This window comes from Cavia porcellus, unplaced genomic scaffold (genome assembly GCF_034190915.1).
Source record: "Cavia porcellus strain 051 isolate PalLab524CR breed Dunkin Hartley unplaced genomic scaffold, mCavPor4.1 scaffold_7, whole genome shotgun sequence".
Lineage (NCBI taxonomy): Eukaryota > Metazoa > Chordata > Mammalia > Rodentia > Caviidae > Cavia > Cavia porcellus.
This window is the reverse complement of record NW_026947490.1, coordinates 17,797,442-17,935,801: the sequence shown is the minus strand read 5'-3', so window position 1 is coordinate 17,935,801 and position 138,360 is coordinate 17,797,442. Positions and strand designations below refer to the sequence as shown.

The window sequence follows — 138,360 nt, the reverse complement described above, 5'->3', positions numbered from 1 at the left end:
AAATCAGACCCCCAAATTCAGTCTGAAAAAGAATTCAAAAAAATCAGACCCCCCAGATCCAGTCTGGAAATGGGCATCTGAGATGAGTACACACTTCCCAGACGAAGGCATAAAAATGGCAAACAAACACAAGAAAAAATGTTCAACCTCACTGCTCATTAGAGAAATGCAATTAAAACAACATTGAGAGCCCACTTCACCCCAGAAAGAATGGCCAGGATCAAATGGTCAAGCAATAACAAATGCTCCAGTGGCTGTGGGGAAAAGGAACCCTTCTCCGCTGCTGGAGAGAATGCAGACTGGTGCAACCACTGTGGAAATCAGTGTGGAGTCCTCAAAAACCTAGGATTGGAGGTCCCATTTAACCCGGCTATCTCCTTTCTGGGTATCTTTCCAAAGGAATTAAAAACATCATACTACAGTGTTACATATGCACCCATGTTTACAGCAGCACAGTTGACATTAGACAAATCTTGGAAACTACCTAAATGCTCATCAGGTAAGGAATGGATTAAACAAATGTGGTATTTTATACAATGGAGTATTACTCAGCCATAAAGAAGGATAAACTGGACACTTACAGATAAATAGATGCATCTTGAGAACATACTCTGTAGGGAAATAAGTAAGACATGTATGTGTAAACATCATATTGGTTCATTAGTGTGAAAGCAGAAAGAAAAAAACATGTATGTGTACATATAATATATAAAAACAGTTAAGATAGTTGTACTACTGACTTCTCTGAGTTCACTAAGAGAAAGATTTGTACTGGTATTCAGACAATTGAGGGCAGATGACTTGTGCTCTGGGTAAATAATTTTGGGATGACATTGCGCAGTATATGTACCATGGTTGCTCCTAACTGATGTGCTTTCAAATTTTATTGCAGTTTTTCTATTTTTCTTCCTCTGTATATTTGAATAAAATGGATTTGAAAGAACAATGGTCCTAATCTTGAATACTAAGAATTTTTTGCCCTTACAGTGTAGATTCCAGGTGAAAATTCATTTACTGGACACCAGGCAGGATTAAACTGCCCCCTCTCCCTCTCACAGGAGCCTGTGCCCCAGGCTGCCTGGATCCTGTGGCAGTTGCCTGGACAACGTTTCCTCCCCATTCTGCCTTCAGCTTGTGAGCAGCTCCAGGGCAGGACAGTAGCTCCCACTCCCCTCAGAATCCCCACAGTGCTGACCAGCAGCTTACCACATCCCCTGAGGTGGGCGGTGGTGAAGTAGTGGCGGCCCTCACACAGGCCAGGCTGGCCCAGAAGTGGAGGATGTTCTCTCTCATGGGCACCTGGCTAGTGGCCATGTCCAGCTGCCAGTAGACCATTCCCACTTGCAAGAAGGAAACAGCAGCAGAGCCAGGACAGGCTGCATAGTAAAAAAGCCCTTTCTTCCAGGCAGCAGCCCTGCTGAAGGCCCTTCCAGGATCTAGCGTCCATGCCAAGCAACCTCTCATGCTGCCAGCATAGGGTTAACTAAGGGTGACACACTTGCCATTAGGATGGTTTCTAAACTACACTGCAAATGGAATTAATATCTGAAATCCTGACACCTGCCAAGAAGAGGCAAATCTTGGCTAGGGTGGGCACAGCACCTGGGTGCCAGGCAAGCTGTCGCCATGAAAATCCTCCTCCCTGCTCTCAGGCTGGGGATCATTACACTCCAGAGCCCAATTCCAAAGCAGAGGGCAGAGACCAGAAGGCTGTGGAATTGCCTCAGGGTCACGGCATTTGCCCACCACACCCACACTGAGTCTTCCCTGGACACAGGCCCTGCTGGAGGGCAGCAGCACACAGAGTCCTCAAGGACATACAGGGCACCAGGCTATCCCTCGTACCAAACCTGGTGACCCCAGTCTCTGTGAGCTATCACTAAGTCCATTTGGGCACAAGTGTAATGTGTGAACACATTTAAAAATAGCACAAATAGCAAGCATGCAGGTATTTCATGAAAGAATTTAAAGAGCAATTAGAGGTCTCTGGCCAAGTTTCGACTGTTTCTAATGAATTCAACTGACCTTCAAAATATCTAAAGCCCAGCTGCACACCTCTGATAAGCACTGAGACAGAATAATTGTCTCTTCTTAAGATACTCTGAGCTGTCAAGGACACCTTTAATTATCCTCAGCCTGTAAGGGTCCCTCCCCTTGGTCCTACAGTGTTTCTACTGTATGATAAGCGGTCCTTTGTTTCAAGAAATCCATTCAGCACTAGCCTCCCTGTCAGTATGTGACTCACTGCATGTAACCAGTTATGTAACATTTCTCATTTGTTTTGAACTTTCCTACTTCTAAATGCTGCATACCTCCACTCTTTGTAAACTCAGGGCAGTAGCCTTTGGGAAAGGACAGCCTACAGTGTAAAGATTAAACACTACCTTTTTATTCCCTTGATGCAGAGTCTTGCTTTCAGTTTGATTTGGAAATTTTCCTACAACCTGCTGGCTTTCTCCTCCACCCTGCATCTGGTTCACACTCAGACACCGTTCAGGGGTGACTAGAAGGAAAGACATTTAGAAACTCCAGAGAGAGTGCCAGAACCACAATGTGTCATCCATTGTCCCCATTATATCTGGGATCCACCACTGACCACAACATCAGTATGCACCTGAGGCTGTGCGTGGAAGCCTGGCAGCAGAAAATAGGAATTCTGGCCTGGTGGTGGAATCAAAGAAACGGATCTCAGTTACTTTTCTCTCATCTCTGAGACAAAACACCTGACACCCAAAATGAAGGAAGGAAAGGTTTATTTAGCTTACAGTTTTTGGAGGTTTCTGTCCACACTCGGCCTGTTCCAAGACAGGGTGGCATTGCTGAGGGGCAACTTTCTTGGTGGCCACAGACAACAAGGACAAAAAAGGCAAATAGGGAATTGTGCCTCCTTCGCATCCGTACACTGTATGGGGGTTACCTGCCCCCGGGAGGGTGCAGCACTCACCCCAGCAATTCCAGCACTAGACAGCAAACCAATCATAAATGCAAGACTCAGTCACCTCCATGACTTCATGAGGCTTTGGGGAGATGCCCAGACATAAACCGTAATGAAAGCTTTCATGGGAAAGCAAGAAACAGGACCAGGAAAAGTATGAGGAGATGCACAGAGGAGATGGTACATGAAGAGAAAATATGGAGAAATGAAAACTTCAGTCGCTTCAGCCTCACACCCAAACTGAAACCCACCAGTAAGCAGCAGGTGTGCGCTACAGTGGGAAGCAGTGCTTGTCTCATTACTCAGGTGCAAGAAAAGTGAGCTGAGTGTCACGGTTCCCTGAGCACTTACAGCGCTTTCTACCTGGTCTGGAACAGAGTCCCAAGTCCTTGCCCTGCTCTGGCTGTGACCTGCCTTCAGTGTGGTCTTTCCTGCCATCCCTTGTCCACCGTTTTCCAGCTGCAGTGCTGTCCTCTGTGACCCTGAGAGGTGTTTGTGCTCTGGGTCTCTGCACCTCTGCATTTGAGGCTTCCTCTGTGGAGAAGGCTCTTTCTATCCTTCAGTGGCAGTGGCACTTCCTCACTCACCTGGCTTTGCAGTCTAACTCTCTTCCTCTAATTCACTGCTGTTGTTGTGGTCAGCACATCAGAGGACTGAAAATCAGAACTGCGGAGTGGCTGTGTTACTGCTGCTTTCTTCCCTAGAGTGCCAGCACGTGGCAGGGAAAGGTGAGTCACCTTTTACTAAGTCTCAATTTCTAACTCACCAAAGCAAGACTCCACTGAGTGGGCTCTTAAACAGCTGTCACATGAACAAATGAAGAAGAGACAGGCTGCTGTCATATAATATCCTAAGGACCACACCTTTGAATATGGCACCCTCTTTCTATTTTCACCAGTGCCCTGTAATACTCCAAAGACTTCCTTTAAAATCAGTGTAGAAAATTTGAGGATACCCAGGGATATCACTCAGTAGCACAGCCTCTGCCTGGCAAGTGCGAGGTCATGAGTTTGATATATGGTACCAAAAACGAAAAAAAAAAAAGAAAAAGAAAAAAAAATTTGAGGCTCATTTTATCTTTCCAAACAGATATTTGGAGAGGTACACCTACCTCTGACCACTTCTCTTTTCCTAAATTTTCTTTCGCTAAGACATAAATGGGGCCATCCACATTGTTTTGTCCTTGGGCCATGAGCAATGTCTCTGGAGCTGGAGTGTTCTGCGTGTCTAAGATCTCTCTCCACTAGGAGAGTGGGTCATGGCCACAGTCTCACTTCCAGCTCAGAGAAACTGGGGCCACATCAAGTGTGGGGAGTCCACTTATTTGCACAGGATCTTCCTTGTCCACCAAGTTACATCGATGCCACAAAAAAAAAATATGTCAAGGAGGAAAATCACTGGAAAACAAGAGAATAAATTAGTAAATATGATCCAGGAAGATAAGAAATGCACACAGAGATAGAGAAAAAGATTCTAGGAAACAAGAGAGATGTTTAGGTGCCAGGGTTTAGCTCAGCAGCATTAAGTGCCTGCTTGGCAAACGGGAGGTGGTGAGTTCAATCCCCTATACACAAAAAAGAGAGAGAGAGAGAGAGAGAGAGAGAGAGAGAGAGAGAGAGAGAGAGAGAGAGAGAGATGCTTACTTAATGTTTTTAAAAATGCAAGCTCGATGTGTGGCCCGTGTCTGTAATCTTAGCACTTGGGGAGGCTGAGGCCACAGGAGCCCAATTTAGCAATTGAGGTCTGGCATTTAGAAATTGAAGGAGATCCCGTCTCAAAATAAAAAATAAAAAGGGCAGATGCTATACAGCTCAGGGTGAAGCCCCTGGATATCACAACCAGGGCCAGAAAACAAAACAAAGAAAAACAGCCTGAGGTTCCCTCTCCCAGCGCTCCCAACTGCCCCAGTCCAAGCTCCTTAACTTAGACTACTGAGTCCCCTGCGCAGATCCTCCAGGCCAGCGCTTTGCCCGCTAGGTTGGGTGGGGAGGTGCTTCCCAGGCCCCTGGGGAGGGGGTCCGCCCACCCTGTAGTGAGCCCCGGCCCCTCCCCAGTCTGAGTCACAGATCCACTGATTCTCTCAGCACCCTGTCGATTTAATCTTTTGTCCTCAGTGAAATTAGTGTACTTTCCTATCTTTTCTCCTTGCCTTGAAATCCGGGCTGTCCTCCTGCCTCAGCCTCTCCAGTGCTGAGATTATAGGCCTGCACGGCCACACCCTGATAGGAATGTGTTTCCAAGCATCCTTCACTTTCAGTACCTGGCACAACAGCAGGCACAGCCCAGGTCTGTGGAGGTGAAAGTGGGGCACGCACGGAACAGGGACCTGCAAAGCCCTCTGTCCCGCACTAACCGAGTCACCCTAGCATCCCCCCAGCAGTCCAGCATTCCAGTTTCATTCCAGTGTTAGCACTTTGCGATAAATAAGTGGGTTTGGAATTACGGTTTGAGTGCTTGATCTCTGAAACCATCAGTGACCTAGGTTTGGAGACAGACAGACACACATACACACACACACACACACACACACACACACACACGTGGATTATGGCCAAAAGTGGGCGTTGAAAGAGAAGGGTGGGTTGGGGTGGGGCGGGGCTGCCTCAAGACACTATTTAAAGCCAGGCAGCCCAATGCTGCAGGCAAGTAAACTGAGGAACCATAGTTCACACAGTGGGTCGCGTCCTTGCACTGTCTTGTAGATGCCATGTCCGGGAAGCCAGGTAAACTGAGGCAGACTGGAAAGCTGGGGCTGAGGGGCTGGTGGTGGGAAAACCCCAGATGAGAAGTCGGTACTTAGTGGCTGTTCCCCAGCTCAGGGAGTGTTTCCCCAGGGGCTGAGTAGAATAATGTTTGCTGCCCTTTATACAGTAAGGGTTGATATCTTAGATTTGTTGCAGATACCTGCTTCCAGGTTTGTGTTTATTTCCGTATGAATTGACTTGTCTAGGTATTTTAAAGGTCGAAGTTGTCGTACTAACCAATATTACTTATCATGGTATTTACAAAATTTGGTGTAGGGGCTGGGGATTTAGCTCAGTGGCATAAGTGCCTGCCTTGCAAGCAGGCGGTCGTGAGTTTGATCCCCGGTACCAATAAAAATAAAAATAAAAAAATAAAAAAACCTATAATTCATAAATCTTACTAAAGGACATCCATGAACCCATTGAAATAGTGTAATATAAAAAAAATTGGTGTAACATGTATTTTTGTCTGGGAGATTTTTTTTTTTTTTTAGTCAGGATCTCACTGTGTAGATAGGCTGGCCCTAAACTTGCTTCTGTAGCCCAGGCTGACCTGGAACTCACAGTGATCCTTCTGCCTCAGCTTCCTGGATGTTGAAATTATAAGCATGGGCTACCACACCATTAAAAATTTTTATTTTTTTGAGGGTTTTCTTGTTCCTTGATTTGGCTTGGTTTTGGGTTTTTTTGTTTTGTTTTGGTATTTTGGCTTTGGGGGGGGTTGCAGGGGGAGGGGTGTTTTCATTTTGTTTTTTATTCTTGTTTTTTGGTACCAGGATGGGACTCACAACCTCATGCTTGCCAGGCAAGAGCTTACCCTGCTGAGCTAAATCCCCAGCCCCTATGGGGAGAGGGTCTTACCCTGTAGTCCAAACTGGTCTTGAATTCACTGTTGTAGCCCAGGCAGGCTGGGATTACAGGTGTGCACCACCGTCCCCAGATTTGCAGTACTTTTGCTAACATCATTTCCAACTCTTCTTTTTTTTATCCGTACTGGGGATTGAACTCACGACCACCTGCTTGCAAGGCAGGTGCTTATCCCGCTGAGCTAAATCCCCAGGCCCTTTTCCTTTTTTTTTTTTTTTTTTTAACTTTTTTTTTTTTTATCGGTACCGGGATCGAACTCACGACCGCCTGCTTGCAAGGCAGGTGCTTATGCCGCTGAGCTAAATCCCCAGCCCCCTCTTTTCCTTTTTTTAATAGAAATTACTTTTTAAACTGCTGCTACCATCCTTTTCCTCCTCAGTGTCCTTTTTCTGCCTCAATTTTTATTTTTCTGTATATATATCTCTGTCTCTGTCTACCTTTACCACCATGTTTCAAGATTTTCACCAATGCCCTGTAAAGTTTTGCCCTCTTCCTTTAGAAAGGAATGGAAAATTTTTTATTTAAATCTATGGGGCCGGGGATTTAGCTCAGCAGCACAGTGCCTGCCTTGCAAGCGTGAGGTTGTGAATTCAATTCCTGGTACCAAAAAAGAAAAAAAAAGTAAAAACTCTGTATATTAGATTATTTGTGTTCACTAAAGGAGAATTCAGCAGTATATTGCCAGTGTGACTGGGGTGTGTGTGTGTGTGTATGTGTGTATGAAGGAAATAAAATCGTCCATACAACGTGAATTACCATAACATTAGGTATTACCAGATGACAAGGTCTTGGATGTTTGAAACCATAGTATAAGCTCCCATTCTGTACACATACTGTTATTTAGACATGCTTCTTTGGAAACGCACATCTTTCTAAAGGGTGTGAGTTATCTGGGACCATTTTACTGTAGAGAAACAGAAGCAAAATATGAGTGCAGCAGGTCCCTAAGTCATGAAGCCAGGAGAGGACAGAATCAACATGCGCTCTGAGGTCACTTAAGTTCTAGCTGCTTTCCACACAGACCCCACTAATAAACGACCAAATCAGTGGCGAGGTCTTTAGGGTCTGAAAGCACTCTGAGCCTCAACGCTTAGTGTACCAGCATCTCAAGTACTGGATGAGCCCTGTGAACCCAGTCTAGTGTTACTCTCACGCCAGTACTGTATTCTCTCCCACTGAGGAACTCCTTATCTGGAGGTGGGGAGGAATGGGGTTCCACGGCTGACCTTTTTAGGCCAAGCCCTGGAACGCAGGTTGGGCCAAGCATGAAATTCACATTTGGGTATTACTTTAACACATGCTTTTGCTCTTTCCATCTGGATATTGCATTTATACAAGTCTTTGTTCTCTCTGCAGAAAAGATAGAATATACTCGCAGGCCAAGAACCTCATTTACCCCGTTCCAACGCTCAGTTCTGCTGAGTGCCTTTGAGAAGAACAATCTTCCAGCACGAGATGTTATACAAGAATTAGCTGTGAAACTGAATTTAGATGAAACGGTGATAAAGGTAGGTTCCTGAGTGTGACTCTAGGTGGTACACCTGACCTAGAAAGCCACACACTTACAACCACCAGCATACCAGTCCCATGCATTGCCAGGTGCAGTGCACCTGTACAGAGGTGAAATATGGCAGATTTTCCCTTCACCCATGGTCACTTTTTGAGGCAGACTGAGGCTCACCTAAAAGACTTGTCTTCTAGTATAATTAGTGCAAGAGTCAGATTTGAAGCCTAATCCACAGAACTGCATAAGACCCTTTGAGTCTGGATCTGAGATCCTGCTTTTTTTTTTTTTTTTTTTTTTTGGCTTTGTTCCCATATTAGCAGCCCACTCTTGTAATCAGCCTAGTGCTGCAAGACCTAACCCACTTCTTGGAGCTGGGTGTTAATCCCACCCAAAGGCCAAGTTCTGAGAACAAATTACTTCTCTCCAGGCTCCACCTCTTAAAGTGTACCTCCTCTCCATGCCATTCCATAGAAGACAAACACTCACCCTGTGAGGCTTTATCCAAACACAGCAGGTAGATGTCTAGATACTGCTCAGTCAGAACATTCAAAATCATTCTGATGTCTTCCTATCCTTTGTCAAGGTAGTGAGGGCAAAATCCCTTCATGGAGCTGAGGCAACCCAAGCTACATTCCCATCCCTTGCTCTCAGGCCTTGCAATGTTTTCTTGGAACCCTTTGAGCAACCACACCCAGCCCCCTTTATTTAACCTTTCTTGATTTAGAGCTTGAGTGCCCCTTCTTCCTCTACCCACTGCCAGTAAAACCCAATCCCCACTTTACCTTCTGGGACCCAGAGCAGCACAGGATACAAAGAACTTCCCCTGTTCAGATCAGTCTAAAGCAATTGAAGATCACCTTTTTGACCCAAAAACCTCACACCCTAAGTAATGTGAAAATAAAACTTTGGATTCATTCTCATTTATTGACCTGCTTCTCTCTTCTCTGTAGAACTGGTTTAAGAACCAGCGTATGAAATGGAAGAAAAATGTGCTAAAAGTGAAGCCAGCTTCATTGCCCGGAACATCCAAACAACCCTCTTCTGAAAGCGAGGAGGAGGCCCCACAAAGTCCTGTTACAAGTACTTCAACGATTTCTGCGACTTCCAGTGACCATATCTATGACCCACCAGAGCCCTTCGAGAGTGAGTTCACCAGAAGAGATGGAGCCTCTGCGTTTGGTTCATCATTCAACACTCAATCTGATGATCTTCAGGGACAATGTGTGGAGGATTTTAGCACTTATGGCACAGATAAACTTGTAGAACTGTATTATCTTTCTGGGGAAGATGATCCCAGCAGTCTGGATATATACCTCCCCCCAGGCTGCCTGCAGTGAAGCGGTGAGCATGGCGCTGATGGGCAGGGTGACTCTTGACCCAAGCCCACATTTTCAGGGACAGCTACCAACTGATTTCCATTTTTGCAGCAGAGCTTTGAGGACTTGTCATTTCATAGAAGGAAATAAAATAGCCATCTCACTGTCACTGTTGCCTGTTTTCTATTTGTTTTGAATTCCCCCTCCAATAATTTCAGTATCCTGTACACTCCTCAAGGGAAGGAAATCAGCAGCATGGGGAAATTTAGATTTCTGATTCTCCCTCACTCTAAGTGCACTGAACAACACATGTGTGGGTTCTCTCTAGATAACATCACAAATAGTTCTAGAGGGGTCCGTGCTGAGAAAGGTACATCAGCTGAGAAAATAATCATGTGGAACAGGTGGGAAAAGCCTGGGCTCACACTGGAACCAATCCACCCTCAGTGTATTGCCATACAGCTTCTAAGGAAACCCCAGCCCCCTAGCTCTAGAGAGAGAGAAATACGTGCTGCACCCACCTCCCGGTTTTACCTGGTTTCATCCTTCAACTTCCTATCTCCAACAGTGGAAGAGATGAGGCCCATGTGAATCTGCCTGCACCATAGAAGAAAATGGATTTTAAATGGGTGCTCGAACACTTGCAGGGCTCCTGTCTACAAGGATCAGGTATAGAAGTATCTGAAATTCAAACCTCCCAGTTTCTCTGCAGAAGGGGTTTGCCGGTGTACTTCCCATTGCTCTACACAGTCGCTTTCCTCCCTAGACTGATCAGCAGTTAAGTGAGCGGGCACCCTGGTGATGGTAGAGAGCCTAGACAGAACTCTGACACTTCTGCAAGCTCCCCCACTGGATCCACTCTGTTTTTAAAAAATGAGTCCAAGCAAGGCATAGCGGCGCACTCCTGTAATCCTAGCACTTGGGAGGCTGAGGCAGAGGGATACTTGCAAATTCAAGACCAGCCTAGGCTACAAAGTGAGCTCAAGGCCAGCCTGAACTGCCCAGGGATAAAAAAAAAAAATGGTGTCCACGGTCTGTCCAGGCTCTTAGTGCCCCTTCTTCTGCATCTCTATCCCCACTCTTGGAGCAGTAGGGAATAGGGGTGTGTGAGTCTCTAGACCACAGAGCCAGTTGTTGCTTATAAATGGGACCCAAGCATTGCTATTGCCAATCAGGTGAGGGTTCTTTTGCTCAATTCCTATGGAAACCACAAATCAGCAGAGTCAGCTCTGCTAGCCACTCCAGGGATTGAACGCCAGTGGCTCCCAGCTTTTGGTGTCCACCTCTAGGCCAAGACACCACTGGCTGCTTCAAGTTGACACTTTGAGTGACTGACTCTATCAGTAATCTTTGGCTGCAGGTCTCTGGAGCTCGTCACACTCCAAGACCCCAGTGTCTGTTGCTTATTTTAAAACAACCACTTGGTTACTCAATACCAGAATCACAAGTAGATTTACAGAACCTTCCAAAGCGTAGCTTTTACCACAATTCTAGAGAAATCAAAGATAAGCAGATTTATGGGCTCATCAGACTGAGGCTTTATTTGAACAGGAGCCAGGCTGTAGCATAAAGTGTCAATAGCCCAACAGGGAGCCCTCCTATACCATTGAGAAACTGCAAAGAGAATGCTGCCCAGGTAGTGTCAGAAGGCTTGTGATTGGTACAAAGCCAAGCCTGCTGATTGCTCTGAATTTGAGCCTGTGATTGGTCCAATTTTGAACCCGCTCATTGATGCAAACTCAACCCTGATGATTGGTCAAAATTCAGTTCTCCTAGTACTTAATTCAAATGCAGAGCTTCAGGGTGCGTGCAGGTCATCCAGGAGACTCACAGCTATCATTGGGGCGGTTCCTTGGAATATTGGGAGATGCAGTCACTTGATCAATAGTGGTCAAGTGTCTGAAAAGAATGATAACTAAAGCCAGAAACTCTTTAGGAGAACTGGCTGTGGTCATCAAGTTTACCGAGACGGCAGTGTAACTGACAGCCTAAACCCCTGTCTGACCTCTTTGATGTTAAGTCTGGTTTCTTGGCAGTGGCCTCTGGCGCAGCAGAGGCAGGGTAGGGCCGGGGGCACCGGGGCTGACAGCTAAGCTATGCCTCCTATGGAAGTAGCTTGGGTAATGACCATGCAAAAGGATGTGAGGAAAAGAGGCATAAAACTTTTGGACCTAATCACACCCTCTTCTTGCCCTCATGGGGAAAAGAGGAGATGGGGGTGATTCTCACTGGTCTCACTCCTAGGGGTCTACAAAACCCTCCCCCGAGTAGTGCAGAAAGGAGGTTAAAACACAGCTGCCAGTTCCCCTTCAGATGGTGTTTGCCATCCTCTTCCTCGATGCTCCATGCTCATGCCTCTAACTAAACTGCATCTGGGAGCTCACACAGCAAACAATGGCCCTTTGGACGCCCGAATGAGAGTTCACACACAGATAGAACCACTGGATTAACCTGAACTCATTTAAAATATGGTCATTTAAAACATGTTTAAACAAATCTTAACTCTTTAAAACTTTGTATTAGTGCACATTAGCATTTCATGATGATGGGCTTATTCAGAGTTACTATAAAGAGAAACAGCAGTATATCACGGTCCAGATTTGTAGGACTGAAGTTTCTTACACATTCAGTCAAGATGAATGGAGAGCTGACTCTGGCAGACTCTGTGCAGGACATAGAGATTCAAGACTCAAGACGTACTTGTGAAATAGGAAGGAAATGTTCAAATGGGGAGGGAAACAAAACAAGGGAGGAAAAGGGAAAAATAGAAAAAAAGAAAAGAAGGAAAAACAGAAACAAAGCTTTTGTAAATGAGGAGAGAAGGAGGGACTAAAAAGAAGGAATAAAAAAAAGAATGAAGACATATCGTGTTCAGGTACAAATTCTCTATGATGAATGTGATCACAGTGTAGATCTAAAATGCTCCAATAAAACCTAATATGAAAAAGAAGAAAAACTATAAAAATAAAAATCAAAAGTAAGTCTCTGGGCATTGGATCCTGCGGGGGGAAGGGGGAGGCTGAGCAAAAGAGACTGAGTGACACAAGCGGCAGCACCTCCCTGCAAGAGAAAAGGAAACAAAAATTAGAGTGAACAACTGTCTGGAATAATCCCAAAAGGTAGTCTGTAAATACAAGTGTGCCCATTGGGTTCTGAAGTATGGTTATAAGTTTTCTGAGTGGCTAATGTGGATGCAGGCCAGAATTAGAAAGGACTGAACACTTGTTTGGCAGCACACTGTGTTTCTCATACACTTTCCCACTTTGTAGGTAACAGTAAACGTCAAGTCCTCATGCTTTGCCCAAGCAATCCTGACAGATTTGGTCAAGACAGTTCAAGTGTGGAGAGGCATCTTCCTGACCTCAGTGCGAATCTGTGAGAAATAGTGAGCAGACTCCGCATTGTCAAGGAGGACCTTCTACATAGGTAGGAGTCCCAGGGCACCTGATGAATCCCAAATCATACCTTGGCTGCATTTGTTCATTAACATTTTATGCAACTTAACAGGATTTGGCTGTTCTTTTACAGGGAAAGAAAAATAATGGTCATCACCACCAGGGTGTGGGAGCTCCCTGTGAGGGATGAGGAACCCAAATGGATGCATCTGAGCTGGGGTACAGCTCAGGAGTGGAGTATTGGTCTAACATCCTTGAGGCCCTGCGTTCCCATCCCAGCACTGTAAAAATAAAGAACGTTAAAGAAGAGGAGAAATATTTTATGACAGACACAAGGAACCGGTGATCAGCCCACGGAAAAGTCTGAGAAGCCAGGAGCAACATTGTAGTACAATCATTGCATGCCAGACACTATGAACCAAAACCGTACCCACTTTGAGTGACCAAACTGGAATCTCAGGCAGTTGTCTGTAGTCATAGATCTACAATTGGTGACTTTGAGGAGAAACTTTGTGATTTGAGGAAAACAGATGAAATTTCTGCATTTCTTCATTCAAAGGAGGTTCACTGCATATCAGCACTGCCAGGCCTTGTGCACAGTACACTGGAGACCCTGAAGAAAGACTGTGACAAAATTAGCACCTGAAACTATCACCTCAATCCGTAGTCAGAGAACAACAGAAGTTAGGTGACTGCCTCAAAGATTCCCCTCCACTTGTTTTTCTTGTTTCAAAGAATTAAAACATTTTACCCATTTATGGACAGAAACCTGGACCTTATATTTAATCGTGAGTTGGCATGAGTTTAGGTCACTGAACATGTAAGTTATCATTAGAATTAGTACAATGGGGGCTGGGGATTTAGCTCAGCGGCATAAGCACCTGCCTTGCAAGCAGGCGGTCGTGAGTTCGATCCCTGGTACCGATAAAAAGTTAAAAAAAAAAAAAGAGAATTAGTACAATGTATCCACATGGATGCAGAGACCAGATGCTGGTTTTGCAGTTGCTTCCCCAGCAGCGTAACAAACCTCCACAAAACATACTGGTTTAAGACAATCACTTATCGTTATCTCTCCTGGTTGCCCGGTTTTACTGGACTCACACGTGGTGCATCATCTGCTTTCAATCAGATTATGGGGGAAAGTTGAGTCTTCTAAAACATCTGTGGAGCTGGGTGTCTAAATGACGCTTTAGGATACCGAAACCATCACATGAGGTGGCCGAAACTCCTGAGGGCTGGCTGGTTATCGCACACTCTGCATGACACCCACAGATATCTTGACTTTCTCAATCATGAGCTGGTCTTATTCTAACTGGCTTCCACCAAAGTGAGCCTGCCAAAGAGCTAAGCAGAAGGTACAAGGCATCAGGGACCCAATTCTGGAATGTGACCTCACTGTGGCCACAGTCTATTTTTCAACCTGAGCCACACACAACCCGAATCAGGAAGAGGGGACTACACCAGGCCCGGCTATTTTGTCTTGTTGAACGCTTCCTTGGTGACTGGCTAGTCCTCCATCCTCCAGTGCCAGTGACATATATATTCCCTGTTCAACAAAGCACAAACTCCTTCTAGACAACTACCAGATTTAATCCAGTTATTGCTAAAAGGCTTAAAATTGACGTACAGGATCTCATCATCTAAATCCTTTTTTTTTTTTTTTTTTTTTTTGTCTTTTTCATTTTTATCGGTACCGGGGATCGAACTCATGACTGCCTGCTTAAAAGGCGGGTGCTTAGGCACTGAGCTAAATCCCCAGCCCCCTTTCATCATCTAAATCCAATGGTGTTCATGAAGTGAATTCAGTACTGCTATAGTTTGTGCCTCAATGTCCCCCCAAAAGCCTTATGCAGTTTTAGATGGGGTTTTTTGGGAGCTGGCTGAATCTAGAGTATGTAATTGACTCATGGTACAATGATAGGATGAAGGGTGCTGGGATTAAGGGTAGTAGTTGCTGGACCAGTCCACTGATTGGTTTAGCATCACTCTAATCCCAGCAGCTAGGACACAATATAAGAGACAAAAGGAGACTTGTCTCCCCTCCCTTGTTGCTTTTGCTACCTTGTGGATGCCATGAACTGTTCTCTTCTGTGATTCCCTCTGCCATGTGCCACTCTGTCTGAGTCACCCAACCGTGGACTAAAACCTCTGCCAACTGTAAGCCAAATAAACCTTCCCCCTTTTAACTTTGGACATCTAGGTATTTTGTCTTAGCAACAAGAAAAATAACTAAGACAGAATCTAGTGAGGGGGTCCTGAGGTGGCGTGGGAGGAGCTGAGGCCAGTGCCATTTCCTACATCAGCCATCAAGCTTACATCTCTGGTGTCAGCTGGATTCAGTGGGTACGCTGCTGGGACACAGAGACTGCGGGCCGGGAGGACCAGCTGTCCATACAGCCTGGGGATGGAAGCAGAGGCGGTGGGCAGCTATTCCCTTGAGCAAGCCCCAGAGACAGATATGACTAGAAAATGTTGATATATCCTGTACATGACAGTATCTATCTCTCTAACTTTTGGTCTCTAATCCTCAGCTGTTGAACATCCAGAAGAAAAGACAGATAACAGTACAGTGTGGTAGAGACAGTACACTTAACATTATCATCTTATCTAAATATCAAGCATATTAGAGCATTAAATGAAACTGTTATTTCCTACTAACCATGGATATTTTAATATTTGAATGCCTGTAGAATGTTAACAGTTACATATTTTACACAGAAAATTAAAAATCAAAACCATTCCTAATAACACGACAAAGATGATGACATGTTGTAACACACTTGAATTTGCATTTTTGACATAAGATACCCCTTTTGTGGCCATTCATATTTATCTAATACATAAAAGCCTTTACCTAACTTGTTGACCTTTAGTGGCATGTACATCTCATTTGCATTTGTTGAAGGCAGAGGTCTGAATCTGAAACAAAATTCCCTCACAATAGACAATCCCTGTTTCCCCGTTTTACATTTTGAAAAACTCGTACATCAGGAAGCAAGAATACACGAATATACCATGAGGTTAATAACAACCTGTCATAGCTATGAAAACCTTTGTATGGGTATCTTTAATCAAGAAGTTTACTATATTATTTTGTTTGACGATGATCAATATGAACATATTACAATAATATTCTTTATAACTTTATTTGGGGTGCCTCCCATAAGGCTAGAGAGATTATTGGTGCATCTGATCAATGAATAAAGACTGGTTAAAAAATTTTCTTGGGGGCTGGGGATTTAGCTCAGCGGCATAAGCGCCTGCCTTGCGAGCAGGCAGTCGTGAGTTCCATCCCCAGTACCGATAAAAAGGAAAAAGACCAAAAAAAAAAAAAAATTTTTTTCTTATTCATCAATTGGAGTCCTGTCCAATAATTCCAACCCTAAAGGATTTTGTTTAATTATCTTAATATAATTTTTGATGACATACGGAAAACCCAGTCATAACAGTTAACACTTTAACTTTTTAAACAATGAGAAACTCTCAAGTCAACAATAAACAATACTATACATAACCAATTTTAACATTTTGATGCAACCCAGGGAGAAGCACGCTTTTTAAGTCTATGATCCAAATTAAACTTTGATCAAATGATCCAAAAATGCAAAAGAAAGAGAAAGAAAAATTGTTAAGCTCAAATAAAAAGAACAGCTATGGGGCCCAGGGTTTAGCTTAGCGCTGTAAGCGCCTGCCTGGTAAGTGCAAGACCGGGAGTTCAAGCCCCAGTACAAAAAGAAAAGAAAAAGGTAAAGAACAGCTGTTCACAGAATAGACAAATGGACAAACATGGACAGACGATCTGTACAGATTGGGACAGACATAGAAACAAGCACACAGCTTGTCAGTGTCCCAGGGGGCTATTGAAACACTTGTATCATGCCCCTTTGCTGAACTAGCTTGCTTCTTAGACCCTGTGGTTTTTGGTTTTTTGGTTTTTTGGTTTTGGCCCTGGAGATTGAACTCACGACCTAGTGCTTGCCAGGCAGGTACTTATGCCACTGAGCTAAATCCTCGGCTCCAACACCCTGTGTTTTTGAGACTGGAACACCTGCTCACCCTCAGGGCATGTCTCAGGCACTCTGTACCACTTGGCACTCCTGTACGGGCATTTGTGCTTTTGGCTCCTCATGTGTAAATGATCACTAGCTCAGTGACTTCCAACTACTTACAAACAGACTAGACAGACAGCAAGATACACAGACAGACAAACACCTTACAAAATCAAATATATTTTTAGCCAAATTGAATTACAGTAATTTTTTACAAATTCAGAATTTAGAACTATAGATTGACTCATCAGGTTTGTTATAGGTCAATTAGCCAAGATCTTGTATAAAAGGATTTAGAAAGGACAAAATCTTATCCATAATTAACCTATATTTTTGTATTTTATCTAAGAATACTAGTAAGTTTTTCTGTCCCTTTCTTTCAGTTTGGTTATCTCTATACACTCTTATCATCTATTTAGACATTTAGTTTTGTTTTTGGTTACCATCTTCTGGGCATCCTGGGCCAATTCCTGCAACTGGCTCTAGATCTGGTCTAATCCCATCCTTGTCTTAGCGTGGTTTCTGAGGCATCTGCTTCTTGAGAGGTAGCATCACCTCCTTTCTGGGCTTGGGTCCATGATACAGCCAGACAGCAAACACTGGCACTCAGATAGTCCATTTAGCATTTCCTGGAAAAATGAAAGTACTCCCTTAACCCCAAATTAGCACTGGATTGGGTGCTTTGATCGTCCAGTGTGAAGATCTTTCTAAAGGACTGTCTTTAGCCTTTATCTGATTGCAGTATCTTTCTGCTGTGGTAGTTTAGTTATAGGGGAATGAAACTCCCAACCTACTACATGTCCGCTAGAAATTCGTGTTCTCTAAAACTGAAGAATGAATTTTAGGAACAACAGAGGTAAGAGCAGAATATACTTATTGAGAGAAGGAAAGCTTCTGTCTGAGGGACAGAAGGAGTCCCAAGTGGGTTGCCAAAGATTTTGTCTTTTCTAGGGAATTTTATAGAGTAAAATCAAAACGAGTTCAGGGTGGGGAAAAATGGAAACTCATAAAGTGGGCATAAGGCGGGGCAGAACTGTGGTCAACCAATGAGATTAATCGCTCAGGTAAAATTGATTAACTCAGGAACAAATGGAGAAGTGAGTCAATGTAGTAGGGGGTTGGAAAAGTGACTCGACTTCCTCAGAGTGATAGAGAACTATTTGGACTATCAATCCTTAGAATGTGGTTGTATTTGCTTTGCTTTTGATTTTGAGATCTGCCCACAACAGGAGATGTTTGTCTCTTCTAAGGCTGCAAGGTATCTGGACTTCTGCACTGGCTCCTTTGAGGGCGCAGCCCTGTCTGACTGCCTATAATAGTTCTAACTCAGCTGCCTGTAACGGTTTCATCTTTATTAGAATTTAAATTTTTTAAATAGTATATACTGCCAAGAGAAATCTATTATGAAGTTCACCCCACACACACACATTTTTTTGAAATTTAAATTATAAACAGGTCGTGGTGGCTCATGCCTGTAATTCCAGCACTTGAGAGGCTGAGGTGGGAGGATCGTTGTGAGTTTGAGACCAGCCTGAGCTACAAAGTGAGCTCAAGGCCAGCCTGAACTGCATAGAGAGACCCTGTCTCAAAAAAAAAAAAAAAAAAAAAATTTAAATTGTAAGCACATTTAATCATTTTTTTTCTCTTGTTTATCTTTGTTTTTTTTTTTATTTAAGAGGAAAAAGAGAAAAACACAAAACAAAACAAAGCGGTGTAAGGGTACACGTAATACAGAACTACAAAAAAAAAAAAACATAACAGTAAGAAATCACCTGTTAATAGATTACATATTATCATCTTGAAAATAGTTGCGCAAATCACAGTATCAAAGAATACAAAGTGGACATTCAAACAGGGAGACTGCAAACAGCTGTGTTCAATGATCCAAAAACATTGATATTGTCAGCTATTTAACACCCCTAAACACACTTGCTGTTATATCCGTTAGAGCTCTTTTTTTCTTCCCCCTCTCTTTTTTACAACAAAATTTACACATTTTGGATTTTATTAGTCCTTAGTTCTTATTACTTTTTTGGTGGGGAGAGAATACAGTCAAATATGGCAAAACAAAGCTGTCAGTCAAAACCAAGGATAGACATAGCACATGGTGTAGAACAGAGTACAAGGTTATCAACAATGGTTATCAACGATGTCTCTTGTTTCCTTAAAAAGAATTGTCTATCTCATTAGATATTATAAAGTTGGACAAAACAGTAGAGAATGAGACCAATAAAACTTAGGCATTGTAAACATTACAGGACTTCCAAAGGAGACAATAGTCAAACCAGAACGGGCATCTTGGTGAATCTTACTGCCTTCAAAGTAGTTGCCTATACCCTCAAACTTGATACTATCATACAGAATGGAACAGAGTCTAATCAGTCAAAACAAGATCGTGGGAGTATTACAGGACTTCAAAACAAGTTAATAGGAAATCAAAAAGAGTTACTATTATATATCCTAATTTTTTAAATTTTTCCCCTTAATTAAAACAAACATAAGAAATAACTAAATAATTTTTTTAAAGAATAAGGGGGAGGTTGAGATAAAACAGGACATAACAATATAACAATAGAGGTCAAAGCATGACTGTTTCAGCAACCTAGTATTTCACCACCATATAACCCAACTTAATAGTAGTTACCATAGTGTCTTTTTCCTTGAAATATTTGGATAAAACTTCATATACTCTAGCTTCAAATATTTCCATATCAAGAAGCCCAGAATAAAGCCTTTCTAACTAATGAGTGAAAACTTTATAAGACTTCAAGGCCACATAATGGGGAATCATGATTACCACATTTAATCATTTTTAGACCTGAAGATTGTAAGGACTGAAAGGGTTTTGGCCCAGGCCGGATACTGTAGCTGGTAAAGCCAAGGAGCTCCTATCTCCCCCTCCCCTAGGAATCTACCTCTCGGGCCAAACAAAGACCAATGGGCTACCTGTGCATCCCTAATGCCCCCCTTAGGTTCCACCCCAAGCGGAGGCTACTTATGTGCCCCACTCCACGTGTTCCACGGAGAGATCGCCAGCCCAGGGGTGCAGATGCCACGCCCCAGGGGCTCGGGGGGTGTCTCTCCCGCATTCTCAAAATAAAGGTCATTTATATTTCATACTTCTTTTCAGCCACCGCCGGTCCTCCCCCCACAGTTCTATCAAGGACGTCTTGTGGCAAGGTACGGAGTGGGAGGTAAAACTGCATTTTGTATTTAGGCACTTTGGCCTCCCCTTTGCCATTGTGGTTTCCACTTGAGGCTGTGGCTCCTGTTGCCCTGCCTGGAGGTGGTGGGCATGGCTGGTTGGTATGCAGGCATGGCTGGCTGGTGTGTGCTGGGAGAGTCCAGGCTGCCATGCACAAGTGTGGCCATTGTCGCCTCCAGTTGACCCCAGGTGCTCGGCATCTGCGCTCCTGTTCTGGCCTGGAGGCTCAGCTGCTGTTGGGGATCTGCGTGCAGGCAGTGCCTGTGCCTAGTAAGCTTCTGATGTATAAAGCTCAGGCCCAGGTGATGGAAAAAGATAGCAGTAGTTCGGGCATGGCAAAGCCATGTCCCACCTTTCCAGAGCCATGTCCTGCCTTCCTGGTCCTGGGCTGTGTGCTGTGGCATCACGGGCAGGCTGGTCATTGAACGGCTTGTTGAGCCCCAGTGGAATTTGCCTCTCAGCACATGCAAGGCAGAGCCGCAAACCCCAGCTCTCCAGTGCAGGTCCCGCCTCACCAAGCCAGGCCCGGTCAGGTGGCCCCAGGGAAGTTCTCAGTGCCTTACACCACTGATTTGCATTTTTAAAGGTAAAATCCCAAAAGGGCTGACTCAGACCCTGCTGACTAGAAATCAAATCAATGGAAGTTTTACCTGAAGAAGGAAGTTCCTTCCTCACCCTTATGGCTGCAATTCTAAATTGACCCAATATTGCATATCAAAAACAAATTGACCCCTGTAGCAGCAGAGGCCACCTCCCAATTAACATATCTTTTGTAATGGCTAAATTTTAACAACATTGCCAGAGGCCTGATCTATGCGCAATTCAAAAGTTTTTTCTATCCACAACAAATAATTCCCTACAGTGTTTTAGCTATTCCTTTCCAGTCATTTGGGGCCACAAATCTGTCATCTTTAAACCCAGGGCAAATGGGGCTGAGGAGGAATGAGGGAAGCACCCCCACTGTTCGGCGGAGCTGAGACAGGCCCTGCTAGAGGTTTTTCTGGAATGGTAGGCCTTCCACATCAGGTTTGAATTTACATCGAAGGGCCCAATGACATCGCCATCTACATTTTGGGTAGATAGCTGAAAGTTTTATTAAAGGGACAGTTAGTGTCTGTGCTGCCCCCACAGGTGCAGAAGCACAACTTTGCACATGTGGTCAATTTCTAGCTTCAACAGCTCCCGAAAAGTGTATCTTCCAGTGGGTAAGAATCTCCTCACTCTCCCCTCACAAAATAAATGCTCTGTAGTATATAGTATCTCCATCAGGGCCTTGTGATCTTTTTTACCATTTTTCCTAGAATAGAAAGCCATGTGGCCTGGTTATGCGTGATAATCTAGCAATGCCCAAGGACTAACACTGTTGAGGAATGAACTGAACCAATGACCCTCAGGAGTGGGTGCCTATGTTACACAAGTCTCTCCCCGCTCTGGTGAGAAACTTCTGAGGTGTGTGTTTGCAGACTTGTCTCCCAGAGGTTACCTGTGGACTAAACATCAGTTTCGCACTAAGCCGGTGATTGGGTAGAGCACCTCTACTGGCTGTGTAGCTTTACTGGCTGTGTCCCTTGCCTGTGACACACCTGTCTTTTTAATGTCATCTTTCTTTCTCAAATAAATTACTTGTCCTTGCTCCCAAGTCTTCTTGGAGAGTCTCACTAAGAGAAACATGAATGCTTTTTAATACTTTCCTCTTTGCTGCAACTGCAACTTAGATTTGATTATGGATGAGAAGTTTCGTATCTGTAAAATACTCATCCCTAAATTCCCTAAATGCTAGAAACCATATGAACTGAACCCGGGTGGTCTCTATAACTGTTCTCTGAACTATGTACATGTCTATTATACATTTATCGGCTGGTATTACCACTGTTTGGAGTGAGTGTTCTCCAGAAGTCTGTGACAGCGTTTATCCCCAGAGTGTTCTTGGGAGGTGCCATGGATCTTTAGAAGGGAGGCACACTTTCACATGATATTTTTCATACAGGGTAATGAAACTCTGGACCTACTATATGTCAGGAACAAGTTCGTGTTTTCTAAAATCGAAGAATGCATGTTAGGAATGGAAGAGAAAAGAGAAAGAAAGCCTCTGTCTGAGAGAGACAGAAGGGGTCCTGAGCAGGTTGCCAAAGACTCAGTCTTTTATAAGGACTTTTATAGAGTAAAATCACAGGATGGGAAGGGTTCCAGGTGAGAAAAACTGGGAACTCGAAAGGCAGACAGGCATAAAGTGGGACAGAACTATGGTTAACCAGTAAAATTAATTGCTCAGGTAAAACTGATAAAATCCGGGGCAAATGGGGAAGCAAGTCACATAGAAAGCAGGTATTCTTAAGGAGCAGGGACTCTTGTGTAGGGGGTTGGGATGGTGACTCCTGACTTCCTCAGAGTGATGGGGAGCTATTTAAAAAATAAATTTAGAATATCAGTCCTTAGGATATGGGCGCATTTATTTAATCTTTTGTCTGCTGTCTGGCCGACAGCAAGTGTATGTCTCCCCCACAGTTGCAAGTCTTCTGCACTTGCTTCCCTGAGGACCTAACCCTGTCTTGCTGCCTATAATATTTCTAAGTAATTCAGCTGCCTATAACATTTTGGCACCCTACCCTCACCATCTCTTTCTCTCTGCTTCCTGGACCATGATGGAAGTGTTTTTTTTCCACCAGACTTCCTGCTATGATGTTCTGACCTAACCAGAGGCCCAATTTTTAGACTGAAACTCCCAGAATCATGTGCTAAACAACCCTTTTCCTTTTTTAAGTTAATTGACTCAGGTACTTCATTGTAGTTATGTAAAGCTAATACAATTATATATCATGATTATATAAAGGAAGAAAGTTAAATCAAATTGAGCGTATAGAAAACCCCAAAGAGCTCAAAGGTCACAATAAGCATCTCTGTTGCAGCTCTCCCTGCGGAAGCATCCATTGAGGTCTTCCCTGCCTCTTTCCTTTCCACCAGGTCCCACCAAACCCGCAGATAATTACAGAGAGTAGTTTGTTACATTTCCTTCTAAAGTGTCTTCACAAATTAAGAAGCAATTCTTTCTCTTCTTATAAGGACGTCATTCTTACTGGGTTAGGATCCCACCCTAATGATCTCATTTTTAACCTTAATTATCCCCTCAAAGGTCAAATACAGTCACATTTGGGAAGAAGGCCATCAATATAGTGATTTGGAGGCTGGGAGCATAATCTGATCCATAACATGACCTTTAAAGTATAATGAATGGGGGGGATCTAAGTGCCTGCTTGGCAAACACAAGGTTGTGAGTTCAAACCCCAGTACAAAAAGAAAAAAGTATAATGAATAAAAATAATTAAATTGGGGCTGGGGATTTAGCTCAGCGGCATAAGTACCTGCCTTGCAAGCAGGCGGTTGTGAGTTCGATCCCCAGTACTGATAAAAATGAAAAAGACAAAAAAAAATTATGAAAAAATAATAATTAAATTATATCATGTACAGGCACAAATTCTCTATGATGAATGTGATCATTATGTATATATAGATAGACAGATATTGATATATATCAATAAAATCTGATTTAAAAAATAAAGTATAATGAGTAGTGCCTGATACCTAATGCTGAAAAAAGGGGGAACAATGGTCATGATTAGGAAAGAGGCTCACCAGGTATGGTGGCTCATGCCTGTAATCCCAGCACACGGGAGGCTGAGACAGGATTGTTGCGAGTTCCAGACTAGCCTGCACTACAAAGTGAGCTCAAGGCCAGCCTGAACTGCATAGCGAAACCCTGTCTCAAAAGACAAAAAAAAAAAAAAAAAAAAAGAGGCTCCTGGGAAAGGAACCCAAACCAATCTGATAGGATTTTCAGCACAGCTAAAAGATAAGAAGTATAAAATAAAACAGGGCTTTATTTTAAGAATGTAGGGAGTGACTCCATGACCTCCGGGGCGGGGGCTGGCATTCTCTCCACCAGACACGTGGTGTGGGGGCATACTTGTAGCTTAGGTCTGGGGTGGTGCAAGAGGCATTAGTGATGCACAGGTAGCCCATGGGTATTCATTTCATGCCACAGGTAAATTGCCTAGGGGCGGGAAAAGGTGACCTCAAGATAGAGCCCCTTAGTTCCACCTCCAAGGTTTCACTGGCTACAATGTCCCATCTGGGGCAAAAACCTTTCACTGCAATTCCTTATCTGCCCAGTATTTGTGGTTGATCAGATGAAACATCTCAGCACTAGAAAGGACTATGTGGAGATGTCATTTTGTCATCCAGCAAGGTCTTGTAGTGGGCACCTGGAGAAGGCAAGCTTCACCAGCTGCATGAGCCTCTTGGCGGTGAAGACAAATTTCCCCAACACTGCTGCTCATCATAGGATTTACACACTTTTCTAGTAGCAAACCTGTACCTTTCCTTAGAAATTTTCATCTTCTCTTTTGAAATGTTAACTGTATGACTGTGGATTTAAATTTTCTCTTTGCCCTCTAAATTTTAAGCTATGCGGAGGCCCCCCCGTCATCATCTGCTTAATTGTTTAGTCTGCTTCGTGACTGAGACTATCTTCAAATGATCCCAAAATACCAACCATGAGTCACAGAAAAGAAGATGTTGTGGTCACTACAATTAACCTAGAATTTATCTTAGATTCTTGTCTCTCCACATTATCAAGTTTTTTGCTACCTTCTATCTAAAATTTCTCATTAAGGTTGACTTCATTATCCTAGAACAATTGTGTGTGTGTGTGTGTGTGTGTGTGTGTGTGTGTGGTGCTGGGCATAGAACCCAGTGCCTTATACATGCTAGGTAAGTGCAGTACCACCATACCACTGAGCCATACCCTTGTAACTTCTCAATTTAACAAACCACAATCTTACTCAGAGACATTTCTACTCTTAGAAAAGAAGAAGGCCTGTTACCATTTGCTACAAGGTGACTTTTAGTGTCAGAGGCAGGATTTATATCTGCATCCATAGGAATATAACAAATCTCTGCAATTTCTAGTTCCTCCTTTAGTGATACACTTCAATACTGAAATCTGGGAATTCCTTTGTTAAACATTAGTGATTCTGCAGGCAGCCAGAGGATTGGGAACAATAGATCTTCTGTCCCCAGCCTAACCTGGGAGCTGCCTTAAAGGAGCCACTTTTGTGTTCAGTGATTGCAGAGATGCTAGTGGGCTGGCTGGCTGTCGTGTTCTATATAATAGGTCTGTGGATCAAGGAAATAAAAATGCATGCTGGTGACCTGTGGATGAAACCTTAATGTCACAGAACGGCTCACTCCCAAGAAAGAAGAGCACAATGAGTCACTGAACTTATTTGCTGGTGCTTGTGAAGCACTGTATTGTTCCATCAACAACATCAAAGGTGGAATTTCCTTATGTGATGCTTTTCACTATCATTTCAATAAGTAGGAAGTATATGGAGAGCCGGTTTAAGATGTATTTGTAATATGATAGGACACATGAAAAGATTAGTGCTGAATATGTAACTCTCAAAAAATGAACCATTATAACCATAATGACAAACATGAATGAATCTCAGAAAAATAATGCTCATTACTTAAAAGAGACATGGCTGGAGATTTAGCTCAGCGGCATAAGCGCCTGCCTGGCAAGCAGGCAGTCATGAGTTCAATCCCTGGTACCGATAAAAAGGAAAAAGCCAAAAATAAGTAAATAAATAAAAGAGACAGAAATTTTATAAAACTCAAAAAATAGATAAAACCAAACTGCAGTATTAGAAATGCACCCTTAGGTGGTAGAACAAAAGAAAAACGAAGAATTATAATCATAAACTTAAGATAGCAGTCACCTTTAGGCAGAAGGGATATGCCAGTAATAAGAAGAGGAGGGAAGATTCTGGAATACTGGAAATGTTCAGTTTCTTGGCCTGAGTGGTAGTTAAATGGAGGTGTGTCCTGCTCTATCTACTTAAGTATTGTTCACTTTTCTGCCCGTCTTATATCGCTCATATAAGATTTTGAAAAACATTAATTTCCGGATGTAGCCAAAAATTTTTTAAATTATAAGAAGGTATGTTATTATAACGCTTAAATAATTGATGTGATTGAAAATAGATGAATCAGTGGGGGGAAATAAGGATCTCCTTAAATAGACCATAAATCTAGAATATTCTGGTACATAACACCAGTGCCATTATAACCACTGGGGAACAGATAATTTATAAGCATCCGAGGATGAGCCCTTGAGAATGCCTACAGGAAATAATCTTGTAAAAATTTTCTTATAAATATTAAACTGTTACAAATGTGAATCACGGGCCCGACCTTCGCTGTTCGCGGTTCCAGATGCGTTGGCACTTCTGGCCACTAGGCGGCATCCGGAGGCCGAGGGCGCCCAGCTAATACGCATGCGCAGGCTTCGCAGCGGCCTGGACGCTTGCGCATCGCTTGGGCACACAGCAGTCGCAGGTGCGCGTTGCGTTCGCGTGCATGCAGTTGTGTGCACACCGTTAGTCGCGCTGTCCCGTTGTTCCAGTTTTTCTGGTAGCGGCCGAACAGACCCTGCGGTCAGAGATGTCCCAGCAGCCCATAGAGATCACTGTCTTACAGACGGTCGCCACGGATGGCGAAGACGGCTTCCCTCCGGCGGAGGTAGGCGGCGGGAGGCGGGGCCCGGCCCAGATGCGGCCTGAGGAGGTCCGGGGAGGCCCGGTGGCGGCAGCGGCGGCCCGGAGAGGCCCAGTGGCGATGGCCAGGGGAGGCCCGTTGGCGGCTGCCAGAGGAGGCCCAGTAGCGACATCCAGGGGAGGCCCGGCGGCGGCCAGGGGGACCGCGGCGGCAGCGGCCAGGGGCACCTCGGTGGCGGCGGCGGCCAGGGGAGCCCAAGCGGCGGCGCCTAGGGGACCCCCGGCGGCGGCGGCGGCGGCCCGGGAAGCACCGGCAGCGGCGGCGGCCCGCGGGAGACCGGCGGCCCGGGAAGGCCAGATGGGGGCGGTATCCAGGGAAGCCCGGATGGCAGAGGTCGCCCGATTGTTGGGGGAGCCCCTGGAGGAAGAGGGTCCTGAGAACAGGCCCCGGTCCAGAGCCGGCAACGCCGGGAGCCTGGCTGCGTTGCCGTATCTCCGCCTCCGTCACCCCCTGAGCGTTTTGGGAATTAATTACCAACAGTTCCTCCGCCAATATCTGGAAAATTACCCGATCGCCCCGGGCAGAATCCAGGAGCTTGAAGAGCGCCGCAGGCGATTTGTCGAAGCTTGCAGAGCCAGAGAAGCAGCTTTTGATGCGGAGTATATGCGTAATCCTCAGCGGGTGGATTTTGACATTTTAACATTTACCATAGCTCTGACTGCATCTGAAGTTATCAATCCTCTGATAGAAGAACTTGGTTGTGATAGGTTTATCAACAGAGAATAAAAAAAGTGACGCAGCAACACCAAAACCGCCTCTGCATTCGTGTCAAAGCATTCCTGCAACTTGATTTTGAACAGTCCAGGTGTATTGGGAATGAGACAGTACACATTTGGAGAACAAGGAAGAATTACCATGAAAAAGCACCAGAAAATATTTAAAATGTGGAAAGCCTTTGTCAGGTTCCTGGAATGTTCTTAGACCCTGTGATGGATCCAGGTTCTTTCCTCTGCATTACAGAAAATGTCTCTTCAACCTGACTTCGTTAAAAAGTAAAGGAGGGCTTTATGAAACTGAGACTTGATGAAGAAAACGCGTCAGTATTAAAGCCCATGATAAAGAAAGACATCAGATAGTGATTATAAGAATAAGAGTTACAGCTGTTTTTAGCTCTGAAAGACCGTGGGAAGAATTTGATGTTGTCGAAATATGCCCTTTCTTTTTGTCTCATATACATCAAAAGTTTTTAGTGTCAGGCTAACTTTCTGTTTCCTGCGGCATGTCAAATGGCAAGCAAAGTAAATGTTGTATATATTCCATGATAAAGTGTGTCTTCAAAAATATCAAATTTCCGATTTTTCTCTCATTCATTTAAGTCATCTATTCACTAGCCCCCAAGAATGTAAAATATACAGTGCCACCTTCCATCCTCATCCCCCTTCATCTGGTACCTGACATAACTTCTGTCAGTAACCACAGTTCCTTTTCTGTTGTTTTCATTCTGTTTACACAGCAAATGTAAATCTGGATTTTTTTTTTTTCATTTCTTCACGAAAGTTGGCATATTTCATTAAGATCCTTCCAAATCGCTATGCTTCCTTATTTTTTGCAAAACCATCCCAGGGTCAGTGAGAACTCTCTTAAGTTCCCCAGGATTCTTTTTTTTTTTTTTTTTTTGTCTTTTTCCTTTTTATCGGTACCAGGAATCAAACTCACAACTGCCTGCTTGCAAGGCAGGCGCTTTTGCCGCTGAGCTAAATCCCCAGCCTCTATGCTTCCTTATTTTTTAGAGCTGCTTTTCTTTCCATTCTGTTGATATGTTGTTACTAACCAGAAATATATTGATGGTCATTTAGTTGCTTCATATCATTTAATATTGGCAAAAAAAGTAATGGCTTATACTAGTTCATCTTCTGTGCATATCGTGTGGCATGTACGCAGATATAGGACGGCTTCAATTCTAAATGCACTTTTCATGTTTGAAAATCTCAGATTACATTTGATGGTGTAATGCAGTATTTTTCCTGAGGTTTGCATAAAACTTATGCATCTTAAAACGAATAGCTGAGATTCTTCTTTAAGTATATACAAGATTGGGGCTGGGGATTTAGCTCAGTGGCATAAGCACCTGCCTTGCAAGCAGGCGGTCATGAGTTCGATCCCCAGTACCGATAAAAATGAAAAAGACCAAAAAAAAAAAAAAAAAGTATATACAAGATGAATTTACAGAAACAAGAATTCTGGGCCAAAATACTCATTTGAAATTTTATAGGTATTGCTAAGTTGCCTTCTATCACTTTATGCACCCATGAGCAATTAATAAATGTGGTAATTTTCTTGCTGTTTAACCAATGCTAAACTATTAATATATGGGTCTTACCAATTTGATAGTTGAAAAAAGTGGAATATTTTAAATTTGCTTTTCTCTTTTAAGTGATGCTAAATTTAAGAATCGTTTATCTTTTTCTGTGAACTGTCCTTCCATATTCTTTGTCCATTTTTCTAAATAGTTTGTCATTTCTTTATTGACTCTAGTAGTTCGTTATGTACTAGTGATAGGTATGATAATATCTTGTGATATAAGCTACAAATATTTTTTTCTACCTTGTTATCTCTGTTTGACTTTTCTGAAAATCTTTTGGGTATGGAGGTTTTTGTTGTTTCCTATTTTCCCTTAAATCTGCAGAATTTTTAATCCCCAGGTTTTCCTTGTGGGTGGGTGGGTGGGTGTGCCCAGGCACACATGTGATGTTGTTATTCATATTTGACTTTCAATCATTTGGAATTCATTCTAAGGAATAATATATGGATTCATTTTTTTAAGATGTCTACCTGGTTGACCTTCCTGGGGAGAAGAAGCTGAAGACTGAGTTAATCACCAGTGGTAATGATTTAATCATGCCCGTTTAATTAAACCTTTATAAAACCCTCAACAGCAGGATTCCAGAGGCTTCCAGGTTGGTGAACACACAGAGGTGCTGGGAAAACAGTTCTCAGAGAAGGCATAGAAGCTCTATGCACCTCCTGGACCCTGTACTTCATCCTGTGCATCTCTTCCACTTGGCTTTTCCTAAGCCATACCCTGTACGTAATTGGTGATTAACTTGATGTAAACACGTCCTGTTTTAGTCTGCTTTCATTGCTATAGTGAAATAACCTGAGGTAGGCTAACTTGATAAAGAAAAGGTTTGCTTAGCTCCCAATTTTGGAGGTTCAAGGCCATGGTGTTAGCACTGCCTTATCTGTTGACAGCGTCACATCAGGTGATGGCAGTGCCAAGAGTGTGTGGGACAAAGCCATGGTATCACCTGTCAAGATGCAAGACAGCAGCTAGTCTCTCGGTGGCCTAGAGACCTATGCCCAACTTCTTAGAAGCCCCACCAGCTCAGCACTGTCACAATAAGGACCAGGCCTTGAACGTAATGTTCCCTGGGAGACAACCAAATCCAAACCATAGTACATCCCCAAAATGCTCCAAAATCTAAAACTTTTAAGTGGCAACATGATACCACAAGAGAAAATCTATACCCAGCTTTATATGATGGGTGGGGACAGTCAAAAGGCAGGTACACTAAAATATATATAAGATTACTTCACATTGTATGTATAAGGGCTGTGTGAGACATGAATGTCATGTTTATACTTAGGTCCATCCAGAAGATACCTGATGCATACGCAGATATTCTAAGATCTGAAAAAGTCCAAAACACTTATGGTCCCTACCATGTGAGATAAGGGATACACAACCTATAGACAGTAAAGTGATGGGCCTTCTGGCACGAGCCTGTGAATCCCAGCATTGAGGCAGGAGCAATAGGAATTAAAGGTCAGCCTGGGCCATGTGGTGAACTCAGGGCCAGCCTGAACTACATGGTGAGACCCTGCCTCAAAAAAACACAGAAGAAATAAAACGTTTTCCTCAATTCTGTGAGTCATTCTAGCAAATTGTTGAACCTGAGAATGATAAGGGAGACCCTAAATTTGTAGTTGGCTCAGCAGAAGTGTGAGTACCTTGGACACCCCATTTGAGACTCCTCTGAAGTGAGAGCAGTCTGATAGGAGCTGAGTAGTCTGCACTAATTCCAGGTAGTGTTGGAACTGAATTGTAGGGTACCTACAATTTTTCATACTGGAGATTAAAAAATTTTTTGTACTGGAGATGGAACTCCAGGCACTAATACTAAACTATAACCCCTATCCCTTTTTCTTATTTTGAGGCAAGCTCTCACTAAAGTTGCCCAAGACAGGCTCAAGTATGTGTTCCTACTACCCCAGCCTCCTGCAGTGCTAAGATTTTAGGTGTGCATCATCATGCCTGGCCCCACACAATTCCTGTCAGGAGTGTTAGAGCCAGGCATGGTGGCGCACTGCTGTAATCCCAGCACTCGGGAGGCAGAGGCAAGCAGATGATTGCACATTCGAGACCAGCTTTGGCTACAAAGTGAGCCTAAGGCCAGCTTGAACCACATAGCAAGACCTTGTCTCAAAAACAAAAAAGTTCAGCCTTCAAATAACAGGCAATATCCCTTTAAAATAGTACATTTTTATTATTCCCTGCTCTTGCGGGACTTAGCTTCTATTCAGGTATCAGAAATAGGCATAATGGGTTATTATAAATATGCAATTTGTAATGCGCATTTTGTGTATTACACATATTACCTAAATTATATGAATTCCAGACAAGTGAATCACTATTTAATGCAGGAGTTTTCTGAGGAATTTGAGGAACAGTGAGGAAGCCACCAACACTTGGAAAAGTGAGCTGGAGTGCTCGTGGGTTCCCCCAAGATTTGGACAGTATAAAAGGACAGACACCAAGAAGAGCTCGAGATAGCTTTCTTCACAATATTCTGCCCCACTTCCCACAGGGTGTACTTGTATCTTGCATTTTCCTCTTTTATTCAGCCCAGAGTCACTCTGCAGAACCAGTTTCTCCCTCATGCTTCACTTTTACGTTTTCAAATGTCAAACCTGTTCATTGCTTGAAAAAGAAGAAAGAAGTAGCTGTCCAAGAAAATAAAAATATTAATAGATTACAGAAATGAAGTAAAAGTGCTCGGGGACATTAAGGGCACACTAGAGGCCCTTGGTCAAGAATTTTAAATGGGACCAGATATTTCAAGATCCTAACCCAGTAGTCTAGGTTTGACATTTAGACTGTTACTGTGATGCATCTCTTCATAGCATGTAAATAGGCCTTTTTTTATTTCCTGCCTCTTTTCCTTTAATTGCTTGGTTTTAGGTTGGTTGGTTGGTTGGTTTGTGAGAGGTTGTAGCTGTGTAGCTCTGGCTGGCCTGGAACTCACTGGGGAGCTAAGATTGGCCTCAAACTTGCCATCCTCGAGCTCCAGCCCATCAGGTACTGGGATTACAAGCCTGTATCACTACACTGGGCTACACTTCTGTTTGTTACCTTTTGAGCTATACTTTGCTCAAAGTATCAAATAACAGAGCCTGGATCTGGCAACACGATTAAGAAGTTAGGTGGAAAACTGGACAGAAGGGCTGAGCCTCAAAATTTGCACTTAGAATCTACTCAGATGTTCAGCTAATCACCGTTCACTTTAAGAGACCTTAGACCCCAAATAAAAAACAAAGCTGGTAGTTGTGAAAATTACTATTTCAGCTACTACTAAAATCCTGTGGCTGTGGGCAAGATGTGAGCTCAGCCAAACTAACTGCCTATTAAAATAAAAATCACTCTTCAGAGGAAGTAATGAAGCTCTGAACCTCTCCAATGTGCCTTTTATAACATACAATATCCACTTTAAAATATACATGTGGAGGGCCAGACATGGTGGTGCAAACCTGTAATCCTGGTACTCAAGAGGCTGGGGCAGGAGGATCACTGCAAGTTTGAACTGTATAGCAAGACACTATCTCAAGAAATGAAAAATACATGTGGCTAATCAAGTCCCATACTGAAGGAGAAAAGGTCCATTGAAACCAACTGTACAATACTCAGATGTCACAGAGAAGTTTCTAATGCAGCCATTATAAATAAATAGATGATTTAAAGGAAAATATAGGTAATCAATAGATCACAGACTCTAAGCAAAGAAAGAAAACATGGCCTTGTTAACCATATAGCTAAACACCAGTTCTCTTGGAAACCATACTAGATGCTTGGACTACAGGGCATCCTCATCTGGCTGTCCTACAATATGCTATAGGCTCTAGTCTAGACATTGGGGAAGTCACAGTTCTAGCAGCATTGCTGAAACCGTGGGCTACCTGGAGGAGAAGGCATTCTGTGTGAATAAGAAAGAGACAGAGCCAGGGGCTGGGGATTTAGCTCAGCGGCATAAGCGCCTGCCTTGCAAGCAGGCAGTCGTGAGTTCGATCCCCAGTACCAATAAAAAGGGAAAAGACAAAAAAAAAAAAGAGCCAAAGGCAACTTCAAAAAATGTCACCATGTCTCATTGTGTATCGCCTCTGTCTAGGGTGTGATGCAGTGGTGAGAGGGTTTTGGTTGGGTGAAAGAGACTAATCCTCCGACCCAAAGTTACCCATACTTGTTGGGCTATGGAGGGATGGAGAGATATCATTGCATATGTGCCCTGAGAGCTGCTGGGATGAATTTGAATACAAGCTGCCCGCCCAAATGATAACACTATCTGCTGAGGAAATAATCTCTTATTCATGTCTGTATTAGTTCCTGTGCTGCCAAGAAGATGCATTCATTCTCTTTTATTACCTCAAAAACCTCCCACTCCGACAAATTATGGGCCAGAGTTACAAAGCAAGCACTTAATAAGAAAAAGCCAAATTAGTCCATAAACAGCTTGACTTACAGGAGCCCCTGTAAGTCATAAACCCCTGACTCTCTCATATTCCATTTTTCAGCATATGCTCACTTAGGCACGCTGCCATGCCGGTTTCCGGCCAGATGCTGGACAGAGGGTAGAATCTCATCTCTGTCTTCACAGAGCTCATAGTCGACTAAGGGAGACCACAGAAGAATGAGCAGGGTATGGAACTAAGACTAGAAAACCATTCTCCAACTTGGAGAGTCTTTCCTTATTGCTGAAGCAAATAAAACAAATTTGGGACATAGTTAACTCAGCAACACATAAATGTATGTACCCATTCCACAGGTATGGTGAATGAATTTTGGGAACGACGGGGGTGAAGAGTAAAATACATTTACTGAGAGAAAGAAAGCTGTTTGAGAGAGACAGAAGGGGTCCCAATCAGGTTACCAAGGACTCAGTCTTTTTCAGGGACTTTTGTAGAGTAAAACCATGGGTTTAAGGCAGGGAAACTGGGAACTCTCAAGGCAGAGGGACATAACTATAGTTAGCCAATAAGATCAATAGTTCAGATAAAATTGATTAAATTGGGGGCAAATTGGAAAGCAAGTCACGTAGGAAGCGGGCATTCTTAGAGATCAGTGACTCCTATAGGGGATTGGGATGGTGGACTCTTCTTGAGATGATCCAGATTTAATCCCTAAGGATTATACTTAAGGGTGTGGTTGCATTTGTTTTGCCTTCTGTCTTAAGATCTGGCCCACAGCAAGAGATGTGTGTGTCCCCTCCAAGGTCATCAGATATCTGGTCCTCTGTGCCAGCTTCCTCAAGGGCCTAGCCCTGTCTGACTGCTTATAATATTTCTAACTGGCTCAGCTGCCTGTAAAACCTGGACTCCACAGCAGTGTCCTCCCCAAGTCCAACTGGAAGCCCAGAGCCCACAACAATGTCCCATGCAAGTCTGTATCAAGGATCTGCACTGGGAAGCCCAAAGATCAGTGGTGGAAGCTAGAAAGTCTGCACCAGTGGGATGAAGAATCTGTGCCAGCAGCCTGAGGGGTCTGCACTGCAGCCAGGACATGATGCTCAGGGTAAGAACCAGAGCTCCTCCGAAAAGTGCCACAGCCATCCTCAGTGACAGTGAGGACCGAGGACCGAACCCCTCTGACAGTGAGAACAGCCAAGTTCACATCAGGAAACCCAGTGCAACAAGAGAATCAACAGCACCTCTGCCTTCCCGTCTAGTTCTCTTTTTATGCTGTTGGCAACGATTCTCAGGAGTCTTCCACACCCAGCACAACCCTGATTCAGTTCAGCTAAGTGTTACCAGTTGCCCCTTAGTTAATCCACTACAGTAAAAAAAAAAAAAAAAAAATCCACTATAGTCACCCTCCCTGTACACTGCAGTGTTTACCCAATAAGCCTCAGTATCCCAAGCTTTTATAGGGGTTTCCCTGTGAGGCAGGATTCACAGATCACTGGGTGCGTAATTGCAGTCCCCATCCTCCATGCCCTCACCCTGCACAGAAGCCTCTTAATTTCAACCTTCTGATCACAAGGTTGGTCTTTCTGGGTAATTTTGAAGCTACCCCATCATGAAGCTAAGGAGGGGCCCACTGTCAGCTTACTTCCTAGCATAACAAAGATCTTGCAGCACTTAGAAAATCACAAGGTCTGGTATGGGTTTTTAAGTTCTGTGCTAGGAACCAGGGACAAGAGACCAGATACATTCCATAAAACCACATCACCCAAACTGTCCTTGAGTGACCTTGAATTTTTTTCCAGAGACAGACTATGCTATCATCCATATTTGAGAGCAGTATCTATCTGAAGTGCTTCAGATGTTAGTTTTACGCCTCTCCTGTCAGCATTGCTTGCATTGAAAATTTGAGTTCAGATTTCCTAGCATAGATTTTATGCAGTTGCTTCTTACAGATTCCTCTTCCAGGCAGGCTGTTGAGCTTTCCTTTGTGCTCTTTCTGACCTTAGAAGACAGGGTTTTAGGTCACTAATGAGTATTATATATCCCTCTAGCACTTCAAGTTCTTAGTGTTTACAGTTCCTCCTTATTTTGTTCTGACCCAAATTCAAGGACTTTATTAAATACTTCAGATTACTCAGGAATCCAAGAGACCAAAACAGAGATAATAGATCCCCAGGTTTTCAGTTCACACTGACAACTACCTTAAAGGAACTACATCCTTAAATTCCAGAATGCTGACAGGCAGCAGAGGCTTAAGCAGCAAGCTAAGGTTGTTTAAACATCATGTTTTGATGGGAATAATACAAATGGAGATAACCACTTGTCAGAAATCTGCCCACCATTGACTATTCCAGATACATTAGTCTGCCAGAGCTGCCATAACAAAATTTCACATACTGTGTGGTTTGAACAACAGAAATTATTTCTTGTAGTTCTGGGGGCCAGAATTCCAAGACCAAAGTGTTGTCAAGATTGGTTTGGGTGAGGGCTTCCTTCCTGGCTTATGACTAGCTTCCTTCTTGCATGTCTTCAAATGGGTTTACTTCTATGTTCATGGGGTCACTTTCTGAACTTCAAAGTGTTAACTGAACAAAGGACAACGTACAATTTTGGGGAAATTAACTTGCCCAAAAAAGAAAGGCTGATTTTTTTGGTAAATAAGTCAGCCTGGCTGCAGAGTTTATAAGGTATAGAATTCCCAGGAAATATGCTAATATACACAGTTAAGTTGGGTAGAAATATTCTAGGCAGGGCTAAGTCCTTGAGGGAGTCAGTATAAAATATGAGAACACATTACAGCTGTGGCTGGAGGTGCATCTGTTGAAGGCCAGCCCTCAAGGGAAAGATGGAATGACCAGGCCTACATACCTCCCCAGGGGATAAAATAAATCGCATCAGCTGGTCCAATGAAGTCTAGATAAACATCAGTCACTACGATGGGCGACCAAGACCCCCTGATCCATCCCTTCCTAAAAAAGTCCTTGTTCTTTCCATGTACACTTGCTATGTGACCTGCTCCCCACTGGGTCAATATTACCTAAGCAGCTATATGTGTAATCTTATTGGTTGATCATAGTTTTGACCCACATTGTATCCACATCGTGATTTTGCTCTACAAAACTTCCTTTGAGAAGCAGGCTCATTGGAAACCCACTTGGACCCTCTCCTACCTCTCAGGAGCTCTCTCAATAAAGTTTTCCTACTGTTAACCTCTGTTGTTCTTTAGAATTCACTCTTTGATTTGGGGGAACATAAAATCAACATATGTGAAATCTAACAGGTTGCTGGGGATTTAGCTCAGCGGCATAAGTGCCTGCCTTGCAGGCAGGCAGTCGTGAGTTCGATCCCTGGTACCAGTAAAAAGGAAAAAGACAAAAAAAAAAAAAAAAAAAAGAAATCTAACAGGTTGGGAATTATATTTACTTCCCCTATATCACTAATGGACAAAATTTCCTTAAATTTCATGTGACAGAGTCACACCTCACCACAAAACCAAAAAGCTGATAATTTTTAAAAGGAAGTTAAATGGCTCTCATGCAAATGTAAAATGCACATGTGTCAAAGATTTGATTTAACTCATCTTTTTAGTAAGAGAAAAAGAGGCAACTAATGGCTCCTAAAGAAAGTCACAAAGTTACATGGAATAAAAGAGTGTTGAAAAACACTTTCACGGGGCTGGGGTTTTAGCTCAGCAGCATAAGCACCTGTCTTGCAAGCAAGCCATTGTGAGTTCAATCCCTGGTACCAATAAAAAAAAAATAAAAAAAAAAACTTTCACTTCTGCTATCTATGAATTATAAAAAGCACACAGCCCCCATAGAAATCAGATACTTCTCAGAGACTCCCAAATTCTATTAAAGAGGAATCTACCTCTCTAGCTCATTCCAAAACTTTTCTTGCGTCAAGTGAATTTGAGTCTCCTTGTACTCTAATGCACAGGAACCCTTCAGAAAGGACTCAAACACATAGGGTCAGGACCAGTTTGCCAGGTCAGAAAAGAGATCAGGAAGGTGTCAGCAAATGGATATGAACCTACATTCTCCTTTTTTTTTTTTTTTTTTTTTTTGGTCTTTTTTTCCTTTTTATCGGTACCAGGGATTGAACTCACAACTGCCTGCTTGCAAGGCAGATGCTTATGCCACTGAGCTAAATCCCCAGCCCCCTACATTTTCCTCTTGTACACATTTCACCTACAACTCAAAATTTTAAAACACATTTGGAATAGAGAGTTATAAATCAGACCTTTCCCTTTTCCAACTTTTTGCATATCCTGGAACAATGAAAAGAAAATGGAAACAATGGAAAAGAAAGATCTACATTATGTCCACTTGATCTCTGCTTCCAGGAATGAGAGAAACAGTTTGCAGAAAAAGAGAGTGGAGAGGGAGAAGGAAGGCTGTTAGATACAGTTAGGAAAACAGCACCAGGGTAATAACTACTGCATGACTGGTAGCACTGATGGTGGTGGTGGTGGTGAAGATAACAGTGATACTTGACTGTTCCTGTGACCCAGGGCCAGCTGTGGGCCAGGAAAAGAACCAGGAAGTCAGCTTGCCCTTCCTGGGAGCCAGCAGGTGTGCAGGCTGGCTCACGAGATCACATGCACAGGGTGTAGGTGACTGACTGATTCAGCGGAACACAGGCTGGGATGATAGCAGCTGAGGTACAAGAACAACTTCATGCTTATATTGACTGATTGACTTTGCAGGCCTGGGGCCAGTACTCTCTGAGCATCTGTTAAGAGGATAACACTATGCAATATAGTAACTGTGAGGAATTCCCTTCTGCCTTGTTTTTGAAACTCAGTATTGTTCTCACTGTTTTGTCCTGTTGTATTGCTTTTACAGTGAAAACAGTAATGGTGGTGACCATGGCAGGGCAAGTTAATGGATACCGAGCAACTGCTGCAGCCAGCAGAAACACTGGAACGACATACAGGATTTGGAGGCCGATTTATTTAACGTCAGACGGGCACTGACTAAAAGTCAGTTGGTCCTCAGAATGTCAGACCTCGAAGGCCCAGCAAGGGAAGTTTTTATGGGGTGGCAGACAGGGAATACAGAGACAGAGTATTTGGCTGTCATTGATTGGTTCTTACAATATGCCTCCCAGTGACCAGCTGTTTCATGGAAACAGAAGTAGCCGGACCTTGTAACAGAACTGTTACCTGGGTAACTAACAGACTGGCTGGGGGCATTTTCTGCTACACAACAGCACCGAGAACCTTTTAATACACACCATCTTTCATGTTTCTATGTCATTGGCCAACCTTGGGAAATAGTGATTTCCACCTTCCCAGAGAAACCATGGAGTAGACTGGCAATGAAAATATTTTTTTAAAAGCCTGGTGCTATAATCACATTTATCTTTGTTTGAAAATATGAGCTGAGCCAGGCATAGTGGCACTTGGGAGGCTGAAGCAAGAGAATCCCAGCACTTGGGAGTCTGCAATTCCAGCAATCCCAGCACTTGGGAGGCTGAGGCAGAAAATCACTCTGTGTTCGAGGCCAGTGTGGACTGCATAGTGAGTTAAAGGCCATCCTGAATTATATAATGAAAACGTGTCTCCAAAAATAAAACTAAATAGGGGCTGGGGATTTAGCTCAAAGGCATAAACACCTGCCTTGCAAGCAGGCGGTTGTGAGTTCAATCCCCAGTACTGATAAAAAAGAAATTAAAAAAATAAAAATAATATATATATATATATATATATATATATATATATATATAGTCAGGCATGGTGGCACACCCCTGTAATCTGGCACTAAGGATCACCATGAGATCAGGTCCCCTTGAGGAAAGATCTTACACTGTTGCCACCAATCTTCCTCTGACCATTTCCCAGGGGGAGCTGTGACAATATACTATTGTAACAGTGCATTTGAGAAGAAGGAAATAGCTAGGTCTTTTCAGGATTCTGGACACTGGCTCTTAGTTGATGCCCATTTCAGGGGACCAAAACGGGGGCTTATGGTAATCAAGTGACAGATGGAACAGGTTCAATTTACAGTTGGACGACATGACCAATCCTGGTTATTTCCCAGTTTTTGAGTATACAAATTAAAATAGAAATATTTGGCAACTGGAAGATTCCTTGCATTGGCTTGCTGACCCAGACTAGGAGGCCCATTATGTTGGGAAGAGCTAACTGAAGCCCCTGAAACTTTTAGTACCTTTCAGTATGCTGATCTGATGCCAGACTACATCTCCAGAGGAATGTCAGTGATGAAAGAATTGGAAGATGCCATGCATACAAAAAAAACAACCCAAATATCAATGGAACAGATTAGAAGATTCAGAAACAACTGCAGACACACTAAGCCACCTGGTCTTTGATAAAGGTGCCAAACATGTTCACTGGAAGGCTCTTTAATAAATGGTGCTGAATAAATGGCTCTGCACATGCCCAAGATTAAAACTGGACCCATATCTTTCACCACACACTAAGTTAAATTCATAGTGAGTCAAAGATCTAAATATTAAAACAGAAACAAAATCTGCTGGAAGATCGAAACAGGGAAAACTCTTGAAGACATGGTGTAGGCAAAGACTGTATGAATAAAACCCTGACTGCACAAGCACTGTCATAAAGAATCAACAACTAGGATCTCACGCTATTGAAAAGCTTTTGCATAGCAAGAGAAACCAGCAGTAAAGAGCACAATGTGGGAGAAAATGTTTGCCAGCTGTACCTCAGACAGAGGATTACTATCAAGAATATGTAAAGAATTTTTAAAAAGTCAGTCCTTCCAGATTTAAAAACCCAATCCAAAAAGGGCATCTGAGATGAATACATACTTCTCAGATGAAGAAATACAAACAGCAAATAAATACGTGAAAAAATGTTCAACATTACTGGCCATTCAAATGATGGAAATTAAAACAACACTGAGATTCCACCTCACCCAAAAAGAATGACTATTATCAAGAAATCAATGGTCATGACAAACCACAGTGAAAAAAAAAAAAGAAATCAATGGACCAGAGATTTAGCTCAGTAGCACAAGTACCTGCTGGGCAAACACAAGGTTTGATTCCCAATAATGAAAAAAAAAAAAATTTAACCAATAGTAAATGTTGGAGGGGCTGTGGGGAAAAAGCCCTTCTCCACCTTTGGTCAGAGTATGCAACTGGTGCAACCACTGTGAAAATTAGATTCCTCAAAAAACTAAGATCGACAGGTGTGGTGCACTCCTCTAATCCCAGCACTTGGGAGGCTGAGGTAAGAGAATCATTGTACTTTCGAGACCAGCCTGGGCTACAAAGTGAACCCAATGCCAGCCTGAACTGCATAGTAAGACCCAGTCTCAAAAAGACCAAAAACTGGCCCCGAATCCAGGCCGGCAGCTTCCTGATGCTGTTGGTTTCAAGCAGGAGCCTAAAGAGATGTCTTCCTATGGTGTGTTAACCATTTCAGAACTTGGGCAGTGAAACAGCCAATTCATTAGAAAGAAACAGCTTGAAACAACGCCTCACTCCACCTCTACTCACCATGAGTAGCTGTGAGAGTGACAGGCTGCAGCGGCCCAGGACAGGAGCCACTAGCGTTTCCTGGGACCCATGCCATGCCGGGACCTGGAGCACCAAGAAACCAAGCAACTCCTCCCCCCATGCCTGGTTTGTTTTGTTGAACTTCAATATACATGAACGTATGCACAGCTATTTTGAAGAGAACAAGAGACTACAACCTAAAATGCCTTTCTCATTCTGTTTGGATCAGTTTTATACTATGTTGTTTTGTATGAATTCTCTCTGTGAAGACATGGACAACTATTTGGAAGAAAACAAGAGACAATATGATAGATAGTGAAGATCTCAGGTCGTCTAGCTTTGAAATTTATATGTCTTACATTGCTTTCTTATGTCCTATTTTGTTCCGTTTTGTTGTATTTAATTTTAGCCCCTTTAAAATTAAAATAAAAAATTTTTTAAAAAGAAAATACAAAAAGACAAAAAAAGGGGATTTAGCTGAGCAGCACAAGCGCCTGCCTTGCAAGCAGGCAGTCGTGAGTTCGATCCCCGGTACCGATAAAAAGGAAAAAGACAAAAAAAAAAAAAAAAAAAAAAAAACCCTAGGATTGGAAGTTCCATTTGACCCATGTTTTCCCCTTCTGGGTATCTTCCCAGGAGAATTAAAAACATCGTGCTGCAGTGATACATGTGCATCCATGTTCATAGTAGCACAATTTGTAACAGCTAGATCTTGGAAACAACCTAAATGTCCATCGACTGAGAAATAGATTTTTTAAAAAGATGTGGTACTTTTATATAATGGAGTATTACTCAGCCATAAAGAAGGATAAACTGGAGAGTTTTATAGGTAAATGGATGCAACTTGAGACGATACTCATAAGTGAAATAAATCAGACATCATGTATAAACATCATATTGTCACACTAATGTGAGAAGCTGAAAGAAACTATATATAGATATATATTTGTTTATATATATTTGTTATATAGATATAGATTTGCTAAGATAGTTATACTACTGAAAAGAAAAGATGTCTGGTATAGTGGTTCATGTGTGTAATCCCAGCTACTCCAGAGACCAAGGCAAGAGGACCACAGGTTCAAGTTCAAAACCAGCCTGGACAACTTAGATTCAGTCTCAACATAAAAAGTAAAAAAAGGGATGAGGATGTAACCCAGAGGTAGACAGCCTCTGAGTTTGATCTCTATTAAAAAAGAGAAAAAGGTGGGGCTGGGGATTTAGCTCAGCGGCATAAGCACCAGCCTTGCAAGCAGGCGGTTGTGAGTTCGATCCCGGTACCGATAAAAAGAAAAAAAAAAAAAAAAAAGAAAAAAGCACAGGTGGGGTTCCCGTCTTTAACTCAGCCAATACACCTGTGTAGAAGCCAGGTGTATCTTCTTGAAGAATGATGAATAATCATAATCAGGTGTGACTCCACTTACAGCTGTCATCCCAGATGTAGTGTCTCTACTGGACCTGGCATCTTCTTCAAAGCCACTGAGGACGAGTCTCAAACACCATCTGCTATGATGGGCCCCTGGTGCAGGCCTGTACTCCCTGAACTCTGGAGGCAGAGGCAAGAGAATCGCCACAAGTTCGGGCCAACCTGAGCTACCTAAGGAAGCCTGAACTACATAGTAAGGCCCTGTCTCAACAACAACAAAAACAAAAAGTGCTATGACAAGAGTGACAACCCATCACTTTTGCTGCATTCAGTTGGCTAGCAGCGAATCATGGTCTCACGCACTCATCTGTGTTTCTGGGTGATAGGTGGGTGAAACCAAAAGAGCACAGGAGAGTTTCAGGAAAGCAAAGCTCATTACATTCACCGTTCTTAAAAAGGCAGAGTCACAGAGTCGCTGCGAAATAAAGGGATCGCATGGGGGAGGGCCAAGAGAGCCAGCTCCACCAAGCCTGCGGGCAGCAGAGAGTGAATGAAATCCTGTGGGCAAGAGCTTTCACTGGAGTCCAGGGAAGCCCGAGGAAAGGTGCAGGGGTTTCACTGGTGACTTTGACTACTACTGGTCACATCCAGGGGAGAAAAGGAAGAGGAACTTGTGACGGACCCAGCTTATCACAATGGTGCACCTGGTCTCCAGGGCAGGCTGCTCACAGCGTTTGTGGAGAGATTGAGGCAGCAGGAAATCCAAACACACTCGAAGGAAGGGAATTCCACAAAAGGCTCAATGCCAGGAGGCGCGGGGGGGGGGGGGGGGCGTCGTAAGGTCTGACCCACCGAGCAGCAGCCTAACAGTGAACCTAGCGGGACTTTTTTAAAGGGTAGGCAAAGATGTGGTGCTTATGAGGGAGAAGGAGACACAGTCCTCAGAAACGCTAGCAGAGAAAGAAGACATGACTTTTGTAAAAGGAACCGGATTCTTTTAAGTTTACAAATTAAAATTTGCAGAGTTCCATTAAGATGGTGATAGGATTGTTTCCAAAAGATGAGAAGTATAAAACAAAAGAGGCCTTTATTCTGAGAACACGGGAAGAGAGAGAACCAGCAGCCCCAGCCGCTGGAGTCCGGCTCTCTCTCCGGCGGACACGTGGCATGAGGGTATGTAAGTAGCCTCGGTTTGAGGTGGAGCCTAAGGGGGGCATCAGGGATGCACAGGTAGCCCATTGGTCCTAGGTTTGGCGCCATAGGTAAGTTCCCCGGGGCGGGGAAGATGGCGGCACAGGTAACTTCCTAGGGGTGGGGGAGATAGGGGCTTCCTGGTTCCGGTTGAGGCTTTTCTGGCTACAGAGTCCTGTCTGGGCCAAAACCCTTTCAATGGGAACTGGAAAATAACCTCATAGGGAGTTCCCCTTGAGTTTTGGGGTGCTGGGGAAGGTACTGAGGACTGAACCTGGGGCCTTCACACTAAGCTACATCTCCAGCTAGTTTTTAAAATATCTTTGAGACAAGGTCTCGCTAAATCGCTGAATTTTCCAGGCGTGGCTCCAATTTTCGATCGTCCTTTGTCGGCCTCCCAGACTGCTGGGATTGCAGATGGATCAGGTTCCTTCCACCAGAACATTGAATTGGCTCTAACGCGCAAGGTGGTTACAGCCATAATGGCACCCAGAGCCGATACCCGGCGCTCTGGGATCGCTCACAGTGCCTACGCCTGCGAACCTGTTTTACTTCCGCAACGTTTACGCATGCGCCAAGACCCACACATGCGCACATCCATGAGAGGCGCAGTGGGGTTGTTTTTTGTGGAAACGCTCGACTAGACGTCGAGGGTGCTGAGTCTCCGAGATGTCCGAGCTCCGCGGGGAGAGCAGTGCCCAGAAATGGGTGCAGTGAGTGGCATTGGCCACGTCTTGCAGATGGGAGTGGGCGGCAGGAGGCGGGCGCAGGAGTCTCAGGAAGGCCCAGGGGTGGAAGCTGCCAGCCCCATGGCGAGGGTGCGGGACCGGCTCCCAGGCCGATCCCCAGCCACGAACCGGGCTGATGTCAGTGCCCACCCTCCACGGGCAGCTGGGCCTCATAGGAGTCAATCACCGGTTATTCCACCAGTACCTGAATAATTCCCCCATGATCCCCGTTAGGATACCCCGAGACATCGAGGAGCGCTGCAGGCTGTTCGTGGAAGACTGCAGTGCGACGGAAGCCGCCTTCGACGCGAATCCCCCCGAGATGGACGCCGACGCTGTGGCTTTTGCCCTCGCGGTGACTGCGGCGGCGGACGACTGTCCTCTGGCCAACTGAGTCTACGATCAGGTGGTTGGCAAGGTGGTCAGGACCTAGTTGGTCATTAGAGGGAAAATGCAAGCTTTAAAGAGAGCACTGCAGTGCGCAGTGAAACACGGAAGGAGCCAGTAAAAGAAGTCGAAGGGCGCCTGAGATTGTAGAAGTTGCTTCTGAGATCACAGGACACTCAGGACGTCGCTTTATGACTGACTGTTAGTCGTCATTCCTTCAGCATTTGCGGGAACTCTTTCAACACTGTTTTACCATAAAGGATGATTTTGCAAAGATAAGTTGTAAGAAAAATAGCCAGTGATAGAAACCAGAGAAAGTAACCAAGATGACCAAAGACATAAAGGAAATGCAGTAAATGGAAATCCACCTATGGCTCAGTTGTTAGGATGCAAAGCTATTGAGATCTCAGAATTCAGGGAACTTCAAAATTTGTGATCATCTCATTGTCATCTGACAGCTCTGTATAAAATTAATTTCCATGTGTCCTAAAAAACTTAAGATGTATGTATTCAAGAAAATGTATTTATAGTGAGGTAAATATATTTTTAAGACTATATAGGGGCTAGGGATTTAGCTCAGCGGCGTAAGCACCTGCCTTGTAAGCAGGCAGTCGTGAGTTCGATCCACGGTACTGATAAAAAAAAAAAAAGACTATATGAAATTGGGTAAGTGTGGGAGTGGATTTGTTTTTGTTAATGTTTAAATTTTATGTTATTCAGGACGACATTTACAAAACTCAAAAAACAAAGGATTATAGCTGTGTTTAGCTGTGTCCCCCACCAAGTTTCAGGCAGTCATAGGTGGGGCTTTTTCAGAGGTGGCTGAATCCAGAGTGGTGCAGTGTTGGGATTAAAGGTTACTAAATCACTCTACACATTGGCTTGGCACTGCCCTAATCCTGGTAGTCTAGATAAAATATAAGAGGCAAAAAGATACTTGTCGTGCCCTTTGTTTGCTTGTTTGCTTTACTACCTTGTGCCTACCATGAACTGTTTCTATTCTGTAATGCCTGTAATGCAATGCCTCCCTGTTTTGGTATCAGCCAATCTTGGACTGACACCTTTGCAAACTGAGCTAAATAAACCTTTCTCCCTTTAACTTTGAGTGTCTGGTATTTTGTCTCTGTAATTGAGAGAAAAGTAAGACAGAGTTTAGTACTGGAGGAATAAAGTCATTGCTGTCACTGTACCTAACCATGTGGTTTAGGAGCCTTTGGAGCTGGCTTGTGGAAGAGGAAGAGTAGGAAGGTTTGGAGATGCTGACCGAAAAAGCAGAGCTCGAACAACTTAGGCTGTACTTGACGGGAGGTTCTGGTCAGAACCCAGAAGATTGGAATGCTAACGGAGATAATGCCAGTGGAGACCAGACCGGAGGTTTGGACTAGAGAGGACTTCATTGGTTGTTAGGTTCCAAACAATGTGTATTATGGCTTAGCAGAAAGTTTGGCAGGCAAAGTGTCTAGAGACTTTTTGTCCTACACTGAAATTCAGGGTATCAGACTAATTAATCTTAGCAGAAGAGATTTTAAAACAGTCTAATATTGGGTCAGTGCCATGGCTACTGTTTGGAGACTTTAAACCAGATTTATGTTGCAAATGAAGAGCAAAGAACCCAGCAGAATGACTTAAGACCTTTTGAGTTTGGCCAGGCAAAGATAGAAAAGAGGAGAAATAGGTCACTAAAAGGACTAGAAAGAAGCAGCCAAGTATTTCAGAAGACAATGAAAAGATAACCTGAGGACACCACAAGAAACCGCAGGACTCCAGCTTTTGTAAGCTCAGTTATAAATGTGAAAGACTTTGCTTTGAGAAGAGTCCCAGAGCACCATATTCCAGAATGGTGGCCTAGGGAGGTTGTTCCTCAGAATTTGGTTGGTAGGCACTTGACCCCTACAGCAGCCAAGACAGAAGGAAGCCCTAGCTGCTCTAGCTGGCAGCAGACCTTGAAATCATCCACATGCTACTGATTTTAGGTGCATGCAGGATGCAAGAGTTGGGAGGTCAGGAAGGCTTCCACCCTGATTCAGAAGGAGGCCTGGGAGGTCAGGCAGTGTGCTCCTGAGAGGGCACTGTGAAGAAGTGTGGTGGAGACCCCAGAAATTTGAAAAAGCCAGGAACATAGATTGAGGAAAACTGCAAGGAAGGAGCCTGAGGCTGCCCAAGAAAAAAGCTGTGGGAGCTTCAGCCACTAGCAGTGCCACATGGGGGGAGCTGTATCCCATCTTGCTACAGATTACCTCAGATACTGGACATGGAACTACAGGACTCAATGTTTGCCCTTTGGGATTTTGGACTTGCTTTGGTCTCATTCTTTTGTATCCCCCTATTTGTACATTTTGGAATGGAAATGTCTATTTTGTGCCGTGGACTGTTGGAAGTGTTTACTTTTTGTTTGTACAGGGTCTTGAGGCTAAGGTTTTGCCTTAAATTTCAGAGGACTTTGGACTTGGACTTTTCAGTAATGCTGAAACTGTTCAGACTTTAGCAACTTTTATAGAGATGTATGAAATGCTTTTGGGTAAAGAGATGTGCATGAGTCTTTAGGGGGCCAGGGCAGAATATTATGATATTATGGCTTGGTCTCAAAGTCCCCCCAAAGCCTCATACAGTCATAGGTGGAGCTTTTTCAGAGGTGGCTGAGTCCAGATTAATGCTTAATGCTAGGATGTGCAATGCCAGGATTAAGGGTGGGTGATTTCTGAATCAGTCCACTGACTGGGACACAGAGGCTTGTCTTGCCCCTTGCTTGCTTGATTTGCTACCTTCTGCCCATGGTGAATCATTTCTTCTCTGCAATGTCCTGTGCTATACTAATGGACTAAAACTAATACAAACTGAGCTAAATAAACCTTTCCCACTTTAAGTTTGAGTGTTGGATGTTTTGTCTCAGCAGCAAGAAAAGTAATTAAGACACAAAGTATCAAAAACTATACTGTGGGGCTAGGGATTTAGCTCAGCAGCATAAGCGCCTGCCTGGCAAGTGTGAGGTTGTGAGTTTGATCCCCAGTACCAAAAACAAAAACATTATACTGTGAGAAGTCAACCTTCTGTTCCTAGTCTCTGTCTGCTGACCTGAAAACTGTTCCTGACAGTTACCTCTGTCACTGGTTTTGATATTTTGTTAATTTGTATTTGCTTTTTTTTTTTAACTGAATGACTTTCAACACTTTCCTAATGCATATGCAAATTAAAATCAATCTAGATATTCTGTTCTTTTCCCTTTTGTAAATCAAGGAAGCATATTACAAGGTAGTATAGAAGCTTACCAATATCATCATCTTGGGGTTTTTCACTTAACATTGGAGAGATTTGTATTTTTTTTAAACAGTTTGGCATAAGGCCAAAATGTTTTAGTACTTCCTGTGTATCTGTATGTGCTTGCTTATTTTTCATAGCACAGATGTCTAAGAGGAAGGTCTGGATTAAAGGGCAAATGCATTGGTGTTCTTCATAGGCATTACCAGAGAACTTCGCCCTCGGTTCTGCTAGTGATGAATGAGTATGTTTCCTGCAGCCTGGCCAATCAGACTTTGTAGAATCAGGCAGGCAGTGAAACATCATTTCTGCCATTCTAATTTGTGTTTCTCAATAAGGGAAAATACATGTTTTCTACTTATAAACTATTTGTTTTTGCTTCCCTATAAACTGTATACGTGTTTTCTTTTTCTGAGGTAGGCTCTCCTTGTGTAGTCAAAGCTTGCTTTGAGTTCATTGTGTAGCCCAGGCTAGCCTGGAACTCATAACAATCTTGCCTCAGCCTCCCAAGTGCTGGGATTACAGGTATGAGCCACCACACCTGGCAATCTGTATCATTTATATTATTCATTTTTCATTGGCTGCTTATTTTTCAAGTCAGTTTGTTACCAGTCATGAAAGAAGTTAGCCCTTTGTGATGCAGGATAGAATGTTGTTCTCAGTTTTGACTGCATCCTTCCCATCCCTCTCCACCATACACAACACACACTGGGAATTGAACCCAGGGCCTTTGCACTGAGCTACACAGTATCTCCACTTTTTCCAGACAAGGTCTCGTTAAGTTGCTCAGGGTGGACCTGGACATGTGATTCTTGTGCTTTGTGCTTCAGCCTCCCCGAGTGCTGAGAGTTCCAGCAGGTGCCACACCCCTGCTTAGTTTGACTGTTTTTGAACCTCTTGGTGTGCCCAGAAGTATTTGTTTTCATGTAGACGAGCATAATTTTCTTCTGTGGCTTGTGGGTTTTTAGTCACAGTAAGAAAGGCTTTGCCACTTTAGGATTGCTTTGATACTAAATGCTACCATCATTTATATCATGTACAGCTACAAATTCCCTGTAATGAATGTGATCATTTTGTATACCTACAAAGTACCAATAAACTTAAGTAAAAAATAAAAATGCTAACATAAAAGTTGTTACTCATTTGAAATATTGTACATTCTAGGAGTATTATTCTTCCTTCATTTGCTTTTTAGTTTTTTTCTGTCTACTCAGTTATCTTCTCGTGTAAGACTTAGACCATCTTTATTTATTGCAGTTTTTACAAAAGCTGGTGGTATTTTTATTTGGATTGTATTAACTTTATATGCTTTTGAGTGAAAACCTACATTTTCATGATGTCTCCCCATCTGGTAAGTCCCCATTTGTTCCGGTACTTTTTTTTTTATGTTCCCAAGTATATTTTAAAGTTTTCTTTACATGACTGCATATTTTTAAGAACATCCCAAGGGAAGTAAAAGGAATTAAGATGTGTTATGTGCATGTACCCGCTCCCTCATCATTATATCCTGCAAACGAACTGGTAAAAAACTATTCCAGCTGGGGATTTAACTTAGCGCATAAGTGCCTGCCTGGCAAGCATGAAGTCCCAAGTTCGATTCCTGGTACAAAAAAAAAAAGTATTCCAAGGTCTGTTTCTGGCTATTGAAATGAAGCTTTGTTGTTTATAAATTGAAAGCTGTTCTGGAAAAGAGCCAGGCACTGAGCGTTAGGCCTCACCACTGGCTCCTGCCCGAGGGTCAGTAGCCGCCGTCTGACTCGGGGTGACCCTTCCTCTGGGAGTGCAGCTCTCTGTGCCAGGCCTCCCCTTTCACCTGGTCCTGCCTCAGACTTGAGCACACCTGGGTTTAAGTGCTGCTACTCCCTCTGGGCCTGAACTTGACACCGACAGCGATCTTTGCCAAACTGAAGTGGTTCTACTCCACACCTTCAGTTTCCTTCTCTAAATCCACTTTGCGTCCAAATGGACCTTTATGCCCTGAGATTTTAGGGTGTTTACCTGGATTAGGAGATGGTCTTGGAAAGTTTCCAAAGGGTGTGCATAAGTGTGTGCGTGCGCGGGTGCGGCGGGAGTCCAGCCTTAAAGTATGGTAAGTTTTTCCACCCAGTAACCTTTTCAGCCCAGCATATTCTTTCTTAAGCTCGCTTTAGTAATTTGCGCTCAATTCATAACTTGTACCAGTTTACCGTGCCTGTAATGAAGACTTACTATTTTTTTTTTTTTTTCTTTTTTATCGGTACCAGGCATCGAACTCATCACCGCCTGCTTGCAAGGCAGGTGCTTATGCCGCTGAGCTAAATCCCCAGCCCCCGACTTACTATTTTCTAAAGCAAAACCACAAAGTTAAGAGAGCAGGGAGTGTTAGGCTGGCTGCCAGGTGCGACCCGCGATCCGGAGCACGGACCTGGCGGACCGGGTGGCCGAACCTGTGCACGGTAGCTCAGTCGGAAAAGCACGGGGAAAGCATGGTGAGCACGGTGCTGATGAAGCGCTAAGCGCCAGTCCCCGCAGGCCTCGGTGGCACACACTGTCTCCAGGCTCAGATCAGCCCCACCTCCTTCCGATCCTCCCGCAGCCTCTGAGCGCCTAGAGCGCCCGTGCCAAGCTTTGCACTAATCAGCCAAGCTTTGCACTAGTGAGCGCAGCATGTACCACAGGCAAGGCCTGGGCTCGGGCTCCATTGTTCTGCAGCACCAGGGAATCCTGGGGGCTGGGGCGGGGGTGCGGTATGAAAAGGCATCCTTAGAAAATGACCCAAAGGTAGATTTGGGAGGAAACGCACTTTCTGAGAAGATGAGATGATGAGACACCGAGTTCCTGTTTCAGATGTGCTCTGGGGAGCACACGCCCCCCAACCCCCACCCCCACCCGGCGTTTGGAGCCAGTGACCCTTTGAAGGTGCTGCTGTGAGTGGGGGGCTGAGGGGCTCGCAGGCTGTGACAGCTGCTCCCAGGTGCTGCGTACATGCGAATGGAACCAAAGCTGCGCTGGGAGACAAACTTGGAAGAATTTTTACTTAAGTACTGAAATTCTAAGCCTAGGTAATAGTTCCTTTAATACCAATTCAGACTGAAAGGTTTAAAACCTGTGTTACTAGCCAAGTGTGGTGGCGCACACCTGTAATCTCAGCACTTTGGAGGCTGAGGCAGGAGGATTGCTGCGAGTTGGAGGCCAACCCGGGCTACAAAGTGTGTTCAAGGCCAGCGTGAACTGCATAGTGAGACCCTGCGCAAAAAGACAAAAACAAAAACCTCAGGGTGGCGGTAGCTGGGAGGGGAAGTGGCAAGGAAACATCTGCCAAGCACACCAGTAACAACAAGCTTTTGAGCCATATGGATGTGTCAATAAATCACCCCTCAAACAGGTACTGTGGAGGCAGGGGAAAGAGAACACCGGATTATGCAGGTAACATACTTACATGTTAGTACTCAATCTCTACAAATGTGCTACTTAAGCCTGAATTGCATGCTTTGGGGACTGTTCCTTAAAAAAAAACAACTGAACGAATTAACAGTTTGTCTGTTCATTTGTTTGTTTTTGAGACAGGGTCTCACCATATATTCAGGCTGGTCTTGAACTCATTATGTACAGCAAGCTGGCCTCCAATTTCCAGCTTCAGCATCCTGCGTGCTGGAATTACAGGAATGCACCACCACATCCAGCTCTGTCTGCTAACATTTTCTTTAAGATTTTACATTAGAATTCATACGTGAAATTGGTTTAAGTTCAATAACATTTTCAATCTTTAGATCAATGTTATATTTGTTTCATTTTTAAAAAATTTTTGTCTTTTTGAGACAGAGTCTTGCTGTGTCTTGAATTTAACCCAGGCTGTCCTTGAGCTCATGGCAGTCTTCCTCCCTCAGCCTTTCAAGTTGTTTTGTGTGTGTGTGCGTGTGTGTTTCAAAACAGGGTCTCAGGGGCTGGGGATTTAGCTCAGCGGCATAAGCGCCTGCCTTGCAAGCAGGCAGTCGTGAGTTCGATCCCTGGTACCGATAAAAATGAAAAAGAAAGACCCCCCCCCAAAAAAAACAGGGTCTCACTGTGTAGTACAGGATGGCCTTGAGCTCACTTTGTAGCCCAGGCTGCTCTCAAACTTGCAAAGATCCTGTCTCAGCCTCCCAAGTGCTGGAATTACAAGAGTGTGCCACCATGCCTAGCCCCAAGTTCTGTTCCATAAAAATTATCAAAGCATTCTTTTTCATGCTAGGCTTTTTTTTTTTTTTTGTCTTTTTCCTTTTTATCGGTACCAGGGATTGAACTCACGACTGCCTGCTTGCAAGGCAGGCACTTATGCCACTGAGCTAAATCCCCAGCCCCCCATACTGGGGACTTTTATAGGTAAATAGATACAACTTGAGACCATACTTATAAGTGAAATAAATCAGATACACATGTGTAAACATAGTATCTCACTAGTGTGAGAAGCTGAAACAACATTATGTATATGTATATATGAGTTCACTGAAGAGAAAGATTTGTGCAGATATTGTTTGGACAATTGAATGCAGATGTCCTGTGCTCTGGGTAAATGATTTGGGAATGACAGTGTGCAATGTGTGTACCATTGTTGCCCCCAACTGACGTGTTTTGAAATTTTTTTTTCTCTTTGAAATTGGATTTAAGGGGGCTGGGGATTTAGCTCAGCAGCATAAGCGCCTGCCTTGCAAGCAGGCAGTCATGAGTTCGATCCCTGGTACCGATAAAAAAGGAAAAAGACCACAAAAAAAAAAAAAAGAAAGAAAGAAATTGGATTTAAGCGGGGCATGATGACTCACGCCTGTAATCCCAGCACTCAGGAAGCTGAGGCAGGAGGATTATTGCAAATTCGAGACCAACCTGGACTACAAGGTCAGCCTGAACCCCCATAAAGACCCTGTCTCAAAAAGACAAAAAAAAAAAAGAAATAGCCTGGCATAGTGGCTTGTCGTGAGTGTCTTAGAGCACTCTGAACTCCGGGAAAGGTAAACACGCACACACGCCTGATCAGGACACGGGGGGTACAGTGCTCGGAAAGGAAGACAGGACACGGCACCTTTACTGTCTGCACCGCGTTACACTGCACTGCACGCACAATCTTTATTTTAGGATTCATATATAGTAAACCCGATCAGTTCACAGAGCCCAGATAATTAAGTAGTGAAAAGGCATTCTTTGTGGCAAGCTACAACGTGACAGACTACAATGTTTATTCTAAAGCTATCTAAGTGAAGTAAATAATCACAACCAGTTCTCATAACTTCTCTAGCCCAGGAAGAAATTCATTAGCTCAAGAATGTTGTTAATTTGTCTGCTGTTAGTGTCACAAAGGGTGGCCAGCCACTTCCTCAAGACTTCTGCAAAACAAAGCCAGCTCACAGTATGGATTCCAGAGGGTGAGGGGTCTCACTGAGAACAGGCATTCCTATTCTACCTCCGTCTCGCATACCAGGGCGGCTATTGTAAATTGCAGGTTAGAGGGGGTTGGGCCTACAAAGTGACACCTCATCCCCCACAGTGGCTCATGCCTGTAATCCCAGCACTCAGGAGGCTGAGGCAGGAGGATCTTTGCGAGATTGAGACCAGCCTGAGCTAACAAAGTGAGCTCAAGGCCAGCCTGAACTGCATAGCGAGACCCTGTCTCAAAAAGACAAAAAAAGAAAGAAAACAGATTTGAAAAATAAAAAAATCCATTGAAAATACAAAATAAATAAATTGTTGTAGTTCATTGATTTTTGATTTTTTTTCCAGTACCAGGGATTGAATTTATGACCTTGCACTTACCAGGCAGGTGCTTATGCTGCTGAGCTAAATCCCTGGCCCTAAGACTATATTTGAGCATCTTTTTTCTTCTTTTTTTTTTTTAATCTTATTTTCTAATACAACCATTTAAGCCAGGTAATAATATTCCTTCTAAGTTCATTAGTTTTCATACTTATTTTATATTATAACCATTGAAGCTAGATAATAATATTCCAAGTACCATTTCAATGGAACACCTGGAATGCTTGATCTATGTAAGTGGCCCCAGAAGCCCATACATAAAACCTCCACTGTTGCTAAGGGCAAGTGGAGAGCCTTTGAGATGGGGCCTAGTGAGGTCTTTGGGTCTCTAGTGGTCTCTGCCTGCAGAGAGCACTGTGGGCCCGTCTCTTCCTGTGCCTCTCTACTCAGCCACCATAACGTGAGCACTCCCACCACATTGCACTGCCTCTCCACAGGTTCAAAATAATGGGCCCCCATGGTCACACACTGAAACCTCTACACCTGAGCCAGACTAAACCTTTCTTTTTATTGCAGATATGTTACAGTGATGGAAAGCTGACTGACACAAGGAAACATCTGACCATATGACATGGTTGGTGCTAGGGGGAGAAGCCAAGAGAACACCCTCTTTTATATGTTCACAAAGGAGCACAGCAGGGGACCCATAAACTGAATGGACAAATACCTCCTCCAGGTCCTCTGCTTCCTTGGGACTTCCAAGACCTACCAGGCAAAAAGTGAGCTTGGGGGTGCTGTGGAGTTTGGCCTGTAAAGGATTCAAGACTTGCACAACCCCTGTTGCTATCACAGCCCCTAAAAAATGTCAATAAGGTGGGAAGTTTTCCAAACACATCTTGAACACAGGACCTGAGAAAGGAAGAAACAAGGTGCTCATGACAGCAGGAGAGACTGAGGCAGGACCAGCAAGAGCTAGGGGGCTGGTCTCAGACTCCATGCTGCTGGTCGGCTCCTCCTCACTGTGACGAGATACCTGAGACCCTGGGTTTATAGGAGGATCGCTTTTAGTTGATGGCTTCAGAGCTTTCAGTCTGTGGCCAGCTGGCCCATGTGCTTTGGGCCTGTAGTGTCACTGTATCTCATGGAGGAAGCGTATGGCAGAGGACATCAGCTCATGCTGTGACAGCAGGGAAGCAAAGAGAGGGGAAGGGCTGGGGTCCCACTGCCCCTTCAAGAGGACTCACAGTGACTCGACTTCTTCACTTGGCCTCACCTGTTAGAGGTGCCACCACCTCCCAGCAGCACCAGGGCTGGGACACCAAGTCTGTAGCATAGCATATGAGCCTCTGGGGGACATTTAGGGCCCCAACTACAGCACTAACCTTCCTCTCTCTCTCTCCTACCCCTCACCCCTGGGCCAGAAGGCAGGACATGCTGGGATTCCTGGAGCAGGTGACTTCTATGGACTTCGGTCATTCATGCAGTGACAGCAGATGCAGTCAGGCCACATCCAGCAGAGGCAGGTTGTATATTTCCTTTCAGCCCTCCCCAGCTCCACTCAGCCCAGCCACCATCAGAAAAGGACCTGACTCAACAACATTTCAGCCCTTCTCATCATCCTGCTGCAGCTCCTAACATGGGGAGAAAAGAGAACAAATTAAAAGGACAGCTCCATCAAAATAATTGTTCATGTAGAATCTACTGTGTCAGGCACTGTCTCCCTGCTTTCTATGGATTGCAAAGCCCACTGTAGTCTTTGCTGTTACAAACACACCAGGCACACTGCTACCACAGGACCCTTGCTGCCTGGGATCCCTAGATATCTACCAGGTTCAACCCCTCACTGCTTTTGAGTGCTCAACTGTCACCTTAATAAAGTCTTCCCTCAACTAAAGACAAAAGACTAAACCAGAAGCAGCTCCAAATGTATAAATAGTGACTGCTTTTAAAAACCCAGGATCCAGCTGGGCAAAGTGGTTCACATCCATAATCTCAGCAATCAGGAAGTTGAGGCAGGAGGATCGCCATGAGTTCTAGGCCAGTCTGGGCTACATAGTGAGTTCAAAGTGAGCCTGAACTACATAGGAGACCTTGCCTCAAAAAAAAAAAAAAAAAATTAAAAAAAAAAAAACAAGATTAGCAAAATATGTTATGTGCAATTATGAAACCTAACCATTGAACCTGATTCAGTACTTGTTCAATTTGGTTTGCACCAGAATCATGGAAAGAATTAAGTTTGCAAACTAAGGTACCACGGTACTACACTGGTTTTGGGTTTTAGAGGATTTTACTTTTTAGAACATGGTCTCCCTATGTTCAAGGTTGGTTTTGAGTTCGCTATGTAGACCAGGCTGGCCTTGAACTTGGTGATTTACCCTCCTGCCTCAGTCTCCAGAGTGCTAGGAACTCAAGGCATGTACTGCTCACTACACTCAGCGTGAAATTCAGAATCAGGCTCGGAGTCCCATAGGATGGTAGAGTGTTGCCTAAACTGCACAAGGCCCTGGGTTCGGTGTCCAGCACTCAAAAAAAAAAAAAAAAAAAAAATGTTGATGGTAGATAAGCTATTATGCACATCATTTTATACCATAGGTCAGCGTTACTAATAGTACTTTTGGCCATGAGGAATTCCATGCAGTTCAGCCCAGTACGCTGGCCACACAAGACTGTTAAGCTAATGAAACTAAGAACTGAATTTTTAACATACTTCATTTTAATTCATGTAATCCTAAATTTACCAGCTACCACTTTACAATTAAAAGCTAAAAACAAGCTTTCAAAACTCTTTTAAGGCCAGGCATGGCGGCACACACCTGTAATCCCAGGACTGGGGAAGCTGAGGAAAGAGGATCACTTCGAGTTTGAGGCCAGCTTGGACTACATGGCAAGACCCTGTCTCTTAAAAACAAAACCAAAAAACAAAGCTCTTCCGAGAGGCACTGAGGTCTGGCATGAGCCATGTGCTCTTTACTGCCTGGGATGAGTCCCGTCATGGAATTGTGTCAGCAATTCCATTTACACACAGGAGGAAACCGAGGCTCAGGAAAGGGTGTGGGGCACTGGTCAGGATTCAAGCAGTGAGGACTGGCTGAGCTCGGGAAGGACCCAGCTCACTGCCCTTGGCCCCAAGCCCAGATGCCCGCCTGCTGCCACCCCTCACTCACCTGGGCCCCGCTGCCGCCTGCTACCTTCTCTTGATCTCCTCATTGATAGCATTCACAATGGTCTGCATCCTGTTGTCATCCACAAAGCCATCGCCTTGCTGGACACAGAAAGACCCAGCCGTGTCCGGCTGCCGGCCCGCCCGCCCCAGCTCCACCTGCCTCGGGGTCAGTCCCGCTCACAGTCACCTTCTTGGAATGGACCAGTTTCCCCTCCACGAACACTTCGAACTCCCCGGTAACCTGGGTCGCTCTTTCATCCTCCTGTGGAGGGAACATTGTGAGAGGAAGCAGGCTGAGCGCTCCCATGCGAAGGCCTGGACGGGGAGTCCTGATCTTCCCCGGGCTCCACAGCACCCCCACTTACAAAGCGTAGAAGGTTTGGAAATTGCTGCTCCAGACTCATTTTCAGTAGAGTGTACTGAGGGCAAAAGATGGGGTCAGGGGATCACAGGGGTTCACAGGAAGGGAAACGGGAACTCTTCTGGGTCTTCCCACCCCAACACACTCCCCTCCAAAGCCAAAACTACTCACCTGAAAGCCGTAGCTTCAGAGACCACTGAAGGCCAAGGCAGGCGGGAGGTGAGAGACAAGGAAAGACACTGCATCAGTATGTTCCCTACCCCGGAGGCACCCTAGAAAAGACTGAGAGGGGTCACCTCCCTCCCCAGATCAGGAGCTTCCCATAGACGCAGGGCAGGGGGAGCAGCTCCCAGGCCCCTGTGACCGGCCCCATCTCCTCTCTGCCACTGGCCCCCATTCTCCCAATCACAAAGACCCCTGGCTGGTCTCCCAGCACCCCAAATGGTCCTGCTTCAGGGCCTTTGCACCCACAGTTCTTTCAATAGACATTTCACACACATGAATGCATGAATGAATGAATGGCAGTGAATGAAACTTTGAGCCATAGGGCGGATTTGAACCCCAGAGCTCTCCTACCCTAAAGAGAAGAACTGATAGAGCCAAGTTTCCAACCTGGAAGTAGGAACTCTGGGGTTCTTTCCAACTCCTCCCTTCACCCTGCCCGACCTCAGCCTCCACGCCCCCGGGGGTGGGGGGGTCAGAGGAGGCAGCCCCTCACCAGTAAGTCACTCGAATCAAGATTTTGTTGTCCGGGTATAAGTCCTTGCTGGTGGAGGCGAATGCATTGGTTGAAACTGGCAGGAATGGCACAATGGGCCCAGGAGTGGGGGCACCCTTCATCTTGGAGGCCAGTGAGTCTGCCCTCGGGGTGGCCCCCAGGGGGACCCCCAGGTCTTCAGCAGCGGGCACGCTAAGGGCAAGAAGGGGCTCCAGGTCCCTCTTGGCTACAGTGCCGACTACCGGTGCCTCGAGCTTTGGGGTCAGCGCAGGATGCTTCTCAGAAGACAAAGCTGGCTCCGGGGCAGGTTCTGTGAGTGGATCCAAAGGTGGCACTGGGTTCGAGGATTCCACAGAGGAGATCGCAGCCAGGATCCAGGCTGGTGCTGGGGCTGGTACAGGCAACTGGTCTGGAGCCGGAGTCTGGACTAGAGTTGGGGTCTGGACCGGGGTTGAGGCCCGAAAAGGGGTCGAGGTTCGCACTAGAGTTAGAGTCCGGACCGGTGTTGGGGCCTGGACTGGTGGTGTCGGGGCCCGGATCAGGTTTAACGTTTGCATGTGGGTCGGGGCCTGGGTAGGAACTGAGGCCTGAACAGGGGTCAAGGTTTGTACAGGAGCAGGGGGCCGGCTGGGGAACGATGCCTGAACCGGGTTCAAGGTTTGCACAGGGGCAGGGGCCCGGGTAAGGGTGGAGGTCTGAACAGGGGTCAACGTGTGCACTGGAGCAGGAGCCCGGGTAAGGGTGGAGGTCTGAACAGGGGTCAACGCGTGCACTGGAGCAGGAGCCCGGGTAAGGGTGGAGGTCTGAACAGGGGTCAACGCGTGCACTGGAGCAGGAGCCCGGGTAAGGGTGGAGGTCTGAACAGGGGTCAACGTGTGCACTGGAGCAGGAGCCCGGGTAAGGGTGGAGGTCTGAACAGGGGTCAACGCGTGCACTGGAGCAGGAGCCCGGGTGGGATTCGAGGCCCGGACTGGGGTCAAAGTCCGGCCCACAGTTGGGGTCCGGGACAGGATGGAAGCCCGGACTGGGGTAGAAGGCCGAGCCCGGCCAGGGGCGGGGGCGGGGGCGGGGGTGGGGGCCCGACCCTGGTGGTTCATGGGGACTAGAAGTGACCCTGTAACCCAGGTAGGGCGCCCTGCGACGCCGTTTCCTCAGGCCGCAGGATTCTAAGTCTCGAGGTGATCACAAGGGGGCACTGTGACACCGTGTTCCCCGAGGCTGAGGTTCCACAGATGGCCCCGCTGGCAGCTGCCCAGCTTCCTGTGCTCAGCATGGTTATTCTGGTGACAAAATGGTGCCTGGATCCTGTCCTCACTAGGCTTCCTGTCCATGGGAGTGACAGAGTGGCTAAGGCCAGGATGCATTCAGCTGAACCCATCACACTCAGCCACATTCCCAACTCATTTATTTATTCATTTTTTTTTTAAAGACAGGATTTCACTATGCAGTTCACCTTGAACCCCTTTCTAGCCCAAACTGGTCTCGAATTTGCATCAATCTTCCTGCCTCATCTTCCTGACCACTGGGATTATAGGTGTGCACCACCACATCAGCCTTTCATTTAGAGACAGGATTTTCCCAAATTGCTAGGTTGTCCAGATTGGGCTCAAACTTTCTACCCTCCTGCCTCAGCCAGGCTGGTATGTCTGCCTTATTCACTGCTATATCCTCAGTGCCTAGGATAAGACCTCGTCCATGGAATTAATGAAAGAGATAAGGAACAGAAGGTTGTTAGGCAAAGGAGGAGTTTGCTGGAAGCAGAGGAAAAGCCTGGCTTGTTCTAGAAGCTGACAGTGTTTATGTGGGGAACCCCCAAAGCTGGCCTCAAACTCACAGTCCCCCTGCCTCAGCCTCCTAGAGGGCTGTAGCAGCAGGCATCCATCATGCCCAGCTTTGTCTTGTTTTCACTTATTTGAGTGAGGACATGAACTAAGTGTCCCTATCCAACAGCCTGGATGGTTTTAGCCTCAAAGGGGAAAGATGTTCCAATGTTGGGAGCCTGAAGGCAAAAAGCAGCCTTGGTTCTCAGCTGTGCCTTCCCCATCCATGGCCTTGGAAATGGGACTCTGCCTTCTCCCAGCAAGAGGCAGGGTCTACTCCTGCTTCTGGAATCTGGGCTGGCTGCAGGAAGTGAGAGGCAACAGTAGAAAGGATCACAGAGATGTTCAAAGGCACTTACTCCCTCCTTAGGACCCCCATGTCAGGCAAAAGAACAAGCCAAAGCCCCCTGCTGGAGGGCAGGGAAGCCAGCAGACTCCAGCTCGCCAGGCACACATCCACAAGGACCCCCACTGCCCCACCCAGCCCAGGGCAGGAAAACTCCAGCAAATATATACACTCCGGAGCAAGAACAGATGTTCCCTTTCTAATGCCACTGAGTTTACACAGCATCACCCCCAGCAATAGCCGGCCAACGCCATGAGCCACACCTCTTTCTAGACATCTTGTTAAATACAAAGCAAAGGATCTTCCTGCATAAAACAATTGCTACAGGTTTAATTCCCAAAACAACACACGGTGGAAACAACCCTCAATGCCGGTTGCTACAATTTGGGTATGTATCCCCCAAGTGTCAACTTGTCCCCACCTGGTCCCAGGGTAGCATTAGAGTGAGTACCCAGGCCAGTGAAAGCCTGCCTTACCATGAAGGTGATTAGGAGGTAAAAACAACCATCCACAGAGAGACACTGAGCTCATGCCCAGCCCTGCATGAAGCCATTCCCACCAATGGTTTTCTAATTTTTTCATCTTTTAATTGGTGGGAGGAGGTACCTGGGATTGAATACAGGGCCTTCATATTGAGCTATAATCCCAGCTTACCTTTATTCATTGATCTATTTTTTTTTTATGTTGAGACAAGTTCTTACTAAATTATCCAGCCTAGCCTCAAATTTGCCATCCTCCAGTCTGTTACCCAGTACACCTGACTAGGATTTTTTATTTGGATTTGTATACAATGTTAACGCGAACTGGCCTAACAGGACCTCCCTATATAGTGAATTACAAGCCAACTGGTTGTGCAGACTCATAACAAGTAGCTGAGTCGTGTCCAATTACAAATGGCCAACTGTTCCAGCCATGTTCAAATAAGACAGACACCAGCTTTAACCAACTGGCTGTCCCTGTGTGTCACATCCAGTTTGTCACTACCTTTTCTCTGTTCTCTATAAATCCAACCTGCCCATGTTGTAGAAGGGAGCTTTCCGAACCATTTTTAATACTGACTGCTTCCTGATTCAGTCACAAAGCTAGTTAAGATCTGCAAAACTAAATTTGTTATACTTCTGTGTTTTTACAGAATGCTTCTTCTCCCAGGGAGGGTCTTGCTGGTATGTATCCAGGCTGGTATCTAATTCACTAGGTCTCCCAGGCTGGCTAAGACACTGGAGCAATCTTGATACCTCAGCCTCAGCTCCCAGAACACTGGGATTACAGGTGTGTGCCACCACACCTGGCTCTAAAATCTCTTTATTCAACCAATCTGAATGGTTGACTCCTGCAATATAACCCATCTATTATCTTCTCCAGAACAAATCTCTTCCCCTCATTTTTTTTGGGGTTGTTTTGTTTTGCCTTTTTGAGACAAGGTCTCACTCTGCAGTTCAGACTGGGCTTGAACTCACTTCGTAGCCCAGGAGGGTCTTAAACTTGTAGTGATCCTCCTGCCTCAGCTTTCCAAGTGCTGGGATTACGGCATGCGCCACCACATCTAGCTACCCCTCAGCCTTAATAACATATACAAAGCCCCAAGCCTGGAATACTTGGTAAAAAATAAGAGTCTTTATAAAGATGTTTCTGGTGAGATGGGAAGAGGAAAAAAAAAAGGGATATAAATAACCATTATGTACAATTTCCAACAGAAGTTCTCCCAGCCACCCATTCAGCTAGCACTCCGGAGTGTGTGGGGCAGAGATTGGGTAACACTGAACAACAAACATATCCAGGCTCTGTCTTCAGGCGCTGAGAGAGGGTCAGGTCAGGCCTAGAAAATGAAACGAGAAGAAAAAAAAAAAAAAAAATGAGTGAGACACATTAGGAAAGGCTCTTTTGGTTCCCTTCTGCCTCTCCAGGAGAGGTTCTCATTATGACCTCGTTAGCCCTGGGCCTCCAAACTGAAGTTGGCCAGTAGCCTAAACAACAGCAAAACAGGACTGTCAGCACTGAAAAGTGGACACAGAGCCCTTGCCGAGGCGCTACCATCCTTGTTTCACAAACAGAATGGAGGGCGGCTAGAGAAAAATCAAGACTTCCTTGGCCCAGTATGTGTTGGTGTGTGTGCTGATCCCACAGGAGCGCAGCTACCTCCTGAGCATAGATGGAAGGAGCGGATATGATGTAAATCGATCGCGAGTCTCCATCTTCCGGGCGAATCCAACCGGTGGTCGAGCTGTGGAAAGAAAGAAAGGAAGGACTGAGACCTTGTATTGTCAGCTCTTGTCGTGCCCCCCCCCCCATCAAAGATGATAAGGGAATACGGGAATGACCCAACCGAAGAGTACAAAACAGGGCACAGGTGAGGCCAATCAAGATGCAACCAATAATTAGGGAGCTGGGTGAGAACAGCCAGAAGCGACAAGGCACACATGACTGTGGCCCTCACCTCTGGCCATCCCCGGAACCCTCCTGCGTCCTCAGGTTGTTGAATGCATCAGGGAGCGCCTGGAGCGATGGCTCTGGGGTCCCCGCCAGCAAGCGGGACCCAGAATCCCGGCCAGGGCTGCTGCGGCGGCGCAGGTGGATCAGCAAGAGCGCGGTGCCGGCCATGCCTGCGGCCACCAGCAGCCCCAGAGCCGGCGGCAGAAGGAAGCGCCGGGGATCCGTCTGCCCGAGACCCGGCGAGGCCGCGGGCACCGCGCCTGCGCCGTCGGGGTGAACCGGGAACTCGCAGCGCGCGCCCATGTAGCCAGGCGCGCAGGCGCAGACGAGGCCCGAGAAGTGGGCGTAGCAGCGGCCGCCGTGAGCGCAGGGGCGCCCGGCGCAGGGGTCCGCGCGCTCGCGGCAGTCGCGGCCGCCGAAGCCCAGCGCGCACGAGCAGCGGCGCGTGCCGCCGCCCTCCACGCACGTGCCGCCGTTGGCGCAGGCGCGGCCGGCGCAGTCGTCCAGGTCGTGCTCGCAGCGAGGCCCCGCGAAGCCAGCGCGGCAGCGGCAGCGCAGGGCGTGACCCAGGTCCAGGCAGACCCCGCCTGTGGGGAAGGGGGCGTCAGGGGAGCGTCCGAGAGGCCCCCACCTCGGCCCGCCCGGAGCCCTGCGGTCCCCACCCCACGTCCCCGTTCTCCAGCTGAAGGACCAGCCAGCCTCATGGGTTTGGCTTGGAAAAGGGCAGGTGTTTGGTTCTGCCTGAGGAAGTCTTGGAATCATCCTGCATCACCTCTTTGGCTCTTTCTCTCGTCTTCAGACATACTTACAGTTAACAGTTTCCAGAACTACATCTTTGAACCGTTTGGCCTCTGTCCCAGCCAGCATCCTCTCTTCACTCTGCGTCTTTTTTTTTTTTTCACACCTCTCTCCCGTAGCTAAAGGTCTGCTCAGACGCCCTTTCCTCCAAGAAGTCTCCCTGACTTTTCTTCCTTTCCATCCCCCACTGCACCAACCGCCCCGATTGCCCTGCGAGACCCTGCGAGGCCCTCCTCACAGTCCTGCTCACTCTGGGCACAAAAGATGGCCAGGCCATGAGCCCTGGGGCAGACAGCTGGCAGCCCCAGGAGGGGAGGGCAGGGTCCAAAGATGGTCTGGTTACTGCTGTGTCCCCAGTACCAGTCAGTCCAGAGAGTGCAGAGAGTGCTTGGTGGTTTTGGAGAATCATTACATCCACTTGCACCACCGTGCTGCTGTGCCAGGCCTTTAGTGTTTGAGATCTCATTTAATCTTTTTTTTTTTTTTTTTTTTTTTGGTACTGGGGATCAAACTCATGACCTCGCGCTTACCAGGCAAGTGCTTGAGCCACTGAGCTTAGTCCCCAGCCCTTCATTTAATCTTTGAGCCTCTACACAGAGAGAAGCTATGTACTCCACTCAGATGGCTATGGCACCACCTCCCGCCAAGTGACATCAAGAGTCCTGCAGGCCGCACAGACCTGCCCACCACCTGCCTGACCTCTGCTCTCAGGGTTCTCCTCTCCCTCTGCTCCAGCCACACCTGAGGCACATTCCCACCTCCTGCACTTCAAGAGGACCGGGTTTTTCTGTCTCATTCCCTGCCGTGCCTAGGTTAAGGCCTGACACGTGGTAATGCTCACTAAATTCTTATGAGGTAGGGAACAGCTCTGCCGGCTTTACAGAACAAATGGGCTGGCAGAGGAAAGTGGGACGGAGAGCCAGGATTCCCATCCTCACTGTTGTAGCCGCCATGCCTCACCATTCTGACAGGGCTGCAGGCTGCACCGGTCCACCCTCTTCTCACAGTTGGAGCCTTGGAAACCAGGTGGGCAGTGGCAGACGTAGGCAGAGTCTGGATCGGCGCCCCCAACACACAAGCCACCATTGAAGCAAGGTCCATCAGCACAGGTCACCCCGCTGACCTCACACCGCAACCCGTAGAAGCCCCGGGGACAGGTGCACTCGAAGGAGCCAGACGTCTCCTGGGCAGGGGCAAGAGGGCTTCGGACAGGAGGTTCCGTGGAGCAGAAGCCCATCTCCCTTCTGGGTCTTCACCCAACAAGTCTAGTGTGCAGGGGCCTCACCTGGACTCCTCCCTGATGGCCCCTCGCCCTGCTCCAGGATTACCCTCTGTATGTGTGACCCATGGAGGAAGCTCGGGCACCAGAGCAGCCACCCCCACCTCTGGCCTGTGCCAGTCTAATGCCACCTGCTTGCTCTGCCCTCCTAGAACTGGCCATGTAGACAAATCCTACTTGGAGCCCTAGCTGTAAACCCACCTCCTGTCCGAAGGCTTCTCTCCCAGCCCCACCCCACCTCTACCTTAAACCTGAGTGTGTCTCACCCTCCCAGGGGAGCAGCATCCAGGCTCTCCTCTGTCCCAGCACACACACCAAGCTCAGTCCCCTCTCTGCCTTTCGTGCTGCCACACCACTGGCCTGGCCTACCCTCGCCAATCACCTCCCCTTGGCCAAACCAGCACACTGCACAAGTCAGGCACTGGGCTGGTCCCAGGAAGCCTCCTCCCATGTCTCCACCACACCCCTCTCACCTCAGCAGGCAGCCAAGGACTCGGTCATTCCCGCTTTCAGTGCCACGTACCCAGCCTTTGCTCCTCAATCCCATCCCCACCACCAAATCCTACTTCAAGGCCCCACATGCAGGCTGCCCACCTCCAGGAAGCCCCCCTGGACACCTACTCCCAGACTTCGCCCCAGCTGGTGTCTCAGGGATCCCCAAGGATGGTGCACTGGGAACTCGGGACAAGGAGGAAGTGAGAATACTGACGCTGCAGCTGCCCCCGTTGGCACAAGGGTTCCCATCACAAGGTCCAGGCCCAGGTACGAGGCATCCAGCGGTGGCAGAGGACGGGCCCCGGGGCCCAAGGCAGCTGCTGGTTGAGACAGGGACAGTGCAGAGGGGCCCAGTCCAGCCCTCCAGGCACTGGCACTCATCCGGCTGCTCACAGAAGCCGTGCTCCGGGCTGCAGCCTTTTAGGCATACGGCTGTGGGGGGCAGAGAGGTGGGTGGGGGCAGAGACAGGAAAAAGGCCAGGGTCAGGGTCAGGGGACTGGAAGCAGGAAGGTTCCCAGTGCTCTCCACATGCCACCAAACCTTGTCCTTGTGACAGACAACCTTTTAGGCTCCATAGTGTTGCACAGCCCCAGTGTACAGATGGAAACTGAGGCCCAGACAGGTAAGGGAAGATGCACTGCTAAGGAGAACAGGAATGAGGCTCTCAACCCAGGCCCGGTCACCTCAAGTCTGTGTTCTTGGCTTGGAAGCAGGATGGGGGTAAGGGCTTCCAAATCTGAGTCTGGAGAGATTGATGGAGGTGGCTCTTGGATTGGGAAGGGACCCCTGGCTTTCCAGGGGAGGTGGGAGGGTCTTGGATTAGGGCAGGTTTGGGAAATGGATTAGCTGGGGGGGGGGTAGTACTCTGAAATCTAGAAAGGGCCTAAGCAGTGGAGGCAAACCTGTCACACATGTGCCCCAGTGTTATCTTTGAAAGCTCTAAAAGGTTCTCCATCACTGGTCTGAGGGACCCAGGGTAGAGGTAGGGATCCCAAGCTTTAAAAGGAATGACGGTGATGGCATGGTGATGCACACCTGTAATCCCACCCTTGGGAAGCTGAGGCAGGTGGATAGCAAGCCTGAGTCCCACATGGGCAAACTAACAATTTTTTAAAGTTAAAAAAAAATGTTTTAAGTGCCGAGGAAAAAAGCAACACACCCCGGTAATCCCAGTTACCAGCAGGCTGGAGCAGAAAGATCATGAGTTTGAGGCCCCCTTGAGCTACATTGTAAGGCTCTGTCTCAATATAAAAAGATCTGGGGATGTAGCTCAGTGGTAGAGTGCCTAGCATGAGATAGGCCCCTGCTTCCATTTCCAGCACTACAAAAATAAAAATATAATAAATGAACTAAAATAATTTTTAGAAGAAATGGGTTCTGGCCTGAAGTCTCAGGGAGGGAGAAGGCAGAAGTCCCTGGAAAAAGAACACTGGGGAGGGGAGATTGGGAGACATTGCTGAAGCTCTCCAGCTCGAGTAGGGAGGGTTTCAGAACTCGAAGAGCAGCGGGGGATATAGCTTAGCGGCACAGCGTCTTCCTGGTAAGCTTGAGGTCCTAAATTCGATTGCGAGTAACCCCCCCCCCAAAAAAAAAAAAAAAAAAAAACCAGAGAAGTTTTGGGAGGTCCTAGCCTCAGGGGAGGAAATGGGGCTATCAGCATAGAAATGATGTGAGGTTCCTATTTGGAACAAGAAAAGTGTTTGAATGAGGGGAGGAGACTGGAGTACCCAGGCAGACTTGGAGAGAAGTGTTGGGTCCTCAGTTTCCCCAAAGGTGGCAGGTAGATGATAGGAGGGGGCTGAGCTCATGAACGGTGCTAGGGACAGGCCCAGAGCCCCCAGTTCCTCAAAGAAGGTAGCTGGGTGGAGGAGGCCTGAGGATTGGGATTCAGGAGGTGGAGGGAGACCGGATTAAACGCAGAACTCACGAGGATCCTCGCATTGGTCCTCGAACGGCGTGCAGGGGCGTAGTCCCGGGCCGCACCGCGAGGGGGCGCTTCGCAAGCGACACAGGCGCGCACACGCGGCCCCGACAGCAGGCGGCTGGCAGCGCGCGCGGTAGGAGAAGCGCAGCTCCCAGACGCCTGCGCGCTGCACGTCCCTGGCCCACGGGCCCCCGGCTGCCAGTCGCCGCCGTCCGGCCACGCGCGCCAGCAGGCTCCAGGCGGGCTCTGCGGGGAGAAGCGAGGGTGCAGGGGTGCGGTGGTCCAGTGCGGTGGTCTTGAGACAGACACCGAGCGCGTCGGTTCACGCTCTCTCCCCAGCGCTTATGGTGAAAAGAAGACACCCTTATGGAACCCTGAGGGTCCTCTGACCCGCAGGGGAGGTGACAGTTACCCTCCTCAGCAAGGGTGCAAACTCCATCACCACGGTAATTTGTCTCGTAGCAAATGTAATACTCTTGTTTGCGCATGCCTGTGATTCCAGCACTCTGGGAGGCTGAGGCAGAAAAGTTACAAATTCAGCCCAGCCTGGACAATTTAGCGAGATAAAAAGTCTCCAAATAAAAAGTAAAATTAAAGGGGAGGGGTGTGGCCAGTGTGAAGGCCCTAAGTTCCGTCCACTGGAAAGAAAAAAGGAAGGAGGGAATGAAAAAGGGAGAGGACCGCTAATGCCCAGTGACATTTGATACCTCTTTGTGCACCCACAGTCACATCTGCTGAGTAAGGTCGCAGCACACCCAAATCGTACCTCAAGGACTTCCTCTATCAAAACGGTGGTGGAGAGTCCAATTTGTACATATAAATTACCCATGTTGCCTGAGACCTTGGTATATTGGAAGGTGACACCATTCCCTGAGCAAGGATGTCACACTCCAACATTGCGTCACAGGTGCTTTCTATATCAAAATGGTGACAGAAGCCCACTGTGAGCCTTACACAGCAAGTTTCTCAAATTAAGGACAAAATCACTCCATATCCTGAAGGCTTTGCTCACTATTCTCCCTGGTGAAGTTGTCACATCCCACAGGGTTCTGTAGACACTGTGTGGACAAGATGGCAGTTTCACACACAGTACCCTGGAGTAGCTCCTGTTGCACCCTGGGTTCTGAAAATCAGACATGGACTAGTAAATTATTTGTTTTGTTTTGGAGACATCTAGTCCAGGCTGGCCTTGAACTCACAATGCAGTCCACACTGGCACTGAACTCAAAGTGATCCTCCTGCTTCAGCCTCCCAAGTGCTGGGATTACAGGCATGTGCCGCCAACCTCTGCTCAAGTGTGCCTGCATTTTGACTGCATGTTATCACAGGAAGTCAAGTGTTGAATTTCCTGCTAGTGGCATCATGTCAGAGTTCGAAAAGTATAGCTCAGTAGTGGAGCACTAGTCTAGCATGTGGGTTCCAAACCCAGCACTGCAAAAAAAAAAAAAAAAAAAAAAAAAAAAAAAAAAAGGAAGAAAAAAGAAAAGAAAAGAAATTGAATTTGCAGTATTTTGATTTCAATTTTTGGACTGGAGCCGCTTATCCTATACCAGGACTCAGGACTCCACACCCAGTACAGGATATTGCCAAGCCTGAGAGGGACATCCAGAGCCCTAAAACTATTAACATCCCAGGAGCTGTGATGACAGCATAGGCCCAGCAGTCCCACAAATGCCCCCTAAAACAGACAACCCTAGGTCACCATCCTGGACTCCACACTGGGCCTTGAACCCCCACCACAGTCCCAAACCGGAAGACACTCACCTCCCACCTGCTCTCCCAGCTCCTCTCTCCAGGTCTCGATGGTGAGGGAGAAGGTGCCCTGGTTGGGGAGACGGGGAGGAGAAGGAATGGATAGAAGGTGGTGAGGACAAACTCCATGAAAAGCAGTGTCCAGGCGTGCAGAGTGGCAGCCAATTCGAGGAATGGGCAAGCAAAGGGCAATTGCCAGGGGAGTGGCCCCAGGAAAGAAAGGAATCTTTGACTTTCTTTGTTGAGCATTGTGTGTCAAGGACTTCATCCAAGATGCGGGGTTGTCATGAGGTACCAGGGTTGTTCCATTTTACAGCTGAGGAAAGGGAGGCTGACAAAAGCGAGTCACTTCCTTCCCCCCAAGACAAAAGTCTAGCATGCAAATTCTGACCTATCCATCTCTGTGCCTTTGGGACCGTGGGGATGAGGAAAAGGATTTGGGAGGTAATACTGAGCTGAACACAAGCCCAAATGGAAGAACTGGGAGTGGAAAAGATACAAAAGTAGTGGTCCCCAAGACCCAGGATGGGAGGGTCTCTAAGTGCAAGGACATGTGGGGATAAAGATGAGGCTCCCAGTTTTTAGTCATCCCCCAAGGAGCCAAGGTAAGGTTCTGTGAATTTAGGGTTTCCAGAGAGTGAATTTAGGGTCCTGGGGGCGTGGGAGCCCCAGTCTGCAGAGCTGGCATCAGGACATTTGGGTTTCCAGTAGGTAAGGTTCCAGGGGTTGGGAATATAAAGTCCAGATGGTACAGTGAGCGGGGAATTTGTCACGGACATGGAGGAGACCTGCACAGTTAGGATTTTGGAAACCAGAGAAGGTGTAACAGGGTTAGGCACTCCAGCACACGGGATGCCCCAGGGCTGGGCTCACCGGCCAGGCGTCCCGGAAGGGCACGCGCATAAGGCGGTCGGGCAGCGGCAGGTCAGGTGCGGGAGCTCCGGGCTGCTCGGTGTAGACGGGTCCTCGCGCACTCAGCGCCGCGCCTAGGACGCACGGGAACTCTGCGGCCTCCTCGGAGGCCCCTGGCTTCAGACAGACCCTGAAGAAGAGGCGGCAGGAGCCCCGAGCGCTGCAGGGGGACTGTGGGAGCCCTGGGCCCGGGCCCGGCCCGAAAGAAAGGATCTGCAGCTCGAAGACACCGGCGGGATGTGCCTGGAGCGGAAAGGGACGTGGGAAGAAGTCAAGGGGCCGCGAAGGCCCAGATCTCCCCCCTCCCCCGCTCCCACCCCCATTTATCCCTTCCCACTCCACTTCCCGCCCGGCTCTGACCTGGGGAAGGAGAAGGAGCACCAGGACTAGCCACCGGGATACTGGCGAGCAGACCATGGCCTTTCAGGGGGCTCGGGGGTCGCAGCTGCTGCAGCTCCTGGGCCTTATATCTGAGCGACGGCCCCGCCCCTCCAGGCAGCCTCGGGCTCCTAGGGCCCCGGGGGAGGGGTTGGGGGAGGTGGGCCGTGCGGGAGCAACTTGGAGATGGTGTCTAGCGAGGTGGGCAGCGTGAGATCCCGTGTGAAACTAGCGGGCTGTGAGTGTGGCTGGGTCGTGTAGGCTGTGCGAGAGGCCTCACAGGGTTCTAAGGGTCTGCGTGTGCGTGTGCTGTGCGCAGTGGGTACTGGAGCGTGTGTCTAAGAGGGATTGTGTGCGTGGCTCCACAGGAGCTTGGAACTGTGATTCGTAAGTGATTCTAAATTCTCCGTGATTGAGCTACACCTGAGCGGTCAAGTAGTCGTGCAGGTGACTTCACGGACTGTGTGACACTCAGTGTGTATGTGTTCACAACTGGGTAGTTGTCGGACCTGCGACTTTGTGGTCTGTGCAGGGGCCTCCAGCTGGCAGTGTGTGCGAGCGGTAGTGTGTGTGTGTGTGTGTGTGTGTGTGTGTGTGTGTGTGTGTGTGTGTGTGTGTGTGTGTTGGGTCTGTGAGGCCCACGGGAGGAGCTGTGAGCGAATGTGGATGAAAATCCAGGGTTCTTTGTGGACCACTGCATGTGTGTGCAGTCGCCCGCCCGCGTGTTCCCCCACCCAAACAAAGCCTCAGTCCTAGGCCCTGCAGCACCCGGCGCAGCAGACGCCGGGCGCGGCCCCGCCTCCTCCGAGGGGACCCCCAGCTGTATGTAAATGACGCCATCTGCCCAGCGGCCGCAGCTGGGCTGCCCGTTTGGTCTCCGGAAGGTGTGAGGAGCAAACGGGCAGGAAATTCGTCCGCAAGTACTAGGGGCCCCGGCCGCTCCCCGACCCTAGGGTGAATGGGATCACCCCGGGGCCCCAGAAGCCCTTTAGTATTCCAGGACCACGACAAATAAAGCCAGTTAGGAGCAGATGTTCCGGGCCCCCGTCATGATCCATGCCAGGCGCTGGGCAAAGCCGGTGAAATGGAAGAAATTATTTTTCATTTCCAGAGTAAAAAAAAATGCAATATTACGAGGTGAGTAATTTTAGGGCAAGATTTTTATCTACATACTAGTTTTGCAGAGACTGGCAGAGCCAGGCATACAAGAATGCTTGCTACTTTAAAGGAATGGAACTTTGGGACTGGGGTTTTAGCTCAGCGGCATAAGCGCCTGCCTTGCAGGAGGGCAGTCGTGAGTTCGATCCCCGGTACCGATAAAAAAGAAAAAAGGAATGGAACTTTAAAATTTTTCGCCTACTCGCGAGGACCTGCCCACGCCTCCATATTCTAGCCTGGCCACTCTGGCCTTGGGGATATTTCTAAACACAAATCTGACCATGTCCTCTTGCATAGACTCCAACAACTCTGGGTACCTTCTACACATCTCGTGAGCATCTAAGGCTGACTTTCGAGGGCTGCTGTTCTACATCCCTCCTATTCAGATAGGTTCTGTGGTCCCAAGGGTTCCAGCCAGTCCTTGTGGACCCAGATCACTGGGAACAAGGGAGGCCTGGCACTGGATGGGTCGGAAGAATGAGTCCCCTTCTCAGGAGTCATTCTCACAGAATCTAAGCAACCGTTAGAACCCATTAAGGGAAGAGGCACATTTCTACTTGGAGAAACTAGGGAACGTAATAGATTCCAGGTCTGAGACTTTCCAAACTATTTCAGCTGGACACGATGACGCACGGCTGTAATCACAGCTACTCAAAAGGATAATGCAGCAGGATCACAAGTTCGAGGCCAACTTGGGCAAAACAGCAAAACTCTGTATCAAAAATTTTAAAAGGACTAAGGATTGGGCATGGTAGTGTGCACCTGTAATCTCAGGGAAGATGAGGCAAGAGGATCATTATAAATTCGAGACCAGCCTGACCTACAAAATGAGCTAAAGGCCAGACTGAACTGCGTAGCAAGACACTGTCTCAAAAAGACTACAGAAAAAAGGGGGTGGGGTGGGTTAAGGATGTATGTTAGTAGTAGTCCTTGGGCCAGGGATATAGCTTAGTGGCACAGTGCCTGCCTGGCAAGTACAAGGTCCTGAGTTTTATTTCCAGTTCAAAAAACTCAAAAAAAGGGGCTGGGGATTTAGCTCAGCGGCATAAGCGCCTGCCTTGCAAGCAGGCAGTCGTGAGTTCGATCCCTGGTACCAATAAAAATGAAAAAGACAAACAAAATAAAATAAAATAAAAAATAAAAAAACACAAATAAAAGTGGTATAGTCCTTACCTAACATATAAGGCCTGAGTACTCCTTTGTTTAAAAAAAAAAAAGTCATTAAAAATAGCCAGCCAAGAGCTAGGCATGGTAGGGCACGCCTGTAATCCCAACACTCAGGAGGCTGAGGCAGGAGGATTGGTGTGTTTGAAACCAGCTCCAAAGTGAGTTCAAGGCAGCTCAAACTGCACAGTGAGACCATCTCAAAAACATTTAAAAATTTAAAAACTGGGTGTCATCCTTTACACTGATAAAGAAAGCCTTTACTGGGGGCTTGTCAGGTACAGTGGTGATGTACAAGACTGTTTTGTGTGTCACGTGTGTAAAGTATCCCTTAAGGGATTTTTGAGCATCTTTTTGGCTGTTTAGGACTTTTCCTTATTACTAACCTTAGAAAACACAGAAGGCCATGCTGAGATGGTAAATGAGCTAAGACCTAAAAGATAGGAGGGAAGGTACCATAGAGATCTGGAAGGAAACCCCTCATGTAGGAAACAAGTGCCAAGGCCCTGAAATGAGCCTGCCTGGCATGCTCAGATAGCTCCATGGCTTGTTACCTCTTTTCATCCTGGGCTCTGCTGAAACACACCACCCACAAGGCCTCCCTTACCAATTCCAATCAACTTAGACTTGAAGCCCCCAAACCAGTTATTGCTTATGGATTTATTACCAAGAATACTTGGAGCACTGTCTGCCTCTATGGAAACACCAGCTTGACAAACTGAGCTCTCTGTGTTCATTCACTGCTGCACCCCTGTGCCCAGACGGGACAGTTCATGTTCTCATGTGTGACTACGTGAATGAATAAGGGACTAGTATTAAGACCTACTGAATGAGGGAGCAGATGTGAAAGCCTTGTCCACGGCCAGGGGGCACCTGTGCAGTGGGACCAGAGAATTCAGAACCTGTCGGGGATGCCCTAATGCTGATACAATCCTGCCTGTGCCCACTGGATTATTTGTATGACACTCTGCAGCTGTAGTGCCCAGAACATTGTAGAAACACATCCTAGGCCATGTGTGTCTCAGAGGCCATGTGGGTGTCAAATCTTCCCCTTTATTTTGCCAGCTTCTAGCAGGTGTGACCTGACAGTACTGAGGATGAGCCACCACTGAAGTGGAGAGATCTGCAGGCGTTGGTGGGCACTGAAGCCCCAGCTGCCCCGAGTACCAGAGCGTTAATCCCCAAGTCAGTGGACACACTTCTTCCTTTCACACCCTCGGGAGCTTACAGGTCTGAGCCACACTCAAAGGCCTCTTAGGCTGAGACACAGCACATCCCCGTGACTGGCTAGCACTGGCTGGCTTCCCCTCCCCGTCCACAGCTCCTGCCAGGATGGCACTCTACAGACACAAAGGAAAGCTTCATCTCCACCTCTGCTTCCCACTAGGGCACCATCTCCACCTCTCAAAGCCATGTGCACAGCAAACGGGCTCTCCTTGATTTCCAATTTGCCCCATGCAGGGACACCCTGAGAACACAGGACACCCCTCTACAGGACCTAACTCCCTGGGCCGGAGGCTGTGGGGCAGATTTTAATGATGAGCTCTTTGTATAATCCAGAGTGCGCAGGTGGCACCTGAACCATGGCTTCAAATGCATTTTAATGATCCTATGAAACAGCAGCAAAGATCATAACCTGGGAATGATTGCTTCATTACTCCTGGCCACCATTCTACTAAGGTACTAACTTCATGTCATCTCTAAAAAGGTGAGGAAACTGAGGCCAAGAGTATCTCACCTGGGGCTGGGGATTTAGCTCAGCAGCATAAGCACCTGCCTTGTGAGCAGGCGGTCGTGAGTTCGATCCCCGATATTGGTAAAAAAAAATCTCACCTAAGGTTCATGAAGTTACCCCTGTGGTGCTTAGGAGGGGGCGTACCTGGACCTCAGGCCAAGGCTGGACGAACTATTACTCTACGGATGTAGGAAGACACTGGCAGTTCGTGAAGTAACCTGCCATGACCACACAGCCAACAAGGCAGGCACGGCCTGGGTTTAAGCCTAAACAGTCTAGAACATGATCATGAACCTTTCAGAGTTCTCAGTGGGAACTGCCTGCTGCGGCAGGCCATAGGTTCACCACCACTGGTGTAGAACCAGTACTCAACGCAGCTGTGCTCACCAATGCACAAGCCAAGGCACATGTGTGTTTATTTAAATTTTAAACCTTCAGAGGATTGCCATGAGTTTGAGGCCAGCCTGGGTTCACAGTAAATTTAAGGCCAGGCTGAAGTACATAGCAAGATCTTGTCTCAAAAATAAGGAAAAAGTTATTTAAAAATTCAGAGCTGGACGCAGTTGTGCACACCTAGTCTCACCAGTCTGGGAGGCTGAGGTAGGAAGATCACAAATTTGAGCACAAACTAGGCAATTTAGCAAAAGAGCCGAGTGTGGTGGCGCATGCCCCCCAGCCTGAGGCAAGGGGGTTGCAGTGAGTTGAGGCCAGCACAAACTGTGGAGCAGAGCCTGTCTCAAAATCGAAACAAACAAATAGCCCCCCCCCCCGGCCAAAAAAAAAAAAGAAGAAAAAAAACCCACCCTGCCTCAAAATAAAAAAGGGCCACAACTATACCTCAGTACAAAGGCCCCAGGTTCAGTCTCCAGTACCACAAAAAATATTAAATTCAGTGCATGCCAGGTACAGCAGTGCACATCTATCATCCCTCGTATTTGGGAGGCTGAAACAGGAGGAGTACAAGTTTAAGACCAGCCTGGGCAACTTAGAGACCCTGTCTCAAAATAAAATGGCTGGAGATTAATTCAGTATAGAGTAGCCCTGGGTTCAGTCCGCAGGACTGCAAATATTTCTCTTACAATTTTTTTTTTGGTTTTTGAAACAGGGTCCATGTAGTTCAAGCTGGCTGGTCCTGAACTCACTATGGAGCCCAGGATTGCCTCAAATTCACAGAAATCCTCCTGTCTCAGCCTCCTAAGTGCTGGGATTACAGGAGTGTACCACCACACTCAGCAAAAATAAAATTTCAGTTCGCCACTCACACTAGCCACGGATCAGTACTTAACAGTCCATGTGGCAGGTGGTCACCACACTGAATAGCACAGGCACAGACAGTGCCACTGCCGAGCACTCCTCGAATCGGAGAGCTTACAGTAAAAGGGCCATGTGGGCTGAGGTAGGCTCACACTGCAGCACTTGTCTAGCATGCATAAGGCCCTGGGTTCCACCCCAGCACTACCAAATAAGTAAATGGAAAGCACGAGAATCAGTATTAAAATCCTAATTTCTAGCTTGACATGACAGCCCATCTATAGTCTCATCTACTCAGGAGGCTGAGGCAGGAGCATCACTTGAGCCCTGTTAAAGGCAGCCTACACAACATAGTAAGACATGCCTCCAAAAATAAATAAATACATAAATGAGAATGAAACAGTAAAAATCTTGGTTTCTGTCTTCTGTTAAAAACCAGAGACCAAATGACCGCAGACCCAGCCCTCTCCCAGGCCTCAGCGGTCTACAGCTGAGCAGCTGCTGCTCTTGTGAGATGTGGCAATCGCTGATCCACCAGAGCTTAGATTTCATTTCCGCGCAGCTACCCGTCTTTAAACCCTGCTCTTCACTTTTCCACACACAGGCATGTGGAGCCAGCAAGGGAGATGCACCTATGCAGATCATGCAGCACGTGGGAAGACATGGCTGAGCGAAGAGCCAGGGCTTTCAGATTCCCAGGCCAGCGTCAAGAACCCTGATTCAACAAATCACCTGCTGCATTCAGCAGCTGGTCAGCCAAGACAGGACCTCACCCCGACGCCCCAGCTGGAGACTGCAGACACAGAAGCTGTGGCATCTGGGATGCACTTTATTGGACCGGTGGCTGCCCCAGCCTTGGTCTGGGAGCCCTGGGGGCCCTGTAGACCCAGGCACTGAGTTTGAGGAGGCCCAGTGGTCAGGGCTGTTTGGAGCGAGGCCACAAGCGGCTGGTGAGAGAGCTGAAGAACAGGTTTTGCTTGTTGGACTTGGAGAGCTCGGCCAGGCGCTGCTGCTCCTCCTGGGGCCAGGGACAGAAAAAGGAGAGTCAGCTCAGAGGGCAGAGCCTCCTCCCAGACCCTTACGTGGCCAGCATGCAGCCTGGGGGCCACTCTTCCTTTAGCCCAGATTCCTCCCCAACCAAACCCCCACCACCCCACACTTGAGGGTCCTGACCCTTTGCTCCCACTCGAGACACTGGCAGGGGTCAGTCCAAGTCCCCAGGCTCCAAGCTCTGAAGACACCACACTGATGTCCCAGGGTCTGAATTTGTAGCCCTGAACCTCAGCAACTTCTCAAATGCTCATTTGCAGCCCAAATGCTCACAGCCCCTTTCTCCAGATCCCAGGGGCCCCTGTGAACCTATCGCAGACCCCATACCTATCCAACCTAGCTGATGGTAGGAAGCCAAGCCCCAACCTAGCAGCCTTCAGCAGGTCACACTGTCCTACACCCCATGGTTCAGCCTTCCTGCACTCTGGCTTGTCTCAGACTCAATCTATACTCTCTGCCCCACTTCCAATTGCTACAGTCCCCAGGCACGTGGCACACATCTATAACACCAGTACTCAGGAAGCTGGAGCAGGAAGACTTCAAGTTTAAAACCAATCTAGACTACACATAGTGAGACTCGTCTCAAAAACATAAGGGAACAAAACCAAAAATTGCCAGGATCCCTTCAAGACTAGTAAACTCCTTCTCTAACCTCACGGCTCAAGATCCCTCTTTGCAGACTTGATCTAAACTGTCGGTCCACGTCTACATGGTGCCCCATAATGACTGATCATCTAGGGTGCCCTCTCTCCAGACCATGCTAGCCACTTGTGATTCCTGCCCCCTGCTCTGAGACTAGGCTGCAGGACCAACAGTGCTACAAGACAGGCTGTTACAGTCCCAGGGACTGTAACAGTGGCCCCCAGTACGGGGATCTGTGCCTCGACCTGCTCAAGCTGGCTCTGTCGCTGTTTGAAAGCCTCCAGCGGGTCATCCTCCAGAGCGTAGTGCTCCAGTACAGTCCGGACGTCCTCCACTTGGTTCAGTGCAATGGCTGTGGGCACAACAAGGGGTCAGTCAGGCTGCTGAGTGTGGAGGGGCACACACTGGGCAAAGGTTAGACCTGGGGTCAGGACTCCCTGGAATGCTTCCTGATCTCTGAAAGTTTCCCCTGAACATTCCACTGAACCCCCTAAGCGTGCCTGAGAGCACTGTATCTTCCAGAAGCTCCTCATGGACTCCTGTACCTTGACTGCTGTTTCACAACACAAGCCAGAATCAAGCGCTTGTCATAGTCTCAAGGGTCAAGGGCTGGGGTCAGAGGTTAGAGGTCAACCTTACTCTTAAGGAAGGCAGACAGGTCCAACAAGACCCGGTCATCAGAATTGCCGTCCCAGGGCCGCAGGGCAACACCGTTGTAGGGCTGTAGGCGGAAGGCTTCTTTCTTGCAGTCCACAACAACCACCCGGGCTGGGTCCCGATTTAGACATGAAATGTCCTGGAAGTAGTCATAGTCTCATCATCACCTGTGCTCCCACTGCCACAAACACACACAGCATCACACACACTGCCATCACCACAGTCTCAGCCTCTCAGAGAGCTGGAGCATTAGTTGCACAGACTCAAGAACCAGCATCTCATGTAGTGTTGACTCAGAGGTTCCCTGGAAGGAACTGGACGCTGGCCAGGTGACTGATACACCACAGGTGAGAGAACCTCTTTCCCAGAAAGAGGTGCAGGCAACCACATCAATACAAGGGTAGATACACATACACACACACACTACCCCTGACCACAGCCCATGTACTGCTGAAACTCCAACAACACAGATGCCCAGGTCCATTAGGACCTATATAAGCAGGACATGGTGGCACACACCTGTAACCCCAGCACTCAGGAGACTGAGGCAGGAGGATGGCCATAAGTTCAAGGCAGCCTAGGCTACATAGTGAATTCAAGGCCAGCCTGAACTACATGAACTACACTTAGACACACAGATACTTGTAGCCAGACCCAGAGCCCTTGATATGAACAGATCTCAAGACAAACCAACCCCAAGAGCCAGGAATGTTTAGTGCCACAGCATCTGTCTGGCAACTGTGAGGCCCTGGGTTCGAGGTCAGGTACCAAAAAAAAAAAAAAAAAGCCACCAACCCCAAACATAGGATGGAAGCAGCTATGCTAATTATAGTCTCCAAAGCACTCAGTCATAGACTCAGTTACAGGGCTTAAAATCCTGAAACAGGTTCTTGCTAAGTTGCTAAAGTGCCCAGGCTGGGGTCAAACCTGCAATGCTCCTGCATCAGTCTTTCACAGTGCTGAAATTATAGACATGCCCCAGATGTCTTTTTTTTTTTTTTAAACAGGGTGAGGGAAGGTGCTTGCCTCAAACTCCTGGAGATTGTTCTCTTGGTTCAGGCTCTTGGGTACTGGGATTACAGGCATGAGCCACCAGGCCCAGCTCAACTATCTTCTCTAGGGAGAATCTACTTTCCCCAATTCCCCTTCCCCAGATGCTGGGGGAAAGAAAAGCCTAAAAGCACCCCTCCAAGTTGGAAGCTGGCTCATGTCCTGTCAAGATGACTCCCTTTGGGCAGAACTACAGAAGGGTTGACGATGGGATTGAAGTTGAGTGTTCTTTCTCTCAGGCAGTGTTGGCATCCCTAAATCCACTCCAAGGCTCATGTAACCCCCACATGGCACCTTAACATGGTGCCCATCCATGTATCTCGTGGCGTCCCGGAAAAGGCGGTAGGAGATGAAGCCATGAGGGTCCACGCTATCGATGAGTGGAAACGCAGTCTAGGAAAAACCAAGAAGAGGTCAAGCTGGCCCTGGCCTTGCAGCTCTCCACACCTATCACACCAGCCAGGGCTGCTCTACCTTGCAAACTCACCATGCCAGTCTCTGAAGTAAAGATGACGATTTCATACAAAGGGGCAAGCTGCTGGAACAAGGTCTCAATGCCTGGGCGCTTTTTAAACCTCCAGCCAGTGGCCAGCTGAGGAGACAGTGAGGACAGTGAAACACTGAAGCTAGGAGGCCCACAGAGGCCCCAGACCCTGCTTGAAGGATTCCCAGAACCAGGGTTCTCTCTGTTCTTGGGGGATTCGGGAGCATAGGAGCTGGGAGTGAGAGTCTGAACAAGAGCTTTTTTGGTTTTTGTTTTTTCAATACTAGGGATTGAACCCAGGGCCTTTTCACTGAGCTACAGCCCCATCTCTTTTTTAGATACAGGGTCTAAGTTACCCAGGGTGGGCTTAAACTTATGTTTCTCCTGCTTCAACTTCTCAAGAGTGCTGGGATCAGAGGAAAGCACTACAACTCCGGTGAAGAGCTGACTCCTTTGGCACACTTCCTGTGTGCCAAGGCACACTCACGACAACCCTACAAGGTGAGTACTGAGGGAATTGAGGCAGCAGGAAAGGACTCCTCCTCCCCAAGGCCAGCAGAGCTGGGGCTGCTCCCCACAGCATCATGACCTGGCTTCCTAGGTCCATCCCCAACCCGCTGCTTTCCCCGGGACACACCGACCACTCAGGGTGCAAGAGGACACCAGTGAGCTCCAGGACGAGTGTGTATGGTGGCTGGTAGTAAGGCTCCCGCAGAGGGTCTGGAAGAAGGCAAGGGCTGGTGGGCTCAATGATCATCTGCAGGAGAGGAAGAAGACAAGTGTTTTCAGCAGAGAAGCCAGGGGCTCAGGCGAGAGGGACAGGGACTGGGTTAGGCCCCTACTCACCTGTCTATAATCTTTGAAGTATTTGTATGTCCGACGCAACTGCTGTACCAGAATTGGATCTAGGAGAATGCCAAGCACAAAGGGATTGCAAGATAAGGGTCTGCTCAGTCTTCCAGCTAAGCCAGAGGGTTGTGATTTACCAGATACAAACAGGTCTACAAACCCAACTGGTTTGAACTTATTTCTAGATCTAAAGGAAGAAAGTAATGCCATACCGGCAGGTAGGAACAAAGGTATTTATTCACCTACCTAGTTCTAACTTGAATACTTATATCCACACACCATGCCACATGTAATGCAGAATGTTTACACAGTATCTCACTTAAAAAGATACATACATATAAATTCACTGACAATATGCTAGTACTTTGTACAGAACTACGAGCCTTCTAAATCTGCTTTAAATCGGTATACTGAGTCAAATCACACCACAGTGAGTACGTAGCCATATCTGTATGCGTCAAACCACTGATTCTCAACTAGGAAGTTTTTTACCTCTCTTCCCCCTGGGAAATTTGGCGATGTATGGAGATTTTTAAAAAATTTTTCTAGAGACAAGGTCTCTCTATGTAGTTTAGGCTGGCTGGTCTTGAACTTGCCCAGGCTGGCCTCAAACTTGCAGCAGTCCTCCTGTCTCAGCCTCCCAAGTGCTTGGATTATAGGCATGTACCACCATACCCAATCAATGGAGATCTTTTTTTGTTTTGTTTTTTGAGACAGGGCCTCACAATGCAGTTCAGGCTGACCCAGAGCTCACTCTGTAGCCCAGGCTGGCCTTAAACTTGTAAGGATCCTCTTGCCTCCACCTCTCAACTGCTGGGATTATAGGCATGCACCACCATGCCCAGTAACTACAGACCTTCTTGATTGCCATAGTACTGGCATCTAGTGGACACTGCTAAATATCCTACAACACACAGGACAGCCCCCATATAGCAAAGAATTATTTGGTCCCAAGTATCAACAGGACTGGGAATGAAAAACCTGGGCTTAAATTCCATTTAAAACAGTCAATTATTACATAAGTGCCTGCTTCACTACCGTACTTTTGGTCTGGCACACGCCTCTTAAAAACCACAACACAGAAACCAGGCCAGGCGTGGTGGTACTTTCCTAAACCCCAGCATTTGGGAGACTAGGACAGGAGGATTGCTGCAAATTGGAGGTCAGCCTAGGCTACAAAGTGAGCTCAAGACCAGCCTGAACAGCAGAACAAGACTCTATCTCCAAAAGACAAAAACCAAAAACAAAACAAAAACCAGTTAAATCAGTAAGCATATATAATTGATTGATTTTGTTTTTTGATTTCTTTTTGGTACTGGGGATTGAACTCACGACCGCATGCTTACAAGGCAGGCACTTAGGCTGCTGAGCTAAAACCCCGGCCTGATTTTTGGTTTTTTGAGTCTCACAGCCTGGCCTCAAACTCAGGGTGATCCTCCTGTCTCTCTCTCAGGTAACAGGATTAGAGGCACATGCTATCCCACTTAGCTAAGCACTTTAAACCTGCATGTCTCCCTGACCAATTTAAATCAGTATATTGACTTATACTAGTAAAATTCTACCCCAGTTCAAGTAAAACAACATACTCTACCTGCCCAGTGTAAAACAATCGGTGTATTAACAAGCCTATTTGCAAACTTCCCTAGCACAAACAGGTGGCTTTCCTGACCCACCAATTTTATTTTTCTTCCAGGAAGGGGGGTGTGATAGAATTGACAACTACTCTCCACTGCCCAATTTTTCAAAGCTCCCTGCCAAAAGCTGGTTAACCAGAAGGGGAGGGAGGAAGGAGGCATTGTTTTGGAAATGAGCAGCTGGATGGTTAGTGGTACAGAGGCTTAACAGGAAAAAAAAAAAAGAGGCTGTCATAAAGAGGAGGGGGTAAGGGGCTGCAGATGCTCAGATCTAAAGCACAGGAAGCTCTGTGTCTGGGGATAGGATGCCCAACTCCTCAGGCCCTCCTACATAGGCTCCCCTCCCCCAATCTGTCTCAGACCATCTGCTCCTGGGCTGAGAGGCCAGAGAAGGGGGTTGGGACTTTTTTTTTTTTTTTTTTTTTTTAAATCGGTACCGGGGATCGAACTCACGACTGCCTGTTTGCAAGGCAGGCGCTTATGCCGCTGAGCTAAATCCCCAGCCCCTAGGGGGTTGGGACTTTTAATGCCCCTCCCCCAGCCATCCAGCTGCTGGCTCCCCACATCACTATGGAGTATGAGGAGGGGGGCACCAGTTAGGAAGGACAATATCCCCACAAGTGATAGAGTCAGGAAGGCCAGAGGACCCCCCAGAATGTGTGGTATTTACTCACCATTGTCGAACTCATCAGGAATCTAAGAGGTTGAGAGAAAAATGGAAGGTTTAATATAGAGAAACAGGATGCCACAGCACCCAGAGAAAGAACTCACAAAAGGAACTCTGCCCCTGAGAGAAGACACAGGAGCCTGAGAGGCTGGGGCTCAGTTCAGATCAGAAATGTGCCTAGCAGGAACAGGCAGCCCACCCTCATACCCCCAAGATGGGCTCCCAGTAAGGTAAGGTCTCTGGGACCCTCTCCTCTCACCTTGGCACCGTTTTCATCCACAGGGTTGCTTCCTGCAAAGGAGACAAGAATGAGTCAGTGAAATTTGTGTACAGGCTCCTGTGTCTTCAGGGCAGAGGAGGACAAGGGGCTTGGACTTGTGGATCTGAGGAGAAGGCAAGAGTGCACGGCTTCCTGGATTCAAAGGAGGGCAGTGTGTGTGTGTGTGTGTGTGTGTGTGTGTGTGTAGGAGCCAGAATTTCTGAGTTTTTTTAAAGAAAAAAAGTTGAGGCAGAGTCTCTGAGAAATGAATAAAGTGAAGGGTTGGAATTTTCGAAGCTGAGGGAAGACGTAACGTAAGAAGCTGGTCCAGACCTATCTTTTCCCACTTCACCCTCTACCAAATGATTCCTTTAGCATGGTATAGGAACCAAATAAAGTGAGTAGAACCTTAAGCAGAAGAGAAAGGAAATTACTATGATTTGTAAGATAGATGTCCAAATCCCACCAACTGAGGAAGGCAGAAAGAGGAATTCCCTGCAATGGAATTCAGGAGGCCAAAAGAACAAAATTGAGGAGAGGTTGTGTCCCTCACCGAAAATATACACGATGCTCACGGTTCCACCGGCTCCCAGCAAACCAGCAATCCAGAGTGCAACTTTTTTAGCATAGCTGGGACCTTCTGAGCCTGACTGCTGCTGTGACCCCTGGGTCTTAGCACCTCCATGGCTCCCAATCTCTGCAGCCTGTAGTGGAGAGAGGGAAGATCAGCCAAGCAGACAAGCAAGAAAAAGTACTAATACTCTGTCCCCTACTCTGGTGTAAGGAAGTTCATAGCACTCTGGAGGCTGAGGCAAGAGGATCCCTAAGAGTTCAAAGTCAGTCTGGGCTACACAGTAAGTTCAAGACCAGCTTGAACTAAACAGTTAGGGTTGGATCCTGTTAAAAAAAAAAAAGTCAGAAAGTCACCACTGAAACCCAGCCTTGTGTCACTGAAGGGCCAGTTGGGAGGTGGGTCCCTTCAGAGGGTCAAAATTAAACTGCTTGGGGAGAAAATTCCACGGATTTAGGAACTAAGCGGTTGGGTTGCCCAGAGTTCTAGAGGCAAAAGGATAGGAGAGTCTGAAACCCAGAAAACAAGCCATGGAAAATAAAGGCCCTGGAGCCCTAAAATTGGGATGCAGGTAACAGTAAGTGAAAGAGTACACAAGAAACAGAATGCAGAGTTAATACTCAGATGCCTGGAGTTTAAGGGAACAGCGTACAGAGGGGAAGGGGACGAGAGGGGAAGGGGAGGAGAGGGGAGGAGCAATCACTAGTCTGGGGCCTGGGGATATAGGGCACGGAAGTGATGGACTTGGAGGTCAGAATGGCTGGGTCTCCGTCAACATGGAGCCAGGTCGAATGTAAGCCCGGACGTCTACCTCACCACCACCAGCAACGCGGAGAAAATATTCCCAAGGCCAAACTGAGGCCCTAGCGTCTGCGTCCCTCTCCTAGAAGTACCTGGTGGTCACTGACAACGGGGAACAAGTGACCTCGCCCAGCACCCACGTGGACGGAGGCAGGAGTCAAGAGAATGCATCTGGACCGTTAGCATCCAGGGTAGGGAGCAAGAGTTGTTCATCCCGGGAGCTAGGGGAGCTCCCCAAAGCGCGGGCAGCGTTCCATTCAGCACCCTGAGGTGCGGCATCCCAGACCCTCCAGGTGGGGTGTACGTCCAAAACTTCAAGAAGAGGCCTCTATCCCCGGGGCGCCAACCCCGCTCGGCTCACCTGTTCTGAGGCCCGGGGGGGCGGTGTCGCTAGCCTCGTGCACAACCCCCGCGCGCCAAGCCGGAGTCCGCTCCGCAAGCGCGAGAACAGCGCCGCTGAGGCAGCCATCTTTGCGCTGACGCCATTCGGCTCCGCCCACTCAGCCCGCCCTTACCCACACCGACTGGCGCTGTGGCCAATAGGAGCGCGAAGGAGGAGCGGATGGACGGGAGCCCGAGACAGACAAACGACTTCGGGTGGACTGCCTCAAGAGTTTCCTGGCTGCTTTCCCTGTGTGCTAATTGGCATGATCACTTGGGAATGGCGACCCTTCACCAAAAAGAAAGCACACCGTCCTGCAAATGAGCGTGGAAGGGCAGGGATCACACTCATTACTCAAGGATAAGGCTGAGTCCATAATGAAGAAACCCAATGACTGCATGATTTGTTGTCAGGTAGCTGGGCTCCCCTGCTGGAGGGAGATCTGGCTTCCTCTGCCAATTGTCAGATGCGGAATCAGGCTGACAAAACTTGTGTAAAAGTCCTCCTCTCGAGTTCTTTTGCTCAGTGGAGCTGGGAAGCGAAATAGGCCCTCTCTGCTGTCCTCAGCGCCCTTCCCCCTACCATGAGTTCCTATAAAGGATCTAAGGTGGAGCAGAGAGAGGTGACCACTCTTCTAGGCTCTATCAATGGAACAGAGGTTATTGAGGACCCAAAAGAAACCAAGTTTGCGGCTGCAGGAAGCTGCACAAATTATTTTCATTAGTTAAAAAACTCAATACAGGGCCTGGGGATTTAGCTCAGCGGCATAAGCACCTGCCTTGCAAGCAGTCGGTCGTGAGTTTGATCCCTGGTACCGATAAAAAATGAAAAAGACAAAAAAAAAAAAACCTCAATACAAGCTTCTGTAAACTAAAAACAAAAGTACTGTAGCAAGGCAGTAAAAGTACAATCAGGCAAAGGAAAGACATGGAATTCAGGGTTGTGATTGCTTCTGGATGGGAATGACTAGGGGTGCTGCTAAAGCTGGTCCTGATACACATACTGTTCCCTAACAATGGGATGATGGGAACATGGGTCTTCATGGTATGTCTAATATCACGTTTTACAACACATTTACATTTATAAAACAACTTATGTCCTCAAAAAAAAAAAAAAAAAAAGTCAGGGAGATAGCTCAGCAACACAGCACCTGCCTGGCAAATGCAAGGTCATGAGTTTGATCTCTGGTACCAAAAGAAAAAAAAGCCTGGCATGGTGGTACACATGGGAAGTTGTGGCAGGAGGATTACCATGAGCTTGAGGCCAGCCTGGGCTACATAATTCAAGAGTAGCCTGAACTATATAGTAAAACTAGCTTCTTAAAAAATTATACACACATACATATAAACTATATATCCACTACAAGAGTCCTCTGGGGTAGGGACTGTCATTATTAGATGAAGAAACTCACATTTACGTAGGGACCAGTTATTTGCTCTGAATTACTAGCAAGGAAGCCCACAAGCTTTAAGAATAATTCCAATTACAAATACAATCCACATACCTCCAACACATACAGACACACATACATATACACACACATAGAGGACATTTGACTAAACAACTTTTTATTGAAAGAGCGTAACATAAAAGCAAGCTGGGGACAGAGGGTATTAAGGTGGAAGCCTTCCCAAGATTCTAGTCTGATTCCTATGAGCATCAGGGAGGGAAAAGATGCAAACCCAGAAAGGAAAAATGGGAACTCCAGAATGATCAGCCTAGCCTGCTCTAGACCCAGGGTTCTGTCAGGGTCAAAGACCAGGGAGGGAAGGAGGGCTGTTCTCATCTGCCAAGTTATGTGCTGAGGTTCACCACCCCCAACTGCCTCAGGCCTCCAGGAGCTTCCCCAGGAAGCGGAGGTTGAGGATCTTGAGCTGTTCATCAAGGTCCATTCGGACAATTCCGTCCTCGCCGTCGATGCTCAGCAGGACTCCTGTGGCTTCCCGATCCTCACCCAGGATCACCTTCACCTGAGGGCCACACAACCAGGATCAGAGTTCATGTTAGCAGCCTGACCCCCATGCGTACCCCTACCCCAGCCCCAGTTCCTACCTTGTTGTTCTTAGTGGGTGTAATGGGCTCCAAGTGCTCACTGGAAATGCTGACCACCTTTTCACTGTCCTTCAGGTACACAGAGCACATGCCTCCCTGCAGGTAGAGACAGCACCAATTTAGGACTAAGTCACAAGAAGTTCAGAGCTCATTCTGAAAACTCAATCCCAAGAGCACATGGGAGCAGGGAAGGCCATGGCTGGCTCTGGTTCCAAGGTGTTTGGGCCGACGGTGTGGGGGTGGATAGGGCGTGTGTACGCGTGCCATAATACCAGATCAGCAAAGGAAGATCAAAATGAGGCTCATGTCACATGGTGGTGTGGTGGACACCTGTAATCCCAGTACTTGCATGGCTGGGGCAGGAGAACTATTGTGGGTTCAAAGCCAGCCTAGGCTACATAATGAGTTTAGGGCCAGCCTGAACTACATAGTGAGACCGTCTCAAAAACAAAAACAAAAACATAGAATGAGGCTCATGTAAGACTACTACCCAGGCACTGAACTCTTTATGTCCGCAAGGGGCCTTAGCTTCTTTCCAGCTGTTCCTCTCCCAAGGCCTGGTCTCAGGGACAGCCTCATTGGTCATCAGTCCCTAGTCAACCTCTGGACTCATCTTTGTTACCTCCATCACCAACTACCCTCCAGTTCTGAGGTCTGTCCCCTCAGCCCTCTCAACAAGGCCCTGCTAAGGGCAGCCTGACTACCACCTAGCTTTTGGGTCCCAGTCTCTCCACCCAAGCTATCTCTGATACCATAACAGAGACTGAATTCCAAACCACAGATCCGAGCCCACCACGCCCCTATCTAGATTCCTATAGGCTCCCCAGTTCCCTTACCCAGCCACTTTTCCGGCCTCTCTGCTCAACTTCCCCTTGGCTATTTATATTCCAGTCACAACAAACATAACTCAGTGCCCTGATCATGCCAGGCTTACAAGCAATTCCCTCCATATGGAACACACTGAAGCTCGCTTTTCCCTTGGCTTACTCCTATTCATTTCTCAGGACTTGGCTCTGATGTCTCCTTCACCAAAAGAACCACTGGATTCCCTCAAAGATGGGTACAGTGCTTCCTCTGCATCCTCCTTTGTCCCCTTGTCCTCTGTGGAGGCCTCATCACATCTCTGCCCACATTCACCTGTCACTGTCTAGGGACATGTCTTGTCTCCCCCAGTGGATTGTGAGGTCTATGAGGACAAGGGCTGGAGCTGCCTCAGTCTCAGGTGTTTGACTGATTCAATCAATATTTATTAGATGGTCAACAAAGTGCTGGGCCTGCACGTAGAAAGTAGGGCTCCCGAGAAAAGTTTTTTTAGTGGCTGGAGATCAGCCGAATGCCTCCTGCATACTAAGCCTATGCTCTTAACACTGAGCTACACTCCCAGCCCCAAGTTCACACACTGTAAGCAAAGTCTCACACCAAGGTAAACTTCTATGCTTATAGGAAGCAGGTAGGTAACATAGAGCTACATGAACAACATAGCCCGGAACCCGCCAGGTGCTGCCCTGAAGGGTGAGAGGCCTAACCTAGACACAGAGTGGAAGGAGACAGGGAAAGTGTACAAGCCCAGACCCTGACATGGGAGTGTATGGAAGGCCTCTAGAGTGGGCAAGCCCAAGGTTACAGAGGCCTGACACCAAGCCCAAGCCTAGCTCAGAGGGCACTCAGCACCTGTGATCTCTCAAAGGGCTGTAACGAGAACCACAGCTTTGTGTGCCAGCCACAGTTCCGGGCCACAGGTCTCAGCCCTGAGTGTCCCATTGCGATACACCCAAACCTCTCCACATGTGTCTTTCGACCTATGGATGGACCTAGTAGGACCATGGTCCTACTAGACCATGTGATCAGACAGTTATAAAGCAAACAGCAACCATGAGATGGGAGAACAAGAAGATGATGCCAGCTCCCCATGCCCTAGGCCCACATACCGTGACACTGCGGATGATGCCGGTCTGCCCTACCACCTGTGTATCCAGGTAGGTATCCCGCACCTTCACCTGGATGTCAGTGGTTACCCAGTCGCTGGAGTTCTGCTCAATGCCTGAGCCTGGTGTGTGTGGGTTGTAGCCACCAGGGGAAGGGGCTCCAGGTGTCATTGGACTGTAGCCTACTGGGCTCGGGCTGGGACTTGCCTGAAGGGGAAAGGAGGTCAGCATCATTGGGACAGTGTAGCTGGAACAGTCATCTGGCCTAGTCATCCCTAGAGTCTGAAGTGCTCCACTGCCCACACCCTCAGGAGATCCTCTGAGGACCAGTACCTGGTAGGCCATGGGCGAGGGTGTAGGATGGTAGCTGGCCGGAGAGTGGGTGTTTTGGTAGCCTGCCGGGCTGGGCGCCACCTGGTGGTAGCTCTGGGGACTGGGACTGGGCTGGTAGGAGCCTTGAGGCGAGGGGGCCGCGTAGGGCGAAAACTGGTCTGTGTTGTACCTGCAGACATAGGACAGAGGGGAGTTTGCTGACAGCCAGGGAGCAGAAGGCAGGGCAGCAGGGCTGCAGGGTACCCAGGGGACTCACATGGCGGGTGTCCCTGGTGTCTGCGGGTTATACTGTGGGTTGACCTGGGGAGACGAGGGGTCTGGGTAGCCAGGTGTTTGGGGGTTGGGGGTTCCCCCATAGGCCTGGGGGGATGGGGTGGGCTCATCATCGAAGGCGTATTCATACTCTTCCTCAGCCCTGTCAGGGATAGAAGCCGATTAGGGATGGTGTCCACACGGCAGTCTCACTTCGACAGAGCCCCCACCGGAGGCACTCTGACATTACCACCGCTCCACCGCTGAGACAGTGAGGCACAGGGCTGAGGCCACACACCCAGGCAGTCTGTCTCGAGCCCCTCAACTCCTGCTGAGGGACTTGGGGTGCCCCCCACCCCCTAATATACCCCATGCTGGGCCCAGCCCTCACCGTGATGGTGTGTTGGGGTTGTTGGGGTCCCATGCCCCACTCTGGGCAGGGGTGCGGCTGCCATCATGCAAGGGTGTCTGCGAGCCGTAATGCGGGGTGCGACTGCCTAGAGTGGGGAAATGAACTTGTCTGCTGCTCTGTCCTGTAATTACCTGTCTCCCTGCCAACCTTCCTTGTCCCTGGAAGCACTCACCATCCTGGAGGGGCGTCTGGGAGCCATACATGGGGGTACGGGAACCAGAGCCATACATGGGTGTCTGGGAACCATACATGGGCGTCCGACCATAGTTTGAGGTCATGCCACCTGGTCGCCGTGAGCCGCTGTGGGTACAGAACAAATGCAGTGGGTGGGGGCCACTTGCCGCCTGTCTCTCCACCCCAGCCCACTGCAGCCTGCCCGTACACCGTGGTGAGCCGCTGGCGGTCCACAGAGATGGTCTGGCAGGTGGAGTGCAGCTCCACACGGGCCGTGGACTCTGTGGCATCTTTCACCACGCCAATGTAGCCTGGTGGGAGGCAGGGGTGAGGCTCAGGCACTATTCCTCCCTGTCCTCCCCAGCCTCTGTGCAGCCTTGCAGGTCACCTTTGTAGGGGCCCTGAGAGATGCGCACAGTCTGGCCAATGAGCTCGTTGTCTCTCCGTCCTCGGCCCCTGCTCATGCCACCACCACTGCCACCTGGGCTACCAAAGCCACCATGCTGACCTGGGGAGGGAGGAGAATGTCACCACTGCCCAAGACCATGCCTTCCCCACTCATATTGTACCTGCAGCCAAGACACCTTCAAACCCCCTTTGATTCCCCCAAAGCTGGGTCAGTCAGGAACTATCTCTGTCCAACCCAACCCTGGGCTCTCATCCCATCTGGGCTGTCATGTACAACTGTCCTCCCATGGCCATGGGCCCCTCCAGATGAACAGCCCAGGCTCCTCTCCAGCCCCCAACCCCCACCCCATCTCCAGATACATCCTAGGCCTCTGGTCCCCTCTCACCTCCACCACTGGGGTGCATGGGGCTGCTGATCCGTGGACTCATAGGTGCAAAGCCACCCACAGTGAAATTGGTCACATCTCGGGGCTAGAAGAAGGGTAAGTGCAGGAGATAAGGGTGACAGTGTCTGACCCAGCCCCCCCTGCCACACTGACTGCTCCCATGAGGGACAGTTCCCACTTGGACTTGCTCGGAAGCCATCTCTCCTGGTGACAGTGTTTTCCTTTCCCTTTGTGGAAACTGTCACCCTTCTGCCTTCATGAGCCTAAGAGCCCAAGAGGCCTTGGCCACTCCTGGCCAAGTAGTGGAAATGAGATGTGGCTAGTCAAGGATTTAAGTACCTAGTGACATGAAAACTGTAGACCAGGGCACTTATCTCTTCTGCAGGACTCAAGAGTTCACCACCTGACCTCAAGTGTCCAGACCAGATTCTCTTTCCTAATTCCGTCAAGTCCCACGTCAAGGCATTGCGATTGCTGCGCTCCAAGTTACATGGCTCCATAACTTCTCACTCAGCTCTTTGCTCAAACACCCCCTTCCTTCCCTGAAACACCAGTCTCTGATGTTCCCTCATCATCCCGTCTTCCCACCCCATTCAGGGCCTGCTGTCCCCGCACCCTGAAGCCTGTGCTCCCTCACGGAGTACCAGCTCAGGGACAGCAGACTCTGTCTCGCTCACTGCAGTGTTTGCAGTGTACAATACCCACAAGGTGTTCAATGAGATCAAATGAGTGAACCATCTGGTGAGCAGCTCAGAATCCCAGGGTCCCACAGACCCTCACCTTCAAGCCCCCGGCCAGCACCAGGTGGCGGGTCTTGCAGACAAACATGCCTCCATTCTCCACCAGCTTCTTGCAGTGCAGGAAGGCGAAGTTTCGGTAGATATGGCGGATCTCACCCTCCCGGTCCTGGGCAGAAAGGAGAAAGGGGCTCTCTGAGTCACAGCCCACAGTTCCTGCAGCCTGGGCTAAGGGCAAGAGCACAGACTTACCGAGTGGGGGCCGTCGATGACCTTGACGATGTCTTTGACATGGATGTTGTTTTGCTCAGAGTCCAAGGCTACAGCAAAGCGGTTGTCCTTCTTCTGGGTCACAGCCTGGTGCCTGACAGTCACCACCTTCCCATACATGTTCAGCACCTATGGAAGGAGGGATGCTGAGGGGTGAGGGGAGGGTGACGAGGAACAGGCCCTGTCCTGAGCCGGATGAGCCTTCCTTGCATGAGGCTGTCCTAAGCTCTGTGGGATGTCATGGCTGCAGGGCAGGCAGAGTCAGAGCACTACCCCCAAGGCACTGTGTCCCCCAACAACATCCTGCACACTTTGGGAGGAGACTCCCCCTCCTGACTGAGCAGCAGGGACCTGAGCCATGGGAAGCAGGACTGACATGACCAGAACAGCTATTTGCCTATCCCAAAGCTTTGCTGAGTTCTTCATACAGATTTCATCTACATCACTAATCTTCCCCTACTTTTTGTCTTTCTAAGGTAGGGTTTCACTATACAGGTCAGACTGGTCTTGAACTCACTAAGTAGCCCAGGCTGGCCTCAGACTCTTGGGGATCCTCCTGACTCAGCCTCCCGAGTACTGAGATTACAGGTGTGCACCACCACACCCAGCTGACTTCCCCCTTCAGTAGACATTATCTATCTCACTACAGACTGCTGTCTCACAGTGGGGAAATCATGTCCAGTGTAGATGAGTCACTCGGTCAGGGTCACACAGCACAGAAACAACAGAGTGGAATCATGCAGATCCAGAGCCCAGGACCCTAATCAGTGTGCACTCGGACTTGTGTATCCATGAGGAAGGGGTGAAGGGTAAGGGGGACTTGCAGCCCGCTGTCCTTGGAAAGCACCAAATGCCAGGGTGTGTATCTGACCTCATGGACTTGTTTACAGCCAATGATGCAGATACTGCTTATTATCCCCACCCTGTGGGGTATGAAACTGAAGCACAAAGACAAATTCACACAGCTGGCCTTGACTGAGCAAACCAGCAGAGTCTGGAGTCTTAGGTACTATGCCCGCCTTCCAGGATGAGGGCATCATGGGAAAGGAAGCCCCTAAAAGCAAGCACCCCCCACTACAGAATGTGACACACATACCTGGAAGGTCTCCCGCTCTAGTCGCACGATGACACCCACAGTCCGGGGGTCCAGCTGTACCAGCTCACCCCATTCATGTTGGCCCCCAACATCCACACCTGATGCTGTCTCTGAGCAGAGCTGCAGGTCTCGGGGGAGCACCTTCAGCTGCAAGGAGAAGGCAAATGGTGAGGCAGCTGGTCGCCTATCCTTTAGGGTCCCCACTGCCACATCCTCCACACTCCTACCTCATGCATGGTGAGGTCGGAGAAGAGGATGACAAAGTTCTCCTCCACTCGAACAATGAGGCCTGTGTCACCTTCAAATCGGCCAGCGATCACCTTCACGTGGTCCCCCATCTTGAAGTACTTGCGAAGTTCCTGGGCTGGGAACTCCAGCATGTCCTGAAGGAGTGGGCATGGGGATGGCCAGGAGGTGAGAGGAGCCTAGCCCTCTCATTGTCAGAATCTACATGTACTCCTGCAAGATAGCATGGCCAAAGCCCATGCCAGGCTCACCCAGGGCCACCAGAGGTCTTCAGGGACAGCAGTCTCCAGGGAGAACCTTGACATGGAAGCCTTTTATCCCACAAAGACAGTCAGCCTGACACACACACAGAAGGCCTCAGTCACTGCACAAGCCTTCTAACTAACCAGGAGTCAGTGAACCTCAGACACACTACCCTGGCCTACACACACATATTCTCTCTCTCTCTCTCTGTCACATCTTTATAAGTAGATAGAAACAGGAATCCATGGTTACTCAGGCTACTCCAGTTAATCACACCCTCAGCACAAACCCAAATATCCTGATTTTTTAACGTAAAGACAGGCCAAACCGTTTTCCTGTGTCTGATACAAGACAAGCCCTTCAGTGACACAGCCAGTTGGGTATGGTGGCACATGCCTGTATTGTCAGAACTAAAGAGGCTGAGGCAAGATGACTGCTGTGAGTTCAAGGCTAGCCTAAACTACATAGCAAGACACTGTCTCCACCGCCAAAAACAAAACAAAATACAGCAAAAACAACAAAATGCAAAATAACACACACAAAAAAATACAACAAAACAGCAGATACAGCCACAGTGGAGACAACTCAGTGGCTGAAGACTACCTGGGATGCATGACAGCCTAGGTTCCATTCTCAGTACCACAAGAAAGAAAAAGAACGACCCTTTGGATGTACGTTTCTCCCTTAGACACCACACAAAGGCAGGGGACACACACCTGTTCTCCCCCCAGGACTGCCACGTGGAACACATGTGCCCAGTCACCAAAATAACACCCTACGATCCCCCAGGGCCAGACAGGGCCTACACCCCAGGTCCCCAGAAGCATAACCAGACATACATACTGTATCCAAACCACCACCAAGCACAAGCCTACCACAACCGACCCAGCCCCATCTGAGTCACGCATGTGTTACTACCCCATCTGATACCCACTCAACGCCTGGCAATGCTGGACCCTGTACTCTGCCAAGAGAAGATAAGTGGGTACACCACTGCTAGGACAGTCACACATAGGCAGAGGCACCCCATACTCTCGCTCCCTAACCCTCAGACCCAGCTACCCAGGATGCTGGACCCACCTTGAGGTCCTCGTGCTTGGGCATGATGGTGATCTTGTTACCGTCCACACTGAGAACCTTGCCCTGCAGGTTGATGAGCTCGCCCTCGCATACCTCCACATTGTCCCCAGGCTGGAAATTGTGCTCCCGTTCCTTCCCTGTGTGGACGGTGCTGAGCTGACAGCTGGCCCCAGCCACACTCCTCTCTGACCCAGGGGGCCAATGGGGACCACATACCTGTGCTTTCTGTCACCACCTCCAGGTCGATGCCCTCTGGCTGGTCCTCAAATTTTTCTAGCTCAGAGAGTGTGGGCTTCACACCCTCTGTGATCTGAGCCCCACAGACACAAGAGGAGACAGAGGAGATCACAGTCAGCTCTGCAGCCCAGGAACAAGCCCAGGTGACTCACTGTCCAGGAGCTGGAACCACAAGAAGGAAAGACCCTGCCCCTCCCCCAGAGCCTGGGCCCCCAGGACCCTCACCACAGCAGACATGGCGAAGCTCTTGAACAAGAAGCCCTTCCGGCTGTAGCGGTTCCCCTCAAAGATAAGGAAATCACCATCAGAAGCAACGTCACCCCCTAGGGACCTGGGATTTTGTTGGGGAGAGAAAACAGAAAGGGAGTCAGGAAGAACCAGCACCAAAGGCAGACCAGGCCCTCTGCACATACCCCCGACAGGAGACTTCTCACAGTGCCCAAGGCCACACCACGAAGAGGCGCGCAGTCCACCTCTGAGCAAGCTCACCTGCTCTGCCTCCCTTACTGCAGGTGGGCTCTAGGTGGCAGGGCTGCACTGTCTCTACTCCTCGCCCTTCCTCTCCCTCTCTCAGGAACAGGGCCTGGCACCTTGCAGGTGCTCAGTAACCACCACCTGAGCAAGGTACCAGCACGGGACACCCATGACAGCACGCCCCACCACTGCCACCCTATGACATTAGAAAATGCTCTTCATCTCCCAGGTGAGGAACTCGAGCTCAGGGGGCCACCACATACCTGGGGGCTCGGCCAGCAAATCTGAGGTCAGGGTTTAAACCACCGTGGTTGCACTCTAGGCCAGAGCTCTAACTACCTGGTTCCGCTCTGTCTGTGCTCTCAGCCTGCATCTGGGGTGCAGGCGCTTGGGTTTCACTGGCCCTCAAGTGGAGAGGACAGTTACCTCCCTTTTCCACAGGGAATGCATGGAGAAGCAGGCGGGCTCCTCCTCCCACGCACTCAAGGGAACATGAAAGACAGGAGTCTCCTGATGGGACCGGCTCTAGGCTCTGCATCTGACAGGCAGGAGGCTGAGACTCTGAAAAGCCTGACATGATCAGTATGTGATCCTACCAGGAGTGGTGGCACACAACTATGGCCCCAGTACTGAGAGGCAGAGGCAGGAAAATCTCCAAAACTTCAAGAACAGCCTCGGCTGGGCTGGGGATTTAGCTCAGTGGCATAAGTACCTGCCTTACAATTACACAGTTGTGAGTTCGATCCCTGGTACCGATAAAAAAAAAACAGCCTGGGTTACATCGTTGAGTTCAAGACCAGCCTGAACTACATCGCAAGACTTTGTCTCAAAAGCTAAAACAGGGGCTGGGGATTTAGCTCAGCAGCATAAGCACCTGCCTTGCAAGCAGGTGGTCGTGAGTTTGATCCCCGGTACCGATAAAAAGAAAAAAGAAAAAAAAAAAAAAAAGTAAAACAAAAACAAAAATAAGAACAAATAAACGTATATACATGTCTATGTACATGCATATACTCCCATTAACCACAGTATGTGCCAGTGCTGCGTGGGGCACGGGTACTTATGAAATCAGTGCTCACCACTGGCCTGGGCACTGGGGTTGTAACCATCAACACCAATGTCTGTGGTAGAAGAAACTGAGGCTTGAAGGTGGGAAGTCACTAAGGCTATGCTGTGCTGCAACCGCTCCCCAGCCACCCTGCAGGGCCCATCCCCGGAAACATGGGCCACCAGCACGTATGGGGACACAGGGAGCCAGGCCCAAGGTCACGCTCACCTGATCTTCTCAGCATCGAAGAGTCTCTGTGGTGGCCGCTTGAACTTCTTCCTTTTGGCAAACCAGTCTTTCTGGTGGAGGACAAGGGCCATGGGTGGGAAGGGGAAGGGACGAGGGTGGCCACCAGCAGGGATCCGCACCCGCCACCAGGGCCGCGGCTCACATACCAAGCTCATGCGGGCCTTGATGCGGTCGTAATCGATGCGCGGGATCATCTTCAGGGAGATGGTGTTCTGGCTGGGCTCCACGTAGTCCACCTGGACAGGCCAGAGGTCAGTAGCCTAGCCCTGCCCTGACCCAGACAAGAGGGTACAGGGAGGGAAAAAGCTGGGCGGTGCTGATGCCTCCCAGATACCCCTCTCTAATCTGCTCTCTCCCCTCTTCTGCAACGGCCACTGCCTGCCTGCCACTTCTGCCGAGTGTGAAAGGTCCTTCACGCCAGAACAGCCACAACTGAGGGAAGGACTCCTTCCCAGCTGCCCTTCTCCTGGCACCTCCACTGAGTCTTCTTCTCAGGCCCCCAAGCTGGAAGCTTTTTTTTTTTCATTTGAGACATGATTTCTCTACATAGTAGGTAATCCAGGCTAGCCTTAAATTTATGATCCTCCTGCCTCAGCCTCCCCAGTGCTAGTGCAACAAGCATTAACCATCACACCCAGCTTGGAAGCACAGTTGATTTCCTTCTTCCATGTAATTCACATCCGACTGGCCAGTAAAAACTCGGTCATTTCTGCCTTCAAAAGTCCCAACCTCAGCACTCAGAAGACTAAAGTAAGAGTTCAAGGCCAAGCCAGGCTACACAGCGAGTTCAAGGACAGCCTGAACTACATACCGAAGCCTTGTCTCAAAAAAGCCAAAAAATAAAAACATCCCCAACTTCAGCGAAACGTGGTGATGCATGCCTGTACTTCTAGTACTTGGGAAGCTGAGTAGGACAATTACTAAGTTCAAGGTCAGCCTGGGCTACACAGTGAGTTCAAGGCCAGCTTGCACTATAGAGCAAGACCTTTTCTCAAAATGAACAAACAAAAAGCCCCTCCCGACTTCTTCTCTGCTTTTCTACCTCAGCCTTCCTCCCAGCAGCCAGCTCTCTGGGGTCCCTGGTCCTGCTGTGGCCCTCCAGCCTACTCCAGGGCTTTGCAGCTTGGCACCGCTGCTCTCACGGGTCAGCATGTGAGCAGCTATCCCAGGCACTGGGGATGATACCACCACTGCTGGCCACTAGATGCCAGAATTATTGACTCCTCTGCCAAGTGACCCAATCAAAACTGTATCCAGACTTTGCCCAGTGTCCCCTGGCAACATCACCCAGGGCTGAGAATAGTGACCTAATCACAATACAGGCACCAGAGTAATCCTTTATAAACCCAAGTCAGACAGTGTCTTTAGACCTTCCTGCCTCACACCAGTGAAGCCAAGTCTCCTGTGCCTGTCTATGCCTGTGCTCTACTCCCTCTGCTCCAGCTGGGGACCATCCCATTTTCTGCACCACCCCTTCTGCCTACACATATGCCCCAAGACCTGGCCATAGCTCCCTGTTCACCTTACACCTCACATCCTAGCACGGATGGCCACCCCTCTCCTGTGCCCTCAAAACAAAACCCAGGCCCTGCTTCTCCTGCTCTGAGGGAGGCCCTGCTCCCCACACCGGAGAGCAGGTGGGAAGGGCAGAAGAAAAGAAGAGGATGAACCAAGGAGGCCTGATCCCCCCGGCTGCCCCAGTTGCCCCGCCTCCTGGCACCTGAGCTATGTCGTCCTTGTAGATGCCTCGCTTGAGGCGGACCCAGGACTTGGGCTTCAGGTTGGCCACCTCCTTCACCACCTTGAGCACATCTGTCATCTCCTTGATGGGCACCATCTGCTGGTTCCAGTAGCCAAGCCGCAGGTTGCCCACACCTTCGATGGCCTGCTTCACGTGGGTCTGCTTGTAGGCCTCCACGTAGATGTACCCCTTCACGTGCTCGGGGGCCACCACAGACTTGATCTGTAGGGGCTGCGGGGAGAGTGGTTGGAGGAGGTGGACAGTGAGGAGCACTGCTGCGAGGAGCTGGAAGGACTGCGGGCCACTTGGCACATGCTCTTCCAGGAATTACCCAGGAAACACCCTTGCAAGATGACAGAGGCAGAACGCAAACCAACAAAACTGCAAGTTTTTAAAATGTCTCAAAAGAGGGGCTGGTTAAATTATGCTTAGCTACACCACAAGATACAATGTAGCAGTGAGGTGGTAGTGTAATGGCTCAGTAACAGAAAGCTTGCTTACTTGCCCTGTCCAGGGTTAATCTCAGCACCCACTAAAACACAACACAACAAAACAAAACAAAACCAGAGGGAAGAACTGTGGGAGACCACCACACTCTCTCTCCTGAGAAAGGAACTCTTGTCACTACCTGCTCCTAACCTCTCCTTTACCCTATTCACTGAGATAACAGAGCTGGCTACTCTGAAACAAACGTTCCCTTAACTGGCTAAAAGAATGTTACCAAGTCAGGCTGAGGCATCTGTGGTCTCAATAATAGCCAAGAGGCAATAGGCCAGCAAGAGCAGCCTGTGTGATGATGCCTGGAATGGAGGCTCAAGCAGAAGCCTGGGCGATTCCAGAGCTAAGACATGAGACAACATCTCAGCTGAGGACTCAGAATTATGGCTTCCTAGCAGTAAAGGTGCCAGCCTTGCATATATCAAAACCACCTGTGCACCGCTAATTAGAGGCCTCTGTGACTGGACAGCTACAGCGTCTCTCTTCCCTATACACATGGCCTAGAACCCTGCCCCTCCCTGACTGATACCAATGAAAGCCATGAGCTACAGGAGACGAAGCCTTTGATTTCAGAGAGAACAGTGGGTCATCCCAAAATCCTCAACTGCGAAATAGTCTGCCTTTGGCATCCCTGTGCCATCCTGCCAGGTGGGTTAGACAGATACCCTCAGCAGGGGTTTCCGTAAAGGGAGGGAGGGAAAGAGGGAGAGACCCTCATACAAGATGTAACATGGATGAACCTTGAAAATAAATATATTTAGGATTCAGCTCAGCGGCCAAGCACCTGCCTGGCAAATGTGAGTTTGTGAGTTGAATCCCTGGTACAAAAAAAAAAAAAGTTAAGTGAAGGCACTAGTCACAAAAAGCCACATCTTGTATGATTCCATTTACTCAAATATACAAACAGAAAATAGATTAGCAGTAGTTATCAAGAATATGAGGAAAGGGGGCTGAGGATTTAGTTCGATAGCCGGTACCAAAAAAAAAAAGTGAGGAAGGAGGAGAATGTAGCTTGTGTGGCTGCTACATGAGTTTCTGCTTTATTTATTTCTGATGCCTTTTTTTTTGTACCAGGAAACAAACTCAGGACCTCACACTTGCCAGGCAGGTGCTACACCACTGAACTAAATTCCTAGCCCCCTATTTTCTCTCTTTTTAAGACAGGGTTTCACTTTGTAGTTCAGGCTGACCTTGAACTCACTTTGTAGCCCAGGCTGGTCTCAACTTGAAGCAATTCTCTTGCTTTAGCCTCCTGAGTGCTAAGATTACAGATATGTGCCACCATACCTGGCTGGGTTTCTTTTTTTGAGTAATGGAAAGGTACTAGAATTAGATATTAATGCTTATGAGCATAATAAAAATACTAAAATTCATGAATTTTACACTTTAAAAGAGAGAAAGTTTATAGCACATGAACTGTACGTCCTCTTTTTTTTTTTTTTTTTTTTTGTCTTTTTCCTTTTTATCGGTACCAAGGATCGAACGCATGACTGCCTGCTTGCAAGGCAGGCGCTTATGCCGCTGAGCTAAATCCCCAACCCCACTTCCTCTTTTTTTAAGCAGCTAGTTTACTCCAACCGTGGTTGTAGTGGCATAAAACAGAAACCAAGCCAAGTGCAGTGATACATGCCTGAATCCCAGCACTCCGGGAGACTGAGGCAGAAGGACTGAAAGTTTAGGCCCATCCTGGGCAATGTAAGAGACTTAGAGAACTCCTATTTTGAAATTAAAAAATTTTAAAAGACTGGGGATATAGTTCAGCGCAAAGGTCCTGGGTTTAACCTCCAGTACTGCAAAAAAAAGGAAACTATTTAAATGCCCAACAACAAAGATCATTTAAACAAGCCATGACCCTGATCTAGCCAATTAATTACATTAGCCTGGAAGAGTCTAAAGCAGATCTGAAGTGATACAAAAAGGTCAAGGGAGAGTCTTAGGTGAAAAAAAGCAAGATGTTCACTGCAATAGCCCAGAAGTAGCTTTCTATCCTCACCAGGCCACCACCTACAGGACTTACCGTGTCTGTGAACTGGTAGGCGATGAACTTTCGCATCAAGGAAATGGCTGTGGCCCGTTCCTCCCCAATCTGGAAGGAGAGAGGCAGATGGGGGAGAGCTGAACAGATGAAGGGCAGGACACGGGAAAAGAGCAAGAGATGGCAACCAGAAAGATAAAGGAGAAATGGAGAGAAACGAGAGACCAGGTGGAAGAGGAGGGGAGCGGGTGGGGCAGAGAGTACATGAGCCCGTGTGCAAGCAGGAAGGAGAGGTGGGACCTGAGGGACCAAGAGACTGACAGGCCAGCGAGACCACACAGGCGGGCAGCTCTCCCCCAGAGGCAGCCTCCCCCAAGGCCTGAGGCCAGAGCACACACCTTACATTTGACAGTCCACAGGTTGGGATCCCTGGACAGCAGAGGGGAAAGGGAGCCCGTCAGAGGAACTGCCACCTCTCCAAGAAACGCCACATAGTCACAGCCATCCGTCCTCCCTCTTTGCACAGCCCCAGGGGCCCCACCACCTCATCCACAAACAGAACACCCTCCTCTCTCCCATCCCTGGCCGTGTGCGCAGGACTGCCTTGACTTGTCTCAGCCATCGGCCCGGGTGAGCACCATCAGTCCCTTCTCACCTCCCGTAACTGTTCCAACCCCCTTACTTGACTCCTGGGAGCAGCTGCTGCTGGGTGATGTCATCCGAGAGCTCATCAGACCCCCCGTAAACCCTGCAGGGAGAGCGGCAGGAAGGAGGGTGAAGCGCACAAGACCCCTTCCCTTTCTGTCTAGGGACCCCAGCTCCATACGTCCTTACGTCTCTCCCACAGATGATTTGGCGTATTTCTTCATGTAATACTCGCCCAGTTCTTCTTCTCGCTGGTCCCTGAAGGACAAGGGAGAAGCAAACATGAACTGAAGGTTAAGGAGGAGGTGGGCTGACACATCCTCCAGGTTTCCCCAAGGAAGCAGTTCCACTGGGACCCCTCTGTGCTCACCTCCAGAGGTTCTGCAGGCGGCGGGCCCCAGACCGGTCTTCGTCCAGAACGACATTATCAATATTGGAGGCTGGAAACGAAGGGGCAGAGGGCTAAGCTGGGTGCAGAACAGAGGCCTGGGGAATGTGGTGGCTCAGGGGCTGTCTCACTGAGGAAACCCCGACCCCTCACACCTACTCTGACCTCTCAGCATCCTGCGTCTCCTCACAAAGACTTGGAAACAGGGCTGCCTAGATGTTGGGGAGCACCAAGCAGTCTGCCATTTCATAGCCACTATCTAAACGCACCCTGACTTCCACCCGCACCTCTCTGCCACCCGTAAGGCTCAGTCGCCTGCAGGAACACACACATTTCCCCAGGTCTGCTGTTGCTACAGACCTGGCCCCAGGCTCCCTGACTCTGGACCCCATGTGAATCAGATCTTCCCGGACCACACTGGGCCAGGAGTAAGGGCAGGATGCTGCCAAAAGGCAGAAACCTCAGGATATGGGAGGAAAGTCACAAATTGCACTTTCCAGGTTCTTACCTTCAATCTCTTCTACTTGGAAGAAGAGGAAGAGGTGGTGGTGGTGGTGGTGGTGGTGGTGGTGGTGGTGGTGGGCGAGGGCAGACAAAGTATGAGCCAAATTATAGCAGCAAAATCAACCAATAGGTTGCGGGGAGGGGAAGGAAGGGTCACAGGAAGGTCAAAAACCAAAAGTAAAGGCCAGGCACCAGGTGGTTGGGGAGAAGCCGAAATGTATGAGGTGCACAGAACGGAAAGTAACAGGAAAGGGGGCACTGGCCCAGGAAGTGGGGGGCATCTCAGGACAGAACCCACCCACCCTACAACCCACAGAAGGGATTCACTGGGGCCCTGGGGTCCCAGAACTCTCTCCCCACAACATCCCCTACCCCAGAGTTCCCGCCCCCCACTCATGGGCCTAAAAGGAAAAGGGTGGGGAATTGGTCTCTCTGGCAAGGACAGAAAGAAGCAAGGTGAAGAGGGTGGGCACTGGGGCGGTGCAGGCATGAGGTAGGGGAGCGGCTGGGCACACCCCTCACTCTGGGATTCCAAGGCAGGGTCCACACACACCTTTCTCTAGGATGTCCTCGGCTCCGTCCTCCCACTGGTCCTCATCCTCATACTCATCGTCCACATCTGAAACAGGAGGCCAAAAGCTTGGAGAGCAGTTGGGGAAAGCTGACACCAGGACAGCAGCTCCCAGGAGAGGAAGCATGTCCCCTGGAATCCCTCACACAGACTAGGACACTTCAGCTCAGGCTGACAAGGCACTGGTACAGCAGGGTTAGGTGTCATGTGAAGATCCACCTGGCTCTAACAGTCACCTTCCCCGCCCCATCCACGTACTCCCCCCCTTTTTTAAATTTTGTTTATAAGGGGCTGGGGATTTAGCTCAGCGGCATAAGCGCCTGCCTTGTAAGCAGGCAGTCATGAGTTCGATCCCTGGTACCAATAAAAACGAAAAAGACCAAAAAAAAAAAAAATTTTATTTATTTTTTGGTCTTTTTCGTTTTTATTGGTACCAGGGATCAAACTCATAACTACACACTTGCAAGGCAGGCGCTTATGTCGCTGAACTAATACGTATCCCTTTTTAAAAATAGGGTTACAGGAGCTGGGGATTTAGCTCAGCGGCATAAGCACCTGCCTTGCAAGCAGGCAGTCATGAGTTTGATCCCTGGTACCGAATAAAAAATAAATAAATAAATAAATAAATAAATAAATAAATAGCATTACATAGGGCCAAGATTTAGCTCGGCAGCACAAGCACCGGCCTGGCAAATGCCAGGTCACTGAGTTCAACCTTTGGCACCAAAAAAAAAAAAAAAAAAAACTACACATTGAGCATGTTGGCAACATCTGTAATCTCACCACCACTCAAAAGAGGCAGGAGGATTGCTGCAAGTTTGAGCCTGGTCTAAATAGTAAGTTCATGGCTAGCCTGAACTGCATAGTGAGATCCTGCCTCAAAAAAAAAAAAAATAATAATAATAATATATACATACATATATACACACACACACACACATATACACATATACATAGACAGATAGGTATTTTATTTTAAAAATTAAGATCACAAACTGAATATGGTGGTACACACCTGTAATCCCAGCATTAGGGAGGCTGAGTTAGAAGGATCACTGTGAGTTCGAGGCCTGCCGGGGCCACAAAGTAAGTTCCAGGCCAGCCTGAACTGCATAATGAACCTCTGTCTCAAAAAGACAAAAAAAAGGGGCTGGGGATTTAGCTCAGCAGCATAAGCACCTGCCTTACAAGCAGGCAGTTGTGAGTTCGATCCTGGTACCGATAAAAACGAAAAAGAAAAAAAAAGACAAAGAAAGAAAGAAGGAATAACAAAACAAAATAAAATAAAATCTATGCCCAATGGGCTGGGGATGTGACTGAGTAGTAGAAGATGAGCCTAGCATGAACAATGCTCTGGATGAAGCAATTCACAGCTACATAAACAGAAGGCAGACAAAAAGGCAGACAGACAGAATGAACTGAAGTGATCTCGCATGTCCTGCTTAAAGCCTGCCTCATACCCTGCTCCAGCTGTGTGCCTAGCTGTGTGACATACCAGCCTCGTCCAGAATGAAGCCGCCATGTCGAGGTTTTTTGGGGGGCCGATCGTCATCTTCCTCTTCCTCTTCTTCATCATATTCTTCTTCCTCTTCCTCCTCCTCTTCTTCCTCAGGTTCCTCTTCCTTCTCACTGCCTGCCGCACTCCGACGCTCTTCCTCTACCTGCAGGGACGAGGTCAGGTTGGGGCACCAGGGCTTTCCTAGCCTCAAGTCCAGAAAACAACCACACCCTTCATAAACCTGACCTCCAATCTCCAGGCCTGCCTGGCCAAGCGAGGCCCCTCGGCTCTGCCTGCACACCCTTCCATTCTGGCCACACCCTGGTTACCGTCCTAACAGCACCACAGGGCCCGGTCACCCAACCATACCTGGGAGCTGGCCTGATCCCACCTGCCTCTAGGTCCTCTATTGAGCCAATGAAGTGCCAGCTCCACAGAGCTCAGTCCTTGGTCCCCATCTCTGTCCACCCCGAGCCTTCAGGCCCGTCTCTTCCAATCCTTGGCTGTGGAGAATGGCTCATGACAGTAACTCCCACGCGTCTGCTTCCAGTCTACACTGCTTGCCAAACTCACTGAGCACCCCTGCTAATGATGCTATGGACTTTCTGTTGCCCTTACCTACAGGCCAAAACGTCTCCCTCGTGGCTCACCCTTATGGGGGTGAGGGGGCTTTGCTCACCTCGGCTCCACCCAGGACCCTCTCCTCCCTCTGTGCACTCTCTCCTTGTGTCACCTTATCTTCTGCGACCTCTGTCTCTGCAGATAGCACTCTTTCACCTCTAATCCCCAACTCTTCCAAAACTGGAGAACCCCTGTGTGCTAGCAGCTTTCTGGATGCCTCCCCCAGATATCTCCTGGGTCCCTACACCCACCATGTCCTACACTGACTTCAGTGTCTTCCCCAGACTTCTGTTGGCCACCTCCGGCTCTGCTTACACACCAGGTCCTTGTCACTTCTGCCCCTTAGTCTCATGTCTCCAATCCACCCCTAACCCCGCCCCATGCCTAGGCCTCCACTCTGCCCTGGCCTCCTCCCTCTTTCCTGGTTTCTAATCTCACTTCCTATACCAGCCACAGAATTAACCAGTCCACAGTCAACTTTGCTTTAGTACTGTGGATGGAATGTAGGGCCTTGCATAGGTGAAGTACTTTACCACTGCGCCAGAGCCCTACCCCCAAACTTTAACTCCCTAACTGCATGACTCTGGGTCCACACCTATAGCCCACTTACCTACTATTTTAAGTTCACTGGTATTTTTTTTTTTTTTTTTTTTTTTTGGTCTTTTTTCCTTTTTATCGGGGATCGAACTCACGACTGCCTGCTTGCAAGGCAGGTGCTTATGCCGCTGAGCTAAATCCCCAGCCCTGTTCTCTGGTATTTTTAACTACTTTAAAAGTGTTTGCACTTTTATTTTTGTTGGAGGGGGCTCTTCTGTCTGCTTGCTTATTTTGGCAGTACCTGGGCCTGACTCCAGGGCCTGAGCATGGAGTTACTTTACCAGCCTTTTTTTTTTTTTTTTTTTTTTGAGACATGGTCTTGAAATTGCCCAGGCTGGGGTACAGTCTGAAATTCTGCCTCAGCCTCCGAGAGTGCTAAAATTACAGGCATGGCCCATTACCCTAGGCTTGAAATGTTTCAAAGTACTGCCAGGGGATTTAGCTCAGTGGCATAAGCACAGTGTTGTGAGGTCGAGTTTGATCCCCCTCCTACAAAAAGAGAAACAAAGAAATGTTTCAAAGTAAAACCTTTTGGAATTTTGCTTGTTTTAACTAGAAAGTAACCATGAAGGTGAACTGAAACATGTTTTTAAATCCAGCAAGATACTGTACAGGCCAGATAAACAATGACAGTTAGTAAATCCGAAGTGTTCAAGATAATTTTACACAGGCCAAGCCTGGCGAAACACATCTATAATCCCAACACCTGGGAGGCTGGAGCAGGAGGCTTACTATGAGGTTGGAACCAGGCTGGGCTATGAGATTCTGTCTCAGAAAAACGAAAAAAGGCAACTTTGCACCAAAATGAAACTTACTCCATGATCCATATAGACAAAACTCAGGAGGCCCGGCTTAAAGGGCAGTAACTTTCACAGTGCATGATTCAACAGTGCCTTAGGGTCTCCTCCTCAACCCCCCTAAAGGCGCTGCTCACCACAGCTGACTTGCAGTGCATCCTAGGTCTCAGGGAACCAGGATTTTTTTTTTTTCTTCTTTTTCCTTTTCATCGGTATCAGGGATCGAACTCATGACTGCCTGCTTGCAAGAAAGGCGCTTATGCCGCTGAGCTAAATCCCCAGCCCCCAGGGAACCAGGATTTAAAACTCCAATCTGGGGGCTGGGGATTTAGCTCAGTGGCATAAGTGCCTGCCTTGCAAGCAGGCAGTCATGAGTTTGATCCCTGGTACCGATAAAAATGAAAAAAAAAGACAAAAAATAAAAAAAATAAAACTCCGATCTGACTGGAAGTACATGCTGTATCTGCGGCCTCCCCTCTTTCTCTCCGTTTCCCCCTCCCAAACTTTTAAGTCACAAATGCACCAAACTACCTGTACTACATTTTTTTGCCTTTTATTATGTATATACTTATTTGATACTGGTGACCAAACCAAGGGCTTCACCTATGCTAATAACAACCCCCCCCCAGCCCCAGCCTCTGTCCTGCCTTCACCTATGCATACCAAGTAGCTTTAGGCCGGGGTATAGCACAATGGTAAGGTGCTTCCCTAGCATGTCAGAATCTGGGTCAAATCCCAACACCACAGAAAGTAAATATAACCAAGTAAGCCAGGGCCAGGAGTGTATGCCTATATTCTCCGTACTGTGGGAGACTGAGGAGGAGGAAGCAGGATTTTCTTTTTTTTTTTTTTTAATGGTACCGGAGATCAAACTCAGGACCATGCGCTTGCAAGGCGGGCACTTATGCCGCTGAGCTAAATCCCCAATTTTTTTTTTTTTTTTTTTTGGAAGCAGGATTTTCAACCCAGTCTGGTCAGCTAATAAGACCCTGTCACAAAATTAAAAAGGGGTAGAGGAATAACTCAGTGTGAAGGCTCTGGGTTCACACACACAAGTAAGAACAAAAATTAAAGTCAGCCAGGTGTGGTGGCACATACCTATTAATTCCAGCACTTGGGAGGCTGAGACAGAAGGATCCCTGTGAGTTCTAGGCCAGTCAGGGCTACATAGTGATTCCAGGCCAGCCTGAACTACATAGTGAAGCCTTGTGTCAAAGCAAAAAAAAAAAAAAAAAAAAAAAAAACCTGCCAACTACCTTACAATGTCTCACATTTTAATGATCCAAACTGTCACAAAATAGCAGCTTGATTTCAAGAAATCCTATCATCATGCCCCTTGCCAGATTAGAGAAAGAAGCCGTCTGTTCACAGCTTGCCTTCCCTTAACAATGTGAGATCTCTCCTGCTACTACGTTTGGGTAACCATGGGGCTGCTCACCAGCTCCTACACAGTCATCCACACTCCCAGCTGCAACTGTCACCTTCGAAGCTATCTCTGCTTCAGGCCTGCAGCTCTGTGGGGGAGGCTGCGGTCCCTTCTACACCAGGAACACTGACTGAATGAACAGGTTACTGGGGTCATGGAGGGAGAAGCAGCAGACACCTTATTTCCCACCCCAATCGGTGTAGCCCTGTCCTTCAACCTCCATGCCAACACTTGGCCATCTAAAAAGCCTCACTCTGCCCTCCTGCCTCACCTGGTGACAGCAGAGCAGCCAGAAGGTGATTCAACTCAATCTAATGTTGAATCAGTGTTGAAGCACTGAGAAAGTGAGACGCACACAGTATAATCCACAATGTCCCAGCAGGAGAAGGAACTGGGGATCCTGGCCTTATTACCCCCAGGCTTTAATCACCACGCAGTGACTTGAAGCCATGAGTCACAGACCAAGAGCCCAGTGCTTTAGCTTGAGCAACGCAATGGCCCCTTATGTCAGCCTCCCACAGCCGTACCCCACTATGTCATTCCAGGCTCTGCTCCTCCCTGGAAGCTGAGGACTCCCCAAAAGCCACCACAAGACTGATAATCAAGTGCCCTCCGGGGGCAGGCAGGCACCATAAGTAATGGAGTACATCAAAACATGCCCATGGCACCATCTTGCTTTTTCCAGGACACAGATACATGAAATCTTTCCTAAATCCTGCTGCAAGGCAAGCATGATGACAAATAGGAGCTGATAAATACTCGTGGGAACCGGAGACAATTCCCAGCCCAAGCCAGTTCTGAAGCAGGGGTGCTGCGGATTATTGATCCTGACTCCCACACTGCTGTTCCTATTTTCTCAGAAAAGCAGGACAGTGACTTTTTTGTGCACAAAATCTCCCTTAAAAGTGTTGGCTACTAATTTAAAAATAAATTTAAGGGGGGCTGGGGTGTAGCTGGGGTGTAGTATGAGTGGTAGCATGCGTAAGGCTCTAGGTTCAATTCCTAGTACATTTAAAAGAGGAAGAAAGGAGAAAGTCAATTTTAAGGGCTGGGCAATAGAACTCAGTGGTAAAGCACTTGCCTAGTATGCACACAGATGTAAAATCTCCAGAATCGAAAGAAAGAAAAGAAAAGAAAAGAAAAGAAAAGAAAAGAAAAGAAAAGAAAAAAAGGGAATTTAAGTTTCCATGCATTAAACAAGACATCTAACTGGGGATGGCACTGCCTATAATCCCAGCACTTTGTAAGGCTGAGCCAGAAGGATCCCCCCAGTCTAGGCAACATAACAAGACCCAGTCTTAGGGGAAAAAAATGTTAAACAAAAATGTTAAAAAGTTGGAGACATAGCTCAGCGTGAAGGTCCTGGGTTCAATCTCCCAGTGCAAAGGAAAAAAAAGACATTTATAATATCCTTGTCATCTCTTTATTTGTTTGTGACTGCTGCCTATCAAGTGCAAATTCAGGCCTAGGGATATAGCACAGTGGCACAGCTCCTGCTTGGCAAGCGCAAGGTCATGAATTCAATTCTGGGTACCAAGAAAAAAAAGACAAGACAGACCAGAGGGAGGAAGGAAAGAAGGAAGAGAATTCATAAAAGCAAAGATTTACCTGGGGAGAGATCAGAACATCTGAGTAAACACTTCAAATATTTACATCTTCCAACCAAAAATAAATAAATAAAAGAATACTTAAAATCAAAAAGGTGATTGCTTCTTGGTTCCTGAAACAGGCATTCAAGAGACCCAAAGCCAGAGTAGCACTCTTGAAAAAAATGTAAGACCACAACCCCTGAGAGGGTGTCAAATCTGTTCCACAATGAATTCAAGGCTCCATCTCACTCAGTTAAAGGCTGATTCTTCACCACGACCTTGATCCTACAGGACCAGACACAAATGCTCCCTGACTCTCATCATGTAATGCTCTGCACCACCTAGGGATGTCAGCAAGAAGCCCATTTACTTCCAGATGCTGCCCTTTAACCTGGGACCAGAATCACCAACCAAAGTAGACCTTTCCTCAAAACTTGATGAGAAAATCCTCGCTGGGTAAGGAAGCTCTCAGTAATCTCAACTTCCAAGTTAATGCAGGCAATTCACAAAGGCCTGCCTCAAAAAGGCCTGGGGATATAAATTAGCTCTTCCAGAATTCAATCCAGTGGGGAGGGGGGAATCCTACATGATTTGCCTTTCTTACTCTGATCCAGTCGAATGGACCCTCTGTTTCTCATTTCTGCTTGAACAAAGCAGACAAGTGCTCTACTTTGCACCTGGTGATCTCTTACTGAAACCCTCTTCTTCTGGATACCCACACAACTCACTCCCTCGCCTCCAACAAACCTAGCTCAAATGACATTGTCTCCAACTCATCCTGATCACCCTACTCAAAGTCCATCCAGGATTGCCTATTGGCTTTTTCTGCTCTATTCTTCTCTAGTCACTCTGTAGCTTACCACAGGTTGAGTATTCTTCATCTGTAATGCTTAAGACCAGAGATGTTTTAGATTTCAGACTTCTTAGGATTTTGGAATAAATGCACATACATAATGACCTATTCTGGGGATGAGTCCCAAGAATACATATGAAATTCATTTATGCTTCATATATATCTTATAGATATACCCTGAAGGTAATTTTTATGTACTATTTTGAATGCATTTATGTTCAGACTTCAATCTGTCACATAAAGTCAGGCATAGAATTTTGTATTTATAGCCAAGCGTGGTGGTACACGCTTGTAATTCCAGCACTCCAAGGACTGAGGCAGAAAGATCCTTGCAAGTTCAAGTCCAGCCTGCACTACAAAGTGAGCTCAAGGCCAGCTTGGATCCCATAGCAAGACCCTGTCTCAAAAAGACAAAAAAAAAATTCCATTTATGACATCATTTAAGTTTCAGACCTGAGGCCTGGGGAATGTAGCTCAATAGTAAGGTGCAGTGGTGGCAAGATGTCGGGGAGTAGAGTGGGAAAAAGAAGAAGAAATGTTGTATAGGTACAAATTCCTTTTTTTCTTTCTTTCTTTTTTTTTTTTTTGTCTTTTTGAGACAGGGTCTCTCTATGCAGTTCAGGCTGACCTTGAGCTCACTTTGCAGCCCAGGCTGGTCTCGAACTCACAGTGATCCTCCTGCCTCAGCCTCCAGAGTGCTGGGATTACAGGTGTGAGCCACCTTGCCTGGCTACGTAGAAATTTCTTATGATGAATGCTGTCATTGCGTACATCTAAAATGTACCAGTAAAATTTTAAAAATAGAAAAAAAAAAAAAGAGTTTAAAGAAAAACAAAAAAAGGCTTAAGTTTTTTTCCTAAACTGAAATTTTTTTGGTTCCAGGGATCGAACTCATGACCTCACGCTTGCCAAACAGGGCTTATGCCACTGAGCTAAATCCCCGGCCCTAGGATTCAGGTTTAACAGCAGTGCTGGCACTTCATGATAAATGAGCTGGTTTTGCATTGTTCTTTGGTACTGGATTGTTAATAGTTTTGCCATCACTGCCCTAGTACAAGGGAAAATAAGTTTCTGATTTGGCAATATTTTACTTGTTTATTTATTTATTTATTTATTTATTTATTTTGTCTTTTTGAGACAGGGTCTCTATGCAGTTCAGGCTGGCCTTGAGCTCATTTTATAGCCCAGTCTGGTCTCAAACTTGGCATAAACTCCCTGCCTCAGCCTCCAGAGCTCTAGGATCACAGGCATGCATCACCACATGGTTCATCTTACTTCTTTATATATGTGTGTGCGCATATATATATATATATATATATATTTTTTTTTTTAAAGTTTTTTTGAGACAGGGTCTTGTTGGGTAGTATAGGCTAGTGTTGAACTCACAACATAGAACAGGCTGGCCTCAAACTCATGGTATACTCCTGCCTCAGCCTCCTCAGTGCTGGGAGGACTGTGTATCACTACACCCAACTGGGAATATTTTAAACTTTCAGATTAAGAATACTCAACCTGTACTCAGTCTACTTGTCAGTTATGTTTATTTACACTCACAAGTATACATCTATTTACATGTTTTATTAACATGTTACAGTTGCACTTTAAAATCTATAGTTTATTTGGACAGAGAATTATGCCCAGCACACAGTACCACACACATTTCTAGGATAACTGGGCACATCTACAAATAAAAACAGCTAATAGCCCTTCCCATACACACTTACCAGGTGCTCTAAACACACGACCTGTTAGCTCACCATATCTGGTGCATCCCATCCTCCACAATCTGTCCCTCTTCTTTACTTTGACCTGCCGCCTTTTCTCTCTTTCGGGACAATCTGGAAGCTCCCAGAAGCCCAAGCCCCTTCTGAGTCGCTCTGTACTCCCACAGGGGCCTCTCTGCCCAGGTCCAGTCCCCAGGCGCAATGGCTCCCCCGGCGACCCAGACACAGACCTCGGCCTCCTCGCCGTCACTGCTGCGTTCACTGTCCTCCTCCTCCGAGAAGTTGCTGTCTTCGCTGTCCGACATCTTCTGCTCCTGTAAGGAAAGACTGTGGCCTCACCGCATCCCATAATCCGAAGCTCCACCCCAAGCCTCAGTTTCCCCGCAAGTTCCCTGGAAGAAGGAAAATCCCTTGGCGCACTTCCGGCAGCCTCGTTCTGACGATAGCACACCTGAGCGGAGAATGCCATCAGCTAACACATCCCGAGAATCCAAATTCGGTCTCTACATCTCCCTGGCCCCCAAGAGCCTCAAAGTCTAAACCCTGGCCCTTACCACTTAGATTCCACCTTCGCCTTCCGTACCAGCTGCTCTTAGCGCTACGCAGAGTTAGGGTCTTGCGAGCTCTCGCGAGAGCTACCCGCTGGCTTCACCTAACGCGAGATTTCCGGATCTAGCCCACAAGCGACGCTCTTCCAGGCCGACATCTTGAGAGTGATCGTCTGCGTGCGTTCAAACGGAGAGTGGTACCGACATCTTGAGAGGGTCGAAGCGGGGGGTCGGGGTGGGGCGGTTTTCCCCCTTGGAACCTATCGGCTTCCCTCCTGAAATTAGCGACTGAACTTATTGAGGAGTTTGTTCATTATCTTATGTACTCGTATATATCCCTGGAAGATAGGTACCCTTGTTTTGCAGAGGTGGAAGCTGATGCTCAGAAAAATAAACTACATAAAAAGCAGAAGTCGGAGTGACCCCAAAGCGTTTTATTTACTTGAGAGTCTCCCTAAATTCATTCATAGAAGACAGGTACAGGGGACACATATGAAAACCTGATGGAGGATTTTAAAAACTCAGATGCTTTTAGCCTGGTATTGTGTATTTCTGTAAATCCGACACCCATGTAGCCTGAGGCAGAAGGGTAACAAGTTGGAGCTCAGCTCTAGCAATTTAGGGACCTCGCAAAACACTCTGAAAAGGATAAAGGCTGGGAGTCAGCTATGGTGGCCCACTCCTGTAACCCCGGCATTTGGGAGGCAGAGGCAGGAGTATCCCTGTGAGTCCAAAACCAGCCTGGCATAGTTTTTAAGACCAGCCAGAACTACATAGCGAAGACCCTGTGTTAAAAAAAAAAAAAAAAAAAGGCCGGAGATTTAGTTCAGTGACATAAGCGCCTGCGTGGCAAGTGCTAGGTCATGAGTTCGATCCCCGATACCAAAAAAAATTTTTTTAAATTAAAAAAAAAGAAAGAGAAGGGAGTGGGGAGTGCAGCTCAGAGTGAAGGCTCAGAGTGAAAGTAGTGAGTTTATTCCTCAGTACTGAAATAAATCTACCTATGAAACGACTATTAACATTGTTGCAAAAGAGATTTTTCTCCCGGAATATAGTTCTTCCTCCATGTAGCAGTGGTTTTCAGCTCTGAGACAAGTGTGAATGAATTTCTGAAACATGCTGAATGAAAGAAGCCAGATACTCTTGATATATGTTGTATAATTTCTTTCTTTTTTTTTTTTTTTTTTTTTGTCTTTTTCTTTTTTATCGGTACCAGGGATCGAACTCAGAACCACACACCTGCAAAGCAGGCACTTATGCAGCTGAGCTAAATCCCCAGTCCCTGTTGTATAATTTCATTCACGTGAAACTTTAGAGCAAGCAAAATCAGTTTCTATGGACAGCAGATTAGTGGGTGTCAGGAGTAGAAGCCAGAGACAGACTGGGAAAGAACAGTGATGGGTGGATATGTTTATCAGCTCTGAAATGTGCACATAATGTGGTCACCTTTGCTGCATGTAAATTAGGCCTTAATAAAAGTTTATTTATTTAGGGCCAGGGTTATAGTTCAACAGCACAGCGCCTGCTCAACAAGCATGGGGTCCTGTGTTTAGTTCCCAGTTTAATTCAAAAAAAAAAAAAATCGTCTTTCTCATTCATTTATTTATTTATCTATCTATCTATTTATTTATTTGAGACAGGGTTTCACTATGTAGTCCAGGCTGGCCTTGAGCTTACTAGCCCAAGAGCCACCACGCCCATCATTCTAAAGATTGCTTTTTAAATGTAGATTATAAACCATGCATGGCAGCACAGGCCTTCGCAGCATTTCACAGGTTGGGAGTTAGGATTCTGAGTTCAACCCAGCTCTGAGAAAGAAGAAAAAAGAATAAACTACAAATGTGTGCCAAATTAGTCAATATCAATGACTTTTCTAAAAATAATGTAAATGTTTGCGTGTGCGCACGCGTGTGTGTGTTCAGACTCCACTAGAGACCAATTATGAAATTCTTTGAGTGGGGGCCTGGCCATCAGTATTACTTCAGAGTTCAACAGGTGATAATTATTTGCATCCAGGGATGTGAGTCACAGACCTCAAGAGATGGGGATAAGACTAGAGGACACCCGTGCACTGCCTTGTCCCTTAACTATGAGAAGACAGAGTACAGAAAGGGAGGGGGAGGGCAGGTAGGAACAAGTTATCCAACTCCCTCCCCAGGGGTCAGTCTTAGACTTCAGATTTCATCTCCTATTTTCCTCTTCACCTCTCGAGCTCCAAATGGGGTCCTTTGGCCTAGAAGGAATAGGTGGCTTAGGGTTTGGCAGCTGGGACTGAGCTGCTTTTCTCTGTCTGTCTCTCCCGGGCCCCAGCTTCTCCAGAAGTACCCACAGGTCTCTGTCTTCCAAGGTCCATGCTGCAGGAAGATGCCAATCACAACACCCTGTAATAACCCAAGAGTTTGGCCAGAGTGAGGGTGACCAACCGCCGCTGGGTTGGGATTCTGGGGCAGCCAACAAGCACTGTGGTTAGAGCACAGAAGCCCCTACAGATAGGCCATCCTCAAACCCAGCTCCAGGCCAAAGCATCCCCAGAGCCTCAGCAGGACACATTTCTGAGGGCTAAGTGACCATATCCAAGGTTTCTGATTTGTGACAATCTGCTTCACATCTCTGCACTTGAGTTTCTTTCTTTCTTTTTTTTTTTTTTTTTTTTTTTTTTTTTGTCTTTTTCGTTTTTACCGGTACCAGGGATCGAACTCACGACTGCCTGCTTGCAAGGCAGGCACTTATGCCGCTGAGCTAAATCCCCAGCCCCGTGTACTTGAGTTTCTTCATCTCGAAAGTGGGGCTCCAAATATCTCTACCCTAAAGTACCACACTGGCCACTGGCCCTTAGGAACCCACGTGCAAGTTAGACAAAGACACTCCTTCCACCAGGCCTATTGCCTGGGCTACCTGGGGGACTGAGAGAGGAGAATCATTTGAGTCCAGGAGTTTAAGGCTAGCCTGGATCCCATCTTAGACACATGAAAATATACAAGATCCCATCTTAGACACATGAAAATATACAAATAAAGGCTGGTCCGATGGCAGTGGGTTATCAGAACTTATTAACTTTAGTGTCACTAAAGTTGGTATACCACCCCCCCCACTGCTAAATTTGACTGGTTTAAAAATATATATATATATATATATATATATATATATATATATACAATTTAAAAAATGTATTCCTTCCTTAAAATACGATGATTTTATTAGAACAAGATACTGTACTGCCATCTGCTGGCAATTGACAAATATATCTGTAACAGGGGCTGGGGATTTAGCTCAGCGGCATAAGCACCTGCCTTGCAAGCAGGCAGTCGTGAGTTTGATCCCTGGTACCGATAAAAAGGAAAAAGACAAAAAAAAAAAGAGTAAATAGACAAATATATCTGTAACAGACAATATGTCCATTCTAATGTCCAGGAGGAGCCTAGAGTGGTGGTGCAGTTAATCCCCCAGCATTTGGGAGGCTGAGATGGGATGATCAAGTCGAGAGGTTTTTTTTTCCAAATCCATTTTATTTCAAAGAGAAAAAAAGTAAAAAACTTCAAAACACAACAATCGGGCCAACAATGTACCTACATTGTGCATTGCCATCCCCAAATCAGTGACCCAAAGCACAAGACATCTGCATTCAATTATCTGAACAATATCAGCCAGCACAATGCTCTTCAATGAGCTTGGAGAAATCTACATTATGAGACCCTGTCTCATAATGAGTGAGTAAGGCTGAGTGTGGTCACGCACATCTATAACCGCAGCACTTAGGCAGCTGAGGCAGGAGGATTGTTGCAAGTTTGAGACCAGTCTGGGATACAAAGTGAGCTTAAGGCCAGCTGAACTGCATAGCAAGACCTTGTCTCAAAAAAAAAAAAAAATAAAAGAATAAACACACAATATCCAGGATGTAAATATTGTCCTTGTAGATGTGAGGTCCTAGTGCAGAAAACCTTCACATCCACACATGGCAGGCCTTGTCTAACTCATAGCATTTGTGAAAAAAGTAGATAAGCTTGAAGTATTTAGTACCTGGCACAGAGTAGGCATTATTTAAGTGTAGCTATAACTGTCACCATCCTTTATTATTATGTCATCCTCATTTATTAGTTTCTTTTTCTTTTCTTTCTTTCTTTCTTTTTTCTTTTTTTTTTTGTAACCAAGGATCAAACTCATGACCTTATACTTGCCAGGCAAGTGCTGTGCCATTTTTGTCCTTTTTTTCTGTTTTGTTTTTGGACAGGGTCTCACTATGCAGTTCTGGCTGGCCTTGAGCTCAGTTTGTAGCCCAGGTTGGTCTCAGACTCAATGATCTTCCTGCTTCAGCCTCGCAAGAGTTGGGATTATAGGCATGCACCACCACACCAGGTTTATCATCATTTATTATTATAGGGCAGTTACTGTCTGGGTACTAGAATCAGCAATGATTAAAACAACCCATCCAGGCTACAGAGTGGGTCAAGACCTTGACACCCAGAGCTCTCAGGGATGTATTCATGCAGAGACCAGAGGAGTCTCTCTAGATTGCCAGCTTCAGGAAGGAAACTACTGAAACACTCATAGGAAGCTCCTTTGGGGTACAGAAGGTGTTATTATCCTTTCTGTTTCCCTGTCATTTGTGGGTAAGTAGGAGAATGAGATCTTTTTTTTTTTTTTTTTGTCTTTTTCCTTTTTATCGGTACCAGGGATCAAACTCACGACTGCCTGCTTACGAGGCAGGCACTTAGGCCGCTGAGCTAAATCCCCAGCCCCGAGAATGAGATCTTGGTGGCCTTTCCTTTAACATCCTCCACCCGAACCCTGCAGATAAGCTTCATCTTCTCACTCTGTCCCTCTCTCTTCCCAGTATCTTCATGCTGGCTGGAAGTAAAAAGAGTTCCTCCAGAAGAGGTAGAGGGGGTCCTAGGGTCCCCAACTTCCTTCAGTAGGAGAATGATCCAGAGAGGCTACATGAACTCTCCATCCAGGATTTGAAAAAAAGAGATACAGAAAAAGGGGGAAAACTGCAGTGGCTGAGATGAACTGGACCCTGTCATGCATTCTTAGGAAATGTGCTCCAAGAGGCAGGGGAAAACAGGTGACCCCAGAGGAGGCAAGGCCCCCCAGCTAAGGGCAGATACAAGAACTGGCCAGGCGTGAGACTCAGCCCACAGGGCTGGAGGACTGAACTGCTTGCCCGAATCAGATCTCTGAGGAGGGGTGTGTGCACTTGGGGCCGTGCTCCCCTAGGAACACACCTGTGCTGCACCTTATCTGTGTCTGCAGGTGCATGGGGTGGGGCTTCTGCTCCGGTTACATTTTTGTTTCTGTCTCAAGTGCTTTGGAATCTTCATGCCCACCTGCATTTCTCCTTCTCTGAGGTTGGCCTATCTGCTTCTGAATCTCTGCCACTATCCTTGTGGTTTCTGAATACATCTCTCTGACTAACCTTGTCTCTTTTCTCTTGTTCCTTTGTGCCTTGGTCCCTTTATCTTTCTGTGTGTCAGTAACTGTCTTTTGCTGTCTGTGCGTCCTTTCTGCAGTGACTCTGGGTGCTCCCATCCTACTTTTCCCAGCCCCGCTGTGTCTGTCTGATTCTCTTGTTAGTAGTGGACTCTGGCTGGAGGGTCATTCCTGTGGCCTTTGCCATGATCTTTGTTTCATCTTGGTTTTTTGAGACAAGCTCTATATAGTTCAGGCTGGCCTTGAACTCTTGGTAGCTCCTTATTCTCGTCTTACCCTGGTCTCCACTCTCTCTTGTGGGAACCTCAGATGCTGTGTTAGCAGAGAAACTCTATTCCAGTGGTGATGGGGAGCTTCTTGGCTGGCAACAACCTAAACCTGGGGTTTCTCACACAGTACTGAGGGACCAAGGATGGAGAATTCTGTGGAAGAAGAGCTTATAGGAGAAAGTGATTGGGGGAAAGTAAAGATAGGATTTAGGATGTTTTGTCTGTTGAGACAGTCTTGCTATGTACTTCAGGCTGGCCTTGAACTAATATGTAGCTCAGGCTGGCCTCGAACTTGAAGCACTCCTCCTGCTTCAGCCTTCCTAGGATTGGGATTCCAGGTGTGCACCATACCTCGCCAGATCTAGGGACTTCTGGAGAAAGTGATGCTAGGGTAGGAACCCTGAAGAGGAAGGCTCCTGGGGGCGGGGGTAATGAGTCTCAGGGAGGGGGTTAGTGGGGATACAAATTCGGGGGAAAGGTAGATTTGGGAAGAGGGCTCTGGGAAAGGGAGATGTGGTGAGGCTAGTCTGGGGGAAGGCGTTGTGGGAAAGGCCAGTGTGAGAGGAAAGGGAGGTCCTGGAGAGGGAGGGATTCGAGGGAAGTGGGACTCAAATGCAGATTCTGGGGCGGAAAAGCGACTCAATGGGAAAAAGGAATCTAGAGTGAGAGTTCTAAAGAGAGATTAGAGGGAAGTCTCTTGATGAAGTGTTCCGGCAGACCAGGACTCCGGAGAGGAAAATGAAAGGAAGGAAATTCTGGTGGAAGGTAGTTTTCTAGAGAAGGGAGCCTGGGGGCCAGGATTCTGGGAATCCGGCCGGATTTCTCGTTGCCTACTTCCCTTTCAGCGGAAGGGGATTTCAGGAGAAGTAAGTTCAGAGGGGAGAGGAACACTGCCTGAGTAAGTAGCTGAGGCTCGACATACAGGGGGTAGGAGAGTATAAGAGAGCCAAAATAACCGGGGATTTAGCTCAGTAGCACTTTCACCACTTGCCAGGCAAATGCGAGGTCGTGAGTTCGATTCCCGACATCAAAAAAGAAAAAGAAAAAGAAACAGCCGAAACGTCAGCGACAGCTAGCGGAAACTCTAAACAACCAAAGCTGCTAAAAACCGATTCTGACCCCACGTCGCAGTCCGCAGCCCAACCTATCGCCCCGCCCCGCGCCCTCCAGGCCCGCCTTCCCCGCTCAGGTCCATCGGGCCTCTCCTCTCCCAGAGGCCTTCCACTATGCTATCAAAGGCCCCGCCCCCAGTTACAAGGCGAGCCGTAAAGCACTCTCCTGTCGTGATGTGGCGCTCAAGACGCATGCGCAGACCCTGAAAAGCGGCTTTGGCGGCCCCAAGCTTTCCTTTTCCGGTTGCGGCGCCGCGCGGTGAGGACCTCTAGTCTACACTAGTAACAATGCCTTCTAAAGGCCCGCTTCAGTCCGTGCAAGTCTTCGGTCGCAAGGTGGGCTAGGCGCTGGATCAGTGATGTCCGGGGGAGGCTGGGGTCTGGCGGAAGTATCTGTGGGCGGGGATCTGTGGTCGACCTGGCAGCGGAGCCCAAAGCTCACATGGCCGCTCTGTCTCTGCTTTCTACAGAAGACAGCTACAGCCGTGGCACATTGCAAACGGGGCAATGGCCTCATCAAGGTGAACGGGCGTCCCCTGGAGATGATCGAGCCGCGTACGCTACAGTATAAGGTGCTGGGATGCGGTCAACATGGAGTGGGAGCGGGGATGCTGCGGATGAGGTTAAGAAGCTGCCTTGGGGAGAAAAATTTACTTAGGCTTGGCTTTGGGACGTGTAATAGGCGAAACGTGGGCGTTGAAGATTAGGTGGTTACTTTGAAACTGAGCTGTTTGGAAGCTGATCCAATCAAAGGGCACAGTAGCAAGGATAAGTATTAATGTTCTGTTCTTATAAATCTCGTGTCTGAAGTAGGTCTGCACGTTAGATGCAGGTGGTATTAGAACAGAAGAGAATTGAAGTCATGCCGGTGTGATGGTGCACGCCTGTAATCCCAGCACTCCAGGAGGTTGAGGCAGGAAGATCGTTGCAAGGTTTTTTTTTTTTTTTTTTTTTTTTTTTGTGGTGCTGGGGATTGAACTCAAAACCTTGCGCTTGCCAGGCAGGCGCTTATGCCACTGCGCTAAATCCCCAGCGATCGTGCGATCGTTGTAAGTTTGAGACCAGCCTGGACTACAAAGTGAGCTCGAGTCCAGACTGAATTGCATAGTGACAAAATTAATTAACTAAAAAATAGAGAATTGAGGTCTTTTAAAATACTTGACTGTGAAGGGGTTTCTCTGATCTCTGTGGATCTTGTTTTCTTTGGCTTTGAATGGAAAGGGACTACAGAGGGAGTTAGAGTATAGTAAGAAAGTGTTTGAGATTGCTTTATATGGTACTGGATATTGTCATTATTGGCTGTCAGTTTATTCGAAGAATATGTATGTACAGTGTTCAGCTTTAGAAACAGCAGTAACCCAGATAACCCTAGGTCCTGTCGTTATGGAGCTCCCAAATTAGTGAAAAGATTGGCACGTGTCCCAGATTTACAGGGATATAGATTGGATCTAGTACTAAAAACTAGTCCAAATGGTCAAGGCTGGGACAAGAAGCCAAAAAAAGGAGTAAAGGGGAGATTCTGTGAACTGAAATCAAAGGCAGACCAAACAGCAGTGTCCCAACAGGCCCTGGTGAAAGACATAGAGCTGGGAAGGAGAGAATATGGCAGAGGCTGCCTTGTGGTGACAGTCTGACTCCTCCCATCCACTTCTGGTGGTGGTGGCAGCAGTCATATAGTTAAAGAGGAATGCCTGGTAATTCATCTAAACTGCTTCAGGTTGTAACTTAAAAACTTTCATTTATTCCTATCTCACTAGTTACTGGAGCCTGTTCTGCTTCTGGGCAAGGAGCGGTTTGCTGGTGTTGACATCCGTGTCCGTGTGAAGGGTGGTGGTCATGTGGCTCAGATTTACGGTGAGTTCCAGGACCTGGGCACATGGTTGTGAAATGACCTTGGGATCCAGTCCCTTGGACCTTCACAAAGCTAATGTACCTTTGCACTGCATGTCTTCCTTGTAGCTATCCGGCAGTCTATCTCCAAAGCCCTGGTGGCCTATTACCAGAAATGTGAGTACAAAGAGGATCCTTCTTAGTGGGTAAATAGAAGAGCCAAGGAAGGGATTGAGACTATCTAAATCTTCACTGTTTCTCATCTCCAGATGTGGATGAGGCTTCCAAGAAAGAGATCAAAGATATTCTCATCCAGTATGACCGGACCCTGCTTGTAGCTGATCCCCGTCGCTGCGAATCCAAAAAGTTTGGAGGCCCTGGTGCCCGTGCTCGTTACCAGAAATCCTACCGATAAGCTCATCATAAGAAACACCATTGACCTTTATAATAAACATGGAATTTTAAGGTTGCCAGGACTGTGCCTTGGTCTCCTGTAGTGGGTCTCTGATTAGATGAAATACAAGAAAGGCTATAGCCTGTTGCCAGTCTTGATTTTAGCTTTTCCAGAAGTATGGCTAAATGACAGGTAGAAGCTGACTCGATCTGTCTCCCTCTGCCTCCAGGAGAGTCCGGGTGCAGGCACAGCCAAGGTGGCAGTGCTTGTGAGCATTTAGTGGCTATGGAACTTGTAGGGTGTCCGGGCGTGTACACCCCAGCCCATTTTAAATAACACTTCCTTGGTTTGTGATGGTGGAGATTGAACTCTGTGCCTTCACACCAATCTGCGTTCTTAGTTCTTTTGCTGTTAACTTTTTGTGGTTCCAAGCCTTTATACTGAGCTATGTTCCTAAGCCATTTTTTATTTTGAGACAGGGTATCAGTAGATTGCTCTGCTTGGCTTGAATTTGTAATCTTCCTGTTTTGTCCTCAGGGTGCTAGGATTACAGGCATGCACTACCATACCCCAGCTTTTTATGTTGAGAGGGGTTTTTCACTGAGTTGCCCTGGTGGCCTTAAATTCTTCAGTTTACTGCTGCAGTCTCCCAAGTAGTTGGGTCTGCAGGCAAGCAAGTGCCAGTACACAGTATTATACATGTTTTTAGTCCCTTTGCTGCTGTTTTGGGCTATTGTTTTGTGTGTGTGAGGGTTTGTTGTTTGTTTTTTTTTGTTTTGTTTTGATTGAATGTTACCTTGAATTCACCTGAGCCTAGAGTACTGGGATTACAGGCATGGACCACCGCACCTGGCTTCCTTTGCTACTGTTTTTGTTTGCTGTTGGGGATCAAACCTAGAACCTTCACTTGCTAAGAAACCTCGCTCTCTTTGTACCACACCTATGGGTACCAGCTTTTTCAGTTTCATTTTGTGTTTTTTGTTTTTGTTTTTGTTTTTTCCTTTGATACTGGGAATTGAACTCAGGACCTTGCGCTTGCCAGGCAGGTGCTTATGCTGTTAAGCTAAATTCCCCAACATTGTATTTCTAAGGCATCATCTCACTATGTTACTCAGACTGATCTTAAAGTCCTGGCTTCAAGTGACCTGCCTGCCTCGGCCTTACTAGTTCTGGGTCTGTAGTACATACCACCACACCCAGGCCCACTGCTGTTAGTAGCTGGGAAAACAGGAAGCATGCAAGGTCAACAGTAATCTTTTATATAAAGAAACCAAGGACAGCTGCCTGGGTAGCATCTGTGAAGTCAGCAGCTGAGAGAGGGGGAGGGCTGTGCATGGTTTGAGATTTTGTTTTACTTATTCTTTGTTTTTGTTTATTGTTTTTTTTTTTTTTTCTTTTTCGTTTTTATCGGTACCAGGGATCAAACTCACAACTGCCTGCTTGCAAGGCAGGCGCTTATACCGCTGAGCTAAATCCCCAGCCCCTGTTTTACTTATTCTTGAAACAGAACTTTGCTACACAATTCAGGTTAGTCTTGCCTTGGTTGTATACCCCAGCATGGTCTCAGGGATTCTCCTGCTTCAGCTTCTGGGATTACAGGATTATATAAGTGACTCACTAACGGATTGCGCCACTGGAGCTCTTTCAGGATTATAAATGTGTACTATGATGCCAGGCTAGGAAGTTGTATTTTGTGGTACTAGGGATTTAACTTGGAGCCTTCACACTGAGCTACATTCCTAGTCTTTCAATTTTACTTATTTTTTGAGAGGGTCTTGCTGTACAATTCAGACTGACCTTCAATTTGAGACAATCTTCCTGCCTCAGTCTCCTGAGTGCTGAGATTGCAGTCACATACCACCATGCCTGGTATAGTTTTTATTTATTTTTTATTTATTTTTGTACCAGGGATTGAACTCAGGACCTTGAGCTTGTAAGGCAGGTGCTTGAACCACTGAGCTAAATTCCCAGCTACATTTTATTTTTGAGACAGGATTTTGATAAATTGCCTAACACATAGAGAATACCTTGCAGTGTGTTGCTGTGGGTTAACTGCCTTTAGATTTTTCTTTTTCTGTTTTTGTGTTAGAAAGAAGATAAAAAGTAAAAGTGACATTGAGCTGGATGATCAACTGAGGCTTTGATACCATGTTAGACAGCCACAGATTGCCCCAAAGAACCTGCTTTACAGCCCTCAGTTTGGGGGCCATCTGCTCAAAGTAGTCCACTTTTTACAAGTAAGGGGTTGTGGGGCCCACCAAGAAGTACCTGACCCAGGCCTTAGTTGGATGGGCTCTGGTTGGCCTCTGAGCCAGGATAAGTTAGACCAGTTGACCATTAAGTTTATTCCCTTTCCTTTTCTCCTTGCCCTGGAAATTAAGCCCAAGGCTTTTACACTGTTAATCCCTCTTTTAATTTCGAGGCCAGGTCCCACTGTATTACTGGGCTCAAAACATGACCCTCCTGTCCAAGCTTCCCAGAGTGCTGAGATTACAAGTGTGTACCACCATACCTATGTTGTTTTGATGATTCTCTGCATGTCCATGTCCCTTGAATACCTCTGCTGTGCCATGTAATGGGACATTGGAGTGACTGAACCAATTTCCCATCTTTCAAGAAGTCTCAAAATGGTGTTTCTGGGGGAGGAGTTGGGGTGGAAGTGATTTTACAGCCAGGGAGCCACAGGAAGTCTGAGCTTTGCTGTTAAGATGGTGGAAATCTGGGGCTGGGGATTTAGCTCAGCGGCATAAGCGTCTGCCTTGCAAGCAGGCAGTCGTGAGTTCGATCCCCGGTACCGATAAAAAGGAAAAAGACAAAAAAAAAAAAAAAAAAGATGGTGGAAATCTTCCAGACTGGCCTTTGCAGACAGCTGGAGGAACTGCTTGAATGTCAGTTGAGGGCAAAGTTTCACAGATTCACTGTCTAGTGGCCCTGTTTGTATATATCTGGTCTTCCCAATAAAGGAGCCATCTTCAAGCACTTTGGAGACCTGTGTGGCCACCAAGCTAGGTGGCTCGTGACCGTGTCATTGTACAAAAGTTGAGTGAGAGATCACTAAGTACCCAGAAGGGAGGGAGGCTCACTGAGCACCTCAGGGTGCCACCCTAAGCTTCCCAAGATGGGTCTTCATGATGGCCTTGCGGTTGATGACAGAGGAGTCCCCTTGTTACTAGATAACTGCCCTGTTACAAAAAAATGTTCCCTGCTCAGTTGGTTTTATTTTTGTACCAGGAATCAACTCTGGACCTTGTGCTTGCCAGGCAGGTGCTTTGCTGCCGGCCTAAATGCTCAGCTCCTCAGCAGGTTTTGTGTAGGACTTGGAGTTACTTTGCATTAAGTAGATGTGGAGTGCAGGGGGCACTACCCTTTTTTGGGGGATGAGATTTCACCATGTTGCCTGGGTTACTCGGCTTTTCTCTAATTCCTGGGCTCAAGTGACCTTCCTACCTCAGCTTCCTGAATTCTGGAACTACAGGCACATACCACTGCAACTAGCCTCACTCTCAAACTTGGTGTTGCTCTCAAAAAGCTGCTCCAGCAGGCAGATGTTTGACCAGCAAGAAGGGCATGCCTGAGGGAGTGGGAACGAGGGCCACAAAGCAGAGGCAGGACTTGGGCAGGAGGGAGGGATGGAATCCACAGATACCCGGAGGAAAGACTGAGACAGGCAGTCCTGGAGCCCGAGGTTTTCCTACGAGGTTCAGAGACTTTATTGAGGCTCCCAGCTCCTTCCCAGAAGCACAGCTGGAACACATCTGGAGAGGGGGCGCGCCTCTCCTTAGCCACTCCTGGCTTGGAGTAGATAGCCCCTTCCTCCCTGAATACCAGGAATTCCGGCGCCACTGGGAGCCCAAGCCAGGCTGGGAACTTTTCTTCAGCTGGGAATGTACAGCTGGGGGTGGCTGGGAATGTGTGGCTGGGATGGAGGAGGGGAGGGCCAGCCTCGGTCCTGACCCTGGAAGGCCACCATGGAGTCTTTGATCACTGTAGGCTGAGGAGGCCACGTGAGCTACTGTGGCCCCCAAGATTTAGCCCAGGCCCTGGCACACAGCAGTCATTCAATAAGCCAGAAATAGAAACCACCAGCTAACATTTATTGAGCCAGGCCTGTGCTGGCTGTCTAACGCAGCCTCAGAATCTTGTGGGCCCCAGGGAACAGGCTACAAGCTTCCCTTGAGCCTCTGGTGGGAATACCACCTTGGTACTGGACAGGCACTCAACATGGTTAAGAGCACCAACCTGAGCAAGGTTGCAGGGCTTTGTCCAGTTCTGTCCTCTCCTGGTTGTGGGACTGGGCAGGTCCCTTTCTCCATGCCTCCTGCCTGGTGCTATTAAAGCCATCCTCAAGGGAGCTGGGGGTACAGCTCAGTGAGAACCCTTGTCTAGCATACATGGGGCTGTGGGTTTGATTCCAGCACCAACCAAAAACAACAAAAACGCCCTCACTTGCCTTTTAGGGATATTGTGAAGACCCAAATTGAATAAGTTCACAGAAAACTGACTGGAATGCTCATGGTATGCAGCTAGTTCTCACTCAGCTTTTTGTCATTACCCAGTTGCTAACATTCAGATTGCCAGGCTTGGCCCTGGAGGTTCTGATTCCATAGGGCCCTGGTACAAGGGACCCTGTGATCTGAATGGATTCCCTGCTAAGCTAGAGGCCCCAAGTACATCTAGCAAGTGAGAGTATGCTCACTGAATGCTGGGGTCACTCCCAGGAGACAGGAACTGTCATACACAAGAAAACAGGCTCAGAGAGGAAGTCACACACCAAGGAGAAAAGATGAAACTTAAATTCACCATGATAGCAAACTATAGGGAAGATTAGTGCCCTAAAGCACAAGATGTTTGACAGAAGCAGTTATCACCATTAAACTGCTTAAATTATGCTCCTTACAGCCCACCACTGCAGGAACGAGGGGACAGGCGGGTCCTACCATAAAAGCCTTTTGTCTATAATCTGAATTATTTTGTGGGAGGGAGCATGGTGAGGAGGAATTGTGGCTCTAAAGGAGGGGCCCAAGGATGTGATGTGTGGGTGGGAACAAGAATTGGGATATTCATGAGTATGGGTGGATGGGGGGACTGCCAAGGGAAACCAAAGCCCCACGTCTGATCCACCTGGGTGTCACCATAGAACTATCTCCAAAGTTCTGTAGCACCAAGATCCAGAAACCAAAAGAGGGACAGATGGGCCATGGATTTGGAAGCAGATGAATGAGGTACATGAGAGATGGAAATGTGGAGAGAAAGGGATGGTGCGGGGCAGAGATGGACAGGTAGAATGATGGATGAGGGGGCTGATGGAGGAACAGATGGGACAAAGATGGAAGAAGAATAAAGTAGTGGAGATAGTTAGCTAAGCACAGCACATAGGTTAAAATAGTAGTTTGGAAGATGGAGAGTTCCACACCAGAGGGGAAGACAGATGAAGAGCTGGACGCTCGGTGACTTGCTAAGAAAATGAACTTCAAGGTGTCCACCTGGTGTACCCCACCTTGTACCCACTTTTCATTTTTTGAGATTGGGTCTTAACTATGTAGTCCAGGTTGGCCTTGAACTCACAGGGACCCTCCTCTGTCAGCTTCCTGCGTGCTGGGATTATAGTCTTTTGTTTGTTTAGCACTGGGTATGAACCCAGCACCGAGCACTTGTTGGCAACTAGCCTCCCACTGAGCCACATCTGGAGAACAATTTAACCTGGATTTCCCAGTGAGCAGTTTGTGAATGCCTTGAAATTATACACCTTGAAATGACTAGGTCCATTGCAAGTAATTCTCAGACTTTTGAGAGCTCCCAAATTTTCAAAATCAGTCAGCATACTGTATCAGCTCTTCACAGTCATTACATCTTGTCAACACTCCCCCATACACATCCAGGAGAGGAACACACAGAATTCCATAGTAACAAAATACTAATGATGCCCCTTCCCCATCCCTATTGGATCAAAGCAAGGAGGGCTAAGTTTGAAAACAGGTCTGAGGGGCTGGAAAGCTGCACCCACCTCTAGACCCACGTCAGGATTTCTGGGTGAAATTCTGGGAGCATGTGGCACTGGTTGAAGTCATTGCTTTTTGGGAAGCCTGATGTCCTAGGTTACGTGCCGAAAGGGCATCAGGAGCTCCCTGGGTCCTGTGAAGGCTCACAGGCTCCTGGTGGGGAGGCTAAGAGAGCAGGGTGGTTCAACCTGACCTGGGCCTTGGCGGGCCGCAGCCGCCCCCCACCTCCCACTTGGATGCTGACTGAGGTGGCATAGCTGAGCCGCCTGGCTGGAGGTGGTGGGGGCTGGGGCTGGGCTGGGGGTGAAGGTGCCCGAGACGTGGGAGCAGAGGACCACGGACCCCGGGAGGCTGGGGGGCCCTCTCCCCCAGGTCCCTGCCTGCGAGCCAGGCTCTGGCTGATGTATGAGGCTGCCAGGTATCTTGAGAGGGCAGCTGCACTGGGACCCAGGAGCTGATGGGTGGGGGGTGGGGGGCTGTGAGGTGGGGTCAAGTCTGTAGACTCAGACCTGGCAATCAGAGGGACCAAGGAGCTTCCTGGTTTAGGTAACACCCCAGTGGTCTGAACCGGGGTGGGCACCAGGCTTTGAATGTCCCAAGGCCTGCCTTGCTCAGGTAAAGTGGCAGCTGGAACACAGACTTTTGGGAATTCTTGCTGCCTCAATACAGGTGTGAGTTTCGGGGCCTGAGTGTCTCCAAGGCCTTGCTCCTGAGGCAACGGTGTGGCTGGGGGGTGGCCCTGCTTGGGCAAAGAGGGCAGAGCTTGGGCTTGGATGTCTGTGAGGCCTTGGGGCTGGGACAAAGGGGTGGCAGCTGGAACCTGAACATCCAGGAGGTCTTGAGACAAAGACAGAGGAGAGCTCCGTGGAATCTGCCATTCCAGGTACCCGCCCCCTTCAGGCGGAGCTGAGGCACCTGGGATGGGAATGTCTGGGAGGTCAAGTGACAAGGGCAGAGGGGTGCTGGATGGGATCTGACAGTCCAGGCTGCTTCCACGCCTCAACAAAGGGTTGATGGGTTGGCCATGGTCAGTAGCAGGGCAGAGATCGTCCCTAGAACCTCCTTCCTCAGCCCCTGTGATGTTGGTTGGGCTCTGGCTGTCCGGGTGGCCTTCCTGCTTGGAGAAAGGGGTGGTGGCTAAAACTATGATCTCAGAACAACTTCTCTGCTTGGGGATGGCTGGAGTGGTTGGAATCTGGATGTCCACATGGCATCCTTGGTCAGAAGAGCAGCTGGTAGATGAAACCTGTGTATCCACGTCACTTTTATGCTCAGGCAGAGGAGTGGCAGCTTGAACTTGGATCTCCAGGTGGCTTTGATCAGGCAAAGCTGAAACAGATGGGCGATGCACATCTGGAGGGCCTCCTTGCTTGGGTGATGTGGCTGGGGCTGGGGCATTCTGGAGTGCTCCTTGCTCAGGCAAGGCAGGAGGGGCCAGAATGTGGATGTCCAGTTGGCTCTGCTCAGGCAAATCTGAAATGTTTAGACTCTGGCCATCCAGGTAGCCTCTCTCCTTAGTCAAGGGTATGGCAGCTTGAATCCGGGCAACAGGGCCCAGGGCAACAGACTGCTGGGCACAGGTCAACGGAAAGGCCAACTCACACACCAGCACGTGTCCAAAGGCAGGAAGGGATCCTGTGAGCAGAGAGGACACAGTGAGTGCCAATGCCCCAACCTGGGCCACCTCTGCCAACCATGTACCCAGAGCTCACCAGGCTCAGCCTGTTCTTGGGGCGGACAGGGGCTCGGCTGGGGCTGGGCCAGGACCCGTGGCCTGCGGCGGGGGGCATTGGCTGATGCCCGAGTTTCAGCACGCTGCATCTGCTGGATCCGCTCACTGTACAGCCGGGCCAGTTCTCGCACACGGGATGCTGCCCGCTCTGAATGCGGGGCTCCTGCCTTCCCACTCCCACTGCTTCCAGCCAGATCCGAGTCTTCCAGGATCAGCAGTGGCTCTGGGAAGCCTGGCCGGGCCAGCTGCCCCTGCTCCAGCGCCTGCCAGGCACTCCGGATTTCTGAGCAAGAGCGGAATTCCAGCTCACCTGGAAATCCCTGAGCTTGGGCAATATCCTGGGGCTGGAAATCTGGGAACATGACCCCTTTTCCCTCCTCAGCCTGCTCAATTCTGCTTCCTGAGGTGGGCTCTCCCAGTTTCCCAGCACTGTCTCCTGGGAACAGTTCTCTCCTGGTGGTCAGTGCCTCAGCTGGCTCTTGCAGAGGTCTGGGGAACCAGGAATCACAGGGGAGGGTGGGAGAATTCGAAAGACTGGGGCTGTTGGGGACATCAGACATGGCTGGAAGGCAGGGCATTTCAAAAACACTGGGAATGTCAGAGAAACTGGGATGGTGGGGAACTTTGGGAATTTCAAGGGGGCTGGGTACATCAGGAATCTTGGCAAGCCCAGGAATGTCGGGAATTTCAGTGGCACTGGAACTCTCGAGCCCCTCTAAGACGTGGAGCGGGGAAGGTTCCCGCTCATCTGTCTCCAGCTCTTCCTCTTCCTCTTCTGAAGAGTCTCGGCTGGGCAGGGCTTGGAATGTGAGAGGTTCACTGTCGGCTGGCACCTGGGAGTCTCCAGGGAACTGGGGAATGTCGTTAGCGGTTGGCTGTAGTGGGCACAGAAAGAAGCCGAAGATAAGGGTGGGTTGGTGAACCTGTTCCCTGCTGTCTGACTGCTGGTACCTTCTTGAGCCCTGAAAATGCTGTGACAGGACACCCAACTCACCCCCAGATCCCGGAGGCCCCTCTGATTCAGCAGTTCCAGGATTTCTTCAGTGATTGAGGTTCCAGAGGGGTCCAGTGTGGGGGGCCCGGCATCCTCTAGGTCTTCAGGGGGTGCAGAAACTGACACTAGTGGCTGTGATTCTGAGGGGGCATAGAGCTCCCCTTCACTGCCAGCATGCTGTGTGGAGGAGAGGGAATGAAAGCGAGAAGCAGGAGGGCCCCATCCCTTTCCTTACCCAATGAGGAATGTGAGCCTCAAACTCTACCCCCTTAACTTGTTTTTTCCAGTACTGGGCACTAAACGTGGTCTCACACAAGCTAAGCAAGTGCTTTACCCCACTAAGTTACCTGTCTTTCTAGCTATTTTTTTTTTTTTTTTTTCATTACTGAGGATGGGACCCAGAGCCTTCACACTGAGCTATATCCCTAGCTCAATTTTGCTTTCTGAAACAGGATCTCACAAAGTCAGTTGCCTACGTGAGGCTTAAAATTGAGCTCTTCCTGCCTCAGCCTCCTAAGCAACTGAAACTACAGGCACGTACCATCGCACGTGGCCCAATTCATCCTTTCTTTCTTTTTTTTTTTGGGGGGGGTGCTTTTTGAGACAGGGTCTCTCTATGCAGTTCAAGCTGGCCTTCAGCTCACTTTGTAGCCCAGGCTGTTCTTGAACTTACAAAGATCCTCTTGCTTAAGCCTCCCAAGTGCTGAGCCTTCCTTCCTGCTTGAGACAGGGTCTTGCTATGCACTTTGGGCTGACCTCAAACTCATGGCAATGTTCTGTCGAGTACAGGAGTGGGTCATCATGCCCAACCCATTCCTCTTATTCAGCCTCAGGGTATTGAAATTTGAGCTTCCTTCTCATCAGACCCCAAGAGTCCAGGTTCTCAGATCCTACTCAGGCCATTTCTTACCTTGAATATAGGTTTAGCTGGGGACAGACAAGGAGAGAAAAGTCACTGAGATGCAGGAGGACAAGTGATTCTTTATAACTTGTGAGCTGCCTCATCCCCTCTTCCCCATCCACCCTGGGGATGCCCCCATCCAGGGAAGGACAGACAAACAGATCAACGGGAGCCAGTCACTGACCGTTCTGTGGAAACCCAACGAAAGAGTCCTTCACTGGCTCTGGGGAGGACAGAGGTACATTAGTGCCCATATCTGCCTGAGTCCCTGGCTCCCCTTGGGCAGTAAACTCACCCGACTGCCTTCGACCACGGCGGCTGCTGGGGGGCCCTGGAGACGGTGCTGTGGGAGAGGCGGGGGACAAAGAGGTCAGGAGCCCAGGTATTGGGGGGAAGGGGCCCACACTCAGCACCCCATCTCATTTACCTGTGTTCCTCTGGCCAGGGATGAAACTTTTAGTATCTTGAGGTCTAGGAGACCCAAGTGGGGGTGTCGGGGGTTCTGAGATAGGCTTACTTTTTGGAGCACCTGTGGGGAGAGTTTTGGGGCCTACAGCCTACTTTTCGCCAGGAAGTAATTCTTCTGAGCATCCTCCCAACCCAAGACCCAACTCACAGTGCAGGCTGTTTTCAAGAAGGACTTGTTTTGCCTGAAACAGAAAAGGATGAGTGTCGGAGGGGGTAGGCCCCAAGCACCCCAGCCATTCGGGGCTCACCTTAACTGCTAACCTCACCACAGCCCTAAGAGGCAGCCATGATCATTCCTTGAGGTAAAAACTGGCCCAGAGAAGGTTAAGTTACTTGCCCAAGGTCACAGAGCAGAAAGACTGGCAGAGGTGGGGTTTTAATTCAGAAAGCAGTGCTGTACCTTTAGCAATCATGTTACAGAAGTGTACTTACAGGGCCTTTTTGTTGTTGTAGGAGCCCTACCTTAGCTGGGATGGAGGCAGGGTGGTTCTCAAAGAAGAGACGCTGCAGACAGTGAATCCACAGCCTCTTTTCTTCTTGGTTCTTGGCCTGGGGGTGAGTAGGGTAGTGGAGCCAGTGAGCCAGGCATAGGTCCAAGGTGGGGGTGTCTGCTGGGCCAGCCCCACCTGTGCTCACCTGAAGCAGGTGCCTGTGCTTGGGAATGGTCAGGTCGGATACCTTGAACGCTAGAGGGTCTCGGGGACTCTCGCTCACATTCAGGTTGCAGCACTGGGGGCAAGGGGGGCACCAGGCTCAGGCTTGGCCGTGAGGTATACCTGGGTCCCCACCCACTCAAAGCACCCATGTGAGTGAGACTGCTCCCTACCAGACCCCACTCCCACCACAAAGAGGGGCGCACTGCTCCCTAGGAAGACACTGCCTTGTGGGGACATCGAGCTCTTTCCTGCAGGCCTCAGCCCCACCTGGCCCCCTAATTTTTTTCTTTGCAGTGCTAGGGACTGAGCCCAAAGCCTCACAGGTGCTAGGCAACCACTGATGTGCACCCCTAGAGTCCTGGCCCCTGTTTTTGAAACGGTCTCACTAAATTCCCCAGACTGGACACAGTTCCTCACCTTTCCACCTCTCTCTCCCAGGCTGCCAGGATTATCACACCTGGCCTCACCTCTAATTTTTTCCCTTGCATTTTTTTTTTTAAACAAGGTATTGGAACTGGAACCCCCTTTCATTTTTCAAAGACAGCATCTCACTATGTTTTCCAAGCTGGCCTTGATCTCACAGCAATCTTTCTGCCTCAGCCTCTTGAATGTTAGGATTATAGGTGTGTGTCACTATGCCCAGCCTTACCCCTATTCTTGAACTCAAGAAAATGTGACTCTTTCAAGCCAGGCTGTCACTGGTTCATCCCTTTAGGCACATAAGTGTAGGTACACAGAATGCACCTTGTAACAGTGCAGGCCCACCTCATCACCAAACTTACGAAGATATGGCCCTTGTACATGTATTCCGGCCCCCGGCGCTTGGCCACAAGCAGCATCCGTGAGAACAGGAAGAGCAGCCGCTCACCCCCTCGAAGCCGGGGGCCACCCCCTCCGCCACCTCGGAAAGCGCCTTCCAGCACCAGCTCTCCAAAAGCACTGAGCTCTGGGCCAGTCCAACCTCCTAGCCGCCTTTGCACCTCCTGCAGGGACCCCACCAGGCACAAGACAGGCATGGGGGGGGCATAAACAAACAGGACAAGATAGGGGGTTGGCAACGGGGACAAGCTGACTGAGCCAGCCCCCCAGGCTTTGAAGCACTGTCCCATCCTCGTTGTCCCTCGCAGCCGGCCTGGCCTTCCACTCCACCCTGGGCCACCTGGAGGCGTGCTGCGTGCTCCTGCTTCCGCTTCATGTCATTGATGTACCAGGCAACTGCTGTCATGGACACAATGGCTTCCTCCACCATCTCACGGCCTCCAGCATCTGGGCCTTCTGCCCAGTGTTTGCCTAGTTCCTGCCAATGGCACCAAGCATAGAGGGCAGAGAGGAAGACAGAGAAAGAGAGAGGGTGAATGAGAGGGACAGGAGACAGAGAAATGTGCAGGGAGAGGCAGACTCTGTGGGATCCCAGGTGACAGTCTTCTCTTTTGCCAGGAATACACGATACCACCACTGGCCCAGTTTCTAGGGCCCAGATGGCTCCCCTGGGCAGCACTTTAGCAAAGAAAGGCAGAAGAGTTTCAGACCTTGCAGGACTCTTGGGCCCCCTCTTGAAGCAACAGCAGGTAAATAAGGTGAGGGACCCCACCCATCCCATGCCCAGCCAGGTCCCCAGGGGCCAAAGCTGACCTGCAGTAGCAGATGGTACTTGAGGATGCGCTGAACAGGTTTCAGTAGGAAGCTCTGCAGGGGTAGTGAGTGACGAAGCTGGGCCTGGCGCTCCTGCAGCCAAAGGGCTGCTGGCGGGGACAGTGACAGCTCCCGCAGCAGGGCCAGGGAGCTAGGGGCATAGCATGGGTCAGGGGGGGCTGGCAGCTCTAGTGGATAGGGCTGGGAGGGGTTCATAAGTGGCCAGGGCTTGGGGGCAGTTGGGGTCCGGGAAGGGTTGGGGTGAGTGAGGGAGAGGTCAGTTAGCATCCTGGTCTGGCATGGATGATGTTGAGGGGGTGGCAGGGCAGAGGAGAGAGGGGTGGGACACCAGCTCAGGGCTCGGCCTGGGGCCCAGGGGCACCCTGCCCCTCACCTGGGATAGTTCATGCAGTATAAAGTGTAGATGTCAAAATCCTCGCTCTGTGGGGGACATGGCAGTCAGGGAGATCCCAGGTCCCAGCTCCCCTACCCGTTCCAGCCTTGCACAGGCTGCTGTCCCCTGGTCATGCCTCTCCTGGCCCAGCCCACCTCCACTCACTCACCCTCTGCACGAAGCACTCAGCAATGCCCCCGGCGCTGCTGCAGTTCTCCAGGTCCTCCAAGAGCTCGCTGCAGGGGACAGAGTATGAGCACCTGCCCTGCCTCCACGTTCCCCCAGGGAGGCCTCCAGGAGATGTCGCAACAGCCTGCAGGGGCTGGGGGGCTCAGTGAGCACTAAGCTCCCCAAAGGGCGGTCCTGTTTCTAGCAAAGGTCTCTGATGGCTACATGAGAGACCGAAAACCTCAGACTGTGTCCTTGAATAGCTTCATGATCCCTCAGCCTGAAAGCCTGTCACAGCTGGCGTTAGCCAGGGTGAGGGGGCCTGTGCTCCTCTCTCACCATGGCCCCAGGAATGATCTTAAAATCCTGTGACCTCCTCAAGGGACTTGGAGCATCACGAGCCCTGACAGCCTTCACATGACAGACCAACCATCCTGCTTTGTCCAAGTCCAAACTGTCCCTGGATGACAGATGTGGAGTGCTAACGTTGGGAATGTCCTAGGCAAAACAGGACAAGGTGGTCACACAAATGTTCACATGGTCACAACCTGCGAATACTGTATGACTCTCAGCTGCATCATGAGCCCAGATCTGACCGGGTACTGAGATGGCATCCTGATGCCAGGCCCTGCCCCAAACTGTGAACCTCACCTGCATGGTTAGACACTTGTCACCCTACTAAACCCTCACTCTGCACCATAATCCCTGCATGAGGGCACTATGCCTCATGGACTAGCCTGAAGAGGGAGCTAAAGGGTTTCAAGGCCGCTGCTTTTTTTTTTTTTTTTTCTTTTTTTTTTGGGGGGGGGTACTAAGCCTGAACCCAGAGCCTTCACTCTGAGCTACATCCTTAGGCCTTTTTAAATTTTTTATTTTGGAAAAGGGTCTTGCTAGGTTGCCCAGGCTGGGCTCAAACTTCTGATCCTCCCTCCTCACTTCCCACAGTGCTGGGATCACAGGGTGTGCACCACTATGTCCGTGGGGTTCCAAGGTTTAGGTTTGGACACAGCCCCCCGAGGGACCAGCACCCCTTCTTGTCCCACCTGCCCCTAACCTGCTGAACTCGTAGATGTCCTCAATGTTGGCAAACAATGTGCCCACCTGCTCCATGCTCAGCCCCAGGACACCGCCATCCAGCAGAGGGCCCAGGTAGTCCTGCAGGGATGACTGGGGTCACCAGGGCCAAGGGCCTGGCCCGCCCCTGCTGCCCTGGATCACCGACCTGCCTCACCTCAACGATGCTGCGGAGGTCCCGGACGTAAGCCCGCTCTGTCTCCACAATCTCTCGGGCCACACGTTCCAGCCTTGAGGGTTTTGCTGAACCCGGGATCTCCACAGGTGACAGATGCAAGCGGATAGGGGGCTCTGGTGGGGGCTCTGGCCTGGAGGCTGAGCAGGCTGGGGTGGGCCCTGGGGCTGGGTCCCCTTCAGAGCCTACTGTGCTCAGGGATGTGGAGCTCCCAGAACCTCTTGGAGAGGCCATGGCAGGGGCTGCGGAAGGTGAAGCAGGAGATAAGTTCCGTCCCCATGGCCTCCACACTCCCACACCTGGCCATCCGCCTTCCCACAGGCTCCCTCTTGTCCTTCTTACAGCACTGCCTTGGTTCAGTCCTGCCCTCTCCCAGCAAGGTTCTCTCTGGGCTTCAGACCTCTAATTCACCTCCATACATCAGTAGGGACAGCTTTATTAATCTGACTGTCTTCCCCAGGACTACAACCCCATCAGGATCACATCCCAACTCCTCAAATCAGTGCACTGCCACCATGGCCTAGCTCTGCAGCCAGCTGCCTTCTTGTCATCTCATCTTACCCCCTACACTCCAGTCACACTCAACATCTCTTAGTTATCTAAAGCAGTGGTTCTGGGCCTTTGCACACACTGTTAGGTGAGTGTAGAACACTCTTGTTTTTGCTCAACTCCTTAAAGCTTGACCTATCAAGGGTATTTCCTCTCACAGCCCTGAGCACTGCACCCCAAACCTGGCCCTCTGGACTGTCACTGACTGGGATTGGACCAGCCTGAGGCTTGGTGCAGGAGAGGCAGGGGGCTGTCACCCTGCAGTTGTCAGCATTGCACAGCCCCGGAGGGCTGCCCAGTGGCTTGAAGAAAACATCAAATGCCCACAGGTTCCATCCCCACCTTGGTCGCTCACCTGTCCGAGTCTCACACACAGCTGGGCAGTCACAGGCTTCGCCTCTGTGGCCACACCCGAGGCTGGGTTTGGACAAGTTCAGTCCTCGAGCTCCCTCAGGCATGGCTGAGTGACACAGCGACCACCTGCAGAAAGTCCCCTTCTTGGGTAGAGGACCCACAGGCCTTCTCACGGCCCAAATTCACAAATGGGGTGCTGGGAATTAGGGGACCAGTCTACATCTAGGAGGGACCCCCGGAGCCACTAATATGGAGGGAGATTACAGGCAAAGTGACAGAGAGAGGGGAACAAGTAAAGAATCTAGAAAAGAAGATGGAAAGGTTGAGACAAAGAGGAGCCAAGAGAGCAAGAGTGGCAGAAGCCAGAGTCCTGTGCCTCGGGCCCCAGGCTCACGGATCCTGGGAACGTCTGTGCTCTGGCTGGAGCGGAGGGCGAGGGGCAGGGCTGGGAAAAGCTGTGGGCGGGAGGCCGCTGGGTCCCAGGGGAGGGCGGAGGCTGGGAGACCGGATGCCAGGGTCCTGCAGACGGCTCCCTCCCCCGCCGAGGCTACGCTGGGGCACTGGCCCCGAGCCTCCACCCCCTTGCAAGGGTCCCTCCGAGACCCGGCCGCCGTCCCGCCACCCAGGCCTCCCTCGCGCCCTCTCACCAGCCCGGGTCCGGGATCCCGCCGGCGCCGCGCTCGCCCGCCGGCACGCCCCCTCATTGTTCCGCCGCGCAGCGCCGCCCCCTCCCCTTGCACGGCCCCTTGCCTCCCCGGGAGCCGCCCGCACCCGGTGCAAAGCGGGGTTCCTGGTCTGCGAGGTTGCGCTCCCCAGGGACGGAGGTGCGGAACCGGGACACTGGGGCGTGAACTTTGGGCTCTCAGGCTTCAGGAGCCAGAATCCCGGATCCCCGGGCATGGGGTCCAGTAGTCCGACTTTCTTGGTATTCTAAATAGGGGATGCTGGGAGCCTCGACTCTCCAGACTCAGATGGGGGCGCTGGGAACTCAAATTCCTGAGTCTCTAGGTTGGGCCGTTAGGGGGCAGGTTCCGGAGTTCCCCTAACTCGAGGCTCAGGGATCAAATCACCTCCAGGTGGGAGCGCACGGGGTCCCAAACTTCTGGGTGCCCTTGAAGGAGGGAACGCTGCAGCCCCAGAGAGACTTGTTGGGGCGCTAGAAGTCCGAACCCTAAGTTCTTCCAACTCGAGGGTCTCTTGCACTCGGATTTCTGGGAACCGCCTGAGAAAATTATAGTTCTGGATCCCGAGTTCTTCAGACTGGGGTGCGTGACCCTAGGCCTCCAGAGTCTTATGTGGGCTGACGTGCCGGACTCCGGCCTTTTCCAGGGGGGGGCGCTGGGCATCTGAGGGTCCCTTAGCCCGGACGCGGAGGTCTGGATTTCGAGGTCTCTCTCAAGACGCCGCCGTACAGAAATCCCAGACGTCTGGTTCCAAGCGATCCCTCAGGTTCCGTGGTGGATGGCACCGGCTTTGGTGGCAGCAGAGGATGGGACAGTCGGGTCTCAGCTTTGAGGCGGGAGGGGGGCGTGGGGAGACGCTGTGCTTTCCCATCCCCCCTGACGTTGGGGCTCATATCCTGTTCCCGCCCGCGGGGGGAGGGGCCACCTTCCGGCCTACCGGGCATCGAAGGGTTAACACCCCGCCTCCCTGACTTCTGAATATTCATGAGGAGGAGAGTCCCCCAGGCAGGCCACGGCCCCACATTCCAAGCAGCTCCAAGACTCTTCCCTTTTACAGGGCTGGCCTGTGAAGCGTGAGAATCCGGAATTAGTCATTTTCTTTCTCCTATTGGTCAGCCGAAAGAGTCTATTTGCATATCCAATCCAGACTAAAGCTGTTGAGCGGTCACGTGGTTATGAATAACTGAAGGACTCAATGGTGAGAAGGTGCGGTTAGAGCTCCAGTGGCGCAATCGGTTAGCGCGCGGTACTTATATAATAGTGCAGGCGAAGCGATGCCGAGGTTGTGAGTTCGATCCTCACCTGGAGCACTACTTTTCACTTTAATTTGGTGTATATCTACTTTTTGAAGCTATACTTATAAATTTGTACAGGTTAGAAGCAAACCAAAGTACCTACATTACTTCAGAAGTATTAACATTTTCATCTGGATTTTTGGACTCAAACGTCTATGGCGAACGCTATTGAGTGTTGTGTTTTGTGGAAAAGTACCATTCCAGTTCTATACACCAGAGGGCAGTATTATCTCTCATTAGATAGTCTGAGTTTCGAATTGAGTTTCCAAATCTCAGTTTAAGACTTCCGCAGTAATGTGACAGGCTACAGGTTCTCCACCAAAAGAATTAGAGGGAGAGCATAGGAGTAGAGGGGAAGTAAAAAGAATTAAGGTGTATTATGCATATGTACCAACTTCCCATGAATGTAATCATGTACTGCAAACATGCACTTGTAATACTAAAATAAATTTTAAAAGAATTGGGGCTGGGGATTTAGCTCAGCGGCATAAACACCTGCC

At 48.2% G+C, this 138,360-nt stretch overlaps 9 protein-coding genes and 2 non-coding genes across 15 annotated transcripts; 6 read left to right on the top strand and 5 right to left on the bottom strand.

Annotated features, from left to right (window-relative positions):
- Positions 1–3,112: 3,112 nt before the first annotated feature.
- Positions 3,113–9,390, top strand: LOC134476787 (paired-like homeodomain transcription factor LEUTX). Its single transcript, XM_063252442.1, has 4 exons — positions 3,113–3,188; positions 3,577–3,663; positions 7,903–8,054; positions 9,004–9,390. The coding sequence occupies exons 1-4, from the start codon at positions 3,113–3,115 to the stop codon at positions 9,388–9,390; spliced, it is 702 nt and encodes a 233-aa protein (XP_063108512.1).
- A 16,961-nt stretch (positions 9,391–26,351) lies between these two features.
- On the top strand, positions 26,352–27,921 carry Eid2 (EP300 interacting inhibitor of differentiation 2). Its single transcript, XM_063252740.1, has one exon. It carries the CDS (start codon positions 26,520–26,522, stop codon positions 27,357–27,359), a length of 840 nt encoding a protein of 279 aa, XP_063108810.1. The 5' UTR covers positions 26,352–26,519; the 3' UTR covers positions 27,360–27,921.
- Positions 27,922–40,631: 12,710 nt separating this feature from the next.
- On the top strand, positions 40,632–40,768 carry LOC111756019 (small nucleolar RNA SNORA2/SNORA34 family). The gene has a single exon (XR_002790522.1). It is a non-coding gene; the product is annotated as a small nucleolar RNA SNORA2/SNORA34 family (small nucleolar RNA).
- A 3,292-nt stretch (positions 40,769–44,060) lies between these two features.
- Positions 44,061–44,478, top strand: Eid2b (EP300 interacting inhibitor of differentiation 2B). Its single transcript, XM_003467169.2, has 2 exons — positions 44,061–44,222; positions 44,287–44,478. The coding sequence occupies exons 1-2, from the start codon at positions 44,061–44,063 to the stop codon at positions 44,476–44,478; spliced, it is 354 nt and encodes a 117-aa protein (XP_003467217.2).
- An 8,283-nt stretch (positions 44,479–52,761) lies between these two features.
- On the bottom strand, positions 52,762–58,911 carry Selenov (selenoprotein V). 2 transcript variants are annotated; one of them, XM_063252739.1, is made up of 6 exons: positions 57,672–58,911; positions 57,125–57,149; positions 56,958–57,011; positions 56,780–56,854; positions 56,594–56,691; positions 52,762–55,060 (listed from the first exon to the last, which is right to left on the bottom strand). In XM_063252739.1, the coding sequence occupies exons 1-5, from the start codon at positions 58,766–58,768 to the stop codon at positions 56,614–56,616; spliced, it is 1,329 nt and encodes a 442-aa protein (XP_063108809.1). In that variant the 5' UTR covers positions 58,769–58,911; the 3' UTR covers positions 52,762–55,060; positions 56,594–56,613. The 2 variants fall into 2 exon arrangements, 1 of the variants encoding a protein (XP_063108809.1); XR_010048631.1 differs by having other exon boundaries at positions 56,594–56,854.
- A 2,518-nt stretch (positions 58,912–61,429) lies between these two features.
- On the bottom strand, positions 61,430–70,378 carry Dll3 (delta like canonical Notch ligand 3). The gene is made up of 9 exons (XM_003467168.4): positions 69,789–70,378; positions 69,390–69,671; positions 68,529–68,586; positions 66,768–67,010; positions 65,054–65,271; positions 64,026–64,248; positions 62,272–62,854; positions 61,974–62,058; positions 61,430–61,653 (listed from the first exon to the last, which is right to left on the bottom strand). Exons 1-9 carry the CDS (start codon positions 69,843–69,845, stop codon positions 61,648–61,650), a joined length of 1,755 nt encoding a protein of 584 aa, XP_003467216.3. The 5' UTR covers positions 69,846–70,378; the 3' UTR covers positions 61,430–61,647.
- A 3,884-nt stretch (positions 70,379–74,262) lies between these two features.
- Timm50 (translocase of inner mitochondrial membrane 50) lies at positions 74,263–84,312 on the bottom strand. Of its 2 annotated transcripts, XM_003467263.5 has the most exons (11): positions 84,140–84,311; positions 82,960–83,110; positions 82,407–82,438; positions 82,155–82,176; positions 79,844–79,902; positions 79,635–79,754; positions 79,001–79,105; positions 78,808–78,906; positions 77,446–77,602; positions 77,052–77,158; positions 75,924–76,132 (listed from the first exon to the last, which is right to left on the bottom strand). In XM_003467263.5, the coding sequence occupies exons 1-11, from the start codon at positions 84,245–84,247 to the stop codon at positions 76,031–76,033; spliced, it is 1,062 nt and encodes a 353-aa protein (XP_003467311.1). In that variant the 5' UTR covers positions 84,248–84,311; the 3' UTR covers positions 75,924–76,030. The 2 variants fall into 2 exon arrangements, with proteins under 2 accessions (XP_063108808.1, XP_003467311.1); XM_063252738.1 differs by lacking the exon at positions 77,052–77,158 and having other exon boundaries at positions 74,263–76,132; positions 84,140–84,312.
- Positions 84,313–85,711: 1,399 nt separating this feature from the next.
- Positions 85,712–111,913, bottom strand: Supt5h (SPT5 homolog, DSIF elongation factor subunit). 3 transcript variants are annotated; one of them, XM_003467261.5, is made up of 30 exons: positions 111,761–111,913; positions 111,437–111,520; positions 103,597–103,762; positions 102,084–102,149; positions 101,535–101,546; positions 101,009–101,078; positions 100,828–100,896; positions 100,676–100,741; positions 100,392–100,422; positions 100,036–100,104; positions 97,500–97,751; positions 95,926–96,015; positions 95,759–95,829; positions 94,237–94,342; positions 93,991–94,084; positions 93,775–93,911; positions 92,433–92,588; positions 92,206–92,352; positions 91,092–91,238; positions 90,883–91,008; positions 90,103–90,187; positions 89,697–89,816; positions 89,517–89,619; positions 89,307–89,434; positions 89,114–89,219; positions 88,727–88,885; positions 88,471–88,639; positions 88,141–88,344; positions 86,213–86,308; positions 85,712–86,130 (listed from the first exon to the last, which is right to left on the bottom strand). In XM_003467261.5, the coding sequence occupies exons 2-30, from the start codon at positions 111,509–111,511 to the stop codon at positions 85,987–85,989; spliced, it is 3,264 nt and encodes a 1,087-aa protein (XP_003467309.1). In that variant the 5' UTR covers positions 111,512–111,520; positions 111,761–111,913; the 3' UTR covers positions 85,712–85,986. The 3 variants fall into 3 exon arrangements, with proteins under 3 accessions (XP_003467309.1, XP_063108806.1, XP_063108807.1); XM_063252736.1 differs by lacking the exon at positions 111,761–111,913 and adding an exon at positions 111,658–111,752; XM_063252737.1 differs by lacking the exons at positions 101,535–101,546; positions 111,761–111,913 and adding an exon at positions 111,658–111,751.
- A 6,817-nt stretch (positions 111,914–118,730) lies between these two features.
- On the top strand, positions 118,731–120,861 carry Rps16 (ribosomal protein S16). Its single transcript, XM_003467260.5, has 5 exons — positions 118,731–118,898; positions 119,033–119,134; positions 120,320–120,416; positions 120,522–120,569; positions 120,662–120,861. Exons 1-5 carry the CDS (start codon positions 118,851–118,853, stop codon positions 120,805–120,807), a joined length of 441 nt encoding a protein of 146 aa, XP_003467308.1. The 5' UTR covers positions 118,731–118,850; the 3' UTR covers positions 120,808–120,861.
- A 3,998-nt stretch (positions 120,862–124,859) lies between these two features.
- On the bottom strand, positions 124,860–136,509 carry Plekhg2 (pleckstrin homology and RhoGEF domain containing G2). Its single transcript, XM_013149914.3, has 18 exons — positions 135,884–136,509; positions 134,962–135,221; positions 134,785–134,885; positions 133,732–133,798; positions 133,563–133,609; positions 133,169–133,319; positions 132,696–132,833; positions 132,319–132,519; positions 131,517–131,609; positions 131,343–131,429; positions 131,029–131,062; positions 130,840–130,941; positions 130,708–130,755; positions 130,597–130,635; positions 130,422–130,438; positions 129,512–129,688; positions 128,498–129,392; positions 124,860–128,420 (listed from the first exon to the last, which is right to left on the bottom strand). The coding sequence occupies exons 1-18, from the start codon at positions 135,984–135,986 to the stop codon at positions 126,901–126,903; spliced, it is 4,080 nt and encodes a 1,359-aa protein (XP_013005368.3). The 5' UTR covers positions 135,987–136,509; the 3' UTR covers positions 124,860–126,900.
- A 1,273-nt stretch (positions 136,510–137,782) lies between these two features.
- Trnai-uau (transfer RNA isoleucine (anticodon UAU)) lies at positions 137,783–137,875 on the top strand. The gene is given in 2 exon segments: positions 137,783–137,820; positions 137,840–137,875. It is a non-coding gene; the product is annotated as a tRNA-Ile (tRNA).
- Positions 137,876–138,360: the final 485 nt, after the last annotated feature.

Coding starts and splice junctions, on each gene's coding strand:
- LOC134476787 (XM_063252442.1), top strand. CDS start 3,113: ATGGTACATGAAGAGAAAATATGGAGAAATGAAAACTTCAGTCGCTTC. Junction 3,189..3,576: donor ACCCAAACTGAAACCCACCA/GTAAGCAGCAGG, acceptor TGTTGTGGTCAG/CACATCAGAGGACTGAAAAT. Junction 8,055..9,003: donor TAGATGAAACGGTGATAAAG/GTAGGTTCCTGA, acceptor TCTTCTCTGTAG/AACTGGTTTAAGAACCAGCG.
- Eid2 (XM_063252740.1), top strand. CDS start 26,520: ATGTCCCAGCAGCCCATAGAGATCACTGTCTTACAGACGGTCGCCACG.
- Eid2b (XM_003467169.2), top strand. CDS start 44,061: ATGGGTGCAGTGAGTGGCATTGGCCACGTCTTGCAGATGGGAGTGGGC. Junction 44,223..44,286: donor CAGCCACGAACCGGGCTGAT/GTCAGTGCCCAC, acceptor TTATTCCACCAG/TACCTGAATAATTCCCCCAT.
- Dll3 (XM_003467168.4), bottom strand. CDS start 69,845: ATGGTCTGCTCGCCAGTATCCCGGTGGCTAGTCCTGGTGCTCCTTCTC. Junction 67,011..68,528: donor GCTGGGAGAGCAGGTGGGAG/GTGAGTGTCTTC, acceptor TTCTCCCCGCAG/AGCCCGCCTGGAGCCTGCTG. Junction 64,249..65,053: donor CCAACGGGGGCAGCTGCAGC/GTCAGTATTCTC, acceptor GCCCCTGCCCAG/GAGACGTCTGGCTCCTTCGA.
- Timm50 (XM_063252738.1), bottom strand. CDS start 84,247: ATGGCTGCCTCAGCGGCGCTGTTCTCGCGCTTGCGGAGCGGACTCCGG. Junction 82,177..82,406: donor TGGATGAAAACGGTGCCAAG/GTGAGAGGAGAG, acceptor TCAACCTCTTAG/ATTCCTGATGAGTTCGACAA. Junction 79,106..79,634: donor TCTTGCACCCTGAGTGGTCG/GTGTGTCCCGGG, acceptor CTGTCTCCTCAG/CTGGCCACTGGCTGGAGGTT.
- Supt5h (XM_063252736.1), bottom strand. Junction 92,353..92,432: donor CCGACCTCACCATGCATGAG/GTAGGAGTGTGG, acceptor TTCTCCTTGCAG/CTGAAGGTGCTCCCCCGAGA. Junction 89,435..89,516: donor CGCCAGCGGCTCACCACGGT/GTACGGGCAGGC, acceptor CTGTACCCACAG/CGGCTCACGGCGACCAGGTG.
- Rps16 (XM_003467260.5), top strand. CDS start 118,851: ATGCCTTCTAAAGGCCCGCTTCAGTCCGTGCAAGTCTTCGGTCGCAAG. Junction 118,899..119,032: donor TGCAAGTCTTCGGTCGCAAG/GTGGGCTAGGCG, acceptor TGCTTTCTACAG/AAGACAGCTACAGCCGTGGC. Junction 120,570..120,661: donor GGTGGCCTATTACCAGAAAT/GTGAGTACAAAG, acceptor TCTCATCTCCAG/ATGTGGATGAGGCTTCCAAG.
- Plekhg2 (XM_013149914.3), bottom strand. CDS start 135,986: ATGCCTGAGGGAGCTCGAGGACTGAACTTGTCCAAACCCAGCCTCGGG. Junction 133,799..134,784: donor GACATCTACGAGTTCAGCAG/GTTAGGGGCAGG, acceptor TGTCCCCTGCAG/CGAGCTCTTGGAGGACCTGG. Junction 131,610..132,318: donor TGTACAAGGGCCATATCTTC/GTAAGTTTGGTG, acceptor CCTTGCCCCCAG/TGCTGCAACCTGAATGTGAG.